At 40.3% G+C, this 123325-nt stretch overlaps 3 protein-coding genes across 4 annotated transcripts; 2 read left to right on the plus strand and 1 right to left on the minus strand.

The window, feature by feature from the left end:
* The first annotated feature begins 1844 nt into the window (after nucleotides 1-1844).
* Nucleotides 1845-2939, plus strand: LOC124116162 (polypeptide N-acetylgalactosaminyltransferase 5-like). Its single transcript, XM_046477398.2, has one exon. It carries the CDS (start codon nucleotides 1845-1847, stop codon nucleotides 2937-2939), a length of 1095 nt encoding a protein of 364 aa, XP_046333354.2.
* A 7700-nt stretch (nucleotides 2940-10639) lies between these two features.
* On the plus strand, nucleotides 10640-88498 carry LOC124116155. 2 transcript variants are annotated; one of them, XM_046477387.2, is made up of 8 exons: nucleotides 10640-11488; nucleotides 51860-51997; nucleotides 67936-67991; nucleotides 74075-74197; nucleotides 74635-74676; nucleotides 81089-81233; nucleotides 81377-81874; nucleotides 82486-88498. In XM_046477387.2, the coding sequence occupies exons 1-8, from the start codon at nucleotides 11296-11298 to the stop codon at nucleotides 84069-84071; spliced, it is 2781 nt and encodes a 926-aa protein (XP_046333343.2). In that variant the 5' UTR covers nucleotides 10640-11295; the 3' UTR covers nucleotides 84072-88498. The 2 variants fall into 2 exon arrangements, with proteins under 2 accessions (XP_046333343.2, XP_046333344.2); XM_046477388.2 differs by lacking the exon at nucleotides 74635-74676.
* Nucleotides 88499-93998: 5500 nt separating this feature from the next.
* On the minus strand, nucleotides 93999-121531 carry LOC124116154 (3-hydroxybutyryl-CoA dehydrogenase-like). Its single transcript, XM_046477386.2, has 8 exons — nucleotides 121014-121531; nucleotides 118645-118781; nucleotides 114807-114912; nucleotides 114265-114359; nucleotides 113163-113259; nucleotides 102146-102244; nucleotides 101422-101520; nucleotides 93999-95375 (listed from the first exon to the last, which is right to left on the minus strand). The coding sequence occupies exons 1-8, from the start codon at nucleotides 121060-121062 to the stop codon at nucleotides 95185-95187; spliced, it is 873 nt and encodes a 290-aa protein (XP_046333342.2). The 5' UTR covers nucleotides 121063-121531; the 3' UTR covers nucleotides 93999-95184.
* Between the last annotated feature and the right edge of the window lie 1794 nt (nucleotides 121532-123325).

The raw sequence follows: 123325 nt of genomic DNA on the forward strand, positions 1-123325 counted from the left end.
GGGTTCCACCTAGAGCGTTTTTCATGCTTGGGAACAGATGGACGTTTGGCTTAGCTAGATCAGGAGACTAAGAAGGAGTATAAAGCCACAGTCATTACTGATTTGTGCACTGGCGAATTGTCCTGATGTCAGGGCAAACCTTTTCTCAGGTTCCCACATCTCGTAGTCTTAATTTCTTCCCGTAATTGCCTCTAATGTGCAGCATAATATGTTCCGTTTATTGTCTGGCCTTTTGGAAGATAGTCCTGCATGATGACATCCTCGGCATCTCTGACCCGTAATGGGACCCCCTACGTGGTCTTGTGGTAGAGCGTCCGCCCGGAGAGAGGAAGGTCCGGGGTTCGACACCTAGTCGCGTGATACCAAAAGACGTTAAAAGATGGTACTTGTCGTTACCCTGTCTGGCGCTCGGCATTAGGGGCTAAAACAAGGACTGGTCGTCTCGGAGTCAGTATACTGTGTCTGAGTGGGGTATTCATGTTAAACTGCAGCATGGTATCTCAGAATGATAGCACTATAAATCGGCATCAGTCCGGACTAGTACAAGCAGCCACACACACACACACACACACACACACAAGTGCATGCACGTCGCTATATAAGTGCAATAATCTTTGACGCGACGTTAAACCTCGTTAAAACTCATTTCACCTCGACCCGTGAAGATCCGGGGTAGAATAGGTCTTCAGCAACCCATGCTTGCTGTAAAAAGCGAATATGCTGGTCGTAAGAGGTGACTAACGGGATAGGGTGGTCAAGACTCGCTGACTTGGTTGATGCATGTCATCGAATCGCAATTGTGTGGATCGATGCTCATGATATCAATCACTGGATTGTCTGGTCCAGACTGTATTATTTACAGACCGCCGTCATATAGATAGAATATTGCTGAGTGCGGCGTAAAACAACAAACAAAACATTTCACCTCACCTCACCTCACCTCACCTCACCTCTAATAGCAGCGCTGCAGCGCGCCCAGCTCAAACTGCGATCATTTCTTTAGGCTAGGTTTGCGATAAAAACATTTTTGTGATTATAAGTAGTCGCACTGTCTTGATAGTGTTAAAAACGAGAGGATTCCTTTGTTTTACAGATAAAAAAGAAAAACATTTAACAACATCGATCAAAAAACATTGAGACCAAAACAACAACTAAACCAACGCTGCACGAAATACGGGTGGCGCACGTTCTCCCACGTGCAAGAACTGGTGACACACATTACTTGAGCCTCGTTTTGAAGTGTTGATCCTCTGCGTCCAGTCATCAACATGGCGTGCAAGGGCAGTTTAAAGGTAAAATGTCTGTTGGGCTTTGCGATCGTTGTACATGTGATCAACGTTGTTGTCGTTTACAAACTTGGACTGCTTACCCGTGTTGCGAAGATAAGAGGACGTGGCCCCATCGTACTCGAACGAAACACATCATACATCATAGATTTTGACAAAATTCGTGAAGATATTTTTCCTAGGAATTCGTTCACTGACGTGTCACGATTTTTCATCAATGTCACAAAATCTAACAAACTCTCAGTGGACAGACCCATTCCTGATACACGCCCTTACGAGTGCAGAAAGGTCAATATATCCGGTGCAGCCCTCCCTTCTGTGTCTGTTATAATCCCCATGCATAACGAACCATGGTCGACTTTATTGAGAACTCTTCACAGCGTCATCAACAACAGTCCACCCCATCTTCTGTATGAAGTCATCGTCATTGACGACATGAGTGATCTCCCCTTCCTTATAAAACCTATGAAGCACTACCTGCGTCGATTCCCTAAAGTATCGCTGATACGATCAGCACATCGCTTAGGAACTATGAAATCACGGAATATGGGGGCCAAAATGGCTCAAGGGGAGGTTCTAGTTTTTTTAGATTCTCACACAGAAGCGAACGTCGGCTGGCTGGAGCCGATAGTTTGGGAAATATACAAAAACAGACGGACCGTCATTCAACCAGCAATTGATACCATTGACGCCATGACCTTCGAGTACCGGAAGTACATGGAGAACATGCGCGGAGAGATCCAGTGGAGCCTCGGTTTCACGTTTGCGCCGATTCCACCAAGAGCTTTACTAGGGAGAACCAGCACTGACCCCATACTTACTCCTGCTATCGTTGGTTGTTGTTTTGCCGTGGATAGAAGGTACTACTTGGATTTGGGGGGTCTTGATGAAGGGATGAAGACTTGGGGAGGAGAGGATGTGGAGTTCTCCCTACGGGTGTGGTTGTGTGGTGGCAATATGAAGATCCTGGAGTGTTCCCGTGTTGGTCATATTTTCAAGTCAGGACATCCCTTTGCCGTGTCGTATAATGATCTTCTCTACAACGAACAACGTATTGCGGAACTCTGGCTAGGGGATTATAAGAAGATTTTCTATGCAGTTCATGGGGGAAGAGTAACTCACTCCACCGACTTCGGTGACCTGTCCACAATCAGGGACACTCAACACAATCTAAACTGTAATCGTTTCACCTGGTACCTTGAAAACGTCTTTCCAGAACTTGACGTTCCACCTCTGTCATCTGTAAAATTCGGCAGTGTTAAAAATTCGGCAAGTTCTCTGTGTATCGGAATAGATAATACGTCACCAAATACTTTTCATTTGATTCTGTGCTGGGGGTCCGGATCTTCTAGCGTAGCTCTTACGAAAAACGGATTTCTGAAGGCGAGGGGCAAATGCATGGGGTCCGAGAACAGGTATATTGTGCTGAAGCCGTGCAGCATCGATGACCTTGGTCAACAGTGGACCTATACAGCCAATCAGCAGCTGGTGTGGCATGATGGGAAAAGTTGCATGATGCACGTGAGCGACCCTGACCCCGCGACAGGTCACCGTCAGACCATTATGTTGATGCCATGTGAAATAAAGAAGGAGCATGTGGAGTTTACACAATGGACATTCACCTACAGCCTCTCGTTTTCTGACAATATGTGAACAAAATAATTTCTTGCAATATGAAAAGCCAAGTCCCTGTTCCATTAAAGCTTAATAAATATGCATATGGTTTCATTTTTTCATTGGGGGCGATGTTAGAACAGTTCCCGTGATTACTTTGCGAGTCGGGTAGATTCAGTTCTCGGATGTATTTGACACTCGGTGGTCAGCATCGCTGACTTGGTTGATGCATTTCATCGTATTCCAATTGCGTTAATCGATGCTCATTGTGCCAATCACTGGATTGTATCGTCCAGACTGGATTCTTTACAGATCGCCGTCATATAGCTTGAATATTGCTGAGTGCGGCATTAAACAACAAACAAACAAATAAACCCTAATCTTGTATTTTCCCCGATGGCGTCAAGCGATGTTCAAATCGTAGGATCCCTTTGGGAGACGGGCTCGTAAAGGTCCCAAAACCATATTGCATGTCGCTACAGGCCTCACTGTGTGTTGAAGGTGGATACTCCAGTTTCTTTAAATATATTCCAGAGGGACACGTGAAAATGTGCGTCCATCTACCTTCCTATGTTTAAAGGGCACGGGTGGCCCAGTCGTCTAAGGCGCCGCGATTCGCACTGCAGAGTTGCGTCCCTTGGGCACGCCAGAAACCTATGATTGTGGGTTCGAATCCCGGTTCGCCCCGATTGTTTCTAGGTTTGTCAGCACCATACCCGTGCTCGTGGGTTTCACCGAAGTGGCAAACGTCTGAGACTTTTCCTCCCACATTAAGCTGACACGCCATGATATAACTGGAATATTGTTAACAGCGGCGTTACACCCAACTCCCTCACTCACTCACTCCTATGGTTAGGTACATTCTGCTGGAGTATCGCGCATGAAGCTGGGGCACCGTATGCACCCATGATCCCCAGTGAGATGGCCTATTATCCCGTGTTTTAAACTGTATAAATGATATTGTTATGCCCAAATATGTTTGACTAATTTGTTTTTAAATATAACTTTGTATTCAAGACTCAATTGCAAAAATGATTCAATCTTAAGTACCCCTATGCATGTCATGGTCACATTACCCGAGAAGGTTCGTGGTGGAATTGGTCTTCAACGACCCATGCTTGTCATAAGAGGCGACTAACGGGATCGGGTACATGTAATCGTATCCCAATAGCGTAGATCGATACTCATGATGTCAATCACTGGATTGTCTGGTCCAGACTCCATTCTTTGCAGACGGACGTCACAAAGGTGGAATATTGCTGAGTGCGGCGTTAAACAACAAGCAAACACACATGGTCACAGTATATACTTAAGCTGTGAAAAACACTTAATATTTCTCAAGGTATTGTAGGCATGTTATGGGTGTTAGCCATATAATTGGATTGGGAGTTAACTTTAGTAATAGCTGCTTGAAGCTTTTCAATCGAGGTTTCACCATCAAAGTCATTCCAGATGATATGATGAAAGACGTTCAGAGAAATTTACTAAACACGACACGTGGCTTGTCAACACGATATGGGTTGAGCAACGTCACGGGTAAGATGGCACTCGATCAACCGACTCGCAGCCTGATCAGCGGATCCAATGAAGTTGATTTTTACGACAAATCTGCTGAAGTGCCATCTCTTAACGTCAAGGGGGCACGGGGGGCACGGGGGGCCAAGTCGTCTACGGCGCCGCGATTCGCTGTGCAGAGTTGCGTCCCTGAGCCACGCCAGAAACCTATGATTGTGGGTTCGAATCCCGGGTCACCCCGATTATGTTTCTATGTTTGTCAGCACCATACCCGTGCTCATGGGTTTCACTGAAGTGGTAAATGTCTGAGAACTATATCACTTCGGGCTTTCCTCCCACATTAAGCTGACACGCCGTGATATGACTGGAATACTGTTAAAAGCGGCGTTAAACCAAACTCACCCACTCACTCACTCTTAACGTCACTTGGTATAAGACGGTCGGAGATGGAACGGATTCGATTATTTACAGACCGCCGTCATATAGCTGGAATGTTGCTGAAAGCGGCATTAAACAACAAACAAAACAATACAAAAAATTGTGACATGGATGTTATCAATGAGTCTAGCATTTCACATATTGTTTTTTCAGTAAACTTCAGATGGTATTTGCTTTCATTTTTGACAATTGACCTAAAGATAAATGTGCAAATGCATCTTTCGACACCACGTTTTGTAACAAAGGCTCAATGAATTAAGGGATGAATTTTTTCCTTTAGTTTTGCATGTGGGATTGTAGTGTACAAAAGCCTTCTTGTTATTGAATACCCGTGTGCCTCTGTTCAACACAGTAGATCATGGAAAGAATATTCGTGTTCTTCAAATTGGAGTTAGGTGAACATTTCGAGGACACGCCTCAACCAAAGGAAGGTCATATTGCATCGTGAATGGAGAAAACTCTACGTTCTCTACAGTAAGGACATTGAAACGTAACAAGGCATATTTGTTCTTACGTGCGTATAATCAGTTCCCTCACGAAATTGGAATGTGAATGAATTTGTAGAAGAAGTCGTGATGAGACAAACCGTAGCCCATGAAGCCGGCGTGGAAGGCCCCTGCTGTTACGAGTGGTCGCCATGTTTGCTCTGCTTGAGCCGGCTTTGAGGGTCGTTCTCAAAAGTTTGTATTTATTTTTGTCATCAAAGTTTATCAAAGCACAATTGTATAATTCATCCCAAAGATGAGAAACTGATGATGCACAAAATGTGTTAAATAAACTGCGGAGTGACGCCCAAGTGTGTTTTAAGTCAGAAGACAGAGATACAAATTACTTTGGTTTTTCATGTTGAATTATTGTAGACCTTGAATCGGCCCCCATCATTCGGCAACAACAATCGGAAGAGGGCCGTTTGCGACGTAATGGGCGAACTATTTCTGTTACGGCAACGCTTCAAAACTCAAATATCACGAGAATTTAGTTGGTTAATCCTGGCGTTTAATGGGGAGAGTTTATGTTAAATTCCGATAGCGTTTCAGATGGAATTTCGTCAGCTTTGTTTATATTTTGGGTCGTTTGTGAAACTGTTGGCCCATGAACCGGTAAATAAATTGAAAATGGTCATTATAAGCTCTTCACGTAATGTTTTGCAACATGTTCGGAATACTTTGTGCTTGACTAATTTAGTTCAAACACCCGCGTAAAGGAAAATTAGCATTGCAAGCATAGTCCAGATTTTTGGCTAAGAGCAAGCGGCTTCCATAAACTTTGCGTTTTCCATAGGCCGCTTCTGATCATTAAGGGGTGATAGGGTAGTCGAGTAGTTCATGCGTTGACTTGTCACATCGATGACCGGGTTCGATTCCCAACATGACTGAGGTCGATTCTGAGTGACCCAGGTTTTGATATTGTAAAGGACTTGACGAAAAGACCTAACAGAGGTCACTCATGACCATATGAAACTTTCGAATTGACAAAAACAGCGAACAGAGGTCCCTCAGACGGCCATTCTAAACTTCCGGAAAAACAAAAAGAGTACTCGGATGTCACATCATTGCTGATATTCCAGTTACGTTTCTGGCATTTGTCGATAGATCGCCTATATATGATCAGGCAACAATCCAGTGATTGATATCATGAGCAACGATCCATGCAATTTTGATACGATGACATAAATCAACCAATTTAGCGAGCCTAGCCACCCGATCCCATTAGTCACCTCTTACGACAGAACAGAACAGAACTTTATTACGCCCAAGGCTACAAAAAGTAGCATGTTGAGGTTTAACAGGAGATGTGACGTATAATAGTGATGGCAGCTTTAATAGTTATTTAAATGTAGTCATTACTATTTTACAATATTTTGATAATTTTTTCAAGAAGATATTATTTTTCCAATGAAACATCTGTTGAAGTTTAAAAATAGATAGGGTACAGTAAGAGTCTTTGGTATGTATAATTGTCTTACTTCTTTAAAATATTCACATTTAAAAATATAATGATATTCATCCGCAATGTCTTGGCATTTACAAACAGTACACTTTCTATCTAATAAAGGGGTGTGATTCCATCTTCCACATTCAATCGGTAAAAAATGGCAAGAAGTTCTGAAAAGTAGTAGTGGTATGTACACTCGTTTTGGTAAATTACACAGATATGTTTCCAGAGAGATATTATCTTTAATGACTTTATAGAATTTTCCTTTACTTGAATTTGTGACATCAGAATTCCACCGTTGTATAAACTGATCTTCCAAACAAGTTCTAATCACAAATGTAAGCTAATCAACTGATGAAAATGACTGATTTATCCAAACATTGTTATTACCTGTCGTAACAAGAATATGTTTAACAAACTTTAGCCAATTTTGGGGTTGATTATTTACAGTGTAGTTATAATACAAATTTTTATACACAATTAATGAAAGTTTGGTGGCTTTTCCAGATAGCAATCCTCCCCAAAAAGTGATGATTCTTGTCATGACAGTAATATACAGAGGTAGTAGTCGCCTTTTACGACGGGTTGCTGAAAACCTAGTCTAACCCGGATTTTCACGGGTCCCACAAGAACTGATTTATTTTATCAGATGTGACCATATGGATGATAAGCAGACTTTGTTCTTTTAATACTTGCATGTATTGTGCTTGTACCAACGCAAAATGGCGAGGCAAGGCGAAATGCATTAAAACTGATTTTAGAGGTTTTCGTGAATCGTGTTTCAAATATGTGAACGTGAGCACATCTTTGACCCTAGTTGATTTACTGGACGTCAGCTAAACACACATGTGGTTAAAGATACATCTCGAGTTACGGTTCTGCACTCTATAACCATACTTCTGTACTTAACCATGTCATAACGTCAAAATTTACAAGTGATAGAAAAGAATTTTTTTTTAATTATTAGACATATAAAATGTGTCCGGTAATTTTCAGAGTCATATAGTGTGACATTAAAATCTGTTATTACCTCTGGGTAAAATAGGGGTCCTTGTCACACCTCGTCATTTTTAATATTTTATCACAACTGAACATCCGACTATATCTTTTTGGTAACAGAAACAACGAAAACCATCGTATTTGATTGTATCCTTACCGAATCAAGAGAAAAACGGTGTTCTCATCTTAACAAAAAAGATACCGAGAGATTTTCAATGTTTTTAAATTGCTGACTCTTAACATCTCGTATCTGACATTTTGTTAACAAAGTGTCCATGCTTTGTCCAGCCTCGTGCAAAGTGGTGCTCGGAATGTCCGACGTAAATGACCCGTCCAGCCCCAGTTGACGTTGTTACCGTGTCATGCAAAAAAGGCAGTGTAAACCTTGAATTCTAAGCTGCAAATGTGTATAACAATGACAGATTAAGGGGGAAACAGATCAGATCGGTAGAGGGCAAATGTCAATAAGGAAAGCTCGTCTATGTTAGTCCCTATTTAAAACAATCCGTCACACATTCCCCCACATGCCTGTACCCCGGTAATGAAAGGTAGTTGCCTGAGGAGGATGGGGAAGGACTCATCCCCAGTTGCGGCACGTCCCCGCCCATAGGCGGCTAAATATTGACACAAACCCGCATGAGGCCATGGTTAGCCATCCAATCAGAACGTTTGCTAGTGGATTTGAACCGGCATAGGTGAGCGTGGCTGGACCTCTGTGGGTGAAGGACGTGTGGTCAGTACAGAGGGACAAAACGTGACCTATTAACCATTAACCAATGATGTATCACGGATATTTTCGTGGTAAAGTTGGAGTTGGTTGGTCTAATGCGTAGACAGTATATCTCTCTATCTGTATATCGAGAGAAAGAGAGATAGAAAGAGAGAGCGCGACTTTACAATGTGGAGATACGTCGCCGTTAAGTCATACTTAACTATAGAATGCGATCAGTTGTAACTAATACTTTACTATAGACGGACGGAAGTCGTAACTCATACTTTACTATTGATGGACGGTCGTCGTAACTCATACTTTACTATAGACGGACGGCAGTCGTAACTCATTTTATTTAGGACGGACGGCAGTCGTAACTCATACTTTGCTATAGACGGACGGTAGTCGTAACTCATGCTTTACTATAGACGGGCGGTAGTCGTAAGTCATACTTTACTATAGACGGACGGTAGTCGTAACTTATACTTTACTATAGACGGACGGTAGTCGTAACTCATACTTTACTATGGATTGGGGCAGTTGTAACTCGGCAGACATCGTTGCTCGTGCGTAACCGCGAAGAGCTGTCTATTCATATTGTGATTTATGGTCTCGAATTGGCGCAGGAAAGCCATTGTTTCAAACGCCAGTATGGGCCAAGGGGTTATCGAAGCTGACAGGATTAGAAACTAATGGGTTCGAATCCCACATCACGGTTATGCCCCTAAACGCTGCCGCACCATATTTGTGATTTTCACAAACCAAACGTGGTATAACAAATACCATATCCGTCAAGGGACGGTTAACGTCAGTACATAAAAATGACGCCGTGATATAACTGAAATATTGTACAAAGCAATCAGATTTGCCCATCACAACGAACACAATCTTATTTCAGGTTTGTTTCTTCTATATGGATAACATTAATTTTGTGAATCTCTCCGACCGTGTTTGTTTGTTGTGTTAACGCCGCACTCAGTAATATTCCAGCTATATGACGGCATCCTGTAAATATTCGAGTATGGATCTGACAATCGAGTGATTGATATCATAAGCAACGGCCCCCGTCGGGGTATGATGACAAGCAATCAACCAAGTCACCGAGCCTGTCGACCTGTCCGATTTAGTCGCCTTTCGGAGTCCTAACGGGTGCAGATAAGGTAGAAACGTTAATTAAATGTACCGTATTCGACGTAATAAGCGCTCAGGGTGCTCTCAATATTAGAAATAGGGGTCTCTTAATAAAATATAATTTTGGTGAGGAAGACAGAGTTGAAAGGTCGTATATTTCGTGGTTTATGTCGACAGCCTGAAATGATTGAAAAGAAAAGTATGTGCGTATTATACACGACAGATATATTTTCCAAAATTTAATTGCCCATAATTAAGGGTGCATAAAACACACGAGTGTGTATTATACACCAATAAATAAGTGTACATTGATCAATCGGAAGGGGTGCTAATTGGGATTGTTCACTAGCTAAAATATTAGCAAATATTGCCGTGAGCACTTATTACGGCGGGGCACTTATTACGTCGAATGCGGTACTACTAAAAAAAAGTTAAGAACACCCCCGTCAAAAAAATTAAAGAACATCCGATTCTTTGCCATGACATATTAACTCTAGTAAAATGAAACAATCAAATGTTCTTTAACTTCTTTCTAGTTGTGGATATACTGAACAAAATAAAATAGGGGTCATGAATATTTTGTGTGCTCTGTCTTCACTACAAAAAACAATCCTAAAAAATATGCATGACCCCTAACTTATTTTGTTCAGTATATGCTTTGTTGGTTTTTTTTGTTCAGGATGTGTTTTTTTCAGAATAATACGAAGAGTCACGATGCGACTGCTTCTATGACAAATGTGTTTTGATAACAAGTATCGATTTTTTGGAACAATTACGTTCAACAAGTATCAGTGTGAAAGCTACATTAAACCTACATATATTGATATATAATCCTTCTACAACACAGGTGAATGTGTTCAAAGTGTAGCACAGACGTCAGCTGCTGTTGAATATACACTTATAAATTATACGATCCACCTGTCGGACGAGTTTTACCTTATTTCTCTCTTGTACTAATTCCCACCTCCTCCTCAACCCCACCCCCTACGAGTTCATCCTTCGACCACGCCCACCTGTCCCCGTAAGCGGCGCGTGTGCTACGAAAACCAACCCTCATACCTGTCTTTTATACTCAATAATGTTTGTACTACATAGCCTAGTCGGTGGAATGTGACCTACCTTACTAACAAAAAAATAATCAATAAAACGAACGAAACACGAAAACTAAATGGCCGCGGTATGTGCTACAATGCAGGCATATTTCACTCAGGCGTTGCTTTCCCCAACCCTAGTCGGGAGACTGGTTAAGGGCCGGAGTGGTCAACCGTCTATATTTAGGGCAAACTTCACCTATATGCTTGTGTAGTGGGCTATGACAAACGACCGCATACCTGAGACAAGTCCACCTTAGCGTAAATTGTCGGCCGTGCTCGTTTGCAGTGCAGTGAAGCACGATAGGGCTTGTGCCTGGACACTTAGCAGAGACAGGGACGAGAAGACCCGAGGATACCTGATTTGTGACAGGAGAAATTGAAACGCGGTGGTGTCGGCATACGTACATTCATAGTTTGGACAGGTAAATAGCTACAACGCGATTTACCTGGATCTTACCTGTGACGCGAGGATACACTGATAGCGTCCGTCCCTCTCTAGGGCACACACAGATGCTCGGTTTAACTTCGCCTGTCAACTAGACAGTGGACAGGCCCGCTTAAATTGACAATTATGCTTCATCTCAAGATGGTGTCGTTGTGGAAATTGTGTATTATTGTGCTATTGTTTGAGTATTGTTCGTGTCAGAATGCATGCGAGCAGCCGAATGTTGCAGGAATCGTTGTGGGAAGTGTTTTTGGGACTTTGGCAGTTGTAGCCCTGATTCTAGGAGTTGTAGCGTTCTTGCTGTGGAGACGAAATAAAGGTAAGATACACTCATATATATAGATACTGATGCTACCTTGTTTTCTCGCCTGTCATATGATTAATTGTCACATCAGCCAGGTGTTTGATAACTGTCAATTAGACAGTTACAAGTTTACTTGCTCCACTCTTAATTTCAGCTCACCCATCACACGAACAATCTCAAAAACAATATAAAAATATTTGAACAAATATTACATTAACCAAATATCTTTTATCATGTATTTAATTGTTAGTGAATATGTAGACATGATAAATGATATTCCAATATATACTAAACAAACATTTTTCACACTAAAAATATCACATATGCAGGTAGGTGAAAAATGAATTTTATCAATGACATCCTCATTAGCAAATAGTTTCCCCTTATCATCTTCATGATTTTCTTGACATGTGGACACACCCCTTTCCATTACAATCCTACACGAGCATATTTCTTTAAGAGTCTCTTTATTCAAGCCAGTGTCATGTAAGAATGTTGACATCAGAGGTATGCTCAGTGGTGTATTGAAATTGACAATTGAAATCTACACAAGAAAGTGACACCAGTGAAGCATAGATTGACATATTTTATCAGGTAAACAAACAGGTGTATTGATCCGGGTAAGCTACAAAGGTATGAATGGATCTTAACAGGTGAAAATACATACCAGTATCGTTAAGTAGAAAGGGCAACATTTATTGGCATAAGGTGGTAAATTGATTGTTAATTTTGATATTGACTACAAGGTATTTAATCATCAAATATATTTGATCATTTTTTAATTTCTCTTTAAGTTAATATGGTAGATATTGAGTGATGAAGATAATGCTCAATGCAGTCATTGTTTGATGGTTCTTTTCCTGTGTTGTAGTCTGACATATGAACTTGCATTCCAATGAATCTGTAACATCATCAACAATATTTATGTAGTTTGTTTCTTGTTGAAAGCCACACTCAGCAATATTCAAGCTATATGACGGCGGTCTGTAAATAATCGAATCTGGACCAGACAATCCAGTGATTGATATCATGAGCATCGATCCACGCAATTGGGATCGTAGACATGCATCAACCAAGTCAGCGAGCCTGACCACCCGATCCCGTTAGTCGCCTCTTACGACAAGCACAGTCACCTTTTACGGCAAGCATGGGTTGTTGAAGACCTATTCTACCCTGGATCTTCACGGGTTATTTATCTAGTATATTGATAGGTGTGTTGTACCTTTCATCATCAGAAGACAAGACTTCATTAAGCCATCTGTGAAACGCAAACTGACATCAGAGCATCTCAGCATAAGTTATACATGTATAAACTCAAACATATACTACTCAAAAGAAGTTAAGGATCCCCAGATTCTTTCACATTAATTCAATTAATCAATCATGCCAATTAGGAATATTTATTTTATGCATTTGTTTTTCAATGTGGTAGTATGAAAAAGATATGAAAACAAAGATGGACTTTTTTCCTAGGATATTGAGCATTCTGTATTGGAGTAGAATTAAAACAAAATTGTTGTCATTGTTTCATGAAACTGGCGCCTTCATAATGCTGATATTCTATATGTTAATATGTGTAAGATACATACAAAAATATTATAGTTATTACAGTTTCTAATTTGACTTTTTTACAATAACCATGACAACAAAATATTTGTAAATATTTATGAGCCCGAATTTACACCATGGCTTACAAGTTAATGAACCATGTGTTTTGCCTCCAAGCAGTGCCAGATTGGATATGGAACTTTCACCCGGGAAAGATCAAATATTTAACGTACACCTGCCTAGCCATTAAACTATCACACATCTTGTGATGGTGGGCCTCTGTTTACATCTACTAGAGAAGATGAGTTGATACTATACTACTCAACTTTTGTCAGGGATAATCAGTTATGTTATTCTTGCTAAGTGTACACTTGATGTAGCGTAAGAATAAAATATCCCTGTGAAAAGTGGAGTAGTATATTTGAAAGTATCAAGCTCCCTGCCCCAATACCCATCCACAAATGATTTCTGAACAAAATTCAGAGGTTCGTTCTAGATATCTCTTCCTCCATTATGTCCATGTTGAGTTTATTATTTTTATATTGAAGTGAAGATTTGAGAAGGTTAACTAAGTTTACCAAAGTGGAAACTTTGTCTTTAATAAGCATCCATCTTTAATATATGGAGGCATGAGTGGCCCAGTTGTCTAAGGCGCCATGATTCCCTGTGCAGAGTTGCGTCCCTTGGGCGAGCCAGAAACCTATGATTGTGGGTTTGAATCCAAGTTCGCCCCGATTATGTTTCTAGGTTTGTCAGCACCATACCCACTCTTGTGGGTTTCACCGAAGTGGTAAACGTCTGAGACCTGCATCACTTCATGCTTTCCTCCCACATTAAGCTGACACGCCGCGATATAACTGGAATACTGTTAAAAGCGGCGTTAAACCCAACTCACTCACTCACTCTTTAATATATTTTATGTCTCTGGACATTTAATATGTAGCGAAAGTCGTACCTGAATCCTATTGTATATTGGAGAACATACAGAGACTAGGGGTGATACATCCTATACGTATCGAGTACATATCAATATGCATCGAGTCGTGACCTATGTATCATGATACGTAAGGTATCATGACATTGCTGTATCGCACTCCCAACAGAAGAAGTTTGTCAATTATTTGTTATGTATTTCTTCCATAAAATATAATATATATGATAATATGATATACATACAATATATATGTTAGAAAACATCTGTGCACCATAGAATATAAGAGTATGTTATAAAGTAGCCTTGTATTCTATGACAACACCCAATAAATAATCAAATCTGGACCAGACAGTCCCATGACTGACATCAACGATACGATGATATGCATCAACCAAGTCAGTGAGCCTGATCACCCAATTCTGTTAGTCACCTCTTCCAACAGCCATGGGTTTCTGAAGACTAGTTCTAACCAGGATCTTCACAGGGGCATAGCTCTGTAGGGGTGAGTGAGTTGGGTTTAACACCGCTTTTAACAGTATTCCAGTTATATTGCGGCATGTCAGCTTAATGTGGGAGGAAAGCCCGAAGTGATGCAGGTCTGAGATGTTTACCATTTCGGTGAAACTCACAAGCATGGGTATGGTGATGACAGACAGACAGACAGACAGTTTATTCAGTAAGAAGGCCATAGGCCCATAATACAGACAATGGTTGATTGCATGAACTACGCATGCCAAGGAAGTAGTCGATTTAAGTTTCTCTTAGCTGTTGGACTTTATATAGATATAAACATGTGTTATATACAACATCAAAGTTTTCTGATGAAATAATTTCAGTAAAAGATGTTACAGTTTGAAACTTGATATACTGTTTAAGATACATATTTCTTAGGGCTGAATAACGCTCACATACAAGTAAAACATGAAATTCATCTTCAATAAAATATATACCATTTTCTATACAATATTTACATAATCGTTCAGTGTATGGGACATTTGTGTATCTCCCCAAGTCAATTGCAAGTTTAAACTTGCTACATCTGAAACGAGTCATACATATTCTCAGATATACTGGTATGGGGAGTGTAAGATATTTTTCTACATTCAACAGGGATTTAAAATGTTTATAATAAAAGGTATCAGATATACTATTGATAGAACTATACCATGATTGGTGAAGGTTATGGTGATGACAAACCTAGAAACATAATTTGGGCAAACAATACAATAATAGGTTTCTGGCTCACCCAAGGGACGCAACTCGCGGCCCCTAAGACGACTGGGCCACCCATGCCCCACCCCCCTCTGTAGGAGGTAGGGTAGCCCAGTAGCTCAAGCATTTGTTCATCACACTGAAGGCCCAGGTTGATTCTCCTAATAGGAACAATGTGTGAAGCCCATTTCTAGTGTTCGCTGCTATGATATAGCTGGAATGTGCTAAAAGTGGTTTAAACTTAATTCACTCACTGTAGAGATAAGTATTTATGTCATAAAGAAGTTCTCATTTCTATAACTTATATTTTGGTGCTGCATTTTGCTGTTTCAGAAAACCTGAATAACATATATATATTTATTGTCAGAGACATTTGAGTAGTTGAATAACAAATTAGCAGATTGTCAAATTTTTTGCTTTTTTCATATGATGAAAGCATGCTTGCTTGATCCAAGTGTCCCATAGTCTATGGTACCACTGTTTTCTGTGCTTAAAAGGCGACTATGCTTGTTGTAAGAGGCGACTAACTCGATCAGGTGGTCAGGTTGGCTGACTTGGTTGATGCATATCCCAATTGTGTGGATTGATGCTCATGATGTCAATCACTGGATTGACTGGTCCAGATTTGATTTTTTGCAGACTGTAATCAATTATCTGGAATATTGATGAGTGCGATGTTAAACTACTAACAAACAAACTTTCTATGCAGAGTTGCTTTCCTTTATTGTTCCAGGATCAGCTTATTTTGTTGCACACCAACTTTTCATAGTGAATGTGATATATGATATGTGAATTTTGGTACTGATTTTTTTATACACAGAAATTCTGCAAAACATGAAGCCTGTCACGTGCTAACTAAATAATGCGACGTATTGACTTAAAATCATATATACCAAAACATTAATGATTAATGTTTTGGTATATATGATTTGGAGTCAATTGATTAATTTTTATCCTTGTTAACCATTAACAAGATGAAATGACTTTCAAACCTTTTCTGCAAGAATTATAAATATCAAGTCATTGATGCTTTTCCAAGAATTAAGTATAATTCATTCCAATATTTTTTATAAATGTTACAAAGTAACATCCGTTTCCTTTCATGTCAAAAGACCCTAAAAACAGTTAATTTCATAATTGCCTTAATTGCTGAAGAAAAAGTACCATTTTGAAGCATTAATTTTATATCTTTCCTGCAATTTTCTATTTTTTGTTGATGAAGCATATCTGTATATATTAATACAGTGTCTTCGTTGTTTGTATTTTCCTCAAAGGAAATGTTATACTTCAACAAATCAAAGAGCATGCTACACGTGCCTATGTCAACTCAACAAACTCATTCACTGCTTGCTATTCAATATTTGATAACAAACTACCGATGTGCATCTGCTCCAATAATTCCCTTTGAAGACTTTAAGTTGTAGTATCGTGAAAATCATCATCGTCCATTTGACCAAGGATTTTATGTGAGTTAGTATGGTATATAACTGCACAGGTATTCCTTTGATGTGAGCCTGAGAGTTGCATAGCAATGTATTTGTCTTGCGGAACAAGTGAGGGATACTGGGCGCTGGAATAGCCTCATTCTCGCTTAACGCTCTCGACCCATTCTCCTGTGACACACTTTCGTACTCAAAAGGCTGCTTTCAGAGATTTCAATAACTTAAACATGAAAATATGTCTTGCTATGAAATACAACCCTTGGACGAGCACTGTTATCCCTTCTGAGGCAAGAACAGCACGTCCCTCTTGACAATTATATTCTACATAACAGCATCTAGTTTCAAACAATTTAGACATTCTTAAAAGGCTTGGTTGACTCTTGAGGTCTGATATAATTTTTTTCCGCTTGTTTGCTTTTGATGTTTGTAAACCTGAATGGGATTTGTATTGACATGTTGGTCCTAGTAGAGTACCTGGCTTGTTTAGCTATGTAATTAAGTATCTTTGGGTGTACGAGGATTGACGTTGGAAGAATATTTCCATGAATTGTTCAAGTTAGTACAGGATGACTCTTTGAGGTATTAAGGTAATTAACTGACTGGCCAAATTGCTAATAAATGGCATGAACTCCAAATAAATTGAATTAATATTATATTCTTTGTTATTTACGGTTTAAAAAATATAAACATTTGTCGACAAAATGCAACAAAGACATACATGTACTTCATGTTTTTAGGTAATAACTGATGAAATGAAATCTTAAAGATAAAGACGGTGAAGAGAAAACTTAAAAAGATTTAGCTTTTATTTCCCCTTTCTTAACTGACTGATCCAACATTATACCAAATAAAATACTATTTTCAGAGACATAAATGTATGTTTATTTCTGTTCCACATGATCCAAGCTTATTGTTTGGATGGGAATACTGGGATGGTATTAAATTTCACACTGTAAGTTTCATTTTTATTTTAGTTCTGTTTGATTTATTTATTTCAAAACACCAAATATGACATGCATAACTTTGCATGGTCAACAGGAAACTCCCTTCATGGTTGTTGGCTAAAAATAGGTTATGACATATATTGCAACAGGAATCCATCTCTACATACTATAAAGGTTATGCAGCAAATCAAGCAGGAACATGCCAGATTAGCATCAGTTAATTGCAACATGGTGGGGTAGCCTAATGGTTAAACAATATTGGCTTGACATGCAAAAGGTCCGAGTTAGGGTACAATGTGTGAGGCTCATATTTGGCACCCTGTGCTGTGATATTGCTGAAATATATGCTGATACCAGCATAAAACTCAACCCACTCACTCATTGCCTTGATTTCAGCATTTGCATTCTTGCATGCATACAAAACTTGTGTTTTACTCTTCTAAAACATAAACATGAAATATATTTAAGAAGACTTTCTTGCAGACATCATTCAGACAATGGAGATGCCCACAGTCCAGTGCCCAGTTCCACAAAGGGGTTGTAGCGCTATGACAGTCGTACATCTATGTTTAAGTATGGGAGTTGGGATCACCTTAGCGCTACGATCGCTTTGTGGAGCGGGGCCCCGTTGTGTTTGTGTGTGGTTCGGAGTGTTAACTGCTGCTTGTTTTGGACAACAGAAGTCAGAAGGCTGTGTTGACCACATTCTCCAGCTGGATGACTAGTGTCTAGTCAGACTTGACCGTCTGCCATGGCAGCCATCTTGAAAATTCTCCTCATAAGTGTTGAGTACACTCTCAGGCCCATTTACATTTAGCTGAGTTCTTGGGAACCAACAGCCTGAAAACTTTGTTCCACAGTATGGTCTTTGTGCTATTACTCACAGACAAAAACTTACAATAATTGTCATGTATCGTTAACTCAATACCTAAAATATTGCATTTAAAAAAAAAAAATGAAGAACATGGTCCTCAAATTTTGTACTGTAAATTGAATTCTGTAAATTGATTTAAAATTTCTTTTACGCTGTATGATCTTACTGCATGGAGATATTTCACACTGTATTGAGAAATAAAGATGAAATGTCAGGTCTGTGTGTACAAGAAAGTTTCAAAAGAAATTTTCAAAGCAGGGCGTCAAACTTTTAGATTATTTTGGATTGAAAATTCATTGAAAAGCTGAGGATTTGGACTCCCTTGTAATCAGCTTGTGTTGATATATCTCATGATATATATGTATCACAATACTCTACAAGTTGAGGGGGCACGGGTGGCCAGGTCATCTAAGGCGCCGCGATTCGTTGTGCAGAGTTGCGTCCCTTGGGCATGCCAGAAACCTATGATTGTGGGTTCGGATCCTGGTTCACCCCAATTATGTTTCTAGGTTTGTCAGCACCTTACCCGTGCTCGTGGGTTTCACTGAAGTGGTAAACGTATGAGACCTGCATCACTTCGGGCTTTCTTCTCACATTAAGCTGACACGCCGCGATATAACTGGAATACTGTTAAAAGGGATGTTAAACTCACTCACACTCACTCACTCACCCACCCACCCACCCACCCACCCACTCACTCACTCACTCACTCACTCACTCACTCACTCACTCACTCACTCACTCACTCACTCACTCACTCACTCACTCACTCACTCACTCACTCACTCACTCACCCACCCACTCACTCACTCACTCACTCACCCACCCACAAGTTGAACCCAATCCGAACTTTTCCAATACATTACCTGTTCAGCAGCACCAATTTCTCCCATTTGTATCTGAATTCCAAGCAAACATTTTTTCACCTGTAACACATTGCCATGACTTCAGCTGTGTGTGAGATCGTACCCTCCACACAACACCAGGCAGGTGAGACACGACATTCATTCAGGTGAGACATGTGATGGGTGTCTGCACAACCCATTCCACCAACAAGACCTGTCTGGGTCCCCGATGCTGTCATAGTGTCATGGAGCTGATTGCACCTCTAACCATGTACAATAAACTCTGTGTTTGTCTCTCACGGATGTTGGGCAACTTGTACATTTGCCACCTAATCACCAACCCAGAACATTATGTGGACTGTGCATGTGAACACAAAGTCCTGGCTTTGACAAGCTGAAAAAGCTAACAACAGCCACTGTCTTGATTTAGTAAGGCTTAAAAAAATTGTTCTTTTTTTTATCACATTAAGTTAGATCACTGCATTGATTAGATTAAGGATTTAAAGGATTTAGATGGGGTGGGTTAGGCTTGTGGTTAAAGCGTTCGCCCGTCACACCAAAAAGCTGGGTTCAATTCCCCAGATGGGTAAAATGTGTGAAGCCCATTTCTGGTGTTGCCTGCCATGATATTGCTGGAATATTGTTAAAAGCAGCTCTCACTTGCTCGCCCACCCATAAGATATCTGTCATACGATTTTGTGTTCAAAACTCAAACTGTTATTAACGTTACATGACAATATATTTCCCCATCTACCAAAGTTACATGACAATATATTTTCCCATCTACAAAAGTTACATGACAATTTATTTCCCTATCTACCAAAGTTACATGACAATATATTTCTCCATCTACCAAAGTTACATGACAATATATTTCCTCATCTACCAAAGTTACATGACAATATATTTTCCCATCTACAAAAGTTACATGACAATTTATTTCCCTATCTGCCAAAGTTACATGATAATATATTTCCCCATCTACCACAATTACATGACAATATATTTCCCCATCTACCAAAGTTACATGACAATATATTTCCCCATCTACCAATTTACATTACAATATATTTCCCTATCTACCAAAGTTACATGACAATATATTTCCCCATCTACCAAAGTTACATGACAATACATTTCCCCATCTACCAAAGTTACATGACAATATATTTCCCCATCTACCAAAAGTTACATGACAATATATTTTCCCATCTACCAAAGTTACATGACAATATATTTCCCCATCTACCAAAGTTACATGACAATATATTTCCCCATCTACCAATTTACATTACAATATATTTCCCTATCTACCAAAGTTACATGACAATATATTTCCCCATCTACCAAAGTTACATGACAATACATTTCCCCATCTACCAAAGTTACATGACAATATATTTCCCCATCTACCAAAAGTTACATGACAATATATTTTCCCATCTACCAAAGTTACATGACAATATATTTCCCCATCTACCAAAGTTACATGACAATATATTTCCCCATCTACCAAAAGTTACATGACAATATATTTTCCCATCTACCAAAGTTACATGACAATTTATTTCCCTATCTACCAAAGTTACATGACAATATATTTCCGCATCTAGCCAAGTAACATGATAATATGCCAAACTTACATGACAATGCATTTTCCCCTCGATTGAATCTATTCAACAATTTATATATTCCCTCCTCCCTGATCTCAGATGACAGATTATTTTCAACACCAAATACTAAATGCTGGAATGATTTGCAACTCGTCTTGTGTGTATTTACAAACAGCCAATCAGCACACGTCACTGGACCAGGCGTCCACAAGATCATTGGCGGCAGTGCTGGAAACCATACGGCCATGTTTGACTGTTGGCCGTCTGCTACCTGTCAAGTGAGGACGTGTTGGGAAAGTGTGGTGAAGCTGTGTGCTCCCGTCTTGCTCAGCAGACAGTTTTCATCCTAGTAGATCATTTTGTTGTTTTAAGTTATCTCTAATCTCATTTTTCTCATTGTTATGGAAACAAAGCTGGACAGAGGATTTCAAGAATAGACGAGGTGCGCACTCCATACATACAACTGCACACACATAGTGAATATTTTATTTTGTGTAAATCTGTGATATATTTGGATAATTAACTAACTTACCTCATATTAAAACTACTCTCCCACTGTCAGTCTACCGGTCCAAGGTAAAACAAAAATTTAGTAGTTGTCTTAAAAAAATGTATTCAATTTAGGATGTCTTTTCCTTTTTTTAGCATCTTCTGAATTATTAATTAAATTACTTAAAGTGTTTTATGTTGGAGATACCGTCGTACATGACAAGTTTAAAAATAATTTCTTCAAAATACCTTGATGTGAATGGCGATATTTGACATTCACATGACAAGAAGTTTAGCAGAAGAACCAAAATTGATTGAAAGGTTTTTTGTGTATTCATTCATCTTTAACAAAACCTACGGAAGCCATGTTGGCAGTAATGATTGGTGATTTGAGGAAAGAAAAACAGAAAGACCAAGTTAACGACCAAAATAATCCAGGACGGTCAGTCACTGCCTTCACACTCATGAAAACTGACGACAGGTCAGTTATTGAGCTGGACAGGTAAATCAGGCATAATGGTCATTGTCTTGTCACCTGCTCGTTTCCAGGTGACCCCTACCTTTCAACACCAGGTCAGAACTGACCATGGGGGTCAGTGAGCAATCAGACAAGGGCTTATTTTAGGGGCTACTTTCTTTATTGGGGGTAATTTCAATCCTGGTGCATTGACCACTGTTCACGTGAAGACAGGTGCAGGGGCCAGGCTTATGGACCAGATATGGACTGGGGAATGGATGGGGGATGGACTGGGAGGAGTCCAAATTTACTACCCGGGTACTCGACACACTATTACCCGGCCCTACCCAGATACCCGCTATAGGTCTCAAGAGTACAAAATGTCCGAATAGGAATTGTTTTACCACAGCCCTGGCAAAACACTATCTAGATACATGTATTAAACGATCTGATCATGCATACACTGCAGTTGATAGACGCTTTATCCTTACTCGAACATATGAAAGTCAGAACGAATGCTTGCATAGTGAGAAAGAAATGTGAACATTAGCTATACTTGTAGTGTAACCGTTGAGTATTATTGTTAATGTCATTACAGTATATCACATGACTAACTCCGGGTCCGGGAGGTCATGTGGGTACCCGGGTCCTACTCAGGACCCACCCGACCCGAGTACCTGAGTTACCCGTCCCAGCCCTAGATGGGGGATATGGTTTAAAGTGGACATGCTATTTGGGGTACAAGCTTTGCTTTCATTTTCCTCTGTGTTCTGCCAAACAGGTGTTTTGGCTGTTGTGAAAACAGAAGACATTATTATTGCATTCCAGTCCAGCTACGAAAAATTACAGTCATATTTACATGTTTTGATATTACAATTGTTGTTGAGTAAATATCAAGAATTCCAGACGTCAACTTCTCAATAAGTTCTAAATAATTGAAAACGTTTAATGATTATGTTTGTAAAAATCCCAAAAGCTGTACTGGTTAAATATGTAGTATTTCAAAATCTAGAAAAAATCATGTTTTCTTGGTCATCAGGGCTGTATTTGTATCTGCAGGCATCAGGCACTACACAGGTGATTGATAAACATGCTCGAGTTGGTCCTTGATGAAATTTTTTCATGCCCCAGGACATGCAAATTGCATGTTTGAAGGTTCAGGGATTACATCCGCATTTGAGCAGACACCTGTGTAATAATAAGAATAAGAATAAGAATAATAGGGTGTCATGGAAAATGATAGATACAAAATTCTTTGAAATAGGCCTGTATACAGTCTCAGACGTATCCAGGCCAACAAACCTGATCTTGCCCTTTTTGATAAATCCAATGAAATCATTTATATTATTGAATTTTCTGCCCCCTTTGACACCAGTGTGATTGACAAGATTGAGGAAAAACATGGCAAATATGCAAACCTCGCTTTCGAAATGTCACGCTTGCATCCCAAGTACCAAGCTGTCCGACTCCCCATTGTTGTTGGTGCCTTAGGTTTGGTACCTCCCAATCTGTTGACTGTCATTGGGCTCTAGAGTACCCGGGTTTGTTACCAGGAATACAGCCCTTCTGACAATATGGGTAATGCAGAAGGCTGCAGTGTTGGGGAGTCTTCACATTCTCTGAAAAGTTCTGGGTGGGTTTGACTAGGCAGCACTTCAAAAATAAATAATAATAATAATAATTAGAGCCTCAGAACCCTGGTGTCTGAATTGGACTCTTTGCCAACCATTTCAACTATTAGATACCAGGGTCCACTTGCACAAAGCGATCTCAGCGCTAAAATGATGACCATAACTCCATATTTTAACATATGATAGTCCTAACGCTAAGATCACTTTGTGCAAGTGGGCTCTGGTCTGATCCTCTAAGCTATACTGAAGAAACAGCTACAAAATCTCACTTTTAATCTTGTAATGATCATACATCCCCCAGAGGGTGAATTCCACCTGGTTAATCAAGTGTACCTCGCTGGCGGTCTGTTCCAGTCGGTGGCTACCCCTGAACCCTGACCTATTTGTCTCCTCCTGACCTAGAAGGGTCATATCCAAGGGAGCAACATTTTGGGTGTAAGTGCCCAGTGAATAGCGACAGACCTGTTCCAAACTGTGATCTTAGCGCTAAAACTATCATAAGTGTCATGCTTTTACATAGACTTACAATAGTCGTAGTGCTCTGATCGGTTTCTGGATATTTGGCCTGGGTTTGAGTGTGGAGGATTTCTGTTGCTTTTAACAATATTTCAGCTGTATGTAGTGAGTGACTGTGTTGGGTTTAACACTGTTGATGCCATTATACCACAGAATGTATATTTAACACTGGACGAAAGCCTGAAGGTAGTTTTGTCACTTTGGTGAAACTCATGAGCATAGCTATGTGAGGGGAATTGGCATTCCAGCACATGATCAGTGGATCCTGGTATCTCAAAGGGACATAACTCTTCACATAAATCACCTGTGCTCTCAAGCTGTATCAATGCTATCCCCTCCCCAGATGGTGTGTATGGCTGCTCATACAATTAGGGGAAAGCTTTTCCTTCCCAGGCTGTGACATAATTGAAACAAAGCTGACTAAAGCATAGTACAACCATCACAGATATTAATACCCACTTACAGGTGTGATGATTGCAAAACCCTATTACAGGAGGGACGACTGCAAAATCTACCTGACATGGGTACAATGTGTGAAGCTCATTTCTGGTGTCCCCTGCCATGATATTGCTGGAATATTGCTAAAAGCGGCATAAAACCATAGTCACTCACTCACTGAAAACTTGATGTTCATTCTATCAACCTCTGGTTTGCCAGGCCTGGCTCTGGCCCTCAATTCCTGGCTGACATGATGTAACCACCGTACCATTGCTAAACCAAAGCATAAAACAACATTCACTCTCCTTACCACCTTACAGGTGTGATGATTGCAAAACCTATTACAGGTATGTTGATTGCAAGACCAAGTGTATCATTTACCTTGACCACACAGGTGTGACTGATTGGCCCAGCAGGAACTTCATTGCTACCTGGAGGCCAAGTGTTAATTAGTGTTCTATCTACCTTGAAGGTGTTGCTCTACACCTTGATGCTGATCGTTAGCTCAGGTGAGAACCCTAGCTTATCAGGTGTTGAGAATGCTGCCGGACATTTTTGTATATTCATTAGACCACCAAAGCCTCCACAAACAAGCTCTTTAGATCAGTGCAAGATTCTTGTGTTTGTGAGGGTATAGGGGATCAGTGGATCAGTGGATCATTAAATATTGATTACAGTGACTGCCGTGGAGACAGAATAGAATGGTCAGACAGTTTGTGTAAGTCAATATATTGACTTTAGCCCTAGAACAAATATTGAAATAGGAAGAGAATTTTGTACATATTTATCATATTTACTTTGAATTTATTTCTAATAAATTTCTTTTTTATATGTGACACATTTATTAGGTTGCTATTTTTGAGCTTTGTTTGAAGGGTTTGATATACATGTGACTTGTATTAGTGTGTCAACGACATGGTAAGAATCATAATAGCATGGTTAAAATAAGTCGCCTGGTGCCTTAAGGGAACAAGAAATAATTTTTGTCGATGATGTTGATATTATGAAGCCAGTGACGAAAGTACTTTTGTATAAGTTTGTTTGTTTATTTAACGCCACACTCAGCAATATTCCAGCCTTATGACGGCGGTCTGTAAATAATCAAATCTGGACCAGAGAGTCCAGTGATTGATATCATGAGCATCGATCCACGCAATTGGGATAGGATGACATGCATCAACCAAGTCAGCGAGTCTGACCACCCGATCCCGTTAGTCGCCTCTTACGACAAGCATAGTCGCCTTTTACAGCAAGCATGTGTTGCTGAAGATCTATTCTAACCCAGATCTTCACGGGTCTTTTACAGCAAGTATGGGTTGCTGAAGACCTATTCTAACCCAGATCTTCACGGGTCTTTTACAGCAAGTATGGGTTGCTGAAGATCTATTCTAACCCAGATCTTCACGGGTCTTTTACAGCAAGTATGGGTGGCTGAAGACCTATTCTAACCCAGATCTTCACGGGTCTTTTACAGCAGGTATGGGTTGCTGAAGATCTATTCTAACCCAGATCTTCACGGGTCTTTTACAGCAAGTATGGGTTGCTGAAGATCTATTCTAACCCAGATCTTCACGGGTCTTTTACAGCAAGTATGGGTTGCTGAAGATCTATTCTAACCCAGATCTTCACGGGTCTTTTACAGCAAGTATGGGTGGCTGAAGACCTATTCTAACCCAGATCTTCACGGGTCTTTTCCAGCAAGTATGGGTTGCTGAAGATCTATTCTAACCCAGATCTTCACGGGTCTTTTACAGCAAGTATGGGTTGCTGAAGATCTATTCTAACCCAGATCTTCACGGGTCTTTTACAGCAAGTATGGGTTGCTGAAGATCTATTCTAACCCAGATCTTCACGGGTCTTTTACAGCACGTATGGGTTGCTGAAGATCTATTCTAACCCAGATCTTCACGGGTCTTTTACAGCAGGTATGGGTTGCTGAAGACCTATTCTAACCCGGAGCTTCACGGGTCTTTTACAGCAAGCATGTGTTGCTGAAGACCTATTCTAACCCGGAGCTTCACGATTCTTTTACAGCAAGTATGGGTGGCTGAAGACCTATTCTAACCCGGAGCTTCACGGGTCTTTTACAGCAAGCATGTGTTGCTGAAGACCTATTCTAACCCGGAGCTTCACGATTCTTTTACAGCAAGTATGGGTTGCTGAAAACCTATTCTAACCCGGAGCTTCACGGGTCTTTTACAGCAAGTATGGGTTGCTGGAGACCTATTCTAACCCGGAGCTTCACGGGTATTCGTACTGGAAAAATGCATGATCATGTTACTACACAGGATGAGTTATATATAATCTGGTGATTCAGAATTTAAAAGGGTGTTTCAATTTTAATGGAAAGGAGTCAAACCTGAGTCTGACCACTCAATCCATTACACTGCTTCTACGGCCAGTATAGATGAGACCAAATCTAAATCTCCCTATGGGGAGGTTTCTTCCCAATCAACATGACATATGCTCACACACTTACACAGCCATGAAATACTTGCATATGCTCTGAACATGTTTAACAATTTATTCATGAATAATGCATGCTGTACGTTGTGTTTTGATGATCTGTTAGCTGTTACAGCAAGTGAATCGTCATGCACCATGGAATGCTTATTCAACAATGTTTATAGTTGAATGATCAAATTGTCTTTGCAGGTTTTTAAGAATTTCAAGTCAAACTGTTCTCGTTGAATGATGACAAATAATGAACCGCCTATGTGTGTGTTTGTTGTTTAACACTGCCTTCAGCAAAATTACAGCTATATGACAGTGGCCGTTAAATAATCAAGTCTGGACCAGACAATCCAGTGACTGATATTGTGAGCAACAATCCACTCTGTTGGGGTCGCTGAGTCAGACCACCAATCGCCTCTTACGACCAGCATCGATTGCTGGGGACCTATACTAACCTGAAAACTTCACACAGTTTTTTTCTAGTTATGGGAGAAGTCAGTCCGTCACCATAATTTTTTATTTCTTCATTTACAGATTTGTGTGTTTGAAAAATCCTAGTTGGTAGATGGGAAAAGGACAATGAAAAATGGGTATTTTTTATGTTCAATACATTCTCTGGGTCGGCAGATATACAAACTAATTGTAAAGAATAGCTTTAACATTATCATTACAGCCTTTGTGAAGAATGTGTGTAGAAGCTTGCAACTTTGCCCCTTACCACTTCTCAAACCTGTCTCATTACCATACCTGCATTCTCAGGTGAGTTGATGACCTCACATCAAAGAGAGGTTAACAAGGTCCGATGTTTAACTCACCTGTGGCATCAGAGCATTGAAATCACTGACAGCATAGCTAACAAGAGCAGTTATGCAGTGGTGATAACTAGGTCTTCAGGATGCTATATATCATTCCTGCAGAAGGCCTTAAGTAAATTGTGCTATAATGTCTCCTGTCAGATTTCCTAAAGTAGCACACAGGCCTGGAAAATATCAGAGAATTATATCTAGTTTTAAGTCATAAAGAGCATTTTGACCACAACAAATTGAGTATTTCCTTTTCGAGATGGTGGAAAATTATACATTTATGTTTTTGAGACCAGGACAATTAATTCTTATTTTACATAAAGGACTGCTTTATATTTTGTGAAATTAAAAACCAAAATTTAATGAAATTTCAAAATATTCCTTTCTATATCCTTTTGTTAGTATTTTGGGAAAAAATAACATATATTTTTTAAGTTAACTTTAAATCAAATTTGACATTTCTTTTATTTCATTTAGTATTTTGCGATAATCTTTTAAGATAATCAATTTTACTGACTTTGTATTTAGTCCAGGTGTAATTAACAATGAATGTCTCATGAATAGACACTGAGTTTTCCTGTGTGATAAAATACTTACTGTTATCTTGTTCGAATATTTTTTCATTAACAGAATCATCAAGTTTGTATTATTATTAATAACAATTTCAAGGTTCCATATGTGACAGTTTGATATCAATTTACACTTCTCTATTGTTTAACAGTATCAAGTTCATAACCTTGAGCTTTGAAATATCATATAAACAAGCTCATAATGGAAATGTAACAAACACACACTACTTTATTCACGCTTGTGTTTTATTTGAACTCCTAAAAATTAGAATTGTATTCCTAAAATGCATAAAAGGGAAACGATTGTAATACTGACAAAACAAGACAAACTTCATGTTTTAAATAACACGGAAGACGTACGCTTGTTGTGAAATTATTGACAACAACAGGTTTTTTGATGGAAGAGTGACGGTATATGAAGAGTAAATTCCACAACCTTCAATTACAACAAACATGGTGTTGGAAAATATTTCCTTGGATACGAGTTCGTGTTTTTCTTCCTTCACCTGTACGAGAGCTCCGACAATCATCAAAGCCGGGGCATTTCTCCGTGACCTGATGTCAACACCTCGACATGGAGGAATTCGTCCTCCGCAGTGCTTGCGAGAACAGGCGAAACATCACTGCTCTTTAAAAGAGAAGATAAAAGAATTGACCAGCCTTTTATCGGCAGTAGAAGCAGGTATTGTTGCTTGTCATGGCCACTGAACTGCCTGACAAATGAGATGGGCTGCTTAAAGAAGGATTAACTCCAACGGGTTTTTAGTAAATCTTCGTAATGTCCTTTCGACTGAATTGTTACCAACTTCAAAGACGTCCAACGACATGAGAGGGACAAATTACTAGTTTATGTTTGATACAAGGCGATCAGGAATCAATTGGGTTCGGGAACGTTAGCCAGAAGTATCCTGGCCTCATTAAACAGTCATTGATTCTGATGGTGGGAGATTTAGTCAACAACGGGAACCCTACCTGTCCGTGAAGGTCGGTGAGGAATCTGACTTCAACCTTGAGGCATAACTGCACACATATTCAACTGAACTTTATTTACAGACTGAAAATGAGTACCGAGGAATGAAATCATATCTTGAACTTTAGAAGGTAGCTTATCTGAAAAAAAGTTTTATTATTGATAGTATTGGTCTTATATCGTGTTGGATTTTAAAACATCAGCTCTCGTAATGAAAATACTTTACCGATTCTGTGAGATTAATGGTATTTAGTAGGAGTTGAGACACATGACATTGATACGCCCTCTGTCCTGGCTTCTAATGTCATTGTAGGTATGTTAAATAATTCTTGAAAGTTGTAATTATTTTCATAACTATCCCGGATGAGCTGAAGACACTGCAGTGGAGGCTGTAAACAAAACTGTTGTGTGCTTCCAACCCGTGCTCGTGGTTTTGATCAAAGTGGTGAAGGTCTGTGACCTGCATAACTTCAGGCTTTTCTCCCGCTTCATGCTGACACGATGTGGTGTAACGGGAATATAGTTCAAAATGGCGTAAACCCCACTCACTCACTCACTCACTCACTCACTCACTCACTCACTCACTCACTCACTCTCCCACTCACTCACTCACTCACTCACTCACTCACTCACTCACTCACTCACTCACTCACTCACTCACTCACTCACTCACTCACTCACTATTGTGTGTTAAATGCCCAACTATTCCCTTCATCCAGGAACCAACTCATCCCCATTCCATTGTACTAGATCTTTGTCCACAACTGTAATTGCGTGTCATATATCTTCATTGAATGTTTATTACGCCCTTTAATTGTAACTATTTTCTTCAACAAACTTTAACAAATGACATTTAAGATCTATATTTTATGACCCATACAAAGTGTGAAGTGGGTCACCATCATCTATATATGAATACCGGTAGTATCTAATAGAGAGATGGAGCAAGAAATGATGAAGGGGCACTCGAACGCAGAGTAGTCAGGACTGCTGGCCCTTCTCAGGCTCTTGTGCAAGACTGGAACCTGTGCTATAATGCAACTTTATGTATATACTGCATATACAATACCTGGCATGGAGGCCTATGAGAAAAACAATACAGTAAAATAGCATAGCATATAAAATTTGATAAAATGGTATACAAATATAAATATTGATGAAAAAAGCATCTCTGATGTCGACAATCAAATAGTCAACACACATTGACCATGTGGCTTACATTGATACAATAATAATACTTATAACATTATTAACAATTGCATAATTAAGACAACATAACTACATTCTGATTTTTAAACAGAAAATCTTTTATTAGGTGAGAAAATTTCAAGGCTAACGTTTTAATGAATTTCCTTTTGTACATGAAAAGTTGAATAAATCATTTTATTCAACTCTTTCAAATTGGCACAAATTTCTTATCACAGTATACATCACTGTCATTAAGGAAATGCCTTTTATAAATAAGGTGTTGAGCCTTGAGCTAATGTTGTTGTTTTCTTTTGGCAATTGATCAGATTTGTCAGAATCAGCTTTCATCCATCATTTGTGATGGAGTTGAGTGACACTGCCAAACAGCTGTCCCTGTTCAGTGTGGCCGTCTGCTACACTCAGTGCAGCCGTCTGCTGTGTCTTTCTGCTTCATGGTCCATCCATTAAACTGTAGCTTCAGGGGATATTCTGTTGCCATTGATCAATTTATGGCAGTCGAAGCATTTGTCAGTTGATTGAGCTTTGCGTAAACATACAGGGATTTTCTTGACAATGACAACTCGATGTCTCCCTATCGACCTGGAATTCGCTGAAGGTCAAAGGACCTTGCCAGTGCAGATTGTAACTGTTTTGTTTGTCATGGTCAGTGTGTTATTTGTGAATGGACAGCAAATGTGGATATGAGAGGTGCTTATGACAGTCACCCTGCTTCTGTCTCCATGTCTCTGTCACACACTTGAGATCTCTGTCTTGATATGTCCCCTATTTTCTGTGTCTCTCTCACTATCTCCCTTGATATACTCCAGGGTAAAATAGGACAACTGTACCCATTCTCTTTTGTTTACAGCTGCTGAATAGTGTATCAAACCCTGAAAGTATTGATTCTTAGGTGCCTATGGTTGATAATTTACACAATCTCATTAAAATCAGATCTTAGTTCTCGCTATCGCTAAACATAGATCTGAGGACATCCCATTACGGGTCACGTCAGAACAACCTTTCATCCAACCAATCAGAGCGTCACTTACCAGATCATAAAAATGACAGTCCGGATGTGTTTCCGAACGACAGTTACAGGTTTTATGATTATATCCATATAATCTAGGCCATCTATAAGCCATTCTAGAATGTTCTTTTTATCAGTTTTAAATTTTTAATCGAGAATACTTCAAAATACGTTTCGAAGCATAGTCGCCAGCTTGAAACTAGTGTTGTAGAGCTCAAGAAAGCTGCCTTATGATTGGCTGATGTCGATTTCTTGTCAGTCTTTTCATTGGTCAAAGTTTGCGAAAGGTCATACTGACGTGACCCGTAATGGGATGTCCTCGGATCTTTGTTTAGCGGCAGCGAAAACTAAGATCTGATTTTAATGAGATTGTTATTTACAAGCATACACAACACCGCACTCACTCTTTCACTCACTCACTCACTCATTTCCATTCTATTCATATCTGGTTCAGTCACTCTATCACTAACATATCTTGATTCTTTGGTACAACAGATTGAAAGTATCCCATGCTTATCCTGAAAGCTAACTACAATGGCGGTGGTGACCTTACACATCTGTGTCATCGTCTCCTGACAGTGTGAACTGCTGCTGCTATCCACACCATGTGTCCCAGAGTTGATCTACAGCTGTAATAATGTAAAACAACTCACTCCAACCACACTTCAGTCTTGGGGATCCGGGTTTACAAATGATCTCAACAAGCTATGCTTTTCACAAGAAGCAATCAAAGTGGACCGGGTGATCAGGCTATGTGACTTGGTTGTGTGTCATACCCCAACATTGTGGAAAGTTGTTCATGATATCAACCACTGGTTTGTTTACCCAGACTTGATTATTTTCACCCCTCTGTGATAAAGCTGTAATATTTCTGACTGTGACGTTGCGGAACATTCACTCACTCTGTCTCAAAGAGGGGAACTGGCGGTCGAAGATGCCCCTGTTGATCACAGGTTTCAAATCCCAGATTTACCCCACTATGATCCTTGGTGTATCAGCATTATTCCTGCATTCTTTGGTTTCACAAAAAGTGTTAAATGTCTGCACCCTCTGTCATTGTGGACTTTCATATCACATGAAACTTCCTTATATAGCAATGAATCACTGAATCACTGCATCACTGCCTCCTTGGTCTAATGGATAGAGCGTCTGCCCAGAGAGCAGAAAGTTGGTGGTTTGATCCCTGGCTGCTGCATAGCAAAAGACTCTAAAGATGGTACTTGTTGTTACCCTGCCTGGCACTCAGCATTCAGGGGTTAAAACAAGGAGTGGTCGGCTCGAGGTTGTATAATGTGTCACATGTGGTATTCATGTTAAACTGCGGCATGGTATCACAATGGGCTCGCACTATAAAACTGGCATAAGTCTGGACTAGTGAAAGGGGACAAACACACAAGTGCAAGCATGTCACTATATAAGTGCAGTAATCTTTAACGTGACATTAAATCACATTTTACCTCACCTCACCTCACCTCACCTCACCTCACCTCACCTCACCCTGTATAAAGCAGTGTTAAACCCAACTTACCTCTGACTATTTTGAATTTTCCAAAACTATTTCCTACAACAAAAAGCAACAGATATTATGCAATCAAAGCCCCACATTGTACTTGAAGAGAGTGGCCACACACAAGGGATGCATTGTTGCATAGAATGATGGGTGAGCATTTTGTCAAGGACATTTATAAACTGACATTGTCACTTGTTTCCAAACAAATCTGTCAGCTGCTATTTTTATAATATTCAAAAAAAGTTAACGACGTGAAATGACAGATGAACTATAGTAATATTAAAGAATCGGATGAACCCTAATTTCTTTTAGTAGTATATTAAATAACCGGAAAGCGATTACAGGGAGATGCATAACCGTTGGTTGTATCATAATAGCCTCACAGGTGCAACAAAATATGAACTTGAAAAGCTGCTGTCAACAACTTGATTTATTGGACATTTTATTTGCCAATTTTACTCATGTCTAAACTTTTCCTCATGAAAATGAACGCGTACTTAAACACGCGCTGCTCATATAGAGAAAATGACCTAATTAAAATGCATCCTGATTCCAAGAGAATTATGTTCATGGAATGCTCCCGACAGCTGTTGAGTCACTACAGTGAAGGGGTGTCCTTTGCTATTTATGTCAATGAATGGCTTTAATACGGGTTACACAGGTTCTGGAGTATTTATTTGTGTTGTGTTTCAAAGAATGCGTCTTTCAAAGTGGATGTATAGAAATCGTGCGGCTTGTTGTAAGCATTATTTGACTTAATGTTTTGAACTTTTAATTTTATGGTTTTAAACTAGATTTGATTTTGATGATTATGATGATATAGTTTTATTTTATGTCAATCTCTAGTTCATCCATGGCATATTTGTAACTCAATGAGAGACTGTTTAGGTGAAACTTTTCTTAAAGGGGCACTGATCTAACGCAATTCCCCGGACTGGTTGTTGCCTTTGTTATTGTTTTTTCCCCCGTGAGTACCCGGATGATACGCAATGCAACTGAGCGTGACCAGAGACTGGGCTACCGTCTGCATGGACAGCTAAATAAACTTTGAGGCTGGAGGCAATATTTGTTTTACGCGTTTTTGCATAAACACTGATTGGTTAACTGTGATCTATAAAGATTTCGACAAAGGGCGCATGTTAATTAATTTCTTCAGCCTAAACAAACAGACAAAAAGAACAGCGGAGCTCATCAGATGTCGTCATTTGGAAATATCCCAGATGGTTATAGTTTATACTAAAAAAAGTATCCATGCAGTGAAAGCATTTTCGGATTTCGGCTTGCGTCGATAATACGATTGCTACTCCCTTGTTGTCATCCACGTTTTCTCGTATAACCCTACACTTGTGTATTTGTCGTCATTCACTTGATGCTCAGTTAATGAATTTATTACAGGTACAATTAGTGGTAGCACCACTTAGATTACCTGACAAAGGTTCCCATTTGGCATTTATCGTGTCTGGGGTAATTATTCAATCTAAATCCAGGTTTGAAGTGAGGTGAAATGTGTGTTATGTAATATGCACGTGGCAGCCCAGCAAGAGATGAATGATCAGTTGATTTACTTTTTTTTGTAAATCAACGGATCGTTCCTAGTCATTAAAGGATTAACAGACAATACGTTGATAATCACTGTTATCTTGCACAGTGGATATGTCAAGAGTGAGTGTTTACATGTCTAGGTTTACTAAAACAAAGGGAATACACTCATATCATGGCGTGAAGTGCCGATGTAAAAACAACATACTTTGTTCAAAGGGTTAACTGTTAATACGTTGATTGATTGATCATTGTTATCCATCACTCAATGGATTTTTTAGGAACCGTGGACGTTATGAAAATAGTTGTCACGTGGGCTTTCTCAGCAGACCATTGAGACTTGACACCTATGTGAAAATCCCTGAAACAATCCAAGTGATCAGTTGAGAAACGAACACGGGTTATAATATCCCGAAACGATATATATCTTTTAAAATATTTGATTGTTACTGAGACACGTGACATCGAATATTTTTTTTTGTACAGCTGCAGACGAGTGGGATATTGTTCCTTTGTGTGGATATTCACGGATACATTCCTCGAACAAGGAAGCTGCCTAAAATTTATACACATAAATTTGGTAGGTTGTAATTATGATATTTGCATTTTGTTTTCCTTCATTTGAACCGATTCGTTCTTGTTTCTCTACGTCTTGGTTGGGGAATTCTTCAATGAGCGATAGATGTTGTTTTCACAGGTCTATTCCTTTGTAACCGTGTATATATTACCGTCAATTTGTAAAATGTGATTCTCTCAGGCAATTTATAAAATGTGTAAATATTTCAGTCATTTTGACTAAAATATCTGTCCAGATTGATTAAGACGATCAAAAGGGCCTACAAACATCACAACAGATTATTATGTAGGATTAGAAGCCAAACAACATGGAAATGTACTTTTCAACGTAACATTTTCAGTCTCTTGGTGATGACATTAAACATCAAAATTTTTGGAATTCGTTATCATAATAATACAGATGGAAATGTTTTTCAGTCACTTTGTAAAATAACTGAATATTTAGACGTTTAATAAATTTGTTACACATTTGACAGTAAAAAATATACACACTATAAAAAAAGCAATGCTCAGGTGAAATATTTACTTTGTGTAGCAAGTCAAAATAGTGTAAACGAAAATCGCAAAATTACCAAGCAAGTGACTTATCAAAACTTCGTCACCATTACCGATGCTACCCACAAAGATACCTACATTTCCTTATTATCTCGAAAACTGTATTTCATTTTCTTGATCAGTGTGACCATACGCCCTTATTACTACCCATAAAAGTGACTTATGCGTTTAGGAATGGCGCAGCAGAGGTCGCGAACTAGTCTAGATTTCTGCTATACATCCGGGTACTCACTGGGAAAAAACAATAACAAAGGCAACAACCAGTCCCGGGGAATTGCGTTAGATCAGTGCCCCTTTAAATTCTTCAGTTTACGAATTAAATTTAGCAGAGGCGAAGGCTACAATAAGAATATAAAATAGTCAGAATTTGTTTCAATTTTCCATCTGCACTATCTCAGACTTGAAAAATAAATGGAACAACAACAACAACAGTTAACCGAAGTAACTGGTAATAAGTTTTAGATTGTAATTGTCCTGGACCTACTGGCATCAAGTAATTTTAGTGCCAAGACGAATGCAGCTCCCATACTTTAACATAGACTTATGACCATCATAGTTCAAGGGTGCAAGTTGGTCCAGATGCATTGCCTACATTGGTCTCTGGTCACAGCATGTTAAGACAAGAAAGCCTTCCCTGACAGTGTCTGGGTGTCATGAAAAAATGACACAAAGGGGTACGTTGCCAAGATTAATCACACTAATGGGGTGGGGAGCCATAAAAAATGACACAGTTCCACTTTTTCCTTCAAAAAAGTTATACAGCTGAATTATTTAGGGACTGGTCATTTATTATAGGTGTCAGATATATATCATACAGTCCTAAGGCCAATCACACCAGCCACCCCAAAAGGATAAACGACCAGTCCCTAATTTGGGTAGTGACTCAATATCAAAATGTGCGGTAATATTTTTTTGGCACAGTTATCACACAGTTTTCCAAGCAAATCCAAATTCTTGCAATGCATGTTCTGCCTCTGTCTCCGCATCAGAGGTCAATGGACAAGTTTATGCTTCGCCATCAGAATTTGATATGTTACTTGACAAAGGTGGGGAATGGAGTACTGAATTGGAGCAACACATTCCAACAGCGATTTATTGGTGGTGTGATTTACACACTAAAGTCAAAGTGTAAACAGGCAGACATGTAAGGTTACGCTTTATGGTACACAGCATAATAGTGTAACACGGTCATGTAGTCACTGTGTAATAATTATATCGGTGGCCATGGGAAAAAGTCCGGAACATTACACATGGACTCGATATGAGAAGATAAGGTGACAATAAAGTCATTATTAGATTTTCATTCAAATTTATAAAAAAATGTGGAGTGAAAGGCTATTCATTGTTATTTTTTCAAACTATCTTGAAGTATTAATGTTTGACTGAACATTGTACAGTCAAGTCCCGTTAATCCGACATGATTATGTCGGATTGACGAGTATGTTGGATAAATGAAATTAAGTCGTATCAATATTTGTGATTGAAAATCGGACAACTACACGATAGATAATGATACAAACACTAATTGTTCATTAATTGTTTATTGTTAAGAAAGTTTTTCTCTGCAGCCTTTGTAATACGCAGCTACCAGCTGACTCGTCTCCCATCAAAACATGGGCTGTGTACTCGTGGGCGGATCTCTGTGTTGGATTAACGAGACTGATTTCAGTAATTCGTTGCAAATTAGGTGTGTCGGAGTTGGAGTGCAAGACTGTCGGATTAACAGGTCTAAAGCTGATTGTCAGATTAACGAGTGTCGGATTAACGAGACATGACTGTAAATGGTGTAGCGAGAGAGGTTTCTTCATCACATATAACCTCCACTCCCAGCACGCTACACTCTGCTATAAACATCCTGGATCTGTCTCTGTGTTGTCTCGCTGTGCAGAGTTGTGTCCCTTGGGCACACCAGAAACCCATGATTGTGGGTTTGAATCCCTGTTTGCCCCAATTATGTTTCTAGTTTTGTCAGCACCACACCCGTGGTCGTGGGTTTCACCGAAGTGGTAAACGTCTGAGACCTGCATCACTTCAGGCTTTCCTCACACATTAAGCTGACATGTCATGATATAACAGGAATACTGTTAAAGCAGCATTAAACCCAACTCACTCACTCACTCTGTGTTGTCCCCCATTTCTGGTGTCCCCCGCCCTGATATTGCTGGAATATTGCTAAAGGTGGCGTTTAAAACCATACTCACTCTCTCACTCTGTGTTGTCTCCCATTTCTGGTGTTCCCCGCCCTGATATTGCTAGAATATTGCTAAAGGTGGCGTTAAAACCATACTCACTCACTCACTCACTCTGTGTTGTCACTTATTAAGTAATTTGGAAGACCATGTTAGAAGATGTTACGTTCTTGTCAACTAAAACAAGTCTCTTCATGTCTGTCTTTCTGAAATGGTAAATGCTCAATTGGCTCAATAATTACATTACGTGTAAACACAAAATGGCAACGGGTGCTGGAGTTACACACACGACCTATCATTGTAGAAAAAACAACGCAAGATAAACATATTTTTATTGCATATATAAGGTTTGTGTGCGCACTTGTGATGTGCTTCATTCCAGGTCGCCTTATACACGGAGTATAGGATTTTGGGTTGATTTTGAAGGCGTGTACAGGGGGGTCGTCTTATACTTTGGGTCGCCTTATACACAGCGATATACGGTATGTCTTTTCATTTTCCATATAAAAAAATATTGACATGTTTTTACTTCATACACATGCACAGATCACTGTGTCACAGAGATGAAGTAACCTGCCCAACCAAACTATGAGTGTATACGGACGTCAGGCAATGGTTCATGTCTAGTTAACCCTCTTTCCAGCCTATCAACATGGAATCTATACATGTGAAGTGTTATGACACTCCCAGTCGGGTGACTATTGCTGGTTATCACATGGCCACCAAGAGGTTTAATGTTATTGGTTCAAGAGGTGTTGTGTTTGGGCTTCCTAACTGCGAGGGCCGACTCGCCCTATAAAGATGAGCGTGGAGGTATGCTTGGAATCTGGACTGTTGACAGTGGAGCTATACCCGGGTCTGGTGGCCTAAAAATGATTGTACCCTGCCTGTGGTGTGTTACCTGGTCCGATCTATATCAATAGTTTGGACATTTCAACACGGCTGTTCAGTCTTCGGACATTTCAATATGGCTGCTCAGTCTTCGGACATTTCAACATGGCTGCTTTATTTTCAGACATTTCAAAATAGGTGCTCAGTCTTGAGACATCTCAACATGGCCGCTCAATATTCAGACATTTCAACATGACTATTCAGTCTTCAGTCAACTTGCCATTTAGTCATCAGGCATTTCAATGTTGCTGCTCAATTTTTGCACATTTCAAAATGACTGCTCATTCTTCAGACATTTCAACATGGCCCATAGTCTTTGCACACTTCAACATGGCCCTTAGTCTTTGCACACTTCAACATGGCCCTTAGTCTTTGCACACTTCAACATGGCCCTTTGTCTTTGCACACTTCAACATGGCCCTTAGTCTTTGCACATTTCAACATGGCCCTTAGTCTTTGCACATTTCAACATGGCCCTTAGTCTTTGCACACTTCAACATGGCCCTTAGTCTTTGCACATTTCAACATGGCCCTTTGTCTTTGCACATTTCAACATGGCCCTTAGTCTTTGCACATTTCAACATGGCCCTTCTTCTTTACACATTTCAACATGGCCCTTTTTCTTTACACATTTCAACATGGCCCTTCTTCTTTACACATTTCAACATGGCCCTTAGTCTTTGCACACTTCAACTTAGCCCTTAGTCTTTGCACACTTCAACTTAGCCCTTAGTCTTTGCACATTTCAACATGGCCCTTAGTCTCTGCACATTTCAACATGGCCCTTAGTCTTTGCACACTTCAACTTAGCCCTTAGTCTTTGCACATTTCAACATGGCCCTTAGTCTTTGCACATTTCAACATGGCCCTTCTTCTTTGCACATTTCAACATGGACCTTAGTCTTTGCACATTTCAACATGGCCCTTAGTCTTTGCACATTTCAACTTGGCCCTTAGTCTTTGCACATTTCAACTTGGCCCTTAGTCTTTGCACATTTCAACATGGCCCTTAGTCTTTGCACACTTCAACTTAGCCCTTAGTCTTTGCACATTTCAACATGGCCCTTAGTCTTTGCACATTTCAACATGGCCCTTAGTCTTTGCACATTTTAACATGGCTGCTCAGTCTTATTTTCACATTACAAAGGATGTTTTTGTTTCTACATAGCATCACTGATTAGGCCATTAGGTTTTCTTACTATTTTTAGTGAGTATTATATTCTCTTCCAAAAAGTCATATTGATGTTATTATACTGTAGAACAAGAAAATCATGAACTTTCCTCTAGTGATTACTGGAAGTTGAATATGCATATTTGCCTTAACAGCACTTGTGTCCTTGGACCTGTTTTAACCTACACAACTTGATCAGACCAAGGACGTCGACATACCAATGTCATCAAGTCACACTCCATGTTGGTAGATGACACATACACGCCACAGAAGTAAACCGGTCCCAGGCATTCCTGATGAACCTACTTTATGTCACATGTTTATGGGGCTGGGTGCCATTGCACAAAACAACCTTAGCACTATGACTGTCATAAATCTATGTTAAGGTATGGGAATTACCATCACCTTCGCGCTAAGATCGCTTTGTACAACGGCACCCTGATCATTTGATATACTTGGGCTTGGGTGGCTGGGAGTGTGTGAAAACCCAAACCCTCCCAAAGGGAACCAAAAGCATAATTCGTTTTATGAGAGAAAAATTGTTTCCTCAACATGTTGGAGATTCTGAAAAATATTAGGTTCACCAAATAAGTATGTCGTATATGTCTTAAAGTGCTGAGTGAAAAAAGATTCCTTCTCAAACAAAAAAACAATGCCTCCCCACAGTGTTTTGTTTGTTTGTTGTTTAAGACCACACTCAGCAATATTCCAGCTATATGACAGCGGTCTGTAAACAACTGAGTCTGGACCAGACAATTTAGTGATTGACATCATGAGCATCGCTACCCAATCCCATAAGTCTGTCTTCAATAAGCATATATAGTATTATGATCCATGGTTGGTCAGAGCCAAGGTCATGGGTTTTAGGAATAGAGTAACTTTCTTGTTACCTTTGCTTGTTGTATGAGTTCTCTACATGTTGTCATAGTTACAGGGGGCATGGGTGGCCCAGTCATCTAAGGCGCCTTGGGCACACCAGAAACCTATGATTGTGGGTTCGAATCCCGGTTTGCCCCGATTATGTTTCAAGGTTTGTCAGCACCATACCCGTGCTCGTGGGTTTCACCGAAAGGCATCACTTCGGCTTTTCCTCCCACATTAAGCTGTCACGCCGTGATATAAGTGTAATACTATTAAAAGTGGTGTTAAACCCAACTCACTCACTCACTCTTCCGTGTCTAAAATATTTGTTTTAGTGTGAGGATGTTAACTCACTCACTTACTCACTCATTCACCCACCAACCCACCCACCCACCCACCCACCCACTCACTCACTCACCCACTCACTCACTCACTCACTCACTCACTCACTCACTCACTCACTCACTCACTCACTCACTCACTCACCCACTCACCCACTGAAAACACAACGCTGACAATGGGACGGTTGAGTTGAACAGAGTGGGCCTGGTGTTTAGGGTATTTGGTTCACCTGTGGAACTGAAGTGGTGATCCATTCATTTGCCTTATCACCCTGCAAGAGGCTTTGTGACAGGCAGTAAGCATGCTTGAGGTGGTGAACTCCAATGTAGGTAGATATGTAGGACAAACAGGAATGCTGGTGATCTAGATAGCAGTGGTAACTGTATGCCCTCAAATTGTTGGTAAACGTGTCACTGACAGTTAATACAATATCAACTGCTGATGGGTAAATATGGTACCAACTAGTGATCTATGGAGGTACAAATGAGGGTAAATATGGTACCAGCTAGTGATCTATGGAGGTACAAATGAGGGTAAATATGGTACTAGCTAGTGATCTATGGAGGGTACAAATGAGGGTAAATATGGTACCAGCTAGTGATCTATGGAGGTACAATGAGGGTAAATATGGTATCAGCTAGTGATCTATGGAGGGTACAAATGAGGGTAAATATGGTATCAGCTAGTGATCTATGGAGGTACAATGAGGGTAAATATGGTACCAGCTAGTGATCTATGGAGGTACAATGAGGGTAAATATGGTACAAGCTAGTGATCTATGGAGGTACAATGAGGGTAAATATGGTACTAGCTAGTGATCTATGGAGGTACAATGAGGGTAAATATGGTACTAGCTAGTGATCTATGGAGGGTACAAATGAGGGTAAATATGGTACTAGCTAGTGATCTATGGAGGTACAATGAGGGTAAATATGGTACCAGCTAGTGATCTATGGAGGTACAATGAGGGTAAATATGGTACCAGCTAGTGATCTATGGAGGGTACAAATGAGGGTAAATATGGTACCAGCTAGTGATCTATGGAGGTACAATGAGGGTAAATATGGTACTAGCTAGTGATCTATGGAGGTACATATGAGGGTTTAATATGGTACTAGCTAGTGATCTATGGAGGTACAATGAGGGTTTAATATGGTACTAGCTAGTGATCTATGGAGGTACATATGAGGGTTTAATATGGTACTAGCTAGTGATCTATGGAGGTACAAATAAGGGTAAATATGGTAATATGGGGGAGGGAGGGGTGTTTCAGTCTTTTCAGTTCAATGTATGATAGAGAGACAGACTATTTATTGTTGCGGAATGTAGAGTCCTGCCATTCATATACCAAGTAAACATGGAATCTCCTTCACAGAGCAAATCCAGCTTGACAAGTTTAAGGGTTGAACTTTTCAAATGTGTGTGGTTTGATATGTTCGCACATGCAGTTGGATTGTGATATCAATTTGCTTAAAGATAACATCGTATTTGTTCACCATCTGAGGTAGACATGTCATTGTTGGTTAAGTATTTACAATTTGTGATTAAATATTTGGTTTTGAAGATGATTAAGTTTCTTACCATGTTTTTCATGAATGTGTGAAGATCATTCTACACCTGGCTATTTTTATACCCCCGACCCATAGTTATACCAAGGTTCCGTCCGTTTGTCCGTCCGTCCGTCCATCTGTCTGTCCGTCCGAAAACTTTGTCCCCGCGATTTCTCTTAAACTATTCAGTGGATTCATCTCAAACTTAGTACATATGATCTGTGTCATATGGAGGGGTTCAGTCAAAAGAAAGAAAATGTTTTTATTAATTTTCCATTTTGTTATGAATTTTTCAAACCCTAACCCTATCCTAGCTATTTAATTTGAAACTACTGACAAACTAGGAGGGTCTGGGGTATTAGTGAGCCACGCTCACTTTTTCCCTTGTTTTATTACATTTCTTGTTTAATGACCCTATGCTAATATTGCCAGTAGAACAATGCTGATTTTCTTATTTCAAACTTTTTATATGTTTTTTAGCAAAGGACATGAAATACAAGGCAAAACCAAGGCAAATACTTTTTCACAGATCCACCTGTCTCTGTTTGGCCACTCCTCTAGGACAACCAGAGTTTATGTCCAAACGGACGACAAGTACAATATGTTACTTTTAATCATCCATCTGTGTTAAATTTCCTTAAACTTAAAGGTAGACAAGGGGGCACGGGTGGCCCAGTCATCTAAGGCTCCGCGATTCGCTGTGCAGAGTTGCTTCCCTTGGGCACGCCAGAAACCTATGATTGTGGGTTCGAATCCCGGTTTGTCCCGATTATGTTTCTAGGTTTGTCAGCACCATACCCGTGCTCGTGGGTTTCACTGAAGTGGTAAACGTCTGAGACCTGCATCACTTCAGGCTTTCCTCCCACATTAAGCTGACACGTCGTGATATAACTGGAATACTGTTAAAAGAGGCGTTAAAACCCAACTCACTCACTCACTAAAGGTAGACAACACGACATATGTCAGTTCTTTACCTCCTCCATAATAAACATCACGTACAAATATTACCTGATATTATCTTCAAGAAGTCTGTTAGAAGTGCAAAAACACTCATTTTACTTATCCTTTTCATAGTTAATATTCCTAAATATTATGTGAAACAATATTCGAGTACAAAAAACATGTATGAGTTTATGTTATAGCCAAATCATAAATGTTAAACATTTAACAAGCATTTTTATGAAATTATATATTTTTTTATTTTTTGATAACACATAACTTCATCCCATCTTCCATATAAAAACATCAAGGCTACAAAAACACCTCTTTGAGATTATGCTATGGAAATCTGTTGTATTATTTTTTTCATTTTTGCAAAGTTCATATTAGATGAGACAACATATTCACTGTTTATTTCCCTAAAATTAAACATCAAGAATCAAATATCTGCATGTGGTCATGCCATAAAAGTCTATTAGTGGCTAAACACTCATTTCAATCACCCTTAAGTTGAAATTTTTTTTTAAATAGATGGAATTCAACATATTAATAATTTTTGTCCCCATATTTAGCATCTTGGCTAAAAGTTTCTGTATCAGGATGTGCTACTGTTGTGCTTATAAAAATAATATATGTTTCACATATAAGTAGTTAACATTTGGTTTAAAACACTTTGCACTTTTAACACAGAGCCCAAACTCCAATTACAGTATGCAGCATGTCTTAGGCATGAGGGTGGCCGTGATACCAATCTGTGCCTCTATGAACGGTGTGAGGCTGTATGTCTTTTGTGGCTTACAGACTGTGATCAGGGAATCTTGTTCGCTTTATGCTCGTTTCGTCAGGGATTATATATGCATTCCACGTACTTGTTGAAGCCTAGCAAGTCCACACAGAGCAAGCATTCAACGTAACGTCGTCGCTTGCCGCACAGTACAAACCAACAGATCGGCTGTAGATGTACAAAAGCGTACAACAAGAGAGGAACTGTTACTTGCGTTGAGAGGAGATTAAATAGGCATGCTTGTTTATTTGGAGAATGTTTACAGTTATCTTTTCAAAGATTGTGTTTTGTATCTGATTTTAAGAAGAATTATTTGAATATATTACATGACATTCGGGTAAGCCTTTGTACAGATGATCAATTGGTTTCAGTTTCTGACCAAGAAAAAAACTGCAAAATCAATGATAGATTATTTCCCAATATATTTGTCCCTTCTTAAACTGAATTTGGGGGATATTGAATTTGTGTGACATGAATACAAGCCCAAATACATGATAACAGACATGGATTTACATTATGATGTTGTTGCAATGCTTCCAAGTGACATTGATGTTGCAATGTTTGCAAGTGACGTTGTTGCAATGTTTCTAAGTGACATTGTTGTTGCAATGTTTGCAAGTGACATTGATGTTGCAATGTTTGCAAGTGATGTTGTTGCAATGTTTACAAGTGATGTTCTTGTTGCAATGTTTCCAAGTGACATTGTTGTTGCAATTTTTCCAAGTGACATTGATGTTGCAATGTTTGCAAGTGATGTTTTTGTTGCAATGTTTCCAAGTGACATTGTTGTTGCAATGTTTCAAGGGACATTGTTGCAATGTTTGCAAGTGATGTTCTTGTTGCAATGTTTCAAGTGATGTTGTTGCAATGTTTTCAAGTGAAGTTGTTGCAATGTTTCAAGTGACATTGTTGTTGCAATGTTTCGAAGTGACGTTGTTATTGCAATGTTTCTTTGTGTGGCAGAGTATGGTGAAATATCATCTTAGTATGTTTGCGATTTATTATCAATAACATGCAGGATACCAAGAAAGATTGCGCTGAATTAACAAATTTGCTATTCTCATTCATGATTGATCATATATTGATTGATTGCTTCTTAAATGGTGATAATTTTTTTAAACAACAATCAAACTGAAGTGAATTTACCAGTTCCGGCCAAATGTTTTTTTACCTTCAGAAAAGAATCTGACTAAACACAGGTAATAAATAATCTAGTGCACAATAGAGAGATGACAATCTATGAACAGATTAAATACATGAAATATGTCCTTGCTTGTGATACTCAGAGACACGCAGACCTCTGTATCACGGTATGCCACATGGCATCGCCACGCAATGTATTTCCTTCTCAATTGACATGAAATGTAGGTTAGTTGCGCTGTTATGTCATGCGATGGATGTCATGTCAGTTGTGCGCATTGTGCTTTAGCTGTTATGTCATGGTGTGTAATATACAGTTTATCCCATGTGGTTATTGACTGTTGTGCCTAATTGATGGTGTAACAGACATGAAGTAGACGTCATATTGAGTAATGGTGCAAACATCCGACACATTGTGAATGTTGCTGGTGTAAATTGACAATGGTAGAAAGTGATTGACTGACAACTGGATAGTCAACTCAGTGTGGTTGGATAGGAATTAATTGATCCTGCAAGGGTCTGATACAGAGTGATGACTTAACAGACAGACAATCAACCGATTGAATGGCCATGTCGTCTATTTCAGAGGTTGTAAATTATGTAACAGATTGCAGTGATGAAGATGCATGCTTTAAGTTAAAGATGGGGACAGGATTGGTTGGTTGGTTGGTTGGTTTGTTGTTTTACACCGCACTCAGCAATATTCCAGCTATATGAAGGCGGTCTGTAAATAATCGAGTCTGGATCAGACAATCCAGTGATTGACATTATGAGCCTCGATCCACGCAATTGGGATACGATGACATGCTTCAACCAAGTCAGCCAGCCTGCCAAGGTTCTACATGTATTGAATAGAAAACTAAAATACTTTATCAAAGCTGTCACTTTCAAAACATTCATGTCAGACTTACACACTTCAGACTACAGATAGACTTTACTCCATCGTGGGGGCACATTTTAAGCCTTAGTTTCGACGTAATTATGATTTGTGTGAAACTCACATGTTATCACACAAATGAGTTTCTGATTAAAACCAAGGAATGTGTCCCTATTTGACTATCAAACCTACCTCACCATATACACCACAAATGCAAATCTCTCAAAATCTTGTATTGTGACACTCCTTAACTTAAAGATACTCAATTACCCCGAAACCAATGATGATCAGTTACCTATATATGGAAGATAATCAGTTACTCCTATATTGATTTTTATCAATTATCCCTAGACTGATAGTAATCAATTATCCCTGGACTGATAGTAATCAATTATCCCTACACTGATAGTAATCAATTACCCCTATACTGATTGTAATCAATTATCCCTATATTGATAAAAATTGATTATCTCTATATTGATGATAATCAGTTACCCCTATACTGATAGTAATCAATTATCCCTATACTGATAGTAATCAGTAGCCCCTATTCTGATAGTAATCAGTAGCCCCTATACTGATAGTAATCAGTAGCCCCTATACTGATAGTAATCAGTAGCCCCTATACTGATAGTAATCAGTAGCCCCTATTCTGATACTAATCAGTAGCCCCTATACTGATAGTAATCAGTAGCCCCTATACTGATAGTAATCAGTAGCCCCTATACTGATAGTAATCAGTAGCCCCTATACCTGATACCTGATAATCAGGCACTTCTCTCTCAGACATTGTCCAAAACATCAGTATATGCACTGAGCATTAATTATGTCCGTGACAGATCTGATCATATCAAGTCTCAAAACAGAAGCCTTTCGAAGAAGATTTCAGGACATTTTGCTGTAAAACACAAGATTACCTTACATGAAAACACAAAACTTGTGATGAAAGTGAAAGATCGATAAGAAAGTATAACTTGCGTACCACCCAAGATGGGCAGCTAGCAGGTATGACTGTGTGCATCCTCTAGTTGATTACACTTGCAGGCAGAATGTATAATTGATGGAGAGGGATGTGAATCGTTGCATGCATGGTTCAAAGTCTCTCAAGGCTAGCAAGATTTTGTCAATAATTGATATAAGCCGTCCTTGAATTTTCATATGAAACTAATTAATTGCTGTTCCATAACATTTGGTGTGATGAATAAGGCACAGGTAGACAGGTTTTATAGGATAATGTAGCAACTATATGAAAATAGAACTATAAGAACAGCAGTTTTCTTCCCCAAGCTGCATCCATCACACTATTTGTTCACCGAGCACCATCAAACAAACTATTCATTTTCACTATTAACACACAAAAATTGATGTTTCAAACTATTCATTTTTTTCACCACTGCCAACAAACTATTCATTCTGGGCATATTTCTGAACAAACTATTCATTCTGGGCATATTTCTGAACAAACTATTCATTCTGGGCATATTTCTGAACAAACTATTCATTTAAAATTCTATTATATTACTTTATGTATTTCTTATCTCCATGCTCATCCAGAGCAGTCTGTCAGAACAAAATAATTAATTGAATTATAATAAATCCAGATTCACTCCAATAATGATCCTGTTTTTTCAGCACTTTAACCACACTTTCCCCACATTGGTAGCCCTGTAAGACCAGCCTCAAGCTTTCCTCCTATACTTAACTGACATGCCGTAAAATAACTGAAATAATATCATTTACTTTATATTTGGTATATAATTGTAGGTCTACATGTCTATATATGAACCATCTCATGATTTGTGTCATGATATTTATGTCAGAATTTTTGTCCCCTTCTGTGATACCGGTACTAGCACAAATTGTTTGATAGGCATTACTTACAAGTTGACGGATGACAAAGTAGACACAATTTATGGATAACAACTTCTTTAATACTGTAAAGGCGACGTTTCAGCATAGATCCTTATACCGTTGTCAAGCAGGACTGTACTAGCACCCTAACACCATTCCGCCACTTTTAGAACATTTAACATTATTCCCCATCTCATCTTACATTCTGTCCACAAGTCTTGTACCTAAGCTAACCTTTAAGGTCATAATTTAGTTTTATAAGGCTATATATCACTGTTAATCTGTTGTCAGGAGACGAGCATGTGGCCTGAAGATACTATTCCACCTACAACATATTATACTAGGTGCCATGTTATAAATCAAGCAAATAGTAATCCCTTCTGCCCGAAGGGATGATCTAGTATGTACTGACATGGAATTGTAAAACAGGCTGTCCAGGTATTTATAAAAGATACAGATGAGGATGTCAGAATGTGAATCCAACGTATGACAGTCTATCTATTAGTAGGCAATTCTAATTCTGTTTTACTTATGTATTGTATAATATTACTTACACCAGATATCTGCCTATATGATGACCCTAAGTGTAAGTATAACTTTTTGGTCAGTTTAGATAAATGTTTTGAAAGAAACAATTACCTATTTCTATTTTGAGTTTTGCGCTTTGAAAGAGATATTTTAAATGAGTAGTTTGTTCAGAAATATGCCCAGAATGAAAAGTTTGTTGGCAGTGGTGAAAAAATTGAATAGTTTGAAACATCAATTTTTGTGTGTTAATAGTGAAAATGAATAATTTGTTTGATGGTGCTCGGTGAATAAATAGCATGATGGATGCAGCTTGGGGAAGAATATTGTTCTCTTGCTATCATCAGCAACAGGCAGTTGGGAGAAAATAGTTACTAATCCGTTTAATATTGTTTAAAAAAAGAAATGTCTGTGTCATATTTAAACTATTTTCCTAATGACATTTTACACCCAGTAGGAAATACCACAAGCTTACATGAGCTACAAGACTAATTTGGAATTTTGAAGTAAAGATCCTATATTAAAAAAGAATAGTGATTGAATTTTTTCTTTCAGTAATCGCCACCAGGAATTAAATATCTGTGGCAACATCATGTTATCCCCGACAACTACATCACATCACATACCTCTGTTGATCTCATCGTCCACCATCTTGCTTTAAAGACATCACTGCCCCAGGTCACTGGTACATAACTGACCCCAACTTCAATGCAGAGGTCATGTGAGGTCATGGGGATTCTGTGTATTTACAAAGGGGATAATCTCCCCCTGCATGCATCTAGTCATCCGCCTGGTGTCAGACACTCATGTCGCCGTGGTAACATGCCTGCAGTGATTTCGTCTAAAATGTGGGAATCACCACGAAGCATGACGTAACACCTTGTTGGTTCATCCTTGACTGTTTTTGTCTTTTAAGGAAAGTTTCAAGGTCAAGTAAGAGTGCCATGATTGTATGTTTGGATTGTCGATGTTAAACCTAACCCCAAAAATGTCTTGACAAAAATGTACTTTGTTAAGCCTCCATCAGACAGTCAGGTCTGTTTCTGAGAAGACTGAATGGACGAAAAGATAAACATTTTAAGTTAAAATTGTGTATTGTCCATGACTTTGTGCCGTATATAGCATTTAAGGATGGTCACTACATGGCCAGAGCAATTTGATCTGTTCGGCACTTTTATGCCAGTTTGAAAAACAAAACTCTGTAATGGGAATAGTCATGTTCAGTAACCCTTAAAATTGACATTCAGACAATGTTTTCTCTACGGCTTGCAAGCGATTACATTTTACCCCTAAAAAATGAAACCCGAAGAGGTTGGTATTTTTTCATACACCAGAAAGTTTGGTAATGGGGACAATTGTAAAAGTGCATATAGTCCTTAAAAAACTCATCCCTCCTTCAGGTATTTGGGGGATGAGTATCTGTAAAAACAGTAACGAACTGGTTTGGCCTTAGTACATTATTTCCATACCAGATACAGAGACAAAGAACTTGTGTAGTGTCTTTAAAGCAGCTGGCTTTTGTCCATTAGCTCCATCACATGGGGATGTTAAGATCTTACTTTCATCACTTTGAGTGACCCAATCTGCATGTTATGTAAGATATATCCATGATTGGCAAGACCACTCAACGTTGCTAAATAAAAGTGTCAAAAGCGTTTTTACGATCAGAAAAAAAATTGGATAAAAAAGGTCCATTGTACGATTCCAGCTTATTGTCATAGACATGTGTTTATGAATCACTATCAATTTGTGATGATACCAGATGTTCGTGAAAAGGTGATCGTATCCTGCCCCATCTGCGAGCCAACAACAGTAAAACTACAGAGGCAGTTGCTGAAACACAGATGCATATATGAACACATTTGTGATATATGAAACCAACATTGTTTATCTTAAAACTGAGAATGAAAGTATTTGTATTCAGACAGGTTAATAACCCCAGATTCATTTCTGTTTCATTCCAAATACTGGTGCTGAAAGATATAAATTACATACAATCTTTCAACCAGTGATGCATTCAATGTATTCAAATACTCTGACAGAAATGTCCTAACCGATAAAGCTATAGCAGTAACAGTGTACAGTACTGTTATATTGAATATTTATCATGCGACACATGTACTGATGATAATAGAATTTATTTTAACGTTTTTATGTGCTAAGTACTCTACATTTATTTGACATAGTGCAATATAATTTAATACTATTGAAAGTTGAGTTCCACCCTATGCTCTCTCAATAGACAAACATATATTCTAAATAATATTTTATCTTATGCGATGTACGGATCAGTGTCTTGTTTCGCTGAAAGGGTTGTATGTTATGAAGAAACAAACATTTTTGGAAACATGATGTTTAAATCTTTATGGGTTATATGATGTTGACACTGGTCTCGGACCGTCATAATGAAGGCATGTTGCAATACCGTATTCGATGTAATAAGCGCCCTGCTCTAATAAGCGCCCACGGTGATATTTGCTAATATATTGGCAAGTGAACAATCCCAATTAGCACCCCTTCCGATTGATCATTGTGCACAAGACTTATTTATTCGTGTATTATACACACTCGTGTGTTACATGTACCCTTAATTATGGGCAATTAAATTCTGGAAAAATATATCTATCGTATATAAACAGTTCAGGCCATCAGCATAAACCACAAAATTTATCTTTCAATCTTTTTTCCACCAAAATAATATTCTAATAAGAGCCCCCTATTTCTAATTTATTTTGAGGGCGCCCTGGGTGCTTATTACGTCGAATACGGTAAACATTGTGTTACACTTTTATGCAAGTATTGAATGGTTTATGGGATATTATGATACCATCAAGGATTGAACTACATGTATGTATACTGTTGTCCTTTGTTACTTGATCCAACCTAGGTCTGGGTGGGATGAGAATGTGTGCCAAGGAGACCTCACTGATAGAGTACAATGTATACATTAATAAATGACACACACCACCCCAAATCCCACCCTCCCCAATTGCGATATCAAGTTGTTTGTTCTTGAATGAATAAAGAGCCTTGTGTAACTGTCTGCTGTATTCATATTCTGAATCAAAGTGCAAAAAGGGTATTTTTTTAAAGAAAAAAACACAAATATTTATGTTTTCCTTTCTCTTCCAGTTTTTAAATCCGGACCAAAGAAAACGCGGAAAGTAAATTCTAGTGGATTATCAGAGGATCGAACTTCCCCCGAGCATGACGGTCACGTTAACCCAGCGTTCAACGACAACCAAGCCGATATATCAGCTGCTGAGGCGGGTAAGTAATCGATGAAATGTATGTAAACAATAATCAATTCCTTGTGTCATTGTGCTCGCAAGCTGTAACCATGGGAAGCAATTAGTGGTATTTGTTTGTTCAAACTCAGCAAAAAGCATTTTGCTTAAAAAAATGATGTTACATTTATGAAACTTAATATGTATTTTTACTGTTTTTACTGTGTTTTTAATACATTTCTGTTTATATATACAGTTAGTATTTTTCACTTAAAATAAATTTCAGTCAATTTGTTTTGAATGGATAACCTCTGATATTATATGTATAGTCAACATTAAGTGATAAGTTAATGAGACATAAAACTAAAATATTTATACTGCAAGTTGAATTCAAGGTATGACAAAATGTGGCATCTAAAAGCGAAATCTCTTCCTCCGAAATAAGAATAAGAAAAATATTCAGTTATTTAGATGATCAGCATTTTAAGAAGTATTTCAGCGACATGTATGCAAAGCAGCTCAGCTTCATTGAGCTACTGATGAGTTGATTTACTGGGTCTAAGGCGTCTAAGACTAAAATAGTGAAATATCATTATTCAAATCCTTTAGTTTAAATTTCTACCTCTGACAAACTTCCCATGTCAAAATGAATAAATAAATAAATAAAAGTACACAAACACAGTGTAACTGTAAAATTTATACAAAAGGTTACTGGACACAATATGCAAGTCAACATTTGATAAGGGTATTCTGACTGTGCAGTTGGGGAATAAATGTGACTGGATATTTGGAGATGTTGTCATACAAATAGCATCAGATTTGGGCATGGAACTGACTCATGTTAAACTTAATTTCATTATAACAAGAGTAAACATTATATTCTGTTGTCTCCGACTTTCTTAAGAGTGTGAGTTAGCACAGCATCCCTATCAGGACTTGACTAGTCCTGTTTAGACTCGTGGATTTAAGTGATATTAGGACTCATTTTGTTGTCGTTTTGGGAGAGATGTGAGGCCTGTGTGCAACAAAGATTAACTTCTTCCCATTCAGTGTCTCAACACAAACACTCGCTGTTTAAACTATGCAACACCTTTTGTGATATCTGGGAAATCTTCCAACACTTTGCATGCTCACATACTCCAATGTTTACTTTTGTTTATTATTACTTGAAATGAAGCTTAACATGTGTCAAGTCCATGCCTAAATCGTATCCTACTCATGTGGAATATCTCCAAACAAAGTCAGAAGTATCCCCAATCAGTAATACACGGAGAATATCCCTATCAAATGTCTGGTAGTATACAGTAAACTACGGTTATAATGAACTCAAGGGGACCACTTATTTTAGTTCGTTATAACCGTAGTTCGTTATAAGCATATATACAGCATAATACAGCAGATAGTCAGGACAAAAAAGTAAATTTGTTATATCCGTCAGTCAGTTATAAACGTATTTTACTTTATATCCATCACAAATTGTGAGCTCTTATGAGAGAAAGTGACTAAAAACTCCCAGACGGATCTGTAGAACATCCTTATGAGAGAAAGAGACTAAAAACTCCCAGACGGATCTGTAGAACATCCTTATGAGAGAAAGTGACTAAAAACTCCCAGACGGATCTGTAGAACATCCTTATGAGAGAAAGAGACTAAAAACTCCTAGACGGATCTGTAGAACACCCTTATGAGAGAAAGAGACTAAAAACTCCCAGACGGATCTGTAGAACACCCTTATGAGAGAAAGAGACTAAAAACTCCCAGACGGATCTGTAGAACAAGTGGTCTTTCCAAGAAGAAAAGAAATGTCTGTTTTTCCATATAACAGATGACCGCCTCGGTGGTCTAGTGGTAGAGCACGTGCCCAGAGAGTGGAAAGTTTGGGTTCGATCTTTGGTCGCGTCATACCAACGTTAAGAGATGGTACTTGTCTGGCGCTCGGGTTTAAGGGTTAAAACAAGGACTGCTCGGCTCGGAGTCAGTATACTGTGTCTGAGTGGGGTATTCATGTTTAACTGCAGCATGGTATCTCAGTGGGCTAGAACTAAAAGATCGCCATCAGTCCGGACTAGTACAAGCAGCCACACACACAAACACGTACATGCACGTCACTACATAAGTGCAGTAATCTTGGACGCAAGGTTAAACCCCATTTCACCTCACCATATAACAGAACATAAAGTTTGAATTAGTCCCTGGTATAAATATTTAGACACCCTTCGTTTCCTTGAGTCCAATCCACTGTATGTATACATGATGTAAGCTGGCCAAGCACCTACGTCTTTGGAGGGAAAATATTATACAGGTTATAACACGTTTTATTGATCACCCATAGTCATTCTTAAAATCAATGACATTTTTTATCAAGAATTGATTCTTAGAACAAGCTGAATGTTAAAGAAACAGTACGCACCCTTTTAGTAATGCATGAATGTGACTATTGATTGGTATTATCTTGAAACTTTGAGAAGTAAATAGTTTTCTTGTCTACCTTCAGTGTATCAGTCTCAGCAACAAGGTTGAAATATCATCTTTTATGTTCATTTGGTGCTGCAGTCTTTAGGCCAATGACTTCTACATGGTATTCCCTTTGGTTGTAGACGCAATGGTGCTCAGAAATAACAGGGTGTATAAAATATCCACAATGATATGATCACACACTTTATTATTTGCATTTGGAACTGGTCATTTCAGTTCAATTTTCAAAAGACAGAAATCTGATATCCTGGTCTGAATTCTTTGCTTTGATGCTGAGAAAATAGCCTTGTCATTGATTGGTTAATTAAAAACTTCACTGGACTTCAGTGTGACCTCCTCAAGAGGGGTTGTCAGATTTTCGTGCAGGTTGTCAGATGTTCGCGCAGACACAAGCTCCTCCAACATCATGTTGACATGGAGTGAGTGCTATAACTGAAATACTGTTTGAACCAAATTCACTACACTTTGAAATCACCCATTCTCCATCTTTGTCTACACTTACAAGGAGCAGGGATACTGGGGACCTATTTTAGGGAGCATATTGCTATAATCAAAAACGTATACCAGGGTACGTCTTTGCTAGAATACACTGAACAATGTTCTGTTAAACATCATCTGCTAATGAGAACAAAATACAGTGTACATCCTTGTATTATTATATCTCTGAAATATATCTTATATCCTCATTAACAAGTAGGGGGCACGGGTGGCCCTGTCGTCTAGGCGCTGCGATTTGCGATGCAGAGTTGCATCCCTTGGGCACGCCAGAAACCTATGATTGTGGGTTCGAACCCCGATTCGCCCTGATTATGTTTCTAGGTTTGTCAGCACCATACCCGTGCTCGTGGGTTTCATAGAAGTGGTAAACGTCTGAGACCTGCATCACTTCAGGCTTTCCTCCAAAATTAAGCTGACACGCCGCGATATGACTGGAATAATGTTAAAAGGGGCATTACACCCAACTCACTCACTCATTAACAAGTAATGGAAGCGAGGTCATGCTTGTTCTTGCTTTGTAGATTACTAACACTAATGTTTATTAAAACCAAACAAAATACAAAATACTTCATTTGGATTAGCTTTTATTCTTTTCAGTAAGACTTAAATTTACCAGATAATTTGAAAATATCATCCTGTCATGAAATCAACCATTACGTGTATTTTTTAATCTCATCTTCATGGCACTGCGGCCATGAAATTGAAATTCTTAAAACCTGAACAACAAAATCAATGACCCGATTCGACCTCCGATATTAATAATGTGACAACGGCATACAAGTGCAACAGTGTGGATTCGATCCCTTCCACAGTGTCACAGTGTAAATCTATACATTCCATCACAAGAACCAACCTACGGACACAGACACGACCTGACCCATATTCCAGTATATTATGGACTCGCTGGTCCATTTAGGTGAAGCTGGAACAGCAAATGTTACAGAGATGGGCTGGGGCAGTGTGTCGGTGCTTGCACTTGTGCCTGATGCCTGATGTATGGCGGAGAACCAGCCATCGATAAATTATTGGAATACAGCCCTTAAGGTTACTGACTTATCTGGGAAACACAATCGCTGTTTAATAGACTGTGAACAGACATGATCAAGTGTGGTGAAGCATTTGAGAAGACTCTTGGTTGTCATGCATGACTTGTCTTAATTTTATGCTACTCTTGGTTGTCAGAATTGTTTAGCATAAATGATGTGTGTGTTGAAATTCGAGGTGAACCTTGGTTGGTGCATAGTCTAAGCATGATACATATCCCTCCGCACTGCAATCCCACACCAAAACAGTTCTACTGTACCCTGATCAATTCCTGTCCCCCTGCTACCCCCTTGTGTCAAAGCCCTCCCCTGCACACCATCTCCCCCTAATCCCCCGCCCCTCCCAAAACCCATCTCACGCCCTATCAACTACTGCGGCTTTGACTACAACGCCCCCTACTCCTACTCTACTACAAACATCATCTACCCTCAACTTTCACTGCTGCATACTCACACTCACATACCCGTTATACACCATGCCACCCTCCAACCTCTCTAATACACACATCTACCCCAAACTGCCCACACTCACACGCACACACATACAACACGCACACACAAACATAGACGCACACATACAACACACACATACAACACACACACCGTACCACTCTCTCTGCTACACACACTACCCTATACTTCTACTATGTATCAACATCTCTCTCCCGCACCATCCCTGCCAAACTCATCCTTTCTAATGTCTAATGCCTTAATTGAGTGTCCCTTGATCTGTCAACTGAACATTTTAGTTCCCAAACTCAGTCTTCATGCAGTAACACTTATACAAAAACAATTTATTTGTTCTTCTCTTTGCATTAAGATATTCTTAAAAGGATATACCAACATGTGAGCTGAAAGATTTCCAAGCAGACAATATAAAATGATTTATAGTACTTAAACACAACCATATCCTGAACATAAATAGAGCAAGCGAGATGGCATTATTGTTCGGCCACATTCTTCACATATGAGTAATAGAATGTAAAGACATTGTTGTCTGTTTTAAACAAGGAATGTATTTAATAAAACAAGCACAGAACTGCATGATGGATGCTTTGTTCAACCAAAACACCAAAGGGATTAGCTCCCAAATGCAGCTGTAGACAAACCAGGTCTTAAATGCTCTCAAATGCTCTTATTGTTGTTTTCCATATCTCATTTTCTTTTCTTACTTTTCACTGTCGCCACACCATGACGAGAACCTGTGTATTGACCTTGATTAGATATCGTCATAGTGATTCATGTGTTAAGACTTGCCGAATTTCAACACGCTGTTTGTCAAGTAAGGTCTGACCTTATCAGAATCAGTGGTGTGGACAGTAGGGATGGCGGCCATGTTTGATTGTAAATGACAATGTCATCATTATAGTCACTCATGTTTGGACAATGAACCCAGACTCGTTGTGCAAGGATTATGTGGTATATACTGGTATATACTGGTATATACTGGCAAAGTATGCATGGTTTTATACATAAGCTATATTGATTTATCAATATGAATTAATAATTTCACGAACGCTATCTGATTTTCTCAATCATCAGATTTGCTTGTTATTGGAAAATGTAATATTCATAACATACCTATCATGCAAAATATCTCTTTCTGATCTTTTCATTTCATAATGAAAGTTAAGAATTGATATGTTTGTCTAAACAGACGTAGCAGTGTTTCAAAGGTATAAACACAAGTCATATTAACTTGGAATTAATCTGAACCGCAATTAGTGGACAATTAGTTGGTCATTTATCTCAATTTATTTAATGTGTATACTCACTATCCTGAGACTTCACAGAGGGATTTTGGAACCATGTTCGTTTCCACGTTTTATCTTTCTATAGATTTAGAATAACTTTAGCACTTGGTAAATGTGACCTTGGCACTTGGTGGATGGGACCTTGGTACTTACTCCCATCATCCCGGCTGACATGTTCCGCTACACGGGTAAGGGAGGGAACTACCACCGGAATGTGAAGGAAATGATTATTTATAGCCTGTGACTGATTCTTGCCAGTCAGTTATTACTGTAATTATCACAATCATGGGGTCATCATCTCCCGACAATGAAGATGTGAAGTATTTGTCCAGTCTGTGTGTTCCTTGGTTGCCTAGAGACAGTGGTTGCCTACAGACAGTGGTTGCCTACAGACAGTGGTTGCCTACTGAGTGTGGTTGCCTACTGAGTGTGGTTGCCTAGAGACAGTGGTTGCCTACTGAGTGTGGTTGCCTAGAGACAGTGGTTGCCTACTGAGTGCGGTTGCCTACAGAATGTGGTTGACTACAGATAATGGTAGCCTACAGAGTATGGTTGCCTAGAGACAGTGGTTGCCTACAGAGTGTAGTTGCCTACAGAAAGTGGTTGCCTACTGAGTGTGGTTGCCTACAGAATGTGGTTGACTACAGATAATAGTAGCCTACAGAGTATGGTTGCCTACAGACAGTGGTTGCCTACTGAGTGTGGTTGCCTACATATAATGGTAGCCTAAAGAGTGTGGTTGGCTACAGAAAGTGGTTGACTACAGATAATGGTAGCCTACAGAGTATGGTTGCCTACAAACAGTGTTTGCCTACTGAGAGTGGATGCCTACATATAATGGTAGACTACAGAGTGTGGTTGCCTACTGAGTGTGGTTGCCTACATATAATGGTAGCCTACAGAGTGTGGTTGGCTACATAAAGTGGTTGACTACAGATAATGGTAGCCTACAGAGTATGGTTGCCTACAGACAGTGGTTGCCTACTGAGTGTGGATGCCTACAGATAATGGTAGCCTACTGAGTATGGTTGCCAACAGATAGTGGTAGCCTACATAGTGTGGTTGCCTAAAGAGTATTGTAGCCTACAGACAGTGGTTACCTACAAATAGTGGTAGCCTGCAGATTATGGTAGCCTACAGGCAGGGGTTGCCTACAGATAGCGGTTGCCTCCTGACAGCTGTTGGGTACAAATGATGACACATTCCTATCAACATCATCTGGACATGTTATATTCCTAATCTTACAAATGGCCAACTCTATCCAAGATGGCTACTTAATCACATCCTTTGCAAGGGAGTCATGATATTTATCAAGAGTGTAACATGGTTGTATTGATTATTAATCACAAACGCTAATTAAATTAATCACTGATCAATTGTTAATGGGTAAGTGTGATAAGTTTCATCTGGGGCATGATGGGGGTTCCGTCAATCAGATGCATCGGACATCACGACTTGAAGAGTTCTGTTTCGCAAAACAATCTTAGGACGGACATTTTGTATTTTTGGTTTACAATCATTTTTGTGAAAATTTCAGTTTAAAATTTGTGAGTCAAATATGCAGAATTACACGTCATATACAACCCTGGGCCACGTTTCACAAAGCAGATGTAGCACTAAGATGATTGTAACTGCCATACTTTAACATAGGTTTATAATAGTTGTAGCACTAAGATGATCGTAACTTACATACTTTACCATAGGTTTATAATAGTTGTAGCACTAAGATGATCGTAACTTCCATACTTTAACATAGGTTTGTATAGTTGTAGCACTAAGATGATCGTAACTTCCATACTTTAACATAGGTTTATAATAGTTGTAGCACTGAGATAGTTTTGTGGTGAACATGTAATTTTGTTTTAGTCGAATATATAAATTGATAACTTATTGTCAGGTTTTATTCCCACTTCTCATTTACGAGATATGCAGAATCTGTAGATCAGTTTGACAAACAGACTTGCTACAGTGCCACAATTGTCTAAATAAACAGGAGTTATGACAAATGTGCTGCTACGTTTGTGATAATCATCCCTTAGTCCGCTAGATGTGACTTTAAATCCCAGATCAGCCCAGATTAGGGTCACTGGCCCCTCAATACCATGCATACCAGTGGTCGTTGGTTTCACAAAACTTTCAAACATTCAGGTATGACCTGCTGAACCCCCACATTTAGCTGACACTCTGTGATATAACAGGAATGCTGTTCAAAATGGTAACACACACATGCTGACCGTTATGTTGTTGGTGGAATCATTATGATATTTTGCCAATTCCACCAATACAAGTCATACATGTAATTTTGGTCAAACATTACAAACATTGCAAGTAATACTGGTTACCATGGTTACTGAGGTAACATCAGTTTTGTGTGCTGTAGTCACTGCCTGAAGCGGGGGCACAGGTGGCCCAGTCGTCTAAGGCGCCGCGATTCGCTGTGCAGAGTTGCGTCCCTTGGGCACGCCAGAAACCTATGATTGTGGGTTCGAATCCCGGTTCGCCCCGATTATGTTTCTAGGTTTGTCAGCAACATACCCGTGCTCGTGGGTTTCACCGAAGTGGTAAACGTCTGAGACCTGCATCACTTCGGGCTTTCCTCCCACATTAAGCTGACACGCCGCGATATAACTGGAATATTGTTAAAAGCGGCGTAAAACCCAACTCACTCACTCACTCACTCACTGCCTGAAGCTCTTTGCATCAAACTCTTGCCTCCACCAACTTACCCACCGCTTCCGTGGTCTACCGTCCACCCAGAGAGCAGAAGGTTCGATCCCCGGCCGCGTCATACCAAAAGACGTTAAAAGATGGTACTTGTTGTTACCCTGTCTGGCGCTAGGCATTAAGGGGCTAAAACAAGGACTGGTCGGCTTGGAGTCAGTATACTGAGTGATGTTTTCATGTTAAACTATGGCATGGTATCTCAGTGTGCTGGCACAATAAATCGGCATCTGTTCGGACTAGTACAAGCAGCCACACACACACACGTCTATCGAATATCTTTTAAGAATTAACTGCACTGTTTTAGACCTAAATTATCCCAAATATTCCTAACTGCCTCAATTTCAGATTGGCATCTCTGCTATGAAACAGCTTTTAATTGGGTCATGGAATCCTGGAAGAGCCATGGAATTTTAGTTTGAGTGTCCCAGGCCTGGAGCAGTTTTGAAGAAAAAAAAAGGGAAAAAATTTTGTTTTGCAAGTAACACATGTAAATTTGTTCAGGGTAATAGTGTATGAGCCCTGATAAAACTCTTTCACTGGTATCTCATGGCTACTTGGTCATTGACTAACCGTTCCTGTACTGTTGGATAACAGTTTATACCACATGAGCTGAAGTGAGTGCTTAAGTAACCAATATAATCATGACCGATCAAGGTAAACAATATTCTTTCTGAACGTAAACCCTGCCTCAAGCCGTAGCTTAGGATAAGGTCTTACCTAAGCTTGTCTCGTGCACTTTACATTCAAGATCAGGAGTGGTGGACAAGTACAACTGACTTTTTGATCACACAAATTTATGTTCATGTTTTTCAAAGTTTTTTGGGGAACTAAGAGGTAGGAGATGAAAGAAAAAATATAAATATGTTTAATTATATTTATTTTACAAAATAATAGTTGGCTAAAAACAGTACCGTATTTGACCGTAGATAAGCCGAGTTTTGAGGACTGGAAAAAAGATTCTGCAGAAAGGGGTTGGCTTATGTATGGGTTACACTTTCATCAAACTCTTTTTCTGGTTAAAAAAAGTACGGTGAATGAACAACGCTATAACAAACTTTGTCAATGAAATTCTTTGCAATTAAACACCACTGATGATGATTTATTATTTCAATTGTATTTCTAGTTATGCTAGGCTTTGTTTTTGGTTTTTCTTATTTATTACCGATGGTGTAACAACAGGATTAACTTGCATAATTCAATATGGATTTGTTGATATTTTTATTTCCCATGACAGATCATGATGAGACATAGTTTTAGGTTGGGGGTCCGGCTTATCTACCGCACATAACATTTTGATATAGATTTCAAGGACCAAGTTAATACCATATACGGTATGTTTTATGAGAGACATTTTGCAGTTAAATGCAGCATTTAATTATTTATTTAATTTTATGTTTATTTTGTTTTGCAAAATTAGAGTAGGCTAAAACAGTATGTTGTACAAGAGACATATTTCTGCTATATGCAGCATTTAACTATGTCATGTATATCTTTTATTTATTTTATTTTCAAAATTAGGCATGTAAAAGCAAGAACACTAACTAATCTAGCCTTGGTTTTGAAATCATTGGTTATAAAGTGAATGAATATAGGAAAGACACAAACGGCCGGTTAGGTGAGAAAAACATGACAAAAGCCTTTTGATTATTGGAATGTTAGTGTATGAGATCTGTTCATCACACAGAGGTCTCCATTCTTGCTGTCAGTGAAGGAACCTATGTTCCATGCTCCAGTTGTCGGCGGGTATGTCAGGAATCCACTTAACATGCTGGCCATTTTGGCAAAATTACAAGACACCTGGCATGCAACAGTTGTCCTTGCTTTCAGAAAATATGAATGTGTTACTTCAGTGAACGTCTGTTAATTGAATCTAATGGAGTATGTGAGGCGTCAGAACCTGCCTGGGGGGAAACTAGACCTCCTTTGACATTTTTGCACATACATTAAACAACAGATAACCCAACCCCATACCCTAACTCTAACCCACACCCACACCCACACCCACACCCACACCCACACCCTAACCCTAACCCTAACCCTAACCCATACTCTAACCCACACCCACACCAACACCTTAACCCACACCCTAACCCACACCCACACCCACATCAACACTTTAACCCACACCCTAACACACACCCTAACCCACACCCACACCCTAAACCACACCCACAGCAACACCCTAACCCACACCTACACCAACACCCAAACCCTACCCTACACACAATACCAACACAAGGGTCCCATCCTGCTCCTGTACTAAGTCACTTGACACTACCAACACAAGGGTCCCATCCTGCTCCTGTACTAAGTCACTTGACACTACCAACACAAGGGTCCCATCCTGCTCCTGTACTAAGTCACTTGACACTACCAACACAAGGGTCCCATCCTGCTCCTGAACTAAGTCACTTGACACTACCAACACAAGGGTCCCATCCTGCTCCTGTACTAAGTCACTTGACAATACCAACACAAGGGTCCCATCCTGCTCCTGTACTAAGTCACTTGACACTACCAACACAAGGGTCCCATCCTGCTCCTGTACTAAGTCACTTGACACTACCAACACAAGGGTCCCATCCTGCTCCTGTACTAAGTCACTTGACAATACCAACACAAGGGTCCCATCCTGCTCCTGTACTAAGTCACTTGACAATACCAACACAAGGGTCCCATCCTGCTCCTGAACTAAGTCACTTGACAATACCAACACAAGGGTCCCATCCTGCTCCTGTACTAAGTCACTTGACAATACCAACACAAGGGTCCCATCCTGCTCCTGTACTAAGTCACTTGATACTACCAACACAAGGGTCTCATCCTGCTCCTGTACTAAGTCACTTGACACTACCAACACAAGGGTCCCATCCTGCTCCTGTACTAAATCACTTGACACTACCAACACAAGGCTCCCATCCTGCTCCTGTACTAAGTCATTAGACAATACCAACACAAGGGTCCCATCCTGCTCCTGTACTAAGTCACTTGACACTACCAACACAAGGGTCCCATCCTGCTCCTGTACTAAGTCACTTGACACTACCAACACAAGGGTCCCATCCTGCTCCTGTACTAAGTCACTTGACACAACCAACACAAGGGTCCCATCCTGCTCCTGAACTAAGTCACTTGACAATACCAACACAAGGGTTCCATCCTGCTCCTGAACTAAGTCACTTGACACTACCAACACAAGGGTTCCATCCTGCTCCTGTACTAAGTCACTTGACACTACCAACACAAGGGTCCCATCCTGCTCCTGAATTAAGTCACTTGACACTACCAACACAAGGGTCCCATCCTGCTCCTGAACTAAGTCACTTGACACTACCAACACAAGGGTTCCATCCTGCTCCTGTACTAAGTCACTTGACACTACCAACACAAGGGTCCCATCCTGCTCCTGAACTAAGTCACTTGACAATACCAACACAAGGGTCCCATCCTGCTCCTGTACTAAGTCACTTGACACTACCAACACAAGGGTCCCATCCTGCTCCTGTACTAAGTCACTTGACACTACCAACACAAGGGTCCCATCCTGCTCCTGTACTAAGTCACTTGACACAACCAACACAAGGGTCCCATCCTGCTCCTGTACTAAGTCACTTGACACAACCAACACAAGGGTCCCATCCTGCTCCTGTACTAAGTCACTTGACACTACCAACACAAGGGTCCCATCCTGCTCCTGAACTAAGTCACTTGACAATACCAACACAAGGGTCCCATCCTGCTCCTGTACTAAGTCACTTGACACTACCAACACAAGGGTCCCATCCTGCTCCTGTACTAAGTCACTTGACACTACCAACACAAGGGTCCCATCCTGCTCCTGAACTAAGTCACTTGACAATACCAACACAAGGGTCCCATCCTGCTCCTGTACTAAGTCACTTGACACTACCAACACAAGGGTCCCATCCTGCTCCTGAACTAAGTCACTTGACACTACCAACACAAGGGTCCCATCCTGCTCCTGTACTAAGTCACTTGACACTACCAACACAAGGGTCCCATCCTGCTCCTGTACTAAGTAACTTGACAATACCAACACAAGGGTCCCATCCTGCTCCTGAACTAAGTCACTTGACACTACCAACACAAGGGTCCCATCCTGCTCCTAAACTAAGTCACTTGACACTACCAACACAAGGGTCCCATCCTGCTCCTGAACTAAGTCACTTGACACTACCAACACAAGGGTCCCATCCTGCTCCTGAACTAAGTCACTTGACACTACCAACACAAGGGTCCCATCCTGCCCCTTAACTAAATCACTTGACAATACCAACACAAGGGTCCCATCCTGCTCGTGAATTAAGTCACTTGACAATACCAACACAAGGGTCCCATCCTGCTCCTGAACTAAGTCACTTGACACTACCAACACAAGGGTCCCATCCTGCTCCTGTACTAAGTCACTTGACACTACCAACACAAGGGTCCCATCCTGCTCCTGAACTAAGTCACTTGACAATACCAACACAAGGGTCCCATCCTGCTCCTGAACTAAGTCACTTGACACTACCAACACAAGGGTCCAATCCTGCTCCTGTACTAAGTCACTTGACAATACCAACACAAGGGTCCCATCCTGCTCCTGAACTAAGTCACTTGACAATACCAACACAAGGGTCCCATCCTGCTCCTGTACTAAGTCACTTGACAATACCAACACAAGGGTCCCATCCTGCTCCTGAACTAAGTCACTTGACAATACCAACACAAGGGTCCCATCCTGCTCCTGTACTAAGTCACTTGACACAACCAACACAAGGGTCCCATCCTGCTCCTGTACTAAGTCACTTGATAATACCAACACAAGGGTCCCATCCTGCTCCTGAACTAAGTCACTTGACAATACCAACACAAGGGTCCCATCCTGCTCCTGTACTAAGTCACTTGACACTACCAACACAAGGGTCCCATCCTGCTCCTGTACTAAGTCACTTGACACTACCAACACAAGGGTCCCATCCTGCTCCTAAACTAAGTCACTTGACAATACCAACACAAGGGTCCCATCCTGCTCCTGAATTAAGTCACTTGACAATACCAACACAAGGGTCCCATCCTGCTCCTGAATAAAGTCACTTGACAATACCAACACAAGGGTCCCATCCTGCTCCTGTACTAAGTCACTTGACAATACCAACAGTCAGCCTGAGTTTCTCAGGAGCAGCAGCACCTTGTCTTCACACGGGATATCATAAAGAAGAGTATTCATGAATGTTGTTTAAGGCTACTGGTTCATCCTAATGACTAGTCTCTACCCTTCGGGAGGCATTCACCACTGTTGTTCAGACTAAGGGTAGACATAATTGAGCCATAAAAGGAAATCTGATTTGAACCCTATCCAACACATGTTATATTTCTCATGACACTAGTATCCTCAGTTCCAGCATATATAATCAGGGGCATATTTGAATGAGTTGTATACTCAATGGTTTGAATGGCACACCACATAACAGGTCAAAATAAGGTAATTATTGGATTTTCATCCCACCTGCCTCGCTACAAAACACCTGCTTCACATGGTTTTATTGTCCTCCAGTACCAACAGATGAAGGAAGCATCTTTGTGTGATCTCTTTTCTCTTTACTTGATGAAATACACCATACATAGTGTCTACTAAACATTCAGGCTTCGTGTGAATCACATCTGTTGACAGTTAGTGTACACATCTGTTGACAGTTAGTGTACACATCTGTTGACAGTTAGTGTACACATCTGTTGACAGTTAGTGTACACATCTGTTGACAGTTAGTGTACACATCTGTTGACAGTTAGTGTACACATCTGTTGACAGTTAGTGTACACAGATGACTCAAACACTTTGTTTAAGAAAGACATTTTTGGATGAAAGTGTAATAAATAATTTGATGATCTAACCTATAGGTATTCTCTAAGGATGTCTTTATGCTTACCCACTAACTCAAAGCTGAAGTCTTAATGCTTATTTGGGGCGGTCGGGTAGCCAAGTGGTTAAAATGTCCCTCGTCACGCTGGAGACCTGGGTTTGATTTCCAACATGGGTACAATGTGTGAAGCCCATTTCTGGTGTTCCCCGCCGTGATATTGCTGGAATATTGCTAAAAGCGGCGTAAAACCATACTCACTCACTCACTAATGCTTATTGCACAGACTCATAGCTAGGGATATTCCTTTGACCAGAGGCGTTGGGGTAGCCCAGTGGTTAAAGCGTTTGCCTGTCATGCCGAAGACCCAGGTTTGATTCCCAAATGTGTGAAGCCCATTTCTGGTGTCCCACCAAGATATTGCTGGAATATTGCCAAAAACCGTACTCATTCACTCAATCATTTGACCAAACATCTGAGACCTGCATGACTTCAATCTTTCCTCCCACATTTTTTTTTTAAGCTGACAGGCTGTGATATAACTGGAATACTGTTCAAGTGGTGTTAAACAAAAATCACTCATTCATTCCTTTGACAAAAGAATCTAGAATGCAGTTAAAACAGATCTTAAGTGCACCATTTGTAAGTGAGTGAGGTTTTTAGTCAATATCTCAGAAGGGGACATTAGAAATAGACTTTTCACACTGTCCCCATCCATGAGAATCGAACCCAGAACATCAGTTTGACGAGCCAATTCTGTAACCACAAGGCTAACCCAACAGCGAGATTAGACATGTTTAACAGAAGTTGCTAATTATGGCAAAATATCATTTATTCTTTAGTAGAGAAAACATACAAAACATACAAAAGACAAAAAAAAATTCAAATAAAGTTATTAAAAGTGAAAGCTAATTTTATTTAATTTGAAGAATCCTCTTTGAAAAGAACCCTCTTCTTCATTTCTCAAGGCTGCTGAAAGCTGAACCGAGATTGAGTGTTAGTCATATTTAACTGTAAGAGGCCGCATTGATCAATTGAGATCGACTCGTGTTAATCTTGGTAAGAGAAAATTCATGTACTTGTGTTCTGTTTATTTTCTAATCTCATTGACAACCCAGAAGTAGTTGTGCAAACAGCCATCCATTAGTATCAATAGTTTGTAATGCTGTCGGGCAACTAGTTAAGAGGTATTTCTGAATAGGAAAACATATTAAATGCGTTTAGTGTTTGTAGCCTGTTATTTGTTTTTGCCTTTGTTACAGTACAGATGGCCTATGTAGGTTAAGTTAGATAAATAAAAGAATGAGACACATTTGACATATATTCTTGCAGAAATTAGTCGTATGTCAAGTAGTACCAAAAGACATTGAAACCTAATGTGAAATAAAACATTAATGTGGTCATATATAGCAAGGTTTTCTTAAATAATATTTGAAAACTATTTTTGTCAATTACTTGTTGATTTTTTGTTAATATTAGTAGTACTTTCTTGTATATTCTATATTTCTGTGTGGTCTGTCCTTCAAATTTTCCATGGTTTCAAATTAGCACTGTTTATGCGTAAACTGTTTTAATGTATTGTGGAGTTCATCCATGATTAAACCTGGTGATAACTTTTTCCAGGATTCGCCGGCTATGTCCAGTGCGGGGAGTACGTCCCAAACACCGATAGAAAGAAGGTAAGTGCTGTTATTTACTGTTGTGTGCTTGTAGAGATTCAGGAGAAGAATATGTTGTCTTGTTATGGGCATTTGTGTGAGAATTGCCAGGTCCCATGGGGCCTCAACCAGGAGTGGGATGGGATCAGCCTGGTGGCTATAACGCCTCAACCAGGAGTAGGATGATGGTAGGATCTAGCCTGGTGGTTATAAAGCCTCTCTCTGAAAGATGGGATATAGCCTGTTGGTTATAAAGCCTCTCTCTGAAGGATGGGATATAGCCTAGTGGTTATAAAGCCTCTCTATGAAGGATGTGCTATAGCCTAGTGGTTATAAAGCCTCTCCCTGAATGATGGGATATAGCCTAGTGGTTATAAAGCCTCTCTATGAAGGATGTGCTATACCCTAGTGGTTATAAAGCCTCTCTATGAAGGATGGGTTATAGCCTAGTGGTTATAAAGCCTCTCTATGAAGGATGGGATATAGCCTAGTGGTTATAAAGCCTCTCTATGAAGGATGGGATATAGCCTAGTGGTTATAAAACCTCTCTATGAAGGATGGGATATAGCCTAGTGGTTATCAAGCCTCTCCCTGAATGATGTGCTATAGCCTAGTGGTTATAAAGCCTCTCCCCGAAGGATGTGCTATAGCCTAGTTGTTATAAAGCCTCTCTATGAAGGATGTGCTATAGCCTAGTGGTTATAAAGCCTCTCTATGAAGGATGTGCTATAGCCTAGTTGTTATAAAGCCTCTCTATGAAGGATGTGCTATAGCCTAGTGGTTATAAAGCCTCTCTATGAAGGATGTGCTATAGCCTAGTTGTTATAAAGCCTCTCTATGAAGGATGTGCTATAGCCTAGTGGTTATAAAGCCTCACTCAGCCACAGAAAGGGATGCCAGTACTCCCATGTTTACTTTTAGGGATTGTAGGATGAGATTGTGTCGGAAGCCTCAGTGATCAGTTTCTTCCATCTCTATCAATAGATCATATGGAATCATATCAGTAAGTACCTAATCCCAAGTCACATAATAGTTTAGATTAAGGATTAATATAATCTGACTAAATCCCCCAAATCTATGCTGAGTAGACAAACATCAACGCTAAGCTATTGCAATCAACTTGTGTGGTCAGAGGATAATGGCATCATTGTCATAGGAGGGTCCACATGGGTGGTACTGACTGGCGTAATATGGCTCAGAAACACTGCTGTGAGCGTAAGATCAGTCTGACTTTTGTCATTAAAGCTTAAAGAAACTTTACATGGAAAATTGCTTAGAAAATAATAAAAAATTACTGTTTATCGTAAAAGTTGAACAAACAGGGACCAAAAACAGACTTGTGGTTGCAATAGACCATCAACTAATCAATATTGATTAATTAGGAAATGTTAATTGGTCAAAGTTGGTTGGTGGAACACAAATTCCATGAAAAAAAATACAAAATCTCAATAAAGAATATTGTACGTTACTAACTAAATACGATTTCAAAACCCATTTGAATAGATTTTAATAAACATTATTATTAACTTACTAATGATCACCCCATCAGGGTCTTCTAGTATTAGTGTATCTGACAATATACAACTACTGAACCCTTGCAAATTATCAGGTGTCAACACTGGTTAGTATATAGGTGTTGTATCCCCGTGTGTACCAGTGGAGGATGGTATAGCTGCGACACATGATTGGCTAGTCATCCACAGTTTTAGTAGGCCATTATTTCTTGCTTATTGGATCACAGACTTGAAAACCCTATTTTCATGCAAAATGGACAAAAAAATATTTTAAAATGCACTACTTTTTCAATTGTGACATCACATAAGCCCAAATAAGAGATACACCAGTGTTTGAAGAACAACAAATGAATGATGATCAATTTGACATTTGTATTTGCCAAATAAATCAGTTGTAGCTAATGCATTAACTTCCCTGGTCCTTGATATGAAGACTTTGTTAAAAATTCTCCCTGCATTCCAAGAAAAGCCAAAAAACATTTGTGCACTTCTAGAGTTTGAAAAGGTGCCAAGATTGAGGGGCTGACGTCTCTATTTTCCCTTCTCATATTTCAAACATTGGCTGTAAAAATCTATGATCCAACAAATACAACGCTACTGTTGTAAATATGAAATATTGTTAATGCAGTGAGGCTTTCAACCAATGGCTTCAGTGTTGGATATATGTATGGCTAGCGCTGGGTATTTAGGAGGTAAACAAGGTATGGGTGTTATTGAGTATTTTATTCCCAGAAATGTCATTTGTAATTCAGGGTATTTGCTGGGGGGTTTCACTGTTAAAAGTTGAACTGTGTAATCTCATACTTTGATATGAGTATTTTGCTGTGAATAGTGCTGGGCTTGTTAAAAAGATCAATTCATAAAATGCTGCAGCCGAAATTGAATTTGCCTTTGAACAGTGGAGCCTCAGACAAGCCTGGTCAAACAGGTTTCTGGACCTGTAATTGTAGATGAAACATTGGTCATGGCCCCGTCATTTATTATAGGGATGGGCTTGAGAGTTGGTGGCAGAGGGGGGTCAACAGAAGATCTGACAGCCTAAGGATGGGTCATTATAGAAGTAGAGTGTGGAGCACCGTGAAAAGAGAATTGTTCAAAGAGACGTTGTTGTCATGAGATGAATCTATTGGGATGTGAGGGCAGTTGAGGGTTATTTGGGAAGGATCACGTTACAGTAGGACATGTTGATGACACATACCCCCTTAACACACACACACAAAGACATACACACCACACACACATACACACCACACAAAACACACCACACAAACACACCACACACACACACACACACCACACCAACATACACACCTAACCACACACATACACACCTAACCACACCACACATATACCACACACACACCACACAAATACACACACACCACACAAACAGACACACACACCACACAAACATAAAAACACACCACACAAACATACACACATACACACCACACAAACATAAAAACACACCACACAAACATACACCCACCTACACACTCATACACACACACACAAACACACACCACACCAACACTGACACACACACCACATCAACATACACATCTAACCATACACATACACACCACACAAACATACACACACACCACACAAACATACACCCACCTACACACACACACACACACACACACACACACACACACACACACACACACACACCACACCACACCACACATATACCACACAAACATACACATACACACACACCACACTAATATACACCCACCTACACACACACACACCACACCACACCACACCACACCACACCACACCAACATACACACCTAACCACACACCACACCACACCACACTTATACCACACACCACACAAATATACACACACACACACCACACAAACATACACACTCCCACAGACTCTCTCTCTCACACACACACACCACACAACACATATACCCACACCACACCACACACACACACACACACCACATATATACCCCCCCCACACACACACACACCACATATATACCCCCCCCCCACACACACCACATATATACCCCACACACACACACGCCTATCTACACATACACACTCCCACAGACTCTCTCACACCCACACACCCACACACCACACATATACCCCCCCCCCCACACACACACACACACACCACATATATACCCCCCCCACACACACAGACACACACCACATATATACCCCACACACACACACGCCTAACTACACATACACACTCCCACACTCTCTCACACACACACACACACACCTGCAAGCACACACACACTCTCACAAACACACACACACACACACACACACTCTCACACACACATTTGATCATAACATGTCAAGCAGTTAACCCTCCCAAGTCTACAGACACACATGTATCTGTAAACATATTGATACAATAAAGTGTTCTCAATTATTTCGTCTCCTTGACATATTCCGTGTTGAGAAAAATGTGACCCACTAAATCCAGCGTCAGATGTTGCACATATCTAGGTTACTCAGAAAAAACTCAGAAAAACGTTTCTTAACAGATCATCAATCACCTGTCACAGCATTTCAATCCCAGCAAAACTCCAGTCTATAAATAGTATCTGGTGTAATAGAAAAATGTTAACTTGATAATAGTGATTGGAGAAAATAGTTGATAATTTAGGTATTTTAAAGCCTTGTTCAGTGAATACAGAAATGGAACATTTACCTATATTCCAGTATTTTTATTTGATATGCTGGGCGACAAGATTTGACCAAGAAAGAAATGTCCCCATTCCTGTGGGTAATATATTCATGGCAAAACATTAAACAAATGTAAGACTTCAGGAGACATTTAAAACACAATGGAGCTAATAAGGCTGGAGATATATGGTGTTGGGATGTAAACACCTCCTGGGTCATCATGGGATGAGATCTCACTTAAATTTCTGACATAGTTGGTAAACTGTAAACACGAGGTACGACACAACACAATCACAGGGGAGGACCAGGGTTTACTACCTGATGGGAAGAATGTGGTCGTTTCCCCGAACATACACGCTGATTCGAAACCTGGGGTGGGGAATATACAATTCAACACCTTGTCCGTGTCTAGGGGCTTTGGTTAACAAAGATCGCACAGGCTTGAAAAGGCCTTCAATTTGGCACTCCAGCACTGGAAAGGCCATTTATTTCAATCTGTTTTGAAAAGGCTTTTTAACTTGTATAACATTCCTTAAACTTGACAACCATTTTTAACTCTGTCGGTAACCCTGGTAAATAGGTATATACTACTCAAAATGAGTTAAAGAACACCTAATTCTTTCATATTATTATAGTTAATCTGAAAAAATTGGGTGTTCTTCAACTTCTTTTGAGTAGTATATTTCAATTTCAATTTTTCTATTACAATGTGTGATGATTCATGTAATATATTCTTGGGGAGCTCATTTGATTAATATTTTTACCATTGTTTCTGGGTCAAATTATATTATTGTATTTGGATAGTTACGTTTTGATGCATTCCATTCTATCGGCCAGGGGTCTTTGGGTTCAACTATGACTTTGGATTGGAGGATGTGGCAAATAAAAAATAAAGTAGAATTATTATTCAACCAACTGACCAATTTGAAAAATGTGATGGACAACGATAATTTACCTTGATACAACCTTAATAATGTTAACGCAACAAGCATATGTATTATGTGTGAAATCCACACCATAAATAATGCTCAATGTCTGGGTCAATTGGTCAGTGTACACTGGAATTTCATTCTCAGCTCACTGGGCAGTATACAACCCAAGCTACCTTATGAGGCACTAGAATTTTAACAGCCACCAGCTCATCCTACCGGGTACCCATTCACTGCTGGGTGAACAGAGGCACATTTCGTACAGTGCTGAAGGAGACACCACATGTAACATGTATTTCACAGTGGGGCAGGACCAAAACCCTTGAAACTCTCAGGAATCAAGAGTTCCAAACATGGTCACCTCCATCTTCCCGAGGCAAGAGAGTTAACTGACTTTATAAGTCCAGTTTCCACCCTTGCCGAACTAGGCTGGAATTACTGGGCTTGATCGTAGCGCCACCAGTGGCTATTACCAGTTATGTCCCTTTTAAGCCTCTCCTATGGACCAATCAGATTCCATAACTTGCGTTTGCTTCACACAAAATGGTTGCGCCCAGTCAAGACGATCAGATCGATAATCAAGATCTATATTGTGATAAAATGGGTCTTACATCGCGAAATGCATCAAATCACGTAAGCAACTTGATTAAAAACATGAAAACACATGCTTTGCAAATCCTGCAATCGATCGAAATCTGCGCGACAGTTTACGAACCGGATTTCGATTTCGGTGCACGATTTTGATTGGACTATGCATAAACTCGTTAGTCCAGCTAAAATGTAACTCCATAATACCAGCCTAGTTCGGCAAGGGTGGAAACTGGACTTTTATAGTCAGTTAAAACTCTTGCCTCGGGAAGATGGGTCACCTTCTACCTTCTCCAACATTGCATAATTTTATCTGATTTTATGGTCTGTGTGCTGTAACTGGGACCATGTCTCCCCCAGTCAAGTGAAACAGTAAATCACCCCGTCATGTTTTCAATTCCAGTCTCCAGTCTCCAAAGATGACAAACGAAAAACATGGACGTCCCTACCCCAGTCTGATCTCCCCGAGATTCTCCAGCGCCATGGGTCCTGTGGCTCTCTGGATGACAATTACCTCAATAGCATGGTAAGCGTTGGTTCCTTGTAGCATACCACTTCTCTTGCCAGTGTGTTTACATTTCATCTTCAAGTTCCCTTTTCTGATTTCAAAATTGTCATTCTCTTTCTAACTTATTCTATACTCGTCACATTGTCTTGATATTATCATATTCATACGATCATTTTTCAAGTTAAGATGAGACAGTAAAGGTCTTGGCAAGCCTACATACACTACATTTGGCAACAGAAAAAATAATTATTGGGAAAAACCATTTAATGTGTTTTATTGACAAAATGCTTTTATTAGAATATTTTTTTAAGCTTTATTAAGATTGTTTGTAAAGATAATAACATCAATGCCTCTTGTCATATCAAAAAAGAATAAACTTTGAAATGAAGCGTCAAAAACATAACTTTGCTTTTTAAACTGATGGCTTTTTAATTTATTTCAAAATTACCCTACAGAGTAAGCAGTTAAAAAATACACAAAGCCCTGTTTCAGGAAACGTGAGACATTTTTATTTTTCGCATTTATAAAATTCTTATTAGGCTGTTTGTTTGCTTGAGTGCTTCAGCTTTAAATCCTCTTTAAACATTTCTGTTTTGTTTGTTTATGAATTTGAGTATCAGAATAACATAAAGTTTTGTAACTACACTATAAGGAAACGCCCATTTGATATTCTAGGGGGGCCAGGGATTTTATTGACAAAATATATTGTCTCAGAAAATGCTTAAAAAAGAAATCATGCTTCAGGCTGTTGACAAAAAATTGTCTGCTGCCACAAAGATTACATTGTTGCAAGGTCTGTTTTTAAAAAAAATATTTTCACTCACAATTTTAACTGAAAAAATATCTGTTTTGTATCTGTAGCTAATAAAATATCCAGTCTCCTTACAAAATCCCAGAATATCAAACGGTCAGTTTCAATGGACTGTCATCTTAGCTTTTCATACTTAAAGTTAATTTTAATATGAAAATAATAATAATAATAATATATTATTACTTATAGATGGCTTATGAAGGAATAGATCTTGTAAGTGTCTATAGTGGATGGATGTAAACGCATGACAGAATAGTCACTTTTTAATTTATATACAGTTTTGTTGAATGAAGATGGTTTCATTGTTCAAATACATTAACATTTTTTCACAGCCTTTCACTTGAAATCTGTTTCTTTCATTAAAATACCTCACACAATTACTGTTGTCACATTAATGTTTAAAACACGTCGGTAATGTGGATATTTCCAGTTGTATAGGGGCGGTGGGGTAGTCTAGCACTAGTGGTTAAAGCGTTTGCTCGTCATTCCGAAGACTCGGGTTCGATTTCCCACATGGGTACAATGTTTGAAGCCTATTTCTGGTGTCCCCTGTCGTGATATTGCTGGAATATTGCTAAAAGCAGCGTAAATCCATTCTCACTCACGCAATTACTCCAGATGTATAAATACCATCTACTTGGATTAGTCAGGGTTTTTTTTGCCCCTATTCATAACTTTATGTATTTCAAGACATCCAGGAAGTGGGTAAGCCGTGTGGTTAAAGTATTTTCTTGTCCCAAAGATTCTCAACATTGGTACAATGTGTGAAGCCCATTTCTATTGTCCTCATTTTGATGATGTCGGAATAATTGCTAGAGTGGGGTAAAACCTGACTCCCTTGCTCACTCACACTCAATTTATTTCAATAGCAGCCAGATACTTCGGTATATTCCTTTGTCTATAAATCTCTTTTTTTTGGTGCCAAATTTGCTCATTATAAATGTGTCCTAATCATTTATGTCATCACCATGGTTACTGTCCGGAATGATCACAATATTTTCTTCACAATATGATATGTATCACCATACATAAATTAGGGTAAATTGTGTAAGTTTGAAATGACAAAAGATGTCAAAGAGGCACAATCATCAAAATTGCTGAAATTGCAGAGTTATGTCCCTTAGCACTTCCAGAGTCTGCTGATCATGGGTTTGAATCCCACATTCGCCCTTTTATGGTTCTTGGTTTTTCTGCACCTTATCGTGCTCATGTGTTTCACCAAAGTGGTGAATGTCTTGATCATCATCACTGGCCTCCAGTTTCATGCGGTGGATGGCCGGCCCAGTCATCTAAGGCACCGTGATTCGCCGTGCAGAGTTGCGTCCCTTGGGCACGCCAGAAACCTATGATTGTGGGTTCGAATCCCGGTTCGCCCCGATTATGTTTCTAGGTTTGTCAGCACCATACCCGTGCTCGTGGGTTTCACCGAAGTGGTAAACATCTGAGACCTGCATCACTTCGGGCTTTCCTCCCACATTAAGCTGTCACGCCGTGATATAACTGGAATACTGCTGAAAGCTGCGTTAAACCCAACTCACTCACTCACTCCAGTTTCATGCTGTGATATTACTGTAATACAGGTTCAAAGCGGTGTTAAACCTAGCTCACTCACTCACTCACTCACTCACCCATATCAGTGGATCTTTTCTGCTTCCAGTGCTCACTGCAAACCTTAATTCTGGCTCAAGTTAGACCACGGCTAACTGTAATGTCAGAAACATCTTTGAAAAATCACCACTCGCTACAAACACGTCACTGGTTTAACGGTAGCCATCAAATGCCTATACCACAAACGATTTGGGTGTTGGTGTAACAGGACTACAGGACACTATCCAAAGTTTGCTCAGTTACTTGTTTGTTTTGTGTGATACTTCTAATCAACATTCCACTGTGACATATCTAGGCCATGTGCAACTTCAGGGCTTCTAGGCTTTTAGTATGACTTGATAACTATCTTTAACTTGATATACCAATCGCATTAAAATCAGATATTTAACTCATATACATTAACACTCTGCATGAAGATCTGAGGACATCTTCGTAGGAGGTCACCTCAGGCATACACTGAGCAAACTTAAACCACCCAATCAAAAAGAAGGATGCATGGTTCTTGAGCCAATCAGATGTCAGCTTCCTGAAATGATTTGGCTTCATTTCTTTATCATGTTGATTAGAAAAATCTGTACATAGGAAAACTTGAACAGAACACAAATATTCCTTCAATGGTACTTTCTTGATGTCATGGCTTCAGAAACCACAGAGGGTGTAAAAGATATCCACAACAGCAAAATGATGCAGACTTATTTATCTGCATTCAGAACTTGTTGTTTTAGTTGCTTTTGAGAGACAGAAATCAGTTATGGTGTTCAATGATGATTGTCTGATTAGAAAGATCCTTGTAATCCCAGCATCACTTCAGTCTTTCCACCCACATTAAGGTGACATGCTATGAAAAACAGGAGTACCGTATTCGACGTAATAAGCACCCCGCTCTAATAAGCGCCCACGGCGATATTTGCTAATATATTGGCCAGTGAACTATCCCAATTAGCACCCCTTCCGATAGATCAATGTACACAAGACTTATTTATTCGTGTATAATACGCACTCATGTCTTATATGCACACTTAATTATGGGAAAATAAATTCTGGAAAATTATTTCTGTCGTACATAAACATTTTAGGCTGTCAGCATAAACCGAGAAATTTATCTTTCAACTCTGTTTTTATTCACTTAAATAATATTCCAAAAAGAGCCCCCTATTTCTGCCCTACCATTTGTTGTCAGAGGTGAGATCATGGATCAGATGGTCAGACTCTGACTTGGTTGATTGCGTGTCATCATTCCCCGAAGATGTTCATTATATCGACCTCTGGTTTGTCTGTCCCAGACCGTTGTGATGTAGCTGAATGTGGCTTAAAATAACAAACAAAACCAAAACTTACAGTCCTAAGGTGTGACTCAGACGTGTACAGGGGCAGTCGGGTAGCCTAGCGGTTAAAGCGTTCGCTCGTCACGCCGAAGACCCGGGTTTGATTCCCGACAATGGTATAATGTGTGAAGCCCATTTCTGGTGTCCCCCCCCGTGATATTGCTGGAATATTGCTAAAAGCGGCGTAAAACCATACTCACTCACTCACTCAGACGTGTACCTATCATAACGTTGTTCTTTGTCCAGGGAGCCAATTGTAGGTCGCAGGTATGTTGCCGCTCTCTTCTCTGCTACTTGTAGTTTAGTCCCTAAAAACTAACAGAAGAACGTCAGAATAAATGACAGTTTGCTTATTTGCTAATGTGCTTCTAGTAGTGTGATAGTGTTTTACGACATCCTTAGATAGAGCGTCTGCCCAAGATTGCTGGTTGATCCCGGCCACATCATTCCAAAAGATATTAAAAGATGGTACTTGTTGTAACCCTGCCTGCTGCTTGGCAATAGGCAATAAAACAAGGACTGGTCGGCTCAGTATACTGTGAGTGGGTATTCTTGTTAAACTGTGGCATGGTATCTCCGTAGGCTAGCACTATAAAGCTGGTAAAAGTCTGGACTAGTACCAGCAGCCACACACACACACATGAATCCACGTCATTATATGAGTGCAATAATCTTAAACGCGACAGTAAACCCAATTTCACCTCAACGACAGTGTTTTCCACAACAGCAAGTTTATTCTCTACCACCCTTGACGAGGACAGAGAGTGTTGCTGATGCCATTGAGAAAATGTCACATTTATGGAATGAATAATGAACCATACTATGAAAGAAGTATGAGAAATGCGGGGCCAAACTGCCATAGAAATTACCTAATAGTGTCATTTGTTGTCCAGATAATGTTATCAAACACATTACTGTAAAATATGATAGTCTCCTAACACCTGGGTACACTTTTAAATGGCTGAGCTTGACAGGTAGTCAGCAAGGGAATGCAAATGATAGTATGGAGTCTTGGGTTACAAAGAAAACATTCATTGTTAAAATACACTTGTGTCAAGTTTGCATACATTCTAAGGGAGAATATCCCCAAAGATGGGGCAATTTTCAGAGCAAATACTTCAGAGGATTAAACTTGTGTAAGCCATTTGCCTGCTTCAGTGCACTTGTAAGCATGGATTCTCAATTGTAGTGGTTTTCACACTGCTTTAAATGTGTCAGTCAAATTGTTCAGACAATTTGCTGACAGTCTGCTTTATCATTTCTTTAAGGTTACTTCAACCGAGGGGAAATAAAAAAACAAAAATTCTATGCCCTTTGATCTTCCCAGAATACAATTTTTCCCAAGGAATGATAGTGGTATAGATGTTTTTTTATTAGAGAGCTCCAGCATAGAATGCTTTCAGAGCTAATAGTATTCTTAGTGTTCTAGTTGTAATGATTTTATCTCACCACTATCAGAACTCTAGGTTATTTTTAAGACATATTTAATTATGCTGAAAATAGTTAGTTGTCAAGAATACCTTGTTTTCTGAGCACAAACGCATTCTCAACTATCACATGCATTATCTGAGTGTTTCACTTGGACAGAAAGCACCCTACCAAGAATCTAATTTTAGTTTCAAACATTGTTTTTCGCATTAAAAAAATGTTTTAACTCAAGTATGTATATCATTGCAATGTGAAAGATGGCTTCATATTTTATGTTGTTTCTGTCAGATACTGATATGGTCACAACTTCTAATTACTTGTTAATCTCAAGTTTATATTAGGCAATAATAAATAACTAATACATTTTTGAGAGATTATACTATTGGTTGTACAGTTTGATTCTATTTATGTAAACATGCAATAAGCTTTTAAATCAGTCATTTGTGCATTTAGAGTTCAATATTATTAATTCTTCTTTATAAGTATTCATGTTCACCTCAACACATTTTTTTTATATGATCTGTTTCAATTCAGATATTATTTTGGTATTGATATTCTGAGACACATTGGTACACAGTGACCCATGCTCTGTCAGTGTACCCTGACAACATGGATTGTTGTTCATGCTGTCAACCACTGGTTTGTTTGACCTAGATTATATGCAGGCTGGCAATATATAACGTGACGTTATACAAGTTCCATTTTAATTCATTTCATTCATGACATCATCATCCAAACTCAAATGTTTGGTAGGGATATAAATCAATACACACTTGGTCATACTTTTAGAGAAAATGGCAAAATCCAGTTAGAAAGTCTTATATAAGATCACAACAACTACATATTTGTTCTTCAGAATTATCATTTCTCTCCGGGGTGGTCGGGTAGCCAAGTGGTTAAAGCATTCGCTCATCACTCCGAAGACCCGGATTTGATTCCCGACATGGGTACAATGTGTGAAGCCCATTTCTGTCCCCTGCCATGATATTGCTAGAATATTGCTAAAAGGGGCGTAAAACCATACTCACTCACTCACTATAATTTCTATCCAAAGTATCAGAAGGAAAAAATCAGCTCAAATCAGTGGAGCAAGGGTGGTTCAGTGGGCCAAGTACCACTAGTTTCTGTGCAAGAATCCCCTGGTTGTGGTTTGAATCCCAGGATTTGCTCTGATCATGGATCATGGTTTGTCAGCACCATACCCATGCATTAGGGTTTGAACAAAGTGGTGAACCTCCATGACCTGATTCACTTCAGCCTTTCTTCCCGCCATAACCTGACATGCTGTAAGAGAGCTGAATTATTGTTCAAGGAGGTTTCTCACCAAACCTTTTCAATAACTCAAATCGTTTTCTTATCTTAAATATCTTGAAAAAACATCATCCTACATATCTCACTTGGGGAAGATCCGGGGTAGAATAGGTCTTCAGCAACCCACGCTTGCCGTAACGGATGACTATGCTTGTCGTAAGAGGCGACTAACAGGATCAGGTGGTCGGGCTCGCTGACATGGTTGATGCATGTCATCGTATCCCAATTGTGTAGATTGATGCTCATGATGTCAATAACTAGATTGTCTGGTGCAGACTCGAATATTTACAGACCATCATCATATAGCTGGAATATTGCTGAGTGTCACATTAAAAAACAAACATTTGGGGAAGAAAGAGAGATACTGTATTTGTTGAGTCATTTATGATTCTGGTTACGTGTTGTAATGTTGAATTCATGCTGCAGGACCCGGAGGTGATCAGTGTGTGGCTTCAGAGTCAGGACTTCATCGGCCTCGGCTTCAACATCTCCGGTAACATGCGTGATGGCATCTTCGTCAGCCACGTCCACAACAGAGGGCCAGCGATAGAGTCAGGCAAGGTCAAAGTTGGTAGGTGTTCTGTTTACTCGCAAGTATTTTTAAGATTCTAGTTTGCCAAATGATGGTGTGAAGCATTTACTCAAACTGAAAATATTGACGTTAAGGTGTACAATCATACTATCCGACTCATTTCATTGTAACTCTTTCCACAGGGGACCGTATCAAGAGTGTCACGATCTCATTTGACAGCATGGTCTATGAAGATGCTCTGACTATCCTGAGCTATGCATCCCCATACCCGGTCAAGGTCACTCTTCAGAAGGAGAAGGCAACGGTCAATGACCGCCGCCTGTCCGATTCCAACGAGAACTTGAGTCACCCCCTCTATCGAAGTCAATCTCTTGATGCTCTTCAACGCATTGGCAAAGAACCACTTTTCAAACCCAAACGAACATTGAGTGAGATGAAACCGGAAACCAGAAAAGATTCTGCAAGAGCAAAGAAGCTTCAAGAACTTCAGAGTGAGGCTCTGAATGAGGGCGCAAATGGTCAGTCGCCAGATAACAAACCTAGGCAGGAGAGGGTAGTGGACTTCACAACACCGAATGGTCATATGAACACAACACTGTCAGATGTTACAGTCCACACAGAAGCTGAAGGTCAGAAGAGGTCAGGGCTGGACTTCCCGGATATTGGGATCCCAAACTTTGGTAAGGGTGTCCATTGCTCTTCTGTTCTTTTGAGGAACCCATCTGTTACAATGGCATTAATGGTTAAGCTGTTCAAGATGTTTATGCCATGCTCAAACAATTAATTATCACCATATTAAGTATTATGCTCACACCTCTCTAGGTGATTCAGTATTTAAAAACTATATTTCAAGAAAATATGGTAATTGTTATTTTGTTTCAGTAACTAGTGTTACAGTTTTTTAGGATCAAGTTCAGACAAAATATGTAAAAGCAAAAAGGTCTGACCAATACCAATTCTAGTTGAATGCATTTTCTGTTTCATAATGTCAATAAGCAGAAAGAAGAAAATGTTGTAAGAATTGATCTTGGTTGATTTGAGTAAAAATAATAAAAATATAAAAATTTAAACAAAACACAAAGTCTATTATCTAAAACACAGTTTTTGTGTGCTATATTTCAAAGAAACTTTGGTTATGTTTATAAAAAAGGTCAACAGACCGGCCTGGCCTTATTAGGACTATACAACTATAACAAATTTTAATCTTAAGATTATGATCCTAGCAGTGATGTTCATATACTGTTTAGTATTTGCAGTGATGAAGACTTTAATGAAGATTTTCCCAATTCAGATTTTACACAAGAAAAAGAAGAACCTGTTTTTGCTGAGCAGTCAGCCAAATCAGAATCATCTGTGCAACGTTCTGTTGGTGAGCGGAACATCAACAGTTCTGCTGCTCTGGAATTTGCCAGTCTCATGGATCAGATGCTTGACCTGAAGGATCCCGAGGCAACTGGAACAGAGGCGGTCGGTAATGGGAAGATCCCCGAGGTGTCAGCCGAAGTGTCAACAGAGCTGAACACCACACCGAAAACTCCCACAAAGCCTCAGCGCAGGAAGCGCCCGTCCAGCAGCACCAGCCCTAACAGTACCATGTCATCTGATTCCCTCATCCAACCAGAGTTCTCCTTTGATGTCAAGTCTCCTGTGAAGATGGAGAATGTTGTCCTGGAGGACATCATAGTGTCCTCAGCCGTCAAGAGTGTTGAGAGCGCCCCGAGAACCTGGGACGACAGAGAGGAGGTCACGGAAGATGAAATTGTGCGAGAAACTGCAAAGAGGGAGATTCATATTGGTAGTGACAATATTGAGTTTACCGCAAAGGAAATGGAGGACTCTAGTCCACAAAGACCTCCATCTCCTGTAGATGACTTTGGGACACTTGGTCTGAGCATGAGAACAGCTCGACCTAAGTCTCCAGAGGGAGACCCAGTGGTTGAAGACTTTATCGAGGCTTCTGTAGCTAAAAGAGATGCTTCAGCTCCCCCACCAAGAATCATTCATGAAGAAATTGTGGCTGCAGAGTCTTCAGCAAATTTTTCAGCTCCCAAATCGGATGTGTCTGTGGATAAGAAGAATAAAGATAATCAAAAGAAACCTCCAGAGCTAGACGAGCAAATGCTGGAGCAAATTATTTCCATGAATGCCCAGCCTCCCGGAACATCAGCTCTCAACTGGAGGAATGATAATGACATTCAGCCTTTTGAAATTCCTGAAAAGCATCGCCCTACCTCACCCAAGGGAATAGCATATGAAATAAGAGATGATATTATGACCGGTTTGCCCAGAGCTGTCGATCTTAACAAAAGCAATATAGCCAGAACTATGTCTTATGACCTAAGACTTTCTGATAAGAGAGACGATAAGGGATCTTTGCTCAGGGATAATCAAAACAGTACCTCAAGTGAAAGAATAGAATCATTGGACTGGTCGGGTAAGAGACTTGTGCGCTCTGGCTCATTTACCGACATTCCCCACAATGCCTCTGCAAGTGACTGGACGGGACAGAACGTGCCCAGTGAGGGATACATTAGTATCAAATCGGATGTCATAGGATCCGACTCAGATTCAGACTCAGTCAAGGTGATAAAGAAAGCCACAGATAGGTTTGCACCTCGGGAGAATCTGGCCAATTTGTCGGACATGTCTGATGCCCTGTCTCCTGTGACCAGCAGGAGTGCTTCTCCACCAGAAACAGCCAATGGGCAGAGTCTTCAGTTTAGTTCCACAGAACGAACAGTGTTAAAGAACAACAATATTGATGGTCTGCCATCTTTGGAGAAAAATTTCGGAAGTAGTATATCGTCAGACAAGAAGGGGAGTTACAGCATAAAACTGTCCATGGAGGCCAACGAGGATGAGGATGTCGAGTGTTGAAGCCAGGAGAGTGGACCTCTGTGTAGACAGATTCAGTAAGCCAAAGATACCCAGTGGCCATTAAAGGGTGTGTTGTGCTCAGGGTATGGCATTCAATAGAATATGTTGGTGAGATGAATCAATAACAGAATGATACCCAGGGCTGTGCATGCAGTGTGTAGTCCTATGGTATGCAGTGAGGTGGAATCAGGTATTGGAGGACTACATTGCCAGATTTGGCTTCTGTCAATTTCAGGATTCCAGGGGTGGAAATATATACAACTTCAAGACCTCTAGCAGTATGTGATGTTGAATAGGCTGAGAATGGCTGGCTGGTTGGAATCAGATGGTATCACTGCTAAGGTGGAGTCATTACATTGTTGCAAGGCTCAGTGGATGTACATGCATAAAAGCCCTTTAAAAACAGGCCTGACTTATGTGATACTGTCATGGCTACCCTGCAAAGGAGATGATAGGCTGCAGGGTTGATGTTACATGCAGTGAAGGGTTCGTGTCACATGTAGTGACATGCAGTGACCCAACCTAGGCCAATAGCAGGAGATGGCTCAAGCTTATTCTGGAATGAGATGACCCAGGCTAGCTCATTTACAGGAGATGGCCCAAGCCTATGGGTCATTAGACCCACTAGATGGCTTATAGAAGCAGATGGCCCCAACTGTGTCACTAATAAGATGATGGGTGACCTGAAGAACTGATCATGATGATGTCTTTCCACATGGCAATAATTATGGGATCCAATTCACTGTAAGATTGTAAGGTTTAACTTCACCCGCTTTGATAAACTGTTTTGGTTTGTGAAAATCATTAGGAAATTGTTTTTGAGATTGATTGTTGTGTGATTGTATATGTGATTATTTGTTGTTTATCTGTGTGAATGTTGTGAGATTGTTTGTGTGAATGTTGTGAGACTGTCTGTGTGAATGTTATAAGATTGTCTTTGTGAATGTTGTGAGATTGTCTGTGTGAATGTTGTGAGATTGTCTGTGTGAATGGTGTGAGATTGTCTGTGTGAATGGTGTGAGATTGTCTGTGGGAATGGTGTGAGATTGTCTGTGGGAATGGTGTGAGATTGTCTGTGAAAATGGCATGTGATTGTCTGTGGGAATGTTGTGAGAATCTTCATGAACATGTTCCAAGGTAACCATGGCAACAAGAATCTAGTAATTCTTTGAAATTAAACCAACATAATGACGTCACGTTGTTGCAGTTGATTTGAAGCAGGAATTCACTGGCCATTCTGAATGTGCATCTTAACAAGTAAAACTGACACAATTATAGGTCATTATGCAAAATTATAGATCAACCATAACATCCTTGAAGTTGCAGAAATCACTTGAATCTGTTGACTCAAGAAGTATACTCAACAGATTCTCATGATGTCTCCATTATGCAGTTCCAATGCACTGAGTGTCCAGTCCAAGGGGCGTTCATTCAATAACCAGTAATCTTTATCAGTCACACATGGACAATGTACGATGTAGGGTTGGGACGAGTCCAAATTTACTACCCGGGTACCCACCCCCCTATTACCCGACCCTACCTGGGTACCCACTCTAGGTCTCAAGAGATGGGTACAAAATGTCTGATTGGGATTCTTTTTGCCATAGCCCAGGCAAAATGTATTTAGATACATGTATTAAACAATCTGGTCATGCAAACACTGAAGTTGACTCAAGTTATATCTTTATTCAACCATATGAAAAGTCAGAAATAATGGGTGCATAGTCAGAAAGAAATGCGAACATTAGTGACTTGTGGTGTAACCATAGAGTTCTAGATAATTTTTGTCATTAAACAATATATCACATTACTAACAACAGGTCCGGGTAGTATTGTGGGTACCCGGGTCCTACTCAGTACCCACCTGACCCGGGGACCCGAGTTACCCGTACCAGCCCTAGTACTATGATAATTTATATTTGTAATCCACTGAGAGATGGCCAGTAGTATCTCATGTTCCAGAGCACTGGGTATGGTGCACTATAAAGCAATATGGCAATGAGATTACCTTCCATATCTATATTCAATACTCAGCTAGTTGATTGTTATTGGGGGGAACAGATCGAGTTATTATTATATGTAAAAAGATCATGAAATGTTTTCATGGATTTGATATCATGGAATTCAGCTGTTAATTTTCATGTATTGGTCCGAAATGAGATGTGATTTTTGGTGTGACCACTGTTTGCCTATGTGGACATGGCTGTGGTCAAGAAAGGATATTTTATGTGCGCTTCAATGAGAAGACCACCTTTTGAAGAACTGATTTGACGAGAGGTGTGAGGATGTGTTTTGTTGATATAATAGTTTGTTTGTTATATATTTGATATATTATCTATTTATATCCAGACTGAGGTTTATTCATGAGAATAAGAAAGTGATGTACAGGATAATTTTGCAAAATTTATTATGTGTATGAAACACATTTGTTTTATTTAAAAGCTGGTTTAAAGGTATTGAATTTAAACATGCCAATACTTAAACTCTCATGTAATAATTTCGATAAATATTATGCAAATATGTATTTGTAAATAATCCATTTATTTTCCTTTGGATCTAGTATATAAGTGTGCAATAATCGAGTTAATATGCAACTGATTAATACTAAATATGCAACGTAGTCAGTAAATGTTTTTTAGGCTTGACTTTTTTATTTTTGGTTTACAGATTCTATTTGACAAAAATCTTGTTGGTAGGTGGGAACAAAAACAAAATTAACAATTCTTTTCAGATTATTGCAATCTCATTAAAATCAGATCTTAGTGCTCACTAACGCTTGTTTAGTAGTAGTGAGAACTAAGATCTGATTTAAATATGATTGAGATTATTGTTTTATCCTTTAAAGTTCAACCTATCATATGCACATCTTTCATCATGAACAAGGGAGTTTGCATTTGTAATTTTTTACAAAGTGTTTGTCTGATATATTTTTTTCCAATTTTATTTTTATACAGTAAATCCGTAAACCAATTTAAAAATAAAGTCTTGCCTTAAAAGAAATAAATTTTTAACTCTATTACGGTACAATTGGGTTGGGTTCACGTCAATCGTGTTTACGGTTAGGAGGTGTTTTGGAGGGCATGATGACTTTTTACCTCAGTTGATGTTTTTCAATTAATATGGAAAAGGCAGCATTTTGTTAATTACAATGTTTGTTACTATAGAAACAATATAGTTTTGTTGTTCACAATGCATGAAGTCATCAATATAAGAAGAATTTCTACTTCAATGTTAAATTGGTATGCGCTATAAAGTTATACAAGCTTCTGAATTTTTAGAGAAATATTTACTGAAATTGTAATTTCAAAATCGTTCATGATGTATAGTTTTCCATAGAAGGATCTAAACATCAGTTTGTATTGGATCAACATCAACTGTAAAAATATTTAATGTACATATTTTCTACATATTTTGGCTTCTGTTGTTGCATAACCAAATTATATAGACACAAGTTGTCAGACAAATATATTCTCAAACATGCATATATATCATGTATGTATATATATGTTATTATTTTTATCAAAGATATATACTGTATTCTGTACATAGACATAAGAGCAGTAAATATGAGAACAAGGGCAACATGGATTATTAAATGCGGAAAGAATGTAGTATCATGGACAATAGCTTATTTCTCCAACTTTTTGTTATTGTTTTGAATAATTTCAAATATACAACAAAAAGAAATGAAACGTCAAAAGAATATCAATCATAAGAGCAAACCATTAGAGCATTCATATTTCTTTTAAAAGTTTATTATCAACATTGATATGAAAATTATGTTAGATGTTTATAACAGATTTGTTTCTTTAATGTTATTTTACCAGATGTTATGGTCCTTTTCTGGTAAGCTATGAATACAAAACATAATATTTTAGTCCAAGATACTACTTCATACAACTACTTAAACAGTGATGCCTGATATATCCCTGTAGAAATAGATGATATACATGATACACATGTAATAATACCAGTATATTTAAGGTATTCATCATAATCATGGTCACGTATCACCGTTATACCTATAGCCAATGACACATCATTCATGCTTCATTGAGTTGTGATATGTTTTATGGAGAGTATCATTTACCTCATTTTCTGTTTATGTGTATGTTTTCATAATCTGTTTACAGCCTTACACCTCTGTATGTCATTAGCTGCTTTTCTGTATGTTAGATCTGATTTGAAAAACAAATCTAAACATATGAACACATATTTGAGACTATTTTGTTTGTAACTTCAATATTTTCGGCACAGATATACAACAACCCTTTGTTGTACATGGACATAGATTGACCTAACATGTGTAGTGAGTGAGTGGGGTTTAACGCTGCTTTTAACATTCCAGTTATATCACGGCGTGGGAGGAAAACCCTCAGTGATGCAGGTCTCACACGTTTACCACTTCGGTGAAACCCGAACGGGTATGTTGCTGACAAACCTAGCAACATAATCAGGGCGAACCAGGATTCGAACCCACAATCATAGGTTTCTTGCATGCCCAAGGGATGCAACTCTGCCAAGTGAATCGCAGCGCCTTAGATGACTGGGCCACCCGTGCCCCTCTTACATGTGTAAGCCATACCTCATATCATGCAACTGTTTTATGCCCAGCAAATTATGTCTTGACATGGAAATCAATGAGGTTTTTTATTGTAATGTGTAAAACTATGAATACACCGACTCTAACTTTCCCAAACAGATAGATAACATATTAGGATTACTACGGTATTTGGTGATCAACTGTGCAGCTTAGTCCTTGATGTTTGTGCTGATCTTAGTGCCTTGATCATTGTAATTCATACTTATAATACTTGACTCACTAAGATCCCCTTGTGGTGTATGAGGCCCTGGGCCCTGTTCCACAAAGCCATCTTAGCGCTAAGGTGACCATAACTCCCATACTTTAACACTGGCTATGATAGTCGTAGTGGTAAGATCGCTTTGTGGAATGATATCCTGGAGCCACTGCACAAAATGATCTTAGCGCTATGCCACAAGTCTGTGTTAAAGTATGGGAGTTTGTTTATCTTAGCATTAACGTCGCTTAACAGGAAAACGTGCAAGCCCATCCACAAAGTGATCTCAGCACTACAGCTATCGTAAGTTTGTGTGCGTTCTGTTCATCTTAGCACTAAGATCGCTATGTGTCACGAGCCTAGGTGAAGCCTTGCCAGGGGCTAACGGGTGACATACATACCAGCATGGCTACAGATAACCTAAGAGCTGACAATATGGCTGTAGACATTCACTGCTGAACTCAGAATATATCCATCTTGTTAAAGCAAAACACGCACAATGACATGTTAGTGGTTGGTCACATTGCCAAGACAGCCAGTTATTGTCCGGTACCTCTCAGATGTCATGAGGGGCGGTCGGGTAGCCTAGTGGTTAAAGCTTTTCGCTCGTCACGCCGAAGACCGGGGTTCGATTCAAAACATGGGTACATTGTATGAAGCCCATTTCTGGTGTTTCCCACCGTGATATTGCAGGAATATTGCTAAAAGTGGCGTAAAACCAAACTCACTTACTCAGATGTCATGTCACTGAAAATCTTCTCTTGTATGTGATCCCTTTATTCTTTCCATCAGTATATTTGTCTTCCACTTCTTTGTGTAAAATGTCATTTTATTCCCACAACTTGTAATTGAGAAATATTATTAAAATTAAGTAGCTCAACTTAGTATAATTGCCCTTTTTAAATTTGACGCAATCCATTATTTTCTTCCAAATGGAAGAGGCGGACAAGGGAGGTAACTCTGCTATGCGTGCCATTCTCTTCACAGGTACTTAGTTTCGAACAATATGTAAGTTGAATGCTTGACATACTCCAAGACTTAATACAGAATTTAGGCATTATAGTAACATTTGTGAAGCCCAATCTTCACAATCCTTAGAATAATAGAAATATAAATATTCAACCACTTTTCTTGAAATCCAAGCACTGATCAAGGCTTGTCAAGAGCACTTTTAAACATGATCATATACCCTTATTAGGAAACACCTTATTATTCAGCACAAACAATTTTAAACATGGAGCTTATATCCTAAATAAACACATGCTTTTACAGTTATAAGCAAAATAGGCCTTTGTCCTCTCTTTGGGAGATGCAAATTCTTATATTAATGACTTCTTTTGGTTTTCCTCCAGGAAAGATGTTCTCAGTGACAAAAAGCATGGTGTATTGTTGTAGCTATTTTCACATCTACATCTTTCCTATATATTGTGTGTCCAGGGATAATCATTTATTTAAAAATGTCCAGGGAACATCATGTATGCATAGAAATGTGTCCAGGGAACATCATGTATGCATAGAAAAATGTCCAGGGAACATCGTGCATACAGAGAAAAATGTCTAGGGAACATCATGTATACAGAGAAATGTGTCCACAGAATGTTATGTCCATGTCATATATGTATCACCATTCATAGTGCAACTATTTTTGTAAAGAAATACCATGTCCATTTAACGTTTATATATACAATAAAGCAATAATGTATATTCAAAGTACAACTTTTTGTTTTTTTTGGTGTTGCTGCAGTAGCTTGCTTCTGTAAGGTTTACAACACAGAGCATCGATCACCATGGAGAAGTCAAGCTTAGAAGCTGACAAAAAGAATCAAGTATGTCAGAATATATTGAGAAAACAGAAGTGGGGATCATTTTGGATAATTGGTTAGCAATACACACACACACAGACAGGCTAGTATTCTTGCAGTGGCCCATAAAATTGAGTCTGCAACAAACCAGAATTTGAAAGATTGGGAAACAACGGCGTATAATGACACACAATCAGTTAAATCACGAGTCTGACAACTGTTTGTCGGCTTTGGTGACAAGCATGGGGAAATGGGGACCTCTTTTAACCCAGCTCCCCATTGGCACCAGGTACAAAGAGGTGAAGTGAGGTGAGGTGAAATGGGGTTTAACGTCGTGTCCAAGATTATTGCACTTATATAGCGACGTGCATGCATGTGTGTTTATGTGCGTGGCTGCATGTACTAGTCTGGACTGATGTCGATTTATAGTGCTGGCACACTGAGATACCATGCCGCAGTTTAACATGAATACCCCACTCAGACACAGTATACTGACTCTGAGCCGACCAGTCCTTGTTTTAGCCCCTTAATGCCGAGCGCCAGACAGGGTAACAACAAGTACCATCTTTTAACGTCTTTTGGTATGATGCGGCCGGGGATCGTATCCCGGACCTTTCGCTCTCCGGGCGGACGCTCTACCACTAGACCACGGAGGCGGTCTCAGGTACAAAGAGTTAGACAGGGCAAACTAAGGGGCCTCTCATATAGTGACGACAACACTGACATACAAACTGTCTTATCTGAATAAGATAAGGATAACCTTCTTGCATTTCAAACATTTTATTCAATAAATTAAACAATATCTAAACCAACAAAAACATAATATATCACAGACAATATGTATGACAACAAAAATATATTGGACCTTACATTATAAATACATATATATAATGACGCTTTAGATTTGGAAAATCACATCAAAGAAGAACCTTTAGTGTGGCAGATACACATTATGTCAGTGTGATGTGTGTGTAACAGACAGCAGTGACTCAATAACTACACCAACAATGACGACAAGCTCACTGTTGACCATCTTCCCCAGACAAGGGAGATAACTGACTATAAAAGTCTAGTTTCCACCCTTACCGGATTAGGCTGGAATTATGGAGTCTTAGCATAGTCCAATCAAAATCGCGTAACAAAATCTACATCTGGTTTGTAAGCCGCAGAGCAGATTTCAGTCGATTGCAGGATTTGCAAAGCATGTGTACTCGCCATCAACAGACATTTTCCAAATCTTTTATGTTTTTAATCAAGGTGCTGATGCTATGTGATGCACTTTGCAAGGTAAGACCCATTTCATTACAATCTAGATCTTGATTATCAGTCAGATTGTCGCCATTTTGCTTGATTTAAATACAAGTGATGTCTAAGGTGGAATCTGATTGGTCAAGAGGAGGGACATAGAACATAACATAGGACATAACTCGTAATAGCCACTGGTGGCGCTACAACTGAGCCCAAAAATTCAAGCCTAGTTCAGCAAGGGTGGAAACTGGACTTTCCTTACCTTGGGAAGATGACTGTAGGCTTGCTTTTCTACTTACTGGTATAAGGCAACAATAAATATATTATTAGATGTTCATCCTTGTCTTCGTCACTACAAATGCTCCATCTACCATGTGATTGTCCCTAAGTAGGTACAGACTAACAATACATGTTCCCATTCTACTGGTCCATATTTGATGAAATACATCATAAACATAGTTCTTTCACACATTCATGTCTGTTGTTTATCGCCACACTCAGCCATATTCCAGCTACATGACAGCAGTTTGTAACTAATCAGGATACGATGACATGCATCAACCAAGTCACTGAGCCTGACCACCCGATCTCTCTAGTCGCCTCTTACGACAAGTATAGGATGCTAAAGATCATGTCTAACCGGATCTTCATGGGTTTAGATAGAACTTAGTGTCAACTTCACACATGGGCTAACTACAACATCTGAACCTAGACTGGAAATGGGCTTCAATAATTAATTAGGTCTAAAATGATACAGCAGTACTATGATGATACGATATGGAGAAACCTAGTTGCTGAGATGAAAAGTGTTTAATACTTAGCTCATGAGTGAGTGAGTGAGTTGGGTTTAACACCGGTTTGAACAGTACGACGTGACAGCTTGCTTTGGGAGGAAGCCTAACGCGATGTGGCTGTTTTAGATGATTACCACTTTGGTGAAACCCCTACACAATGTTATTGTGCAGATAAACCTAGAAACATGATCAGGGTGAACTAAAATTCACAGGATCCTGGCATGCATCGGGTGCACAACTCTGTACTGTGTATTGCGGCGCTGCAGACAAAATGAAGGACTGTGCCCCTCACCTCTAGGACCATTGAAAATAATTATCCTTGACAAGGTCAATAAGCGAAAATGAGGACCTGACCCTTGAAGTGGTTCGATCAGACTACCGAAGGGGTAGGGTTCGAGGGTCCTTGTTTTATTTCACTCTAAAGTTTATGTAGTCTTTAAAACTTAGCTGCAAACCATGAAATGGTCGTACCAGACGACATCTTGTTTTCTAGCAGACGAGTCAATATTCATCACATGACATCACATCAATATTCGAGGTCAGTGTCAGTAACGTGATTTGGGGGTCTACCGGTACATGTATTGTTTGGTCACGTGGTACGAATTAACCAATGGAATTGCAAGATTCTTAATAGAGGTATAACAAGGTCCAATAATTAATGCTGTGGGTCTTGGACGGAATTGTTTATATTATGGTAAATTCAAGAAATATGAACATTTATTGGTGCTACAATGATGCCTCATAAGTGTCTTTGAGAAAATAACATTTTTCAAGCAAGAATGGCATAGCTCCACACACATAACCTACTCAAGAATCTGATTGAAAAGCTGAGTGCAGTAATGAGTGAGTGAGTGAGTGAGTGAGTGAGTGAGTTGTGTTTAACAACGCTTATTTCAGTTGTATCATGGCATGTCAGCTGGATATTAGACTTACATTTAGTCCCACAAATAAATATATATCTGCAAATTAGAAAAAAAGTCCAAAATGGAGCCCAATGCTTAATTTCAGGCAGGGGCAATCTAGACTTACCTCATCATTCTACACTTGAGTTAGATTCCTGTTAATTTATTCTCTAGAGACTGGGAGACAGACTAGCTGGATATAGAAGGAAAACCTGAAGTGATGCAGGTCGTAGACGTTTACAAAGACGCTTCAAAGAGTATTCAAGTACTCTGGCACGGGCCGAGTTTAGTGGGACTTGAGTCCAGTTTGAAGGACTCGAGTACTCGACCAAGGGTGATACCTCTGATTTGGTCGACTTTATAACTTTTTTGAATATTAACATTGTGTTACTGTATCTCATTCTAATTATCTCTTCAAATGTCGGGAAAACGTCTTATAGAAGTCAACTATAAATTTACAAGCCTAGTAATCTTTCAATGTTTTGTTTTCAATTACGCTAAAGGTAAATACTGACTTGTGAATTTGTGATAACATTGAAAATGTTACTTTTAACTTATTATCTATATTTTGTCATTTATTGACAATTTCCTTCGGCGCTGGCATCAAATGATCTTATCTATCATATAAGGTATACCCAAGAAGCCAGCCCGCCAAAATCCAGCCAATCACCAATCGCAACATACATCACGTGACGTGTGCAATATTTTTTTCACCCTGAACATTGCGTGTGTTACACTGAGTTGTAAACGATTTCTTATCACAAGTTGACAATTATTATTTCAATGAAGCTTCAGCGAATCAGCATACAAATTTCAAAGGTATTTTATTTGATACACGATCACATTTTTTTCTTAGTGATCTACGATGTCATTAGCATGATTAGGACTCTTTCATTTTGTATACGATAGGATAATTGCCAATTTTATTGAACAGATGTATAATTGCGGGTACTCGAGCACGAGCCGAGTCTGACCCTCGGGTACTCGAGTCCCGTCTAGCAGTCGTCGAGTTGAAGCCCTAGCTGACAAGCCAAGCAACACAACCATGGTGAATCTGGTATTCAAACCTTGATGAAACAAATTGACATGGGATGCAACCGGCAAAGTGTGGCATCTGAAACAACCTTGTCACCCCAGACTCCTGTATACAGAAATATACAAGGACCTGACAACAGTGAAATGTGAGTTGGGTCGATCCACTATTTCCTAGCTCGTGTACGGAAGTAAGTTTTGTTAAACCAAGTTCACTACTCACAGGTCATCGCCCACGTAGGGTTCATGTATTCACTACTCAACATCATAACTTGCCATTTAATTCACATCATAATGCATGAAATTCAAAGCTTTTCAAACCATTTATCCATTTTTTCAAGGCTCTCCAATGTTTTTTCAATTTTCAAGGTGAGCAAAAAAAAATCAATTATCATTCCAAGATTACATTATTCAATGTTTGTTCAAGAAGAACTTTGTGTTCAAGTACTATTGATAATAAAGGTACAAACGTTCAAGCCCATGTGACATGATCTTTGGTTTCAACACACATCCAGGAAATGACCTCGAGAGGTCAGTTACGAGTGATACACTTTGATGATGCTGTTGATATCTTTGCGACAAATCGGGCACCCATCCTTGCGGTTGTGGAGCATCTTGGAGCACTCGTAGCACGTGACCATGTGATGGCAGGGCTGCAGCAGACAGTTCCGCAGCCGATCCATGCAGATGGCGCAGTCACGGTCCATGGCCTCACTTGACACCATCGCTAGGGAAGGAATAACCGGTTGTAGAAACGTTTGCTTGTTGTTTAACACCACACACATAAGTAATTTGTTGAAAATTATTCCTAAGTCAATTTCAGTCATTATGATATGACCCTTGACCTAATGTTTGTTTGTTGTCTATTGCTGCACTTATCAGTATTCCAACTACATGACGGTGGCCTGCAAAAAATGAAGACTGGACGAGACAATCTAGTGATTGATATCATAGACAACAATCCACACAATCAACCAAGTCTGACCACCCTATCCATTAAGTTACCTCCTATGACAAGAACAGGCTACTGGGGACCTCATCGAAATGGAATTCACACAGGGGGTATAGAAATGACTATGTTGGACTTTATACAATATTTAAGAGTATTATAGTTACACTACCTGACTTATAGTTAATTTGATCAAAATTCATGAATACATGTTAAACAATAATCTGGAAATTAATCCTAAACAAATTTATGTGTCTAGGGTGTCTAGGGTGTGTCTAGCATGTGTATTGTTGCAAGGGTGTGTGTAGCATGTGAGTATTGCTGCAAGGGTGTTGTCTAGCATGTGAGTATTGTTCCAAGGGTGTGTCTAGTATGTGAGTATTGCTGCAAGGGTGTGTGTAGCATGTGAGTATTGCTGCAAGGGTGTGTCTAGCATGTGAGTGTTGTTGCAAGGGTGTGTGTAGCATGTGAGTACTGCAGCAAGGGTGTAGCATGTGAGTATTGCTGCAAGGGTGTGTCTAGCATGTGAGTATTGCTGCAAGGGTGTGTCTAGCATGTGAGTGTTGTTGCAAGGGTGTGTGTAGCATGTGAGTATTGCTGCAAGGGTGTTGTCTAGCATGTGAGTATTGTTCCAAGGGTGTGTGTAGCGTGTGAGTATTGCTGCAAGGGTGTGTGTAGCATGTGAGTATTGCTGCAAGGGTGTGTCTACCATGTGAGTATTGTTCCAAGGGTCTGTGTAGCGTGTGAGTATTGCTGCAAGGGTGTGTCTAGCATGTGAGTATTGCTGCAAGGGTGTGTCTAGCATGTGAGTGTTGCTGCAAGGGTGTGTCAGCATGTGAGTATTGCTGCAAGGGTGTGTCCAGCATGTGAGTACTGCTGCAAGGGTGTGTCTAGCATATGAGTATTGCTGCAAGGGTGTGTCTAGCATGTGAGTATTTCTGCAAGGGTGTGTCCAGCATGTGAGTATTGCTGCAAGGGTGTGTGTAGCATGTGAGTATTGCTGCAAGGGTGTGTCTAGCATGTGAGTGTTGTTGCAAGGGTGTGTGTAGCATGTGAGTACTGCAGCAAGGGTGTAGCGTGTGAGTATTGCTGCAAGGGTGTGTGTAGCATGTGAGTATTGCTGCAAGGGTGTGTCTACCATGTGAGTATTGTTCCAAGGGTCTGTGTAGCGTGTGAGTATTGCTGCAAGGGTGTGTCTAGCATGTGAGTATTGCTGCAAGGGTGTGTCTAGCATGTGAGTGTTGCTGCAAGGATGTGTCAGCATGTGAGTATTGCTGCAAGGGTGTGTCCAGCATGTGAGTACTGCTGCAAGGGTGTGTCTAGCATATGAGTATTGCTGCAAGGGTGTGTCTAGCATGTGAGTATTTCTGCAAGGGTGTGTCCAGCATGTGAGTATTGCTGCAAGGGTGTGTCTAGCATGTGAGTATTGCTGCAAGGGTGTGTCCAGCATGTGAGTGTTGCTGCAAGGGTGGGTCTAGCATGTGAGTATTGCTGCAAGGGTGTGTCTAGCATGTGAGTATTGCTGCAAGGATGTGTCCAGCATGTGAGTATTGCTGCAAGGGTGTGTCTAGCATGTGCGTATTGCTGCATGGGTGTGTCTAGCATGTGAGTATTGCTGCAAGGTCGTGTCTAGCATGTGAGTATTGCTGCAAGGGTGTGTCTAGCATGTGAGTATTGCTGCAAGGGTGTGTCTAGCATGTGAGTATTGCTGCAAGGGTGTGTCTAGCATGTGAGTATTGCTGCAAGGGTGTGTCTAGCATGTGAGTATTGCTGCAAGGGTGTGTCTAGCATGTGAGTATTGCTGCAAGGGTGTGTCTAGCATGTGAGTATTGCTGCAAGGATGTGTCCAGCATGTGAGTATTGCTGCAAGGGTGTGTCTAGCATGTGAGTGTTGCTGCAAGGATGTGTCCAGCATGTGAGTATTGCTGCAAGGGTGTGTGTAGCATGTGAATATTGCTGCAAGGGTGTGTCTAGCATATGAGTATTGCTGCAAGGGTGTGTGTAGCATGTGAGTATTGCTGCAAGGGTGTGTGTAGCATGTGAGTATTGCTGCAAGGGTGTGTGTAGCATGTGAGTATTGCTGCAAGGGTGTGTGTAGCATGTGAGTATTGCTGCAAGGGTGTGTGTAGCATGTGAGTATTGCTGCAAGGGTGTGTGTAGCATGTGAGTATTACTGCAAGGGTGTGTCTAGCATGTGAGTATTGCTGCAAGGGTGTGTCAGCATGTGAGTATTGCTGCAAGGGTGTGTCCAGCATGTGAGTACTGCAGCAAGGGTGTGTCTAGCATATGAGTATTGCTGCAAGGGTGTGTCTAGCATGTGAGTATTTCTGCAAGGGTGTGTCCAGCATGTGAGTATTGCTGCAAGGGTGTGTCTAGCATGTGAGTATTCCTGCAAGGGTGTGTCCAGCATGTGAGTGTTGCTGCAAGGGTGTGTCTAGCATGTGAGTATTGCTGCAAGGGTGTGTCTAGCATGTGAGTATTGCTGCAAGGATGTGTCCAGCATGTGAGTATTGCTGCAAGGGTGTGTCTAGCATGTGAGTATTGCTGCATGGGTGGGTCTAGCATGTGAGTATTGCTGCAAGGGTGTGTCTAGCATGTGAGTATTGCTGCAAGGGTGTGTCTAGCATGTGAGTATTGCTGCAAGGGTGTGTCTAGCATGTGAGTATTGCTGCAAGGGTGTGTCTAGCATGTGAGTATTGCTGCAAGGGGGTGTCTAGCATGTGAGTATTGCTGCAAGGGTGTGTCCAGCATGTGTATTGTTGCAAGGGTGTGTGTAGCATGTGAGTATTGCTGCAAGGGTGTTGTCTAGCATGTGAGTACTGCAGCAAGGGTGTGTCTAGCATATGAGTATTGCTGCAAGGGTGTGTCTAGCATGTGAGTATTTCTGCAAGGGTGTGTCCAGCATGTGAGTATTGCTGCAAGGGTGTGTCTAGCATGTGAGTATTGCTGCAAGGGTGTGTCCAGCATGTGAGTGTTGCTGCAAGGGTGTGTCTAGCATGTGAGTATTGCTGCAAGGGTGTGTCTAGCATGTGAGTATTGCTGCAAGGATGTGTCCAGCATGTGAGTATTGCTGCAAGGGTGTGTCTAGCATGTGAGTATTGCTGCATGGGTGGGTCTAGCATGTGAGTATTGCTGCAAGGGTGTGTCTAGCATGTGAGTATTGCTGCAAGGGTGTGTCTAGCATGTGAGTATTGCTGCAAGGGTGTGTCTAGCATGTGAGTATTGCTGCAAGGGTGTGTCTAGCATGTGAGTATTGCTGCAAGGGGGTGTCTAGCATGTGAGTATTGCTGCAAGGGTGTGTCTAGCATGTGAGTATTGCTGCAAGGGTGTGTCTAGCATGTGAGTATTGCTGCAAGGATGTGTCCAGCATGTGAGTATTGCTGCAAGGGTGTGTCTAGCATGTGAGTGTTGCTGCAAGGATGTGTCCAGCATGTGAGTATTGCTGCAAGGGTGTGTGTAGCATGTGAGTATTGCTGCAAGGGTGTGTCTAGCATATGAGTATTGCTGCAAGGGTGTGTGTAGCATGTGAGTATTGCTGCAAGGGTGTGTGTAGCATGTGAGTATTGCTGCAAGGGTGTGTGTAGCATGTGAGTATTGCTGCAAGGGTGTGTCTAGTATGTGAGTATTGCTGCAAGGGTGTGTCTAGCATGTGAGTGTTGCTGCAAGGGTGTGTGTAGCATGTGAGTATTGCTGCAACGGTATGTCTAACATGTGAGTATTGCTGCAAGGGTGTGTCTAGCATGTAAGTATTGCTGCAAGGGTGTGTCTAGCATGTGAGTATTGCTGCTAGGGTGTGTCTAGCATGTGAGTATTTCTGCAAGGGTGTGTCCAGCATGTGAGTATTGCTGCAAGGGTGTGTCTAGTATGTGAGTATTGCTGCAAGAGTGTGTCTAGCATGTGAGTGTTGCTGCAAGGGTGTGTCTAGCATGTGAGTATTGCTGCAACGGTATGTCTAACATGTGAGTATTGCTGCAAGGGTGTGTCTAGCATGTAAGTATTGCTGCAAGGGTGTGTCTAGCATGTGAGTATTGCTGCTAGGGTGTGTCTAGCATGTGAGTATTTCTGCAAGGGTGTGTCCAGCATGTGAGTATTGCTGCAAGGGTGTGTCTAGCATGTGAGTATTGCTGCAAGGGTGTGTCCAGCATGTGAGTGTTGCTGCAAGGGTGTGTCTAGCATGTGAGTATTGCTGCAAGGGTGTGTCTAGCATGTGAGTATTACTGCAAGGGTGTGTCAGGATGTGAGTATTGCTGCAAGGGTGTGTCTAGCATGTGAGTATTGCTACAAGGGTGTGTCTAGCATGTGAGTGTTGCTGCAAGGCTGTGTCTAGCATGAGTATTGTTCCAAGGGTGTGTCTAGCATGTGAGTATTGCTGGAAGGCTGTGTGTAGCATGTGAGTATTGCTGGAAGGGTGTGTGTAGCATGTGAGTATTGTTCAGAGGGGTTGTCTAACATATGAGTATTGCCGTAAGGATGTGTCTAGCATGTGAGTATTGTTCCAAGGATGTGTGTAACATGTGAGTATTGCTGCAAGGGTGTGTGTAGCATGTGAGTATTGCTGCGAGGGTGTGTCTAACATGTGAGTATTGCTGCAAGGGTGTGTCTAGCATGTTAGTATTGCTGCATTGGTGTGTGTAGCATGTGAGTATTGCTGCAAGGGTGTGTGTAGCATGTGAGTATTGCTGCAAGGGTGTGTCTAGCATGTGAGTGTTGCTGCACGGGTGTGTCTAGCATGTGAGTATTGCTGCAAGGGTGTGTCTAGCATGTGAGTATTGCTGCGAGGGTGTGTCAAGCATGTGAATATGGCTGCAAGGGTGTGTCTAGCATGTTAGTATTGCTGCAAGGGTGTGTCTAACATGTGAGTATTGCTGCAAGGGTGTGTCTAGCATGTGAGTATTGCTGCAAGGGTGTGTCTAGCATGTGAGTATTGCTGCAAGGGTGTTTCTAGCATGTGAGTATTGCCCCAAGGGTGTGTCTAGCATGTGAGTATTGCTGCAAGAATGTTTGTAGCATGTGAGTATTGCTGCATGGGTGTGTCTAGCATGTGAGTGTTGCTGCAAGGCTGTGTCTAGCATGTGAGTATTGTTCCAAGGGTGTGTCTAGCATGTGAGTGTTGCTGCAAGGGTGTGTCTAGCATGTGAGTATTGCCCCAAGGGTGTGTCTAGCATGTGAGCATTGCTGGAAGGGTGTGTCTACCATGGGAGTATTGCTGCAAGGGTGTGTCTAGCATGTGAGTACTGCAGCAAGGGTGTAGCATGTGGGTATTGCTGCAAGGGTGTGTCTAGCATAGGAGCATTGCTGGAAGGGTGTGTCTAGCATGTGAGTATTGCTGCAAGGGTGTGTCTAGCATGTGAGTATTGCTGCAAGGGTGTGTGTAGCATGTGAGTATTGCTGCAAGGCTGTAGCATGTGAGTATTTCTGCAAGGGTGTGTCTAGCATGTGAGTATTGCTGCAAGGGTGGCAGCATGTGAGTGTTGCTGCAAGGGTGTGTCTAGTATGTGATATTGTTACAAGAGTGTATCTAGCATGTGAGTATTGTTCCAAGGGTGTGTCTAGCATGTGAATATTGCTGCAAGGGTGTGTCTAGCATGTGAGTTTGCTGCAAGTGTTTTTCTAGCATGTGAGTATTTCTGTGAGGGTGTGTTCAGCATGTGAGAACATTGCGGTGAGAACATGTCAAACATGTAAGTATTGCTGCAAGGGTGTGTCAAACGTGAATATTGCTGCAAGGGTGTGTCTAGCATGTGTATTGCTGCAAGGGTGTGTCTAGCATGTGAGTATTTGTCTCTGTCTCTGTCTCTCTCTCATTCTCTCATGTGAGTATTACCATCATCATCGTGAACACGTGGTGTGACGTTTCCGCGATGCGACAGTGCTGGTATTGTGTTCTCCTTCATCTGCAGGCTCTGAATCTGTTCCAAGCGGGCTGGGAAAAATACAATAATATGATACACAGGGTATCCACAGGGTATTCTATCAACAAGGTTCTGTATCCAAATTCAGCGAGTCACTTTCAGACATGCACATTAGGTCCTTCATTTCAATTTTCCAAAACATGTATCATGTCCTCATTACGATATTCAGTGCTTCTGTCTGACATTTCTGAGTGAGTTTCGTTTTACAACAATGTTAGCAATATTCCTGCAACATCACGGCAGAGGGACACCAGAATTTGGCTTCACACACTGTACCCATGGGGCCTTCGGTGTGACAGGCGAACCCTGTAACCACTAGGCCACCCCACCGCCCCTTCCATTCCTGAACAATACTTCAGCAGAGACTATGGACTATAAGCAGGCCAACAGAGAAGAATTGCTTATGGACCTGGCTTCATGTTTTCAATTTCAGTTATTTTAAAAATTATTGTCAAAAGGTTGTCATCACATGTTACTTTTGCTCTTAAACAAACAGAAAAGAGCCATTCAAATACCTAAAGCAGAATACTCTAACAAACACTACTGCAGACAAAAAGTCTAGGAACTACATTTCCTAAGCATTTCACCAGTGACGTTTCAGTCCGATTGGCAGAAGTTTCAAAAGTGTTAGCTCACCCTGTTTTCGCTTGTCCCTCTCATCCTCAGAGAGTATGAGGGGGAATCCTCCGGACCGGAAAAACAACGTCTTGCCCATCTTCTCCAACATGATGCGCACTGGGGATGAGATTGGAATAGAAATGGTTACATTGTCTGATGAACATGTTCCATGCTGTCAGTCACACAGCATGTTTCAATACACTATCTTGTTAAATGATCATTGTAAAATGAGTGAATGCTGCAATCAGATTTGTTGAAAAACATTCTTAAATAGGATTGGAACCCAGACATTTATCAGCTGACCAAAACAACTTTGAGTGAGTTCATATTTTTATCGTATTCAATTAATCTCTAATTGTTTTCAATAAAATATGCAGGATAGTTTTGAACCTAAAAAATGTTTCCATCTCTCACTCATTCTACATAACAACAAAATAGATGTTGTTGATATCATACTTGGCAACTGTAGAAATAAACAGGAAGTGCGTTTGCACAGCAGGTCAATCTCCTCACAGCGATAGCCTTAATACAATATATTGGTGGGGGTTGGGGTGGGGAGTTTTTGATGGTGGGATGGTACAGTTGACGAGAAAAAAACATGATTTAATTAACAAACAGACCGAAAAAAGGAAAAATTCTCAAAACCGTATGACTGTAAAAAAAGAAAACGAAGTGTGGAACATGCATGGTCGAGCGAGTTTGAATGGGAAAGAGATTAACATAGATGCGGGGAATTTTGTGAGGAGAATATAAAACTTTAACAGGGCAAGTGAAAATATTGCAGGATGAGTACAAAATATTATCTACTTGTCCTGCAGGACAAGTTGGGCTCCAAAACTTTTTCGAGGTCTATATATGACGGCGGTCTGTAAATAATCGAGTCTGGACCAGACAATCCAGTGATTGACATCATGAGCATCAATCCATGCAATTGGGACACGATGACATGCATCAAACCAAGTCAGTGAGCCCAAGTCAGCAGGCCTGACCACCCATCCTGTTAGTCACCTCTCATGCAAAGCATAGTCGCCTTTTATGGCAAGCATGGGTTGCTGAAGACCTATTCTACCCCATACAAGTCGGTCATTCCTGCCCAACTCATGTTATTCCGGGACATGCTGAATGGCCAGTTTTGTCAAGGGCATAGTTAAAGGAATTGTCAACTCGTTGCATAATGACTCAGATATATTTCCCCCATATGTCATATATATTTCAGGTTTATCGGTGATACAGTATTTATACAGAATGATTGAACACATTTAACTGTATCTCGGATATGTTTTTAGATGGAAGACGTATGTACAATGAAAAATTATTCCTGAGGGGTTATTTGACCAATGTACTTGAAGTCATACCCACATTCTGAATGGTTTGTCATAGTTTGCACATAACATTCGTCAATAGGGGGACAAATCTTCTTGCAGGTTTCGGAAAGCGGTGAGTGGTGACGAATGACAAGTCAGTGGTTGGTTTGTACGCACAGCATGACATTATTGTGTTTGATATTACATCACAGCGGTACAATGCGGAGTATCTAAGTATCTAAGTATCAGTCAGTATCAATCATTCCTCCATATCATGGCCATTTACAGAAGCCCTCATTCTGTTCAACAGCTCCTTTGGCAGCTAATGACAAACCTCAGGCTGCTGCAAATGATGATGCACTTTAAAACAGTGTTATGTTAAAGTTTGTTCTGTTTGTAGTGTCTGTATCGGTTGTACTTTCAGGAGTACCTGAGGGAGAAGGGCAGGTGGAGGAAATGTGTAGGCATGGAGATGTTCCCAAGTTATCACCAAGGCATCATGATCCAAGGTGAGGGTTGATTGGTTGGTTTGTTGTTTAACGCCCACTCAGCAATATTCCAGCTATATGACGGTCGTCTATAAATAATCGAATCTGTACAAGACAATCAACTGATTGATATTACAAGCATAGATATACGCAATCAGGATACGATGATATTGACCTCACAGTTCAGGTGCCAGGCAGACCTTGTGTAGACAAGCTCCTTCCCAGCGCGTGACACCTTCGTTACACTCTCGGTAACATCGCTGCCACCAGTGTGGGCGCGGCCATTTCAAGAATCTTGAAATTTGCCCTCTAACCCCATATGTAGTAACGTTTATACTTTTGTTTATGTCTTTGGGAATGCCACCATGTTTCATTTTGAAAAGGTTTACGACTGACCATGCTTTCCAGATGAATTTACTTTGTTGTTTGTATAATCAGATTGGTTCGAGATTGCAGACTAACGGAAAATCAACCATCTTCTCCCTTACATTCTTACTATATCAATAACACGATAGTTTTAATGAAACAGAAATTCAAATTGACAAACGAAGCAAGTAATTTAGCAGAGATAAGTGTATTTGGCGTCACGACAGTTGTCACTTGTTTGTAAACATAACAGTCATTCGGTTGCGAGTTCAACTACAAGCATGGTTGTGGCCACCTATTCACAGTGGGGAATTTTGACTGGTGGCAGCAATAGTATAGAGAGCTCCGCGAACGGGCTATCGCTGTGAGGAGCTTGCTTGTGTAGACCCACAAGGGAGATAACTCTGTGAGGCATGGCCACACAACACAGTGCCATGCAAGCTTAGAGGTCTGACTATTCAGACAACTTATACATGACCTGGCATCAACTACATACAAGAGACTTTGCAACAGTGAGGAGTCTATAAAGAATGTTACGGATGGAGAGCTGATAAAAAATGGATGTTTGTCTACAAATGGTTACAAAGAAAAACTTTGTTTGTTTGTTAGTTGTTTAATACTGCACTCAGCATATATTTCAGCTGTGTGATTGCGTCCTGTAAATAACTGAGTCCGGACCTGACAAACCGGTGATTGATATTATGAGCAACTAACCACACCGTTTGGGCGCTGACTAGTCAACTAAGTCACCCAACTTGAACACCCAATCCGTTCTGGCCTCCTACGACAAGCACAGACAGAGAAAATTGTATCCACAATCACGAGGGACAGAGTTGACATGATGACTCTATGAAGACCAATGTCAGTGCTAGCAATTTGCCAATTCTCTGCATGTGAGCCCACTGACTTTGTCTGAAGATAAAAAGCCACCAGCAGCTCAAGCCAGAGTGCAATCTCCACAAAGACATCCTAATCAGGGAGGGTGTCTGGGCATTAAGAGAACGGCCAGTAGCTCTTCCAACTAGGGCCGGGACAGGTGGGTCCTGAGTAGGACCCAGGTACCAACAGGACTACCCAGACCCGTGGTTAGTCATATGATGTATTGTTTAAGGACAATAACACACGACAAGTCGCTAACATTCACATTTCTTTCTTACTATGCACACATTCCTTCTGACTTTTATATGTTTTAGTAAACATAAAGCTTCAGTTAACTTCAGTGAGTAAACATAAAGCTTCAGTCAACTTCAGTGCATCTGAATAGTTTTTGTGAGGGCTCCGGTGTAACAATTCCCAATCAGTCATTTTCTACCTCTTCTACCTTTCTAACTCTTAGCCTAAAGAGGGTACCCGGGTAGGGTCGGGAACCTGGGTAGTAAATGTGGATTCATCCCAGCCCAACACTGTGCATCTGCCTAGGTTAGGGCCTCTACTCTGTCTGATATGGGGATTCATCTAATGCCTTCCTTTGGGTAGGAGGGTGGTAGTTGTGGCCTGGCAGTGGGAGCTCACTTCCTAGACTTGTGACCTGTGTAGAATTGGTCTTCAGCAACCCATGCTTCCTGTAAAAGGTGACTATGTTTGTCGTAAGAGGCGACTAATGGGAATCGGGTGGTCAGGCTCGCTGAATTGGTTGATGCATGTCAGGGTATCCCAATTGCGTTGATCGATGCTCATGATATCAATCACTGGACCCGATTATTTGCAGACCGCCGTCATATACCTGGAATATTGCTGAGTGCGGCGTTAAACAACAAACCAACCAACAACCTAGACTTGTGACATTAGGTTTTGACTGGTAGCTACATGGTAACCCTTGATGCCCAACATCTGAGATTATAGGTGCTGGCCAGTTCCCCAAGGAGAAATGTTGCTGACAAAAGGGCTGATCTGGAGCAACCACAGACTAGCTCTAACGTTAGACTGGATGGTGTGGTTGGTTACCCCACATCCCTCTCTCCTCCAGATTTTCAAGCAGGCTCTAGAGACAGATGATCTATAGGTGGCCTTACTTCTTGTAAGGCCTCCTGACTAGGCTGAGATCCAGGATTTGTCAAGACATTATAGTCCTTAAAGTTTGGTGCCTGTCAGGCAATCCCTCAGACCAAGAAGCTTTCCTTGCCTGATTCTACCAGAGGTAGTGATACTACCAGTCAGACTAGAAGTGCTCGCTGGACTAGGCATAGCCAAGGCAGATAGACCCTGTTTTGTCCTATGCTAAGGGATATAGCAGAATTCTTGTTCATCACCACAAAGGACAGATTACTGTACATCCTGATATTACCACGAGCTTGAATTAAGTGCAAAAAATGCGAGTGGTCTTTGCTTGCATTAATTAAACTTCATATTTATGTCTCCAAAATGACTATCAACAATAAGACAGCCTCACTGCATACTTTGGATAGCAGAAACGCCAACTTGAATATAAACACAAACATGGTACAAAGAGCAGCAGTGGTAACAAGTATATAACAATGTCATTCAAAGAATAGAAATTACACAATAGGCATCAGGTGAGTTATCACTGCTGGGGTCAGGAGTTCTACCCACTCGTGTCAAACTGAGCATCATTGACCACCCTGCAGTCCAGACAGACGCCACCCATGCAACACTTTGTCAAAGGCCGACATGACCCAACGCGCACCGATAGGCTTCACCACACTCCTCAGATCTACAGCCCTTGTCTTGTCATCTGCCTTCAAGTTTGTCGACACCTTCTCCGAATACCAATCAGTGAACTGTTGTTGGTTCAATTATTTTATTGCCTTTAACTTCCTTAATGCCAGTCAACAGAATAAAGATATAAACAGTGTGTTGTAATTAGGAAAACACTGTTTATTGTTTTTACGGAAGTGCTCTACTCAGCACTGATAAGCGCTGCTATTTGCTGTTTGATAGGATTAAGGTAAGGATATGTATCTTTCCATAGGGGAGGGGGCTGCATTAATATTGAGTCGCATTTTAGGCCAGGGGCCAGCAGTGGCTTTAATTTGGAGATGCATTAATTTCCAGATTTACAGGATTTTCTTTCAACTACCGTATTCAACGTAATAAGCGCCCAATGCACTCTCAAAATTAGAAATAGGGGGCCCTTATTAAATTTAATTTTAAAAAGTTGAAAGATCGTAAATTTCTACATTTATGTACCTGAAATGATACAAAAGAAAAGTCTGTGCGTATTATACATGACAGACATATTTTTCCAGAATTTAATTGCCCATAATTAAGGGTGCATATAACCCACGAGTGCGTATTTTAGTGAGTGAGTGAGTATGTTTTTTTACGCTGCTTTTTGCAATATTCCAGCAATATCACAGCGGGGGATGCCAGAAATGGGCTCTACACATTGTACCTATGTCAGGAATCGAACCCGGGTCTTCGGCGTGACGAGCAAGGGTTTAGACCACTAGGCTACCCGACCACCCGAATGCGTATTACACATGAATAAATAAGTCTTGTGTACATTGCGCTTATTAGAGAGGGGCGCTTATTACGTCGAATACAGTATTTGCTGGTCTATCGTCTCACGCGTCTGGATGGAGTGATGTGTGCTGGAGAAGGAACTACATCCACAGGGATCCCTCTTCAGAGCCAAAACCATATGCAACTCTCATTATGCCGAGAGCTAAAACGCCAAAACCAAAAATAAAAACTGATGAAACCCCTCAATATCAGCGATGGAGACATCCCTCATTCGGTGATAAGTGAAGCCCTTGATGACATCTTGAAACACCTGTTGGTGCAGGGAGCCACACTCTCCCACAACATCCTTATTTCATGAGGATCGTAGCCTGTGGAGGCTGAAGGCCAGTATCAACATGATAGTGAAGCTGCTTAGGAACAGCAAGGTAATGGCTGAGTGTTCGCATGAGACACAAAGAGAGATCTTCAATATCATCCGAGCTGGGGATGGAAGACAAAGGAGCAACATGGACCTTATATGAGGGGTACACAAAGTACGTAAACTAGACTACCAGTTGTTGGACTTTCATTTTTGTGGAAGCCTCAGTTGCTGAAAGGGTTAGATCGCTGACTTTGTGTGCTGCTGATTTGGTGCCTCACTCTGATAGTGTGGGTTCGAATCCCGAATGGGATTCAACCCCAAAAGGTACTAGAATTTGCACTTTACAAAGGAAGTGTTATCCCAAACACAATATTTGTTACATTTAACAACTTTCTCAATGGCATAGTGTATTTATATGGATCCTTTTGTCCTCTTGGGTGGAGGCTGAGTTTTGGCATATCAGTCCCAAATGAGTAACACGTTGTTGACCTTGATCAAAGCATCTAGAACATGGACCAAACTCACCCAGGCTGCAGTTGCTAAAGTCATGAAGAAGACGGTCTTCTGAGTAACATGTATACAGTCAGCACCTCCAAAAGTTGACTCACATGGTGTACTTCTGTTTCAGTACTGTGCCAACCTCTGCAGTCTGGGAAAGTTTCCTTGAAGAAGATGCAACCAGAAAAGTATCAACAGCAGACACATACTTGCTCGTTTCTTGTGACAACAGCAAGTGACAAATGTGTCTCATTTCCTGTCTGGTCAAAGTATGATGAGCTTTAATGCAGAAACCCCATTTCTTTAAGGAACATGGAATAAAATCCCTGCGCAAAGATTCCACATCAGAATGGATGACACTGCTTTGTGTGAGGAGGATGCCACAGCAGACCTGCCCACTGAGGAAGACGAGGGCTTGGTTCCCCAGTGAGTCAGATGAGATTGGGAATCGAACTTCATGCTGACCAGTAAGCATCTTCCCGAGACAATCATCACAAAACATGTCACACATTTCCTTGTGTCTAAGTTCATAATAAAGAATACAGAAGATGGTCACACTTAGTGAATTACAATAGGGATTTATCTAGACCTGCTCAGAAGGCGATATTCAGCCCCAAAAGTGCATCAAATGTCAGTAAAAACTATCCAGCTATATGACAGCATCTCGTAAATAATTAAGTCTGGACCAGACAGCCCATTGATTCATATGAGCAACTATCCACGCATCTTCCCGAGGCAAGAGAGTTAACTGACCATAAAAGTCCAGTTTCCACCCTTGCCGAACTAGGCTGGTATTATCGAGTTACATTTTGGCTGGACTTACAAGTCTATGCATAGTCCACAACAAAATCTAAATCCGGTCCGTAAACGTGTCGATTTCGGTCAATTGCAGGATTTGCAAAGCATGTGCACCGCCAACTTGTTGTCAACAGATATTTTCCAAACCTTTTCATGTTTGTAATCAAGGTGCTCTTGTGATTTGATGCACTTTGCGATGTAAGACTTGTTTTATCACAATATCGATCTTGATTATTGATCAGATCATCTTGAATGGGCACCGCCATTTGGTTTGAAACAAATGCAAGTGATGGAATCGGATTGGTCCACAGGAGAGGCTCCGAGGGGACATAACTCATAATAGCCACTGGTGGCGCTACAATCGAGCCCAGGAATTCCAGCGTAGTTCGGCAAGGGTTGAAACTGGTCAATTAACTCTCTTGCCGGGGGAAGATGGCCAGTAAGGGGCAACCAAAAGTGTTGAAGTGTCTGTATCTGTTGTACTTTCGGGAGTACCTGAGGGAGAAGGGCAGGTGGAGGAAATGTGTAGGCATGGAGATGTTCCCAAGTTATCACCAAGGCATCATGATCCAAGGTGAGGGGATCTAGTACTGGAGACATGAACATGGGCAGTTGATGATTGAACCGTGTGAACAGGTTGATGTTTGCCAAGCCAAGCTGTTGACACACAAGACTAAACATCTGGATTCAGTTCCATTCTGTGGTCGACTGTCTTGAGGGACATTGGTCACCTCAATGCTCAAGTCTTGCTGTACAGAGTTGATCGGCTGGCTGAACTGAAATGTGAGTAGCTATTGTGAGAGCATTGAGCCCTGATTGTTGGTGATAGTATAGTCTATGAAGTAAGCCATGGTTGAATTGTCGATGGCGATCATCAACTGCACATGATGAAGTTATTGGTGCCAAGGCAGTAACACAGTTGTCGATGTAGGGGTAGAGCCAGAGATGTGACGATTCGAGAAGGCTGTGACTGGCTTCATAATTGTGGATAACAGCCACAAGGCCATAGAAATTCCAAATAGAAGAACACTTCACTGGAAGTGTCAGGCGAGAACCATCAGGAAATCTATAAAACGGTTCAAGAGATGCCATCCATTCCCCCAGGATCACTCAGTTGACCATCCACCCACCACTCTATACATCCATCAGTCCATAGATTCTCCACCCACCACTCTATAGATCCATCAGTCCATAGATTCTCCACCCACTACTCTATACATCCATCAGTCCATAGAGTCTCCACCCACCACTCTATACATCCATCAGTCCATAGAGTCTCCACCCACCACTCTATACATCTATCAGTCCATAGATTCTCCACCCACCACTCTATACATCCATCAGTCCATCGAGTCTCCACCCACCCCTCTATACATCCATCAGTTCATAGATTCTCCCCCCACCCCTCTATACATCCATCAGACCATATATTCTCCACCCACCACTCTACAGATCCATCAGACCATAGATTGTCCACCCAACACTCTACAGATCCATCAGACCATGGATTCTCCACCCACCACTCTACAGATCCATCAGACCATATATTCTCCACCCACCACTCTACAGATCCATCAGACCATAGATTGTCCACCCAACACTCTACAGATCCATCAGACCATGGATTCTCCACCCACCACTCTACAGATCCATCAGACCATATATTCTCCACCCAACACTCTACAGATCCATCAGACCATAGATTGTCCACCCAACACTCTACAGATCCATCAGACCATAGATTGTCCATCCAACACTCTACAGATCCATCAGACCATAGATTCTCCACCCACCCCTCGACAGATCCATCAGACCATAGATTCTCCACCCAACACTCTACAGATCCATCAGACCATAGATTCTCCATCCACCACTCTACAGATCCATCAGACCATAGATTCTCCACCCACCACTCTATACATCCATCAGACCATAGATTCTCCACCCACCACTCTATACATCCATCAGACCATAGATTCTCCACCCACCACTCTACAGATCCATCAGACCATAGATGGTCCACCCAACACTCTACAGATCCATCAGACCATAGATTCTCCACCAAACACTCTACAGATCCATCAGACCATAGATTGTCCATCCAACACTCTACAGATCCATCAGACCATAGATTCTCCACCCACCCCTCTACAGATCCATCAGACCATAGATTCTCCACCCAACACTCTACAGATCCATCAGACCATAGATTCTCCATCCACCACTCTACAGATCCATCAGACCATAGATTCTCCACCCACCACTCTATACATCCATCAGACCATAGATTCTCCACCCAACACTCTACAGATCCATCAGACCATAGATTCTCCACCCAACACTCTACAGATCCATCAGACCATAGATTGTCCATCCACCACTCTACAGATCCATCAGACCATAGATTCTCCACCCACCACTCTATACATCCATCAGACCATAGATTCTCCACCCACCACTCTATACATCCATCAGACCATAGATTCTCCACCCACCACTCTACAGATCCATCAGACCATAGATTCTCCACCCACCACTCTATACATCCATCAGTCCATAGAGTCTCCACCCACCCCTCTATACATCCATCAGTTCATAGATTCTCCCACCACCCCTCTATACATCCATCAGACCATATATTCTCCACCGACCACTCTACAGATCCATCAGACCATAGATTGTCCACCCAACACTCTACAGATCCATCAGACCATGGATTCTCCACCCACCACTCTACAGATCCATCAGACCATATATTCTCCACCCAACACTCTACAGATCCATCAGACCATAGATTGTCCACCCAACACTCTACAGATCCATCAGACCATAGATTGTCCATCCAACACTCTACAGATCCATCAGACCATAGATTCTCCACCCACCCCTCTACAGATCCATCAGACCATAGATTCTCCACCCAACACTCTACAGATCCATCAGACCATAGATTCTCCATCCAACACTCTACAGATCCATCAGACCATAGATTGTCCACCCAACACTCTACAGATCCATCAGACCATAGATTGTCCATCCAACACTCTACAGATCCATCAGACCATAGATTCTCCACCCACCCCTCTACAGATCCATCAGACCATAGATTCTCCACCCAACACTCTACAGATCCATCAGACCATAGATTCTCCATCCACCACTCTACAGATCCATCAGACCATAGATTCTCCACCCACCACTCTATACATCCATCAGACCATAGATTCTCCACCCACCTCTCTATACATCCATCAGACCATAGATTCTCCACCCACCACTCTACAGATCCATCAGACCATAGATTCTCCACCCAACACTCTACAGATCCATCAGACCATAGATTCTCCACCCACCACTCTACAGATCCATCAGACTATAGATTGTCCACCCAACACTCTACAGATCCATCAGACCATAGATTCTCCACCCACCCCTCTACAGATCCATCAGACCATAGATTCTCCACCCACCCCACTACAGATCAATCAGACCATAGATTGTCCACCCAACACTCTACAGATCCATCAGACCATAGATTCTCCACCCAACACTCTACAGATCTATCAGACCATAGATTGTCCATCCACCCCTCTACAGATCTATCAGACCATAGATTGTCCACCACCACTCTACAGATCCATCAGACCCTAGATTGTCCACCCATCTCTACAGATCCATCAGACCATAGATTCTCCACCATCACTCTACAGACTCATCAGACCCTAGATTGTCCACCCATCTCTACAGATCCACCAGACCATAGATTCTCCCATGTTATCCACAGATCTGGGACCTACCTTTCTCTATAGTGTCTGGCGAGGTGTGTCGGCCGGCCATGATCTCCACTTCAGGGATGTAGTACACAGGAAACAGGAAGCGCAGTCCAATAGTCCTCTACAACACAGCATTACAGTGAGTCATAGTCTGTGCCAAAACCCTTCACGTCTAGAAAGTCTCTAATAATACAATTGTATGTCACACTATATCTTTGTGCTACAGTAACACAAGAAAGTCCATATTTACTTTACTCAGATTCAGTCTAAAAGGGGCGGCGGGGTAGCCAAGTGGTTAAAGTGTTCACTTGCCCCCCCCCCCCCCCCCCCCCCCGAAGACCCAGGTTCGATTGTTCACCATTTCGGTGAAAACCACGAGCACGGCTATGGTGCTGGCAAACCTAAAAACATAATCGGGGCAAAATGGGATTCGAACCCACAAGGGGTGGTCAGGTAGCCTTGTGGTTAAGGCATTTGCTCGTCCACCGAAGACACGGGTTTGATTCCTGACATGGGTACAATGCATGATGCCCATTTCTGGTGTCCCCCACATTTTATTGCTAAAAGCGGCGTAAAACACTCTCTCATTCACTCACTTCAGCCAATAAATGCGTAGATCATGTGTAGGAATATTGTTCCCACAAGAATCCTTTTTTATTTGAGCTCCATTGTAAGGCATTAGTTGACTTAGTAACTGTTAAATTGTTAATACATGTAACATCAATCTATACTTTGTTGCGTCACATGATACAGTGAAACAGAAGAAGCAGCTGAAAGTGTAGTCAATCAGCTACTTCCATAGAACAGTTACAAAACATGTCAGTTGAAACCAATTTGGGTTTCTATATTTAAATATCAATATTTCACTTTGCAAACAAAACAAATGTCTTTTGTCAATAAAAACTTGATTAAGCCTTGCTAACCAGGTTAACATAGAATGAGAATTTTAAAATTGCAATTTCATATAGAAATACACAGTAGGCAGTGCATATATCATGTATATATCATGTATATATCATGTGTATATCATGTATATATCATGTGTATATATCATGTATATATCATGCGTATATGATGCATATATCATGTATACATCATGTATATAAAGCATTAGATACTCCAGTACCTCCTTGTTGAGAGTTCTCTCCACGATGTCTGTTATGTTGAGGCAGAGTGTGTTGGTGGCGATGATGGCACTGGGCTTGCAAAGATGAGATATACCTGTGACCATGGTAACAGTTGTGTCATGACATTTAACTTCACAGAACACAGACAGAACACAGGTTTATCTGAACATTGGTTAACTTCAATGAACACTGATAGAAACAGATACATTAGCATATAGCATGGTATTATCCCTACAGTTGGTGGGTTGGCTGGTTTGTTGTGTAACGCCGCACTCAGCAATATTCTAGCTATATGACGGCGGTCTGTAAATAATCGAATCTGTACCAGACAGTCCAGTGATTAATATCATGAGCATCGATCCACACAATTTGGATCGATGACATGCATCAACCAAGTCAGCGAGCCTGACCACCCGATCCCATTAGTTGCCTTTTACAACAAAGCATAGTCGCCTTTTACGACAAGCATGGGTTCCTGAAGACCTATTCTACCCTGGATCTTCACAACAAAGTTTAACTCCATGGATCAGATTAAACTCACGTTCAAATAAATCCTGCTTAATGTTCAGGTTTTCTTTGACAACCTCGAAGATGACTTCTGCATCACTGACGGTCTCCTCCAGCTGACTCATGCACAGTATCTGGCCCTGAAACACATCGATGTCTTCAGATAACACATCGGTACTAGTCTGTGAAACACATCAATGTCTTCAGATAACACATCGGTACTAGTCTGTGAAACACATCGATGTCTTCAGATAACACATCGGTACTAGTCTGTGAAACACATCGATGTCTTCAGATAACACATCGGTACTAGTCTGTGAAACACATCGATGTCTTCAGATAACACATCGGTACTAGTCTGTGAAACACATCGATGTCTTCAGATAACACATCGGCACTAGTCTGTGAAACACATCGATGTCTTCAGATAACACATCGGTACTAGTCTGTGCTTTCCTTGTCATTACATCAAAGTGTGTCTGTGTGAGTTGGTGTGGTGTTTAATGCGCACTCAGCAATATTCCAGCTACATGAAGGCAGTCTGTAAATAATCAAGACAAACCAGTGATTGATATCATAAGCAATGATCCACCCAATCAGGATACAAAGACACTAGGGCTGGGACGGGTATCTCGGGCACTCGGGTCGGGTGGGTCCTGAGTAGGACCCAGGTACCCACAGGACTACCTGGGCCCGTGATGTAATGACAAAAACTCACTTTCTGACGATGCACACATTCCTTTTGACTTGATTATGTTTGAGTAAAGATAAAGCTTCTGTCAACTTCAGTGAACGCATGAACTGACCATTTGATACATGTATCTAAATAGTTTTAGCAAGGGCTGCAGTAAAACAATTACCAAACAGACATTTTGTTCCCTACTCTTGAGACTTGCAGTGGGTACCGGCTAGGGTCGGGTAATAGGGGGTCGGGTACCCAGGTAGTAAATCTGGACTTGTCCCAGCCCTAAATAACACGGCATCAACCAAGTCACCGAGCCTGACCCCCCATCAATTATGTCGCCTCTTATGACAAGCATGGGTTGCTAGAGACCAATTCTAGCCCGGACCTACACAGGTCATCATGTCATAAAAGTTCCTGTGAAAGTCCATGCACTTCACTTAACGTCTTACTTCCTCCAAAAAAATGAATTTGGGGCCGTGGACAGCATTTATTCAGAGATGAATGAAATCAGAAGTGAATAATGTGTCTCAAACTTGTTCCTCATGATTTGTTTTGTTAGTTTGCTGTTTCACATCGTACTCAGCAATATTTCTGCTACATGACAGTGGCGTGTAAATGTTTCTCATGGAATGATAGGTGAGTTGGTATGGTTTTTCATTGCTCTTATCAATAGTCCAACAATATCACAGTGGGGAACAACAGAAATTGGCATCACACAGTATACGCATGTGGAGAATCGAACCCAGGCCTCGGAGTGAACACTTTAACTACAAGGCTGCCTCAGTGTCCTTGAAATAATTAGTGTGTGAGTGAGTGAGTGAGTGAGTGAGTGAGTGAGTGAGTTGGGTTTAACGCCGCTTTTAACAATAATCCAGTTATATCACGGCCTGTCAGCTTAATGTGGGAGGAAAGCCCGAAGTGATGCAGGTCTCAGATGTTTACCACTTCGGTGAAACCCATGAGCACGGGTATGGTGCTGAAACATAATCGGGGCGAACCGGGATTCGAACCCACAATCATAGGTTTCTGGCGTGCCCAAGGGAGGCAACTCTGCACAGCGAATCGTGGCGCCTTAGACGACTGGGCCACCCGTGCCCCCTTGAAATAATTAAGTAAACCTATCACCTACATGTACACTATTGCAACAAGGGGGCAGGGTTGCCCAGTTGTCAAAGGCACTCGCTGTGCAGAGCTGCGTCTCTTGGGCACGCTAGAAACCTATGATTGTGGGTTTGAATCCCTGTTCGCCCCGATTATGTTTCTAGGTTTGTCAGCATCATATCTGTGCTTGTGGGTTTCTCACTCACTATTGTAACCATGCTCTAAAACATACACAGGACCTGTGACAGCGTTTCATCAGTTAACCCCTTGTTCTCGCACCTATACCTGGTAATGTGTATTAGTGAGTGAGTTTGGTTGAACTCTACTTTGAACAGTATTTCAGCAATACACTGGCATGTTCACTTGATGTTGGAAGAGCGTCAGAAACTATGCATGTCAATGAGCACTTTGATGAAACCCACAAGCACGGGTTTGGTGCTGAAAACCTAGAAAAATAATCATAGAAGTCTGGGATTTGAACCCATGATCATTGGATCCTGGAATGCTTAAGGGAGGCAACTTCATAATCTCATTCCATGATGTAATAGTTCTAAATGATACGAGGGCTGGCAGAAAAGTTCTAAGCCTAAATGGGATATCTCAAACGGATTGAAACAAACTTTTGCAACCAACAAGTACATTTAATGAATCATAGACATAAGAACTGCAACTGTAGTGTTATTATTGTCTTTGTACCAGACCATCTTGTCAACCTACCCATTGAATTCACCAGAAATGGACAAAACTGGCTATAGGGCAGTCATCAAGTACCTGCAACTGAAAGGGCTAACTCCAACACAGATACATGCTGACATGGTCTCCACTTTAGGGGATGATGCCCCTTCCTTTTCCACTGTAAAGAAGTGGGCTGCGGAATTCAAGCGTGGCAGAGAGAGCCTTGACAATGACCCGCGTCCAGAAAGGCCTTCAACAGCAACCATTCCGGAAAACATTACCCAGGTGCATGACATGGTGATGGCTGATCGACGATTGACCACTCGACATGTTGCCAGTGTTGTGGGCATCTCTCATGAGAGGGTTGAGCACATTATCACCAACGAGTTGGGAATGACAAAAGTTTCTGCAAGATGGGTGCAAAAGCTCTTGACAGCGGATCAGAAACGTGTCAGATTCCTGACGCCCCGTGACAAGTTATGCCGTTTTGAAGCAGATCCCGATGACATTTTGGCTCGATTTGTAACCATGGATGAGACCTGGATTCATCACTTTCAACCAGAAACCAAAATTCAGTCTAAACAATGGGACAATCTGGAATAACCAGCCCCCCAAAAAGCAAAGTCGGTTCCTTCTGCTGGAAAGGTGATGGCTTCAGTCTTTATGGATTCCAAGGGTATTCTGCGGATTAACTTTCTTGAAAAAGGCCAGACTATCAATGGAAGATATTATGCTGACCTACTGAGACAGTTGTGTGAAGCTATCAAACCTAAGCGACTGTGAATGCTCACGAAAGGATTCCTGTTCCACCAAGACAATGCTCCTGTTCACAAATCGGTGGTTGCAATGTCAGCGATCCATGATTGTTGCTTCGAACTCATTGACCATCCCCTTTATTCACCTGATTTGGCCCCGTCAGATTTCCACCTGTTTCCCAAAATGAAAAAGTAGTAATGATGACGTCATTTCCGCTGTGAATGACTTTTTTAGGGTGGCTGAAGAAAATATCTTCTTGACCGGCATCCAGGCCTTGCAGCATCGCTGGCAAAAGTGTGTAAACCTGGAAGGGGACTATGTGGAGAAATCAATGAAAACCATCGACTTGGTACGGGTCTTTCACAGTTAGGCTTAGAACTTTTCAGCCAGCCCTCGTACCATCAATGGAACATTGCTGTACCTTACAAACTGAAGTAAATACATCAATGTTGCATTGTCTATTTGTCAAATACTAAAACACAAACCACATTAACATACAAACAAGTTTTCTTCATGCTCTAACAGATCAAATAGAATAATTTTAAAATGTTAACATTTGAAGCTTATGTGGTTAAAATATTTTAAGAAGTTAAAAACTTTTCAATATAAAGTTTTAAGCCAGTGGATTATTCATCATATTAAGGTTAAAACTCACAATAAAATTTTTGTGTGGCATGAGTTTCTCTGAGTGTAGCATCATCTTGTCTTCCTGCAGCCTCTCATATACATTGTTGAGTGCCCTCACATCATTGTCAGTGATCTTCACTCGGTGACCGTGATATGCCAGTTCGCCTGAACACAGAAATATCAGCACAATTTGCAATAAATCTCACTTTGGACAAATCAATTATTGATATTTTCTTTGCAAATCTAAACAAAATGCATGAAATGATTCAACTGATTCACTATAATGATTCACAAGATACATGTCATCAATCCCAATAGTGTGGATCGATGCTCATGATATCAATCACTGGATTGTCTGGTCCAGACTCAATTGTTTACGGACCGCCGTCATATAGCTGGAATATTGCTGAGTGCGGCATGAAACAACAAACTAACCAACCGTACTCACAATTTGCCACTTTGTCTGTACATTGAGTTACCGTCTCCGAGGCATTTTTAAACAAGTGTGCTTAATTGCATTACGGGTTCCCCTACAGGCACACACACTTTGACTTCTGTGTGCACATGCATCATGTGCTGTTCATGCATGATGTGAAATGTCACTGTGATTAGATGTTGCGTTCAGATGCAACACCACGGTAAGGTAAGTGAGTGAGTGAGTGAGTTGGGTTTAACGCCGCTTTTAACATTATTCCAGTTATATCACGGCGTGTCAGCTTAATGTGGGAGTAAAGCCCGAAGTGATGCAGGTCTCATACATTTACCACTTCGGTGAAACCCACAAGCACAGGTATAGTGCCGACAAACCTAGAAACATAATCGGGGCGAACCGGGATTCAAACCCACAATCATAGGTTTCTGGCGTGCCCAAAACTCTGCACAGCAAATCATAGCGCCTTAGACGACTGGGCCACCCATGCCCCCCAGTATGGTAAGTGAACACATAAACAATAGCTACACTTAAATCATTAGTTCCCTTATTTTTGGTCGGTAGAATATTTTCTGTCTGTTCTGTATCTAGAGTCTCAAGTCTACCAATATTTTGTTCGGGTCTCCATTCATTTCCTCTTATGAAGGAAAGTGTCTCCTAGCATGTAAAATGACAACTTTTCATTAATGTATCCTGTATCAAGTATCATATTGTGACCTTCCTATTGAAAAATGTATCAATCACGTCCTAATTTGCTCCGATGGGATTCCAAGGCTCAATTGACCCAAGCAACTAAAACTTTCCAGCATTTAGCATGTTTAGTGCTGAAAACTAAATGCCTTTAAAGCAGGGGTGGTTGCTGGTAAGTGATTACTGTTGTTCCCTAAGTTTGCTATGCCATCTCCAGTATACAAATGATGCAGTGATATCTGACAATTCGCCAGGAGCGTGTTAGTCGTAAACGATCTACGAATTATTCCTCTCATTTTGCATTATATAATCAATGGATTCATCCTTTTTTAGATATTGTGATCACAGGATATTAAACTAAAAAATATTAACTGTTTACTTTATTTCTCAAAAAAAAGTTTAAAATTATGACCCGAACCATGAACCCCTTTGCTAGAACCTTATATGATCATCCTGATACTTGTATACCAATACAGCTTTTTTCGCATCTATTATTGTATAATTCTGAGATAAGATGAAGAGAAATAATCACATAATAATGAACAAATACATGGCAAATATTGAATACAATTTTGTTTGTTTTGAAATATTCTTTTGAGTATTTGATTATGCAAAACTGATGCCAAACAGGTCTAGTCCAATTAAGATACACGGTAAACTATCTAATTGTTTATCTATTCAAGACATTATTTAAATGGTAAAAGTAGTCATTTTATGTTGTGTCGAAAAGGCGTCAAATTCCGTTTTACACATCAATATTTTTCCATACCATACACAAGTTGCAGGAATGGTAAATATTGTAAATTCTGTTGTATTAGGGGTCACATTAGCTCACATACTGCAGAGCACTAGAACCTGCACACCCTGAACCATTAACTCCATGTTCTCTCATAAATTGTTTGATAGGCATTACTTATAAGTTGACGGATGACAAGATAGACACAATTTTATGGATAACAACTTCATCACCGTTGTCAAGCAAGACAGTCTTGCTTGACAACGGTATAAGGATCTATACCGAAACGTTGCTTTTCACAGTATTAAAGAAGTTGTTATCCATAAAATTGTGTCTATCTTGTCATGTTCTCTCGTGTTTTTAATAATGAACTGTTTCTGCAAATGTACCCTTTGTACTGTAGAGCATTGGGGATTTGGTAGGGCAGTGAGTTGCATTAAAAAGAATAGATGCCCAGCAACTAATAGAGAAAACATGGCATGTCAAGATATTTACAACATTGATTGTGTCATGTCACCAATCCTATCATAGACAGACCTACCTGCAATTCGTATGCCCATAGCTCCGCATCCAATAACTGCAACCTTCATTGTTGAATTTGTTGTTGATAATAACAGGTTAGGAGATTCCTTCAAAACCAGAATACGGGCAGGCAATTTGTCTTACATTTTCGAGTTTAGTTTACTGGGATTTCTCTTCGTGTGGACAGGTGCGTGGAACCATATATCTGTATGGCACGTGCCCACTAGATGATAACCAATATCGCTCACATTTTCACGATTGACACATATGATGTAGAAAATATGCAGCACCAAAAATCAGATGTAAGTCGGATTACTGTCACTCCGGTTTTTTACAAGTGTTTTCACAAGTGTCCAACTAACATGGTATTGGTAAATAGCTGGTGAACATGTATCAATCAAAATGTATAAAACACCGTCTCAAATTGTTATCTACGGATTCGAAAACAAATCACGAAGAATATATCCCCATTAATATCATAAAGACACTGGGGCACTTGTCCGGATAAAACATTAATATCGTTATCAAAACCGGAAGTCAGTGCCAAACAAATGGGACTTAACTCTTGTTAACTTCCGTTTTTAAGGGGCTGTTTGGTGTGGGGGGTGAAACGAGGAGGGGCACCTGCCACATTTAGATTTAGGCAGTTATCCAAATCAAGAAATTGCGCAGTTTCATATTTGACAAGATGTTAAAAAATTGTCTGCACGAATAACAGCTTGGCTGAAGAGAAGCATATTATTTGCAAGGATAACAGCAGATCTATAAAATTTACCAAGAAATATTAGAATTGACAATTCACAAACACCAAATAAATACTAAAAAATATCTAAGATAAACAATATATTATTTGAATTAGATAAACAAGGTAAAATGCAGAAATTCCATTAAATACACGTGGCTATAACGTAATTATTCAATATATAATAGCTAGATATATGGTATCGATATTGCATATATATATATATATATCTGTGTGCGTCTTAGATGACAGGGATACCTATGTGCAAAATTCAACAACGTTGATTATTCGCAGCAGCTGGTCAAACCGAGTGTTACTTTTTATATATTAATGGTTTATGCAGCTACCGTGTATCGTAAGACTATATGATGATGTCATAACATAAGCAGAGGTAATCAATGTGGGGTGGTTGAGACACCAGATCATTTCTGTCCCACATACGGGAGCGTCAGTCATGAATTAACATATACAAGGCCAAATCAGCTGCTGTTTTGTCTGTATACGATCCCCTATATAGAACGGTTGTCGGTGTCATATCGTTTGTAATTGCTATCAGATGTTGTGCCAAGGCGTGCTCACATGGGTTTTATACTCTGTGTATATATTCCATGTTGCGGAATAATATATGTACCATGAAGGATTGAAATGAATTACCCTTGCCTGTATAAGTAAGGCCTTTCCACGTGGTGCAGCGTGTGTGTGTGTGTGTGTGTGTGTGTGTGTGAAGCCACTATTCCCTTGAATGAGTGAGTAAGTGTGTGTGTGTGTGTGTGTGTGTGTGTGTGTGAAGCCACTATTCCCTTGAATGAGTGAGTAAGTGAATGAATATCCTTGCTCGCCGCATGTCCACCTACATCACAACCAAGGAAGCATTCGGGTCTGGCAAGTGGATGATAACAGGAGCAACGTCCTCCTTCCTTTAAAAATCCTTGGAACCTTCATTGTAGCCATGTGGCACCACACGGCCGACGTTAATTTTGTTTGTTGTTTAACTCCGCACTCAGCAGTATTCTAGCGGTATGTAAATAATCGAGTCTGGACCAGACAATCCAGTGAGTGACATAATGAGCATCGATCCACGCAATTGGGCTACCATGACATGCATCAACTAAATCAGTGAGCCTGACCTACCAATCCCGTCTGTCGCCTCTCACGTTAAGTAAGGGTTGCTCAAGACATATTCTCTACCCGGATCTTCACGGGTCGGCCGACGCTAATAGTCAACGGTGACGACAATGAGGGTTACTTTGGGCTAATAGGAACGGGGACAAACATCCCTACAAGATGTCCAGTCCCTAAATTGAAATCGGAAATGAATTATGTAATGAAACAACACATATAAATAATTAAAACAACACGCACCATTGTGCAATAAATTATTGTTCCTTGACTACACATCAAAGTACAAAACAACATTACCTATATTGTTGTGGACAAACCATCAATTCCACAGAATACATCTTTATAAAAGGACATATTGTCCAAGTATTTATAGGTCCGTCATTATTTGCTCCATCGGTTATAATTTTGCATGGGCGAAGTAATACCGTTGTCACTTAAATGTTGTATAAATTATGTAAATGAGGTGT

Source organism: Haliotis rufescens, unplaced genomic scaffold (assembly GCF_023055435.1).
Source record: "Haliotis rufescens isolate VD_foot unplaced genomic scaffold, xgHalRufe1.0.p SCAF_3, whole genome shotgun sequence".
Classification (NCBI taxonomy): Eukaryota; Metazoa; Mollusca; class Gastropoda; order Lepetellida; family Haliotidae; genus Haliotis; species Haliotis rufescens.

Excerpts from the sequence above, each read along its gene's own strand:
- LOC124116154 (XM_046477386.2), bottom strand. The coding sequence starts at position 121,062 with ATGAAGGTTGCAGTTATTGGATGCGGAGCTATGGGCATACGAATTGCA. Across the intron at positions 102,245-113,162 it reads GCCAGACACTATAGAGAAAG|TGCGCATCATGTTGGAGAAG; the intron begins GTAGGTCCCAGA and ends TCTCATCCCCAG. Across the intron at positions 101,521-102,145 it reads GAGGGACAAGCGAAAACAGG|CCCGCTTGGAACAGATTCAG; the intron begins GTGAGCTAACAC and ends TATTTTTCCCAG.
- LOC124116162 (XM_046477398.2), top strand. The coding sequence starts at position 1,845 with ATGGCTCAAGGGGAGGTTCTAGTTTTTTTAGATTCTCACACAGAAGCG.
- LOC124116155 (XM_046477387.2), top strand. The coding sequence starts at position 11,296 with ATGCTTCATCTCAAGATGGTGTCGTTGTGGAAATTGTGTATTATTGTG. Across the intron at positions 11,489-51,859 it reads GCTGTGGAGACGAAATAAAG|TTTTTAAATCCGGACCAAAG; the intron begins GTAAGATACACT and ends TTTCTCTTCCAG. Across the intron at positions 81,875-82,485 it reads TATTGGGATCCCAAACTTTG|ATTTTACACAAGAAAAAGAA; the intron begins GTAAGGGTGTCC and ends TTCCCAATTCAG.